The 144179-nt window shown below is 39.7% G+C and overlaps 2 protein-coding genes across 6 annotated transcripts; one reads left to right on the top strand and one right to left on the bottom strand.

The window, feature by feature from the left end:
• Positions 1 to 43052: 43052 nt before the first annotated feature.
• Positions 43053 to 62852, top strand: BTG3 (BTG anti-proliferation factor 3). 2 transcript variants are annotated; one of them, XM_033855980.2, is made up of 5 exons: positions 43053 to 43184; positions 46550 to 46728; positions 51272 to 51409; positions 56867 to 57074; positions 62175 to 62852. In XM_033855980.2, the coding sequence occupies exons 2-5, from the start codon at positions 46556 to 46558 to the stop codon at positions 62412 to 62414; spliced, it is 759 nt and encodes a 252-aa protein (XP_033711871.1). In that variant the 5' UTR covers positions 43053 to 43184; positions 46550 to 46555; the 3' UTR covers positions 62415 to 62852. The 2 variants fall into 2 exon arrangements, with proteins under 2 accessions (XP_033711871.1, XP_033711872.1); XM_033855981.2 differs by lacking the exon at positions 51272 to 51409.
• CXADR (CXADR cell adhesion molecule) lies at positions 62757 to 136694 on the bottom strand. Of its 4 annotated transcripts, none has more exons than XM_019922654.3 (8): positions 136398 to 136694; positions 104990 to 105156; positions 99384 to 99588; positions 92426 to 92581; positions 91124 to 91246; positions 90422 to 90560; positions 87572 to 87755; positions 62757 to 63359 (listed from the first exon to the last, which is right to left on the bottom strand). In XM_019922654.3, the coding sequence occupies exons 1-8, from the start codon at positions 136438 to 136440 to the stop codon at positions 63303 to 63305; spliced, it is 1074 nt and encodes a 357-aa protein (XP_019778213.1). In that variant the 5' UTR covers positions 136441 to 136694; the 3' UTR covers positions 62757 to 63302. The 4 variants fall into 4 exon arrangements, with proteins under 4 accessions (XP_019778213.1, XP_019778214.1, XP_019778212.1 ...); XM_019922655.3 differs by lacking the exon at positions 62757 to 63359 and adding an exon at positions 83505 to 83882; XM_019922653.3 differs by lacking the exon at positions 62757 to 63359 and having other exon boundaries at positions 83505 to 87755.
• Between the last annotated feature and the right edge of the window lie 7485 nt (positions 136695 to 144179).

Genomic DNA, 144179 nt, shown 5'->3' with positions numbered 1-144179 from the left:
ATCTGAGAAACCATCTTCTGGTGTAGTCCTCAGTAAGTCCCCAAATAAAACTGAAACTCACAACTCTAACACTGCATTTTTAATATATATATATTAATTATTGAAGTATAGTTGATTTACATGTTGTCTTAGTTTCAGATGTACAGCACAGTGATTCAGATAGATATATATATTCTTTCTCAGATTCTTTTCTCTTATAGGTTATTACAAAATATTGCATATGGTTCCCTGTGTTATACAGTTACAAAATATTGCATATGGTTCCCTGTGTTATATAGTCGGTCCTTGTTGGTTATCTATTTTATATATAGTAGTATGTGTATGTTAATCCCAGCCTCCTAATTTATCCCTCCCCGCCCCTTTCCCCTTTGGTAGCCATAAGTTTGTTTTCTATGTCTGTGGGTCTATTTATGTTTTGTAAATAAGTTCATTTGTATCTTTTTTTTTAGATTCCAAATATAATTGTGCATTTTTATTTCAGTCAACAAATCAGAGATCTTAATGAAACTATTATGAATTTATAGTCAAATTAAGAGAGCAAAAGACCTAGAAGAATAAAAGATGATCATGATGAGGGATGGAATGTAAGAGTTTTAAGTTTTCAGAAATGGAGAAGGGTCTTACAGATGATGAGAAGCTCTGGGAAGTTGTGGTGAAAGGTGGAAGGGAGGTGGTTGTTGTAGTAAAGGAGATCAAGGACCATGATAGTAGGAGGTTGAGAAGGTCATTAATGCTGAAGTGATCCAGGATGGTGCAAAGGTTAGAAAGACTAGGATTACAGATGGACCAAAGATTTATGTAGAAAAATAAACACGAAAAATTTTGAAGTTCTATAAGAAACAAAGGAAATGTTTTCTCATTTGTTTACAAAATTCACATTACGAGGAATTTTGAGAAGCTCCTTAATAAAGTTTTATAATAATGAAATCTATTTTAAGTATTTCTTTTCTGGCAAAAAAATATGTGAACTTCTTTCTTTTTGTGTTTAATTGATGTAATGGACATATAACATTACATTAATTTCAGCTGTTCATCATAATGATTTGATGTTTGTATGTACTACTAAATGATCACCACAATAAGTCTAGTTAACGTCTGTCACTACACATAGTTACAAAAGTTTATTTCTTGTGATGAGAACTTTTAAGATCTATTCTCTTAGCAACTTTCAAATATGCAATACAGAATGATTAACTATAGTCATCATGCTGTACAGAAATTTTTTAAATTATCCCAAAACAGGGACTGTATAGGTACGATATAAAATATGCAATTGGAGAGATTAATAAACTAAACCCATGTGAATAAAATTGTTCTGCCTGACAAACACCAAAACCAAAATGGCAACTTAATAAACTAAAAAAATATATATTGCAACTCGTATTTCAGTAGAGGTCTATTTTCCTTATTATATAAAGATTGTGCAACAAAATAACAGGAAAACAGGTAAGGGTCTGCACCCAGTTACACCATGGTGCGGGGGTGGCGGTCCCCACACTACCAAACAATTCTCTGACACAAGTTGTGTGTTCTTTTACAAATTCAACTCAATTCTGACACTATCTACCTGGAGGTAGCATCAGATTCCACAGATTAAAGGTTCAGTGCCACAAGAATGCCCTCTACTTCAGATACCAATCATAAGTTCAAGTTATTACCTGTGCTTCTGACCTACTGGCTATAAATTGGAGGTTCCCACAACTCTATCCTTAGGTTTGATTAATTTGCTAGAGGAGTTTACAGAACTCAGGAAACCTATTTGTTCACTAGATTACCAGTTTACTACAAAGTATATTAAAGGATACAATCAATAGCCAGGTGAAAAGATACATAGGGCAAGGTCCTGAACAAAGAAGCTTCTATCTTCATGGAGTTTGGGGTCCAGCATGGTGGCACATGGAAGAGTTCTGTTTTACCAACCTGGAAGTTCTACAAACCCCCTCCTTTTGGATTTTTATGGAGGCTGAATTACTTAGGCATGATTAAATCATTGATCTTTGATGATTAATCCAACCTCCACCCCACTCTTCTCTCTTCTCTGGAGGTCAGGGGATAGGACTGAAAGCCCTAACCCTCTAATCACATGGTTGATTCTCCTGGCAACCAGCTCCCATCCTTAGGTGTGGACTAAAAGTCATCTCATTAACAAAACAAAAGATACTTTTTAATCACTCTCATTACTTAGGAAGTTCCAAGAGTTTTAGCTCTATGTGAAAAAACGGGACCATTACAGATATATATATATATATATATATATATATATATATATATATATGAATGATATATTTAATAAGATACATATATATCTTATAAATCACACTATCAAAATAGGCAAAGGAGATGGCCAACAATTCACAGAAAAGGAAATATGCTGTTAAACATTTAAGAAGTTGCTCATCCTCACTCAACATAGGAGAATCACAAACTAAAATTTCAATGAAATATTTTTCGATTATCAAATTGGCAAAGGTGAAAGAATGAATAAAATATGGTGTTGGCAAGGATAATGGGAAACAGACTCAAATATCACTGATGGGTATGTAAATCAGTACACAGCCTATGGAGAGCAATTTTGTTAATATCTACCACAAATTTTTCTTTTTTGGTAACAATGGAATATTTATGTGGGAATATCTTACTACACATGTAAATATATACACACAATTCCCCACCCCCACCCTGCACACACCTGCATACACACACACACATTTTCCTGTCTAACATTTCTTTGGAAAGAGAAAGGACAGAGAGCTCTAGAAATTCTTGAATAGAAACCAGAACATTTTCTACCACAACTTTTTTTTTTTTTTTTTTTTTTTTGCAGTACGCAGGCCTCTCACTGTTGTGGCCTCTCCCGTTGAGGAGCACAGGCTCTGGACGCGCAGGTTCAGTGGCCATGGCTCACGGGCCCAGCCGCTCCGTGGCATGTGGGATCTTCCCGGACCGGGGCACGAACCCGTGTCCCCTGCATCGGCAGGCGGCGTCTCAACCGCTGTGCCACCAGGGAAGCCCCTCTACCACAACTTTTAAAAAGCAAATAATTTTGACCCAGCAATCTCACTTCTAGGAACTGACACCACAAATAACTTGCAAATATAAAAGGTGACACAGGTAAAGTGCTATTTATAGCAGCCTCATTTGCAATGGTAGAAAGTTTTTTAAAGGAAAATTTGTATATACTGATAAAAAAAATTTTTTTAATCTTTTGTTAGTACCTATCAATAATTACTTTAAATGTCAGTGGGCTAAATACCCCTATCAAAAGACATAGGGTGGTTGGTTTGATTAAAACAAACAAGCAAATGAACAAACAAACAAGACCCATCTGTATGATGCTTACAAGAGACTCACTTTAGAACTAAAGACACACAGGGACTGAAAGTGAGGAGATGGAAGAAGATATCTCATACAAATGAAAATAGCAGGAAATTGAGGGTACCAATACTCATATCAGACAAAATAGACTTTAAAACAAAAGTCTATAACAAGAAAAAAGAAGGACATTATATACTGATAAAGGGATCAATACAAGAAGAGTATATTACTCTGGTTAACATTTACGCACCCAATGCAGAAGCACCTAAATATATAAAGCAAATATTAACAGACATAAAGGGAGAAATTGCCAAGAATACAATAATAGTAGGGAACTTTAACACCCCACTTACATCAATGGACAAAAAAAAAAATCAATGAGGCAACAGTGGCCTTAAAATATACAATACACCAGCTGAAATTAATAGATATCTATAGGACCTTCCAGCCCAAAGCAGCATAGTAGACATTCTTTTCAAGTATAGATGGGACATTCTCCATAATAGATCATATGCTGGGCCACAAAACAAGTCTTAACAAATGTAGGAGGATAGATATTATATCCAGCATTTTTTCCAACCACAACAACAGTATGAAACTAGAAATCTTTTACAGGAAGAAAAATGGGAAAAGCACAAACACGTGGAGACAAAACAATACGCTACTAAAAAACCAATGGGTCAATGAAGAACTCAATCAGGAAATCAGAAAATACCTCAAAACAAATGAAAATTGGAAACACAACTTTCCAAAATGTATGGGATGCAGTGAAAGTAGTTCTAAGAGGGAAGTTTATAGTGATACAGGCCTTTCTCAAGAAGCATGAAAAATCTCAAATAAACAAACTAACCTCCTATCTAAAGGAATTAGAAAAAGAGGGACAAATAAAGCCCAAAGAAGAAAGGAAATAATAAAGATCAGAGAGGAAATAAATAGAGACAAAAAATAGAAAAGATCAAAGAAACCAGGAACTGGTTCTTTGAAAAGACAAACAAAATTGATAAACCATTAGCTATGCTCATCAAGAAAAGAGAGAGGACTTAAATAAATAAAATAAGAAAGGAAAGAGGAGAAATAACAACCAATACCACAGAGACAGAAAAAATCATAAGAGAATACTATGAACAGTTGTATGCCAACAAATTGAACAACCTAGAAGAAATGAACAAATTTCTAGAAACATACAACCTTCCAAGACTGAATCAGGAAGAAATTGATAATCTGAACAGACCAATCACTAGTAGTAAAATAATTTGCAATTTAAAAAAACTTCTAGAAAACACAAGTCCAGGACTAGGCAACTTCACAGGGGAATTCTACCAAATATATAAAGAAGAGATAATAACTATCCTTCTCAAACTATTCCAGAAAATTGAAGAGATGGGAACACTCCCAAATCCATTGTACAAGGCCACCATTACCATGATACAAAAACCACTACCAAAAAAGAAAATTACAGGCCAATATCTTTGATAAATACAGATGCAAAAATCCTCAACAAAATATTAGCAAATCGGGGGCTTCCCTGGTGGCACAGTGGTTGAGAGTCCGCCTGCCGATGCAGAGGATATGGGTTTGTGCCCCGGTCCAGGAAGACCCCACGTGCCGCGGAGCTGCTGGGCCCGTGAGCCATGGCTGCTGGGCCTGTGCGTCCAGAGCCTGTGCTCCGCGACGGGAGAGTCCGTGGCAGTGAGAGGCCCGCGTACTGCAAAAAAAAGAAAAAAAAAAATTAGCAAATCGAATTCAACAATATATAAAAAGGATAATACACCATAATCATGGGATTTATTCCAGGGATGCAAGGATAGTTCAATATCTGCAAATCAATCAACATGATACACCACATTAACAAAAGGAAGGATAAAAATTACTTGATCATATCAATACACACAGAAAAAGCTTTTGACAAAATTCAACATCCATTCATGATAAAAACTCTTATCAAAGTTGGTTTAGAGGGAATATGTTTCAACATAATAAAGGCCACTTATGACAAACCCACAGCTAACATCATACTCAGTGATAAAAAGCTGAAAGTTTTTCCTCTAAAATCAGGATAAAGACAAGGATGCACACTCTTGCCACTTCTATTTAATGTAGTATGGAAATCCTAGCCACAGAAATCAGACAAGAAATAAATAAAAGGAATTCCAATTGGAAGGGAAGAAGCTGTCACTATCTGCAAATAACATATTATACATAGAAAACCTGAAGTTTCCAAAAAAGACTATTAGAACTAATAAATGAATTCAGCAAAGTTGCAGGATGTGAGGTTAATATACAGAAATCTGTTGCTTTTCTATACACTAACAGTGAACTATCACAAAGAGAAATTAAGGAAACAACCCCATTAACAATCACATCAAAAAGAATAAAATACCTAGGAATAAACTAAACCAATGAGTAAAAGACCTATACTCTGAAAAACTATAAAAGACTGATGAAGGAATTTGAAAATGATACAAAGAAATAGAAAGATATACTGTTTTTGTATCAGAAGAATTAATATTGTTAAAATGTTCATACTACCCAAAGCAATCTACAGATTTAATGCACTTACTATCAAATGCCCATGACATTTTTCACATAACTAGAACAAATAATCCTAAAATTTATATAGAACCTAAAATTTATAAAGACCCAAAATTGCTGAAGCAATCTTGAGAAAAGAAAACAAAGCTGAAGGTATCACACTCCCTGACTTCAGACTATATACACAGCTACAGTAATCAAGACAGTATGGTACTGGCACAAAAACACACAGATTAATGGAACAGAATAAAGAACCCAGAAATAAACCCATGAACTTATGTTAATTAATCTATAACCAAGGAGGCAATAATATATAATGGAGAAAAGACAGTCTCTTCAATAAGTTGTGCTGGGAAAACTGGACACCTTCATGTAAAGGAATGAGATAAGAACATTTCCTCATACTATAAACAAACAAACAACTCAAAATGGATTAAAGACCTAAATGTAAGACCAGAAACCATAAAACCCCTAGAAGAGAACATAGGCAGAACATGATTTACATAAATTGTAGCAATTTATTTTTGATCTGTCTCCTAAAGGAAAAGAAATAAAAGCAAAAATAGACAAGTGGGACCTAATTAAACTTAAAAGCTTTTGCACAGCAAAGGAAACCATCAACAAAACAAAAAGACAACATACTGAATGGGAGAAAATCTTTGCAAATAAAATGACCAATAAGAAGTTAATATTCAAAAGATATTAACAGCTCATACAACTTAATGCCAAGAAAAAACAACAAAAAATTTAAAAATGGGTAGAAGATCTAAATAGGTGTTTTTCCAAAGAAGATATACAGATGGCAAACAGGCACATGAAAAATGCTCAACATCGTTAATCATCAGAGAAATGCAGATCAAACCCACAATGAAATATCGCCTCACACCTATCAAAATGACTGTCATCAATGGCTGTGGCGAAAAGGGCACCCTCCTACACGGTTGGTGGGAATGTAAATTGGTACAACCATTACAGAGGACAGTGTGGAGGTTCCTTAAAAAACTAAAAACAGAACTACCATATGATCCAGCAGTCCCACTCTTGGGCATATATCTGGAGAAAAACATTGTTCGAAAGGATATATGTACCCCAATGTTCATTGCAGCACTGTTTACAATAGCCAAGACATGGAAGCAACCTAAATGTCCATCAATAGATGAATGGATAAAGAAGATGTGGTACATATTTACACTGGAATATTACTCAGCCATTAAAATGAATGAAATAATGCCATTTGCAGCAACATGGATGGACCTGGAGATTGTCATACTAAGTGAAGTAAGTCAGACAGAGAAAGACACATTTCATATGATATCACTTATATGCGAAATCTAAAAAAAAAAAAAAATACAAATGAACTTACAAAACAGAAACAGACTCACAGACTTAGAGAAGGAACTTATGGTTGCCAGGGGGGAAGGGTGTGGGGGAGGGATAGATTGGGAGTTTGGGATTGACATGTACACACTGTTATATTTAAAATAAAATGCCTTTCCACAAATAACAAATGTTGGCTACGATGTGGATAAAAGGGAATCCTAGCACACTGTTAGTGGAAATGTAAATTGGTGCAACCAGAGTGGAAAACATTATGCAGGTTCTAAAAAACCCAAAAGAGAACTACCATATGATCCAGCCATTCCACTACTGTGTATATATCCAAAAAAATTAAAACACTAATTTGAAAATATACATGCACCCGCATCTTCACAGCAGCATTATTTACAACAGCCAAGATATGGAAGTAACATAAGTGTCCATCAACAGATGAATGGATAATGGATATATATATATAATGGAATATTACTCAGCCATAAAAGAGAATGAAATTCTGCCATTTGTAGGAATGTAGATGGACTTAGAAAGTATTATGCTTAATGAAATAAGTCAGACAGAAAAAGACAAATAGTCTGTTATCTTTTATATGTGGAATCTAAAAAATAAAACAAACAAATATATATAAGAAAACAGATTCACAGATATGGGGAACAAGTCAGAAGAGGGGCGAATAGGGGTATAAGATTAAGAGATTAAAAACTACTATGTGTAAAATAAATAAGCAACAAGGTATATTGTAAAGTACAGGGAAATATAGTCCTTATTTTATAATAACTTTAAATGGAGTATAACCTATAAAAATATTGAATCACTATGTTGTTCAACTGAAACTAATATTGTAAATCAACTATACTTCAATTAAAAATAAAAATAAAGGGACTTCCCTGGTAGCTCAGTGGTTAAGAATCCTCCTGCCAATGCAGGGGACATAGTTCGAGCCCTGGTCTGGGAAGATCCCACATGCTGCAGAACAACTAAGCCTATGCACCCCAACTACTGAAGCCTGCACACCTAGAGCCCGTGCTCTGCAACAAGAGAAGCCACCGCAATGAGAAGCCTGCAAACCACAAGGAAGAGTAGCCCCCGCTCACTGCAACTAGAAAAAGCCCGTGCACGGCAACAAAGACCCAACGCAGCTATAAATAAATAAATAAATAAATTTGAAATAAATAAATAAAAAATTTTAAATGAAAATAAAATACTTTGTTAAGCAAAAACATGAAAGGTTTTAGAACAGTGCATATAATATCGTACTATTGTCTATTTCTAAAAACAAATAATTTATATATAAATAGGCATATATATTCATATATGTATAAATATGCATATATATGCATATGATTGTATTTTCATAAACTATTTCTGGAAGGATATCCAAAAATCGGTGATAATAGTTGCTTCTAGAGAGGGGTACTGGAATACTGAAAGACATGGGGAGAAGATAATTTTCATTTCACACTTTTTTATGAGTAACTACTTGTCAGAGTCCTCATTAATCATGGAAGTGATCCGATTACTTGAGGCAGGGGAGTAGGTATTAGAGTTGTGTATCACACAACTCAAAGACAGAGAGCTTTTTGGATATGATTGGAGAGTCAAGGTTTGAAAGTTACTGTGAGGGTCTAAGTGAATATCATCTGCTGGTTCAGAGATACAAATGAAGAGAGAATGGCTAACATGTTTAAAGAAAGCTACCTGAGTAGTGATGATGTCAAGGAAAAGCCAAGTTTACATTAGGACAAGAACACAGTGAGTTCCGATAAGAGATTGAGGATTTTGTGGAGAATGGAATAATATTTCTAGAGAGCAATAGAAAGGGTTGTGAGAGAGGTCAGCACTGGGAAGCAATGAGAAGATGACTCAGAGGAAAAGAAGCACAGAGCATGAAGAAGATAATAAGAAAGAAATGCCTGAGGAGCCTGCATTCTAGACCTGAGGGTAAGAGCCATGAGAGGCATGAAAGTAATTAACAGCTAACAAGGTTCTGTGGTTTCATCAGTATCAGTTTGGGCACAAGCCCCAAGTCACCCAGTGGTGTTAGCTGGTGGCCTAGTCTGTAAGTGCTGAGATTGGCACTGGCTAGAACCCATGTGTTCTCAACTATTAGGCTATGGCATTTATTCAAAAGGCTCTTTGCACAGTGTCCCTAATAGAAATTCAATTAAAAATTATTTCTGAGACTTCCGGGAAGATGGCGGAAGAGGAAGACGCAGAGATCACCTTCCTCCCCACAGATACACCAGAAATACATCTACACGTGGAACAACTCCTACAGAGCACCTACTGAACACTGGCAGAAGACCTCAAACCTCCCAAAAGGCAAGAAACTCCCCCACGTACCTGGGTAGGGCAAAAGAAAAAAAGAAAAAACAGATACAAAAGAATAAGGACGGCACCTGCACCAGTGGGAGGGAGCTGTGAAGGAGGAAAAGTTTCCACACACTAGGAAGCCCCTTCGCGGGCGGAGACTGCAGGAGGCGGTGGGGGGAGTTTTGGTACCGCGGAGGAGTGCACAGCAACGGGTGCGGAGGGCAAAGCGAGGAGATTCCCGCACAGAGGATCGGTGCCAACCGGCACTCACCAGCCCGAGAGGCTTGCCTGCTCACCCGCTGGGGCGGGCGGGGCTGCGAACTGAGGCTCGGGTTTCCGTTTCGGTCGGAGCGCAGGGAGAGGACTGGGGTTGGCGGCTTGAACATAGCCTGAAGGGGTTAGGGCACCACGGCTAGCCGGGAGGGAGTCCGGGGAAAAGTCTGCACCTGCCGAAGAGGCAAGAGACTTTTTCTTCCCTCTTTGTTTCCTGGTGTGCGAAGAGAGGGGATCGCTGCTTAAAGGACCTCCAGAGACGGGCACGAGCCGCGGCTAAAAGTGCGGACCCCAGAGACAGACATGAGACGCTAAGGCCGCTGCTGCCGCCACCAAGAAGCCTGTGTGCGAACACAGGTCACTATCCACACCCCCCTTACGGGGAGCCTGTGCAGCCCGCCACTGCCAGGGTCCCGGGATCCAGGGACAACTCCCCTGGGAGAACGCACGGCGCGCCTCAGGCTGGCAACGTCACGCCGGCCTCTGCTGCCACAGGCCCGCCCCGCACTCCGTGACCCTCCCTACCCACCCCCCACCCCCGGCCTGAGTGAGCCAGAGCCTCCGAATCAGCGGCTCCTTTAACCCCGTCCTGTCTGAGCAAAGAACAGACGCCCTCCGGTGACCTACACGCACAGGCGGGGCCAAATCCAAAGCTGAGCCCCTGGGAGCTGTGAGAACAAAGAAGAGAAAGGGAAATCTCTCCCAGCAGCCTCAGAAGCAGTGGATTAAAGCTCCACAATCAACTTGATGTACCCTGCATCTGTGGAATACATGAATAGACAACGAATCATCCCAAATTAAGGAGCTGTGTGGATGAAAGGCTCTTGGTGCTGCAGCCAGGAGTCAGTGCTGTGCCTCTGAGGTGGGAGAGCCAACTTCAGGACACTGGTCCACAAGAGGCCTCCCAGCTGCACATAATATCAAATGGCGAAAATCTCCCAGAGATCTCTATCTCAATGCCAGCACCCAGCTTCACTCAACGACCAGCAAGCTACAGTGCTGGACATCCCATGCCAAACAACTAGCAAGACAGGAACACAACCCCACCCATTAGCAGAGAGGCTGCCCAAAATCATAATAAGTCTACAGACACCCCAAAACACACCACCAGACGTGGACCTGCCCACCAGAAAGACAAGATCCAGCCTCATCCACCAGAACACAGACACTAGTACCCTCCACCAGGAAGCCTACACAACCCACTGAACCAACCTTAGCCACTGGGGAAAGACTCTAAAAACAACAGGAACTACGAACCTTCAGCCTGCAAAAAGGAGACCCCAAAAACAGTAAGATAAGCAAAATGAAAAGACAGAAAAACACACAGCAGATGAAGGAGCAAGATAAAAATCCACCAGACCTAACAAATGAAGAGGAAATAGGCAGTCTACCTGAAAAAGAATTCAGAATAATGATAGTAAAGATGATCCAAAATCTTGGAAATAGAATAGACAAAATGCAAGAAACAGTTAACAAGGACCTAGAAGAACCAAAGATGAAACAAACAATGATGAACAACACAATAAATGAAATGAAAAATACTCTAGATGGGATCAATAGCAGAATAACTGAGGCAGAAGAACGGATAAGTGACCTGGAAGATAAGATACTGGAAATAACTAATGCAGAGCAGAATAAAGAAAAAAGAATGAAAAGAACTGAGGACAGTCTCAGAGACCTCTGGGACAACATTAAACGCACCACCATTCGAATTATAGGGGCTCCAGAAGAAGAAGAGAGAAAGAAAGGGACTGAGAAAATATTTGAAGAGATTATAGTTGAAAACTTCCCTAATATGGGAAAGGAAATAGTTAATCAAGTCCAGGAAGCACAGAGAGTCCCATACAGGATAAATCCAGGGAGAAATACGCCAAGACACATATTAGTCAAACTGTCAAAAATTAAATACAAAGAAAGCATATTAAAAGCAGCAAGGGAAAAACAACAAATAACACACAAGGGAATCCCCATAAGGTTAACAGCTGATCTTTCAGCAGAAACTCTGCAAGCCAGAAGGGAGTGGCAGGACATGTTGAAAGTGTTGAAGGAGAAAAACCTGCAACCAAGATTACTCTACCCAGCAAGAATCTCATTCAGATTTGACGGAGAAATTAAAACCTTTACAGACAAGCAAAAGCTGAGAGAGTTCAGCACCACCAAACCAGCTCTACAACAACTGCTATAGGAACTTCTCTAGGCAAGAAACACAAAAGAAGGAAAAGACCTACAATAACGAACCCAAAACAATTAAGAAAATGGGAATGGGAACATACATACCGATAATTACCTTAAATGTAAATGGACTAAATGCTCCCACCAAAAGACACAGATTGGCTGAATGGATACAAAAACAAGACCCATATATTTGCTGTCTACAAGAGACCCACTTCAGACCTAGAGACACATACAGACTGAAAGTAAGCGGATGGAAAAAGGTATTTCATGCAAATGGAAACCAAAAGAAAGCTGGAGTAGCAATTCTCATATCAGACAAAATAGACTTTAAAACAAAGACTATTAGAAGAGACAAAGAAGGACACTACATAATGATCAAGGGATCGATCCAAGAAGAAGATATAACAATTATAAATATTTATGCACCCAACATAGGAGCACCTCAATACATAAGGCAAATACTGACAGCCATAAAAGGGGAAATCGACAGTAACACATTCACAATAGGGGACTTTAACACCCACTTTCACCCATGGACAGATCATCCAAAATGAAAATAAATAAGGAAACACAAGCTTTAAATGATACATTAAACAAGATGGACTTAATTGATATTTATAGGACATTCCATCCAAAAACAACAGAATACACATTTTTCTCAAGTGCTCATGGAACATTCTCCAGGATAGATCATATCTTGGGTCACAAATCAAGCCTTGGTAAATTTAAGAAAAAGGAAATTGTATCAAGTATCTTTTCCGACCACAACGCTATGAGACTAGATATCAATTACAGGAAAAGATCTGTAAAAAATACAAACACATGGAGGCTAAACAATTCACTACTTAATAACGAAGTGATCACTGAAGAAATCAAAGAGGAAATTACAAAATACCTAGAAACAAATGACAATGGGGACACGATGACTCAAAATCTATGGGATGCAGCAAAAGCAGTTCTAAGAGGGAAGTTTATAGCAATACAATCCTACCTTAAGAAACAGGAGACATCTCGAATAAACAACCTAACCTTGCACCTAAAGCAATTAGAGAAAGAAGAACAAAAAAACCCCAAAGTTAGCAGAAGGAAAGAAATCATAAAAATCAGATCAGAAATAAATGAAAAAGAAATGAAGGAAAGGATAGCAAAGATCAATAAAACTAAAAGCTGGTTCTTTGAAAGGATAAACAAAATTGATAAACCATTAGCCAGACTCATCAAGAAAAAAAGGGAGAAGACTGAAATCAATAGAATTAGAAATGAAAAAGGAGAAGTAACAACTGACACTGCAGAAATACAAAAGATCATGAGAGATTACTACAAGCGACTCTATGCCAATGAAATGGACAACCTGGAAGAAATGGACAAATTCTTAGAAAGGCACAACCTGCCAAGACTGAATCAGGAAGAAATAGAAAATATGAACAGACCAATCACAAGCACTGAAACTGAAACTGTGATTAAAAATCTTCCAACAAGCAAAAGCCCAGGACCAGATGGCTTCACAGGTGAATTCTATCAAACATTTAGAGAAGAGCTATGACCTATCCTTCTCAAACTCTTCCAAAATATAGCAGAGGGAGGAACACTCCCCAACTCATTCTACGAGGCCACCATCACCCTGATACCCAAACCAGACAAGGATGTCACAAAGAAAGAAAACTACAGGCCAATATCACTGATGAACATAGATGCAAAAATCCTCAACAAAATACTAGCAAACAGAATCCAACAGCACATTAAACGGATCGTATACCATGATCAAGTGGGGTTTATTGCAGGAATGCAAGGATTCTTCAATATACGCAAATCAATCAACGTGATACACTATATTAACAAATTGAAGGAGAAAAACCATATGATCATCTCAATTGATGCAGAGAAAGCTTTTGACAAAATTCAACACCCATTTATGATAAAAAAAAAAAAAACCCTGCAGAAAGTAGGCATAGAGGGAACTTTCCTCAACATAATAAAGGCCATATATGACAAACCCACAGCCAACATTGTCCTCAATGGTGAAAAACTGAAAGCATTTCCACTAAGATCAGGAAGAAGACAAGGTTGCCCACTCTCACCACTCTTATTCAACATAGTTTTGGAAGTTTTAGCCACAGCAATCAGAGAAGAAAAGGAAATAAAAGGAATCCAAATCGGAAAAGAAGAAATAAAGCTGTCACTCTTTGCAGATGACATGATACTATACATAGAGAATCCTAAAGATGCTACCAGAAAACTACTAGAGCTAATCAATGAATTTGGTAAAGTAGCAGGATACAAAATTAATGCACAGAAATCTCTGGCATTCCTATACACTAAGGATGAAAAATCTGAAAGTGAAATCAAGAAAACACTCCCATTTACCACTGCAACAAAAAGAATAAAATATCTAGGAATAAACCTACCTAAACAGACAAAAGACCTGTATGCAGAAAATTATAAGACACTGATGAAAGAAATTAAAGATGATACAAATAGATGGAGAGATATACCATGTTCTTGGATTGGAAGAATCAACATTGTGAAAATGACTCTACTACCCAAAGCAATCTACAGAGTCAATGCAATCCCTATCAAACTACCACTGGCATTTTTCACAGAACTAGAACAAAAAATTTCACAATTTGTATGGAAACACAAAAGACCCTGAATAGCCAAAGCAATCTTGAGAACGAAAAATGGAACTGGAGGAATCAGGCTTCCTGACTTCAGACTATACTACAAAGCTACAGTAATCAAGACAGTATGGTACTGGCACAAAAACAGAAATATAGATCAATGGAAGAGGATAGAAAGCCCAGAGATAAAGCCACACACATATGGTCACCTTATCTTTGATAAAGGAGGCAGGAATGTACAGTGGAGAAAGGACAGCCTCTTCAATAAGTGGTGCTGGGAAAACTGGACAGCTACATGTAAAAGTATGAGATTAGATCACTCCCTAACACCATACACAAAAATAAGCTCCAAATGGATTAAAGACCTAAATGTAAGGCCAAACTCTTAGAAGAAAACATAGGCAGGACACTCTATGACATAAATCACAGCAAGGTCCTTTCTGACCCACCTCCTAGAGAAATGGAAATAAATACAAAAATAAACAAATGGGACCTAATGATACTTCAAAGCTTTTGCGCAGCAAAGGAAACCATAAACAAGTCCAAAAGACAACCCTCAGAATGGGAGAAAAGATTTGCAAATGAAGCAACTGACAAAGGATTAATCTCTAAAATTTATAAGCAGCTCATGCAGCTTAATAACAAAAAAACAAACAACCCAATCCAAAAATGGGCAGAAGACCTAAATAGACATTTCTCCAAAGAAGATATACAGAGTGCCAACAAACACATGAAAGAATGCTCAACATCACTAATCATTAGAGAAATGCAAAGCAAAACTACAATGAGATATCATCTCACACCAGTCAGAATGGCCATCATCAAAAAATCTAGAAACAATAAATGCTGGAGAGGGTGTGGAGAAAAGGGAATGCTCTTACACTGTTGGTGGGAATGTAAATTGATACAGCAACTGTGGAGAACAGTATGGAGGTTCCTTATAAAACTACAAATAGAACTACCATATGACCCAGCAATCCCACTACTGGACATATACCCTGAGAAAACCATAATTCAAAAAGTCATGTACCAAAATGTTCATTGCAGCTCTATTTACAATAGCCCAGAGATGGAAACCACCTAAGTGTCCATCATCGGATGAATGGATAAAGAAGATGTGGCACATATATACAATGGAATATTACTCAGCCATAAAAAGAAACGAAATTGAGCTATTTGTAATGAGGTGGATAGACCTAGAGTCTGTCATACAGAGTGAAGTAAGTCAGAAAGAGAGAGACAAATACCGCATGCTAACACATATGTATGGAATTTAAGGAAAAAAAATGTCATGAAAAACCTAGGGGTGAAACAGGAATAAAGACACAGACTTACTAGAGAATGGACTTGAGGCTATGGGGAGGGGGAAGGGTAAACTGTGACAAAGCGAGAGAGAGGCATGGACATATATACACTACCAAACTTAAGGTAGATAGCTAGTGGGAAGCAGCCGCATAGCACAGGGAGATCAGCTCGGTGCTTTGTGACTGCCTGGAGGGGTGGGATAGGGAGGGTGGGAGGGAGGGAGACACAAGCGGGAAGAGATATGGGAACATATGTATATATATAACTGATTCATTTTGTTGTGAAGCTGAAACTAACATACCATTGTAAAGCAATTATACTCCAATAAAGATGTTAAAATGAAAAAAAAATTTATTTCTGTGCGGCCACAAAATTCAACCCTAAGTAGTGATGGCCACCCACATGGAGGGCCTTTCCCCCAACCTTAACATCCAACCCGAAATTTCACTTTCTGACCAATTTTTCCAATGTTCCCAATCACTCACTATAACTGAAATTATATGTGGAATTTAAGAAACAAAACAAAACTCCTAGAAACAGAGGAGACTCGTGGTTGCCAGGGATGGGGGCTGTAGGGGCAAATGGGTGAAGCTGGTCAAAAAAGACAAACTTCCAGTTATAAGACGAATACGTTCTGGGGATCTAATGCACAGCATGGTGACCACAGTTATCAATATACATTGGTAGATTCCTGAGGGTGGGAGCCGGGAGGGGGAATGGGGAGTTAGTGTTTAATGGGGACAGTTTCAGTTTAGAAAGGTGAAAAATTCGGGAGATGGATGATGATGAGAGTTGCACAAAAATGTGAATGTACTTAGTGCCACCGAACTGTACAGTTAAGTATGGTTAAAATAGTATGTTTTATGTGACTTTTACCACAATTAAAAAAACTTTAAAAAAAAGAAGAAAATAGTGTATTGTATACATGAACGTTGCTAAGAGAACTTAAAATTTCTTACCACGTACAAAAAAAATAAAAATGTAGCAATGTGAGATGATAGATGTATTAACTAGTCTTATTAACAAACGTGGTAATCATTTCACAATATATACATATGTCACATCATCACTTTGTACACCTTAAACTTACACAATGTTACATGTCAATTATATTTTAATAAAGCTGGGAAAAAAAGCACCTGACATGCTTTTTAAAAAAACAAACAACAACAACAAAAACCAGGTATCTAGGTCACCCCTCCCAATCTGATTTAATTATTCTAAGATAGGGACCAAGAATAATATTTTTTTAAAGTTCCCCAGGCAATTCTATGTATAGCCAAGGTTGAGAGCTAATTTACTTCAACACCTTTGTTATAAAGATAAAGGAACTAAGGAAGATTATCCAAGGTCTACCATCTAGAAAGTGAAGCTAAAGTAGGAATCCAAGTCTCCTGCCTCTGAGTCTAGTACTCATTACCCGGCATCACGTTGCTTTGACCCATGATTCTGTCCTCTCTCTCAGCTTCACCTGGCTCTTTACCCAACCTTAAGGCAACAATTAAAAATACCAAAATGTGACCAGCATGTCCCTCACATGGACCCACATGTCCAGCTCCCAACCCCTGCGGAAGCCCAAGCTTCTATTTCTGTTCCATTGTGCACTGTTGCTGTGCATTGCTTGAGAAAGTTGCTGAATGGTGCCTGGGGGTCCACAACCTATTCACACTATCTAATCTCAGCATGTCCTCATTCTGCTTGGCCATCTTTACTTCACTCTTTTTGTTCCTTTTCATGTCACCCAGAGAGGTTGCTCCAAACTTGCCTTAGCGGCCGAGTAAACCATCTGAAATTAATGCCATCTATTTCCCTAGCCTCTCCTCTGCCTGAAATCACCTCTATATTTTCATCTATTCTTTTTTCATGTCTAACTTTTGCCTGTGATTAGATTTAACACCGCCCCCCCTTCTTTTTCTCTGATATATGTTTTCTCTGTCTCCCCCTCTTTCTCCAGTCAGGCATTTCTCCTCTACTGCCTCTTCCCTCTCTGCCTACAAATTTAGGAGTTTTTCCCATCCTGAATGCAATGCTTCCCTTACAATTACAGCCCTATTAACTCACTAATCACCACCCACTTTTCTTTCTCTTTTTAATTTGTCTATTGCAAGGTTTACAATCACTGCCTCAGGGTTTCTACCTCATCGCTGTAATGTGACTTCCAACATCCATCTGCTGAAACCATGCTCTTATTTATATATACTGGATTACTTGTCAAAATTAAGCTTTATTCATTGTGCTTGCAGGAAGGAGCACTCTCCTTTCTTTCGCCTGTTTTTCATTACGTTGCAGCATTGCATTCTCAATTTTATTTCTGCCCCCGCCTCTCTTTTCTGCCTCTGTCTCTTCTGGCTCTCAATTTTCTGACCATACCTCAGTACCTCAGACTGGGAATAGCAATACTGCTGTGTTATCTGGGAGTTTGTCAGGCATACAGGATCTCAGGGGCCCGCCTCAGACCTACTGAGTCAGTCTGTCTTTCAATAACATGCCCAGGTGATTCATATACATGGTAAAGCTTCAGAAGCGTTGCTCTAATTTTCTGCCCTTGGCCATTTTCTCTAACCTTTGTTCACTCTATTCTTGATCTGATCCCAAACTCCGAGTAACCATTCTAAACAAAAATTCCCAAATTTATTCCTCTGACCACGAGTTCCTTCCAACCTTTTTCAATAAGCTTTTGAACATCTGCTATGGGTTTTCAATGGACAATGTATCATGTTCAAAGGAAGTCTTGATCTCTTCTCTCTGTTCTTTCTTCCTTATAACAATTAATGAACACTTTCCCAGGCACCTGGGGTTATACTTTGTTGCTGTTGTTAACTTTGATTCCTTTTTCTCTGCAACTGACCTTCACACGATAGTCGTAATTTGTTCCATCCCTTAAAACGTCTTTTGCATTCTTATTACTTAAAAAACAGAGAATGATAAATAGATGATAATCACTTATGATGAGTTATGAGACAAGTATTCTTCTAGGAGCTTTACAAATGTAAACTCATTTAAACTTGCCCTTTTTGGACAATATTATCTAATTATCTTGCCCCCTTATAGACTCTGGTCACTTTTTACTTGGATCTCTGCTACTGCCCAACTGCTCTGGTCACCTGCTTACTTCTACACTCTCTTCAATCAAGGAACTTATGATGAAAATCCTAACTAACCTTTCTGTATAGTATAAGGTTTACAGAGTAATTCCACAAGGATTATCTTATTTAACCCTCAGAAGAAAAACAAAACAAGAAAACCCAGAAAAACTATGAGCATGGTGTTATATCCATTTTATAAATAAGTAAAATGGGATTCTAAGTATTTATATGATTTGTTCAAAACCAACAGCTGACTTCTTATACTTATCCTGTGCAGCTGTCTCTTCCTAAAATACAGATACAGCCTCCTCTTAACAAAACAAAATGAAACAACGTTGATGTCTTCTAAGCCCCTACAGAATGATGCAACCCACCTTTCCAGTTTTAACTCCCCTACACCCTACTCTGCAATTACTCACTATTCCCAGAATGTTCCAGTTCTTTCCCAATTCTTCTCCTATTCACACTGTTCCCACCACCACCTGCAATGCCCTTTTCCCCAACACTCAAGGCCCTGCTCAAATGGCCTCACCACCAAGAAACCCCTACCCTATCACCTAAGGCAGGCCAAATTAATGCATGCTTTCTCTCTTTTACCAAATAATTTAGAGCACGGTGAATCAGAGCATTGCTTCTGGAGTCTGCCCCTGGGTACTAGGCCTGGCTGTGTCATTTACCACCTATGGGCCTTGGGCTTCAGTTCCTATCAGTGAAGCGAGAACGATAATAGTACCCAGCTCATTAGGTTATGATGAAATACCAGGCACAGGACTAAACACAGATACACAGCAGTGACAAAACTGATAAGGTTTCTGCAGCTATGAAGCTTCACTCAGAGGGGGAAATAAAAATAAATGAGTAAAAATAAATGTGGATATATAAATGTCAACAGCAAAGCCCATTAACAATTCCCAGGAAATAAAGTTAGAATCTGGGTAATAAAATAAAGTCTAACCTTTTTCTTCCTTTGTGCTTAGTCTAGTCTCACTTGCTCATAGGGTGCCCGTGCAGAGGCCTCACACCCGGCCCTTCAGACCAGAGTTCCTGGTATGAAACGGCTGTGCCGACACCTCAGCTTGGGACCGTGTGCAGAAGCTGCACACAACACGGTGATGCAAGACGGCGGCAGCGGGCGGCGTGCAGAGACGCCAGGCCTGGCGCTGCGATCTGGAGCCTGAGCCGCGCAGCCGCAGCGGCCCTGCGAGAACTCTACCTTCTTCCTCTCCCCAGTGAGGAGATCCTTATAAAGCAGCCCCGCCCACGGCCTGTTAGGTAGAGCATGTGCTCTAGAGCGGGAGCACACTTTCCATTCTCTGATCTGAGAGTGCTTTCCTTTGCTTCTGAACTGAGCTCGGTCTAGTCTCATTCTATGGCTCGAACCCCCTGTCTTAGCTAATTACTATTTAACGTCTCAGCTGATTACTATTTAAAAGCCCTCTAAGAAGGTGGAAAATGAGCAGGGCTGATCCATTCAAAGTGCTGAAGGAAGAGTGCCCCAGGTGGAGCAAACAGTGCAAAGGACTAGAAGAATGAAAGAAATGGGATATTTGCAGAACTGCCATGTGCTGTAGCAGAAGCCTAGCAAGTGAAGGGGAGAAGAAACTGAGATGAAATTGGAGAGAGAAACCCGGTTCATAAACGACGGTAAAAAGATTTTATTACATTTGAGTTTTACTGGGAAGAATTGAAACATTTTAAGTGGAAAAACAACATTGTCCAAATTTTGTTTTTAAAAGAATGCTCTGGGGAAAAAAAGGAAGGAAAGAGAAAGGGAGGGAGGGAGGGAGAAAGGAAAAAAGAAAGAAAGAAAGAAAGAAAGGGAAAGAGAGAAAGAAAGAGAGAGGGAGGGAGGAAGGAAGGAAGAAAGGAAGAGAGAAAGAAAGGAAAGAAAGAAAAATGGATGCTGATGTTCGTAGAAATGAAACAACCATGTTCACATATTAGCACGGGGCAGGTAAGCACTTACTGGAAAATTATATCTTCCAAAGGTGCCAGCACCAATATAGCCCATCTCTCATGCTCTTCTTACAATGTGATGTTGGCACTCTGCTGTCAAGAGGTGGAGTCTAGGTCCCCTTCCTCTGATTGAGGTGGGCCTATGACTAGAGCAGTAGTGATACCATGTGACTGCCCAGGCTAAGGCATAAAAGACAGTAGAGCTTTGTCACTGAAACCCACCCACCATGGGGTGAGGAAGCCAAGCAGCTACATGGAAGAGCCACAGGAAGGTGTTAGAGCCACTGCCCAGTAGAGATACCAGGTAACAGCTGGAACCAACCTCTAGACCCTTGAGTAAGTGAGCCTTCAGGTGATTCTAGCCTTCAGCTTTGAGCCACTCTAAGTGATGCAGAGTAAAGCAGAGAGAACCTGTCCCTGCCAAACCCTACCAAAATGCAGACTTGTAAACAAATTAAATGTGGTCATTGTTTTAAGCCACTAGATTTGGGGGTGGTTGGTTGCACAGCATTCGAAAAATGAAGAAGTAAGTGTTAGTATTAATATCATGTCTGCTAATTGCCTACCCAATAGTATCTCTCCCCTTCCTTTTTAGAATCAGAGCCACAGTTTTCTTTGGAGCAGCAAAATAACCAGCCAGAAGAACTTATTTCCCTAGATAGCTTGCAGCTAAGGGTTGACATGTGATTCATTTCTAGCTAATGAAATGTAAGTGGACATTTATTGTTAGGGCTTCCAGAAAAGCTATTGTATTTCTGAAAAAAAAGGGACAGTCTCAGTTAACAGGTATCTTTTGCCTCCATGTTTCCCACCTTATTGCCCAGAACTTGAATACAAAACCTGGAACCATCTTGCAGTAGTAAAGGTCTAGCTTCATGGGCGTGCAACCCATGTAGTTGCACAGGGCCCTGAGTTGTAGTTTAATGTTCTTGAAATTCTTAATATTTGAACAAGCCCCCCCCCCACCATTTTCATTTTGCACTGGGCCCCACAAGTTACATAGCCAGCACTGGTCTCGCACTAAGAGCTGGAAGTTAGAAGGAGCTAGTTCCCCTGAAGTCTTATTGGAATAGAAGAGCAGACTTCTGCCCTTGGTGCTTCTTGTTGACATGAAGGAAATAACCCACTTTCTTGCTTAAGTCACTCCAGCAGAGCTCAATGTTGCTGATACCCTCTTTAGCACTCACCCCTGCTATCTTAGATTAATATAACTGGGTATCAAAGTTTCCCTTGTTACACTATAGGAATCTATCAATACGTAAGAGCCAAGGCATTTCTCACTGACCTGTGTGTTCTCTGTGGACTTTAGAACAGAACTTTCGTTCAGGGGCATCTCCTAATTCTAGGCACCATGTTAAAGATAGGACTCTGCCGCAGACACATAAAAAGATTGTTCCATACAATGCATTAATTAAAATTATAAAGCTAACACACTTTAGGGGAGAGTCAATAAACGTTTGATAAATGTAACTGTGAACAATTACTAACTGTCACCTCAGGTTTGCCATCAGCCCAAGAATGACACCTTGGTATGTGGTTTTGTCGAACAGTTTTATTATACCTGTATAGCTTGATTAGGAAACCAGACCTATGCATGCTTATCTTTTTTCCAGGTTTCGGGACAGTACAGCTCTCCATATCCATGGGTTCTACATCCATGGATTCAACCAACCATGGATCAAAAATATTTGAAAAAAATTCCAGAAATTTCCAGAAAGCAAAGCTTAAATTTGCTGTGTGCCAGCAACCGTTTACACAGCATTTATATTGTATTAGGTATTATAAGTAATCTAGAGATGATTTAAAGAATAAGGAGAAAAAAAAGTATTATATGCAAATACTACACCATTTTAAATAAGGGACTTGAGCATCCGCAGATTTTGGGATTGGTCCTGGAACCAATCCCAAAAATGTGCTCTGCCCAGGAATTTTAGGGCACTGAAACTATTCTGTATAATACTATAATAATGGATACACTTGCCAAAAGCCATTGAATGTACACCACCACAAGTGAACCCTAATGTAAGCCATGAACTTTGGGTGATAATGTGTCACTGTAGGTTCATTGATTGTCACAGACATACCACTTTTGTGGGGGGATGTTGATACTGGGGGAGGCTGGGGAGAGCTGAGAGCATTCAGGGAATCTCTGTAGTTTCCACTCAATTTTGCTGTGAACTTAAAACTACTCTAAAAAATAGTGTTTAAAAAATAAAAAAAAGGGCTCCCCTGGTGGCGCAGTGGTTGAGAGTCTGCCTGCCGATGCAGGGGACACGGGTTCGTGCCCCGGTCCGGGAAGATCCCACATGCCGCGGAGCGGCTGGGCCCGTGAGCCGTGGCTGCTGAGCCTGCGCGTCCGGAGCCTGTGCTCCACAACGGGAGAGGCCACAACAGTGAGAGGCCCGCGTACCACATAAAAATAAATAAATAAATAAATAAAAATGAAAAAAAAATAAAGTGTATTAAAAAGAAACTATTCAAAAACATTTTTTATAAGAACAATTTTATACATTTTAATGTATCACCTTTACGTATATTTTACACAAATACTTCTTTCCTTTTGGGGTTTCTCCTGCTAGATTTGACTTGTGTTGTATTCTCTTATTTCTTGAACATGGGCAGATTACATATCATCTTGGCAGTGAGTTAACTGAGAGGCAGTCAGGCAGAGAACTTAATTGCTTGGCCTTTGAAGTCAGACAATCAGACAATTTGACCATATGAGTTTGGGTCTGTATGACACCTCTGAACCTCAGTCTCCTTATTTGGAGAACTGGACTAGTAACAGTCATTGTTATAGACTTGTTCTGAGGAGGAGTAAATGAGGAGATTTAAGGTACCTTGCACATATTGTGTGCTGAATAAACATTAGTACAGTGGACTGTTATTGATTCTGGCCATTCATAATCCATTCCCTCTAAGTTTGGTAACCACATCCCTATTTCCCTTCAGGGCAGTACCTCTGCCAATCTCAGACCACGTGGTTTTCTTGATGCTGGCCCCACCCCAACTCCAGCTGGTATGCTGGACACAAGCCAGAGCCAGTCAACTCATCACATTCCCCAGGCCAGGCCAATTCATTTAGGGATGGACAAGCAACCCAACTCAGGCTGAGAATATAGTAAGACTTTTGCTGAAACTTCTGGACAGCATCAGGCACTCTTTTCTTTTCTTTTTTTTTTTAAAAAATTATTTATTTATTTATTTATTTATTTTATTTTTGGTTGTGTTGGGTCTTTGTTGCTGTGCGGGCTTTCTCTAGTTGCGGTGAGCAGGGGCTACTCTTCATTGTGTGGTGTGCGGGCTTCTCACTGACGTGGCTTCTCTTGTTGCGGAGCATGGGCTCTAGGCACGTGGGCTTCAGTAGTTGTGGCTCTTAGGCTTAGTTGCTCCATGGCATGTGGGATCTTCCCGGACCAGGACTCGAACACGTGTCCCCTGCATTGGCAGGTGGATTCTTAACAACTGTGCCACCAGGGAAGTCCAGGCACTCTTTTCTAGTGGCCTTAAGGCTGAGAAAATGTAAGGTCTGGAGCTGCTGTAGCTCTTTTCTTTTTTGGGGGGGGAGGGAGGGGAATTGTAAACAAAAGAAATTTATTTCTTGAGAAGTCCAAGATCAGTGCCAGTAGATCCAGTGTCTGGTGAGAGTCCACTTTCTGGTTTGCCGATGGTAATTTTCTTGCTGTGTCCTCACATGGTGGAGAGAGAGAGAAAGCAATCATCCTTCTCAAGTCTATTATTATAAGGGCACTAATCTCATTCATGGGCCCTCCACCCTCATGACCTAATTACCTCCCGAAGGCCCCACCTCCAAATTCCATCACATTGGGGATTTAGGCTTCAACATCTGATTTGGGGAGGATGTAAACATTCAGTCCATAGCAAGGAATCAATGGTTTATGAGACATTTGATAAGATTAGTTCAGAGAACATCCTGGGGTACATTTTATTTCAAAGAAATTATTATCAAGTCCAGCCTTTGGAAGAAAGAGAGCATAAAGTAAATTGTGGAAACTAAAAATATCATTTATGTCTCTGATTTATTACCCTTATTTATGTCTCTGGTTCTAAAACCCTTATTCGTGCATATTTTACTAATTTGTTATAATTTCATTTAGGTTGAGAGTCATCACTCATTCTTTGAAAGAATTTAAGAAACAATAAATAAGTTTAACTTAGTAATAAAATCTACCAGCTTTGTAATCAGCCTAGTTGGATTCCTGGTTATGCCATTTACTGTCTGTATTTGGGCAAGTTACTAAACATCTCTAAATCTTAGTTTCCTCATCTATAAAGTGGGGCTGGTGCCTTTCTCTTCAGTAGTTGTGAAGATTAAAAGAAGTAATGTAAGTGTTGTAGCCCTTTTAACATCACAGGAAGAGAAGATGTCTAAGAACGGCGTCAGAGAGAAGAGCAGAGAGCCTGGGAGAGAGAAACTGGACCCTCATGGCATCACAAGTCCCTGCGCCTTTTAGTTATGTGATCAAATAACCTCCCTTTTTACTTCAGCCAACGTTGGTTGAGTTTTCTGTCCAAGGCAAGAAAAGAGTTGCAACTGATTCAGCTATTATTACCAATGAAAATGTTATTGAAAAGATGATGTACATCAAGGATGAAGAACGTAATTGAGATATAATATTTTAATTACTCAAAATTATACCAACCTGACAATTACTTTTGCAGTCTGCATATTGCTTCAGAAAAACAGAAGGGAACTTTCTCAACCTGATAAGAGGCATATATAAAAATACTACAGCTAGTGTCATACAAATGGTGAAAGATTGAACACATCCCTCCTAAGATGGGGAACAAGGCAAAGATGTCCACTCTCATCATTTCCACTCAGTGTTGTACTGGAGGTTCTAACACTATAATAAGGTAAGAGAAGAAAATAAAAGCAAACAGATTGTAAAGGAAGAAACAAATCCCTATATATTCACAAACAACACGGTTATCTATGTACAAATCATAAAGAATCTGCAAATAAGCTACTAGAACTAAAACTGAGTTTAGTAAGATGGCAAGTTTAAAGTCAATATAAAAAAATTGTATTTCTATGCATTAGCAATAAACAGACACTGAAGTTAAAATTTACCATTTACAATGGCATCAAAAACATGAAATGCTTAAGAATAAATTTGACAAAAGTTGTGTGTGACTCAAACACTAAAAATTACAAACATTGCTAAGAAAAATTTTAAAAGACAAGTAAGTTGAGAGATAAAATGTGTTCATAGATTAGAAGACTCAGTATTATTAAGATGCTAATTCTCTCCAAAATCTGCAAATAGATTCAAGGCATCCTAGTCAAAATCCCAGGAGGCTACTTTGTAGAAGTGGCAAGTTGATTTTAAAATATATATGAAAATGTAAAAGGTTCAGAATAGCCAAAACAACTTGAGGAGAAAAGAACAAAGTTACAGGACATTTTGGGTTTTTAAAAGTATTTTTCTAGGAAGTCATTTCTAGGAGTATAATTATTGGATAAAAGGCTAGAAACATCTTTAAGAAAAACCAATCTTATTAAAGTAAATTTTGCAGATAAAAACTGTTTTAGATTTACAATATTTTAAAAGTAAATTAGTCGTTGTAACGAGCTTGAGAAATGCCTGAGAGACTCTATCCTTCAGACCAGGTGAGAAGGAAGAGGGAAGGAGTGAGAGTGTGGCAAGTGAAGTATATGATGGACAGGGAGAAAAATCTAAGTTACTAAGTAAGTTAATATAGTGGTAAATTTACTAATAAGTAAAAGAAACATACCCTATTACACAGAAGATATTTTACAAATATTTGATGCTTATTAATTATGCTTTAATTCAGCAAAAAGTAACAACATCAATTTTTAGAAGCTCCAGAAACTGCACTGAACTGGGAATCTGCCGATCTAAAACTTTAGTACTGGGCCTATCACTTATCAGCACTTGGGCAGATCACTTTACCTATCTGGGTCTGAGCCTTGATATTTTCAAAAGGAGCCTACTCCATTAAAAAAAATGAAATAATGCCATTTGTAGCAACATGGATGGGCCTGGAGATTATCATACTAAGTGAAGTAAATCAGACAGAGAAAGAAGGATATCATATGATATTGCTTATATGCAGAATCTAAAAAAAAAAAAATGATGCAAACAAACTTATTTACAAAACAGACACAGACTCACAGACTTAAAAAACAAATTTATGGTTACCAGGGGGAAGAGTGGGGGGTGTGGGGGAGGGATAGACTGGGAGTTTGTGATTGACATGTACACACTGCTACATTTAAAATAGGCTTCCCCCAGAGACTTCCCTGGGGGCCCAGTGGTTAAGACTCTGTGCTCCCAATACAGGGGGTCCGGGTTTGATCCCTGGTCAGGGAACTAGATCCCGCATGACACAGCTTAGAGCCTGCATGCCACAACTAAAGATCCTGCATGCCGCAATGAAGATTCTGCGTGTCACAACTAAGACCCGGCACAGCCAAAAAATAAAATAATAAAATAAAATAGATAACCAACAAGGACCTACTGTGTAGCACAGGGAACTCTGCTCAATACTCTGTAATAACCTAAATGGGGAAAGAATTTGAAAAAGAATAGATACACGTATATGTATAACTGAATCACTTTGCTGTACACCTGAAACTAACACAACATTGTTAATCAACTGTACTCCAATATAAAATAATTTTTTTTAAAAAAGGAGGCTACTGAAGGAAAAAATTTCTAAGAGCTCTTTCCAGATCTATGCTAAAAATTCTATTTAGACTTTTCTGTGTTTTTGAGATAATTTCCATTCATTTCTTCTCTGTAGACTCCAACTCCTTGTAATTTACTTTTTTTTTTTTTTTTTTTTTTTTTTGCGGTACGCGGGCCTGTCACTGTTGTGGCCTCTCCCGTTGCGAAGCACAGGCTCCTGATGCGCAGGCTCAGCGGCCATGGCTCACGGGCCCAGCTGCTCCGCGGCACGCGGGATCCTCCCGGACCGGGGCATGAACCAGCGCCCCCTGCATCGGCAGGCGGACCCCCAACCACTGCGCCACCAGTGAAGCCCTAATTTACATACTTTTATTGTAGAATATTACTCTGAGATTATTGTGGTTGTGTTCAAGGAATGAGAGGCTATGAAATGGTTTTCCCTTTCACCATCCAGGAAGAGTAAAGAAGGCATTTAGCATGTTTCCGTCGTTGATTATGGGTACTTCTATTTTTTCTTCTTTCTGCAGTCCTCCAATATGTAGTCTTTGACACATTACATGCCTGAAATAGCACCGTTATTTCTCTCTACTGATTTCTAGAGAAAGCTAGAGTATTGGAGGATACATGAGTAAACTAAAAAAGGTTCAAGATTCTAAATAAAAATAACTGGTTCAAGTTCACCAGCCGACCTTTCTCTAGCTACATCTGAAAAGCTCCCTCTGATATTTTTGTAAGTCTGATTCCTGACTTAACTGGAAGAGCTATTGCGCTTATCAGGCTCTTAATTCAAAAATATAGCTTATTTAGGCTATCTCTTTTTAGTGTATAAAGCTAGAATTTTAAAAAGATATGTAACATGAACAAAATTTTGCAAAGTCTTAAAGTACTTTTACTTTTCACTGTGGTAGAATGAGGTACCCCTACCTTATTCTGCCCTAGGCAGGTCCCAGATGGCAGATCCTCCCATATAGAGCTCCACTATTAGATAGAGTTTAGGAGAAATGAAATCTCTCCTCTGAAGATCATACTTCTGGGTTCATGACCTTTTGCAATTTTCCTTCCTCTTCTGTTCACTTTATTCCAGAACAAACCTTCGGTCCAAAAGACCTGCTAATCTTTACTAGTGCGTGTGAGGCTATTTTGAGATATTAGCTTCATATAATTAAAGAAAATTCCAGACGTGGTCTCATGGTACACAATTACCTTAGCACAGGTTTAAAGAATTAGACTTAAACCTTGGGACCATCTTAATCGTAGCTCTAGCCAGAATCTAAACCCCCTGCTTCAAACCCTTCATACCTACAGACACGGGCTTTGACCTAAGTCTCTTCCTTTTTTTATATAAATTTATTTATTTTATTTATTTAATTTTGGCTGCGTTGGATCTTTGTTGCTGTGCCCGGGCTTTCTCTAGTTGTGGCGAGCGGGGTTTACTGTTTGTTGCGGTGTGCGGGCTTTTCATTGCGATGGCTTCTCTTGTTGCGGAGCACGGGCTCTAGGTGCTCGGGCTTCAGTAGTTGTGGCACATGGTCTCAGTAGTTGTGGCTCGCGGGCTCTAGAGCACAGGATCAGTAGCTGTGGCGCATGGGCTTAGCTGCTTCGCGGCATGTAGGATCTTCCTGGACCAGGATTCGAACCTGTGTCCCTGTATTGTCAGGCTGACTCTTAACCACTGCGCCACCAGGGAAGCCCCTCTTCCTTTTAGTTTTAAGTAGAAGTAAAACCTCTGATGACCAACTGAATTACCAAGTTGGCTTGTGTCTCCTAAATATCGCCCTTTGGAAACCTTGACCGGTTTGTCCTAATCTCCTTTTAGCTGAGCCTCCACACCAATATGCAACTCTGTTATTCTGCTTGCTTTCCTTACCTGTTCTTTGTATAATTCTTCCCATCCTTGATCTTTCCTAAAGCTGTTAACTCAAAGTGTATTGTCTTAGATTTCCCTCTAAGCCCTTAAACTTTGTATGTCACAGACTTTTAAACTCAGGTCCCAATTTTGTTTATTTTTTTAAAAGATTTTTTTGATGTGGACCATTTTTAAAGTCTTTACTGAATTTGTTACAATATTGCCTCTGTTTTATGATTTGGTTTTTTTGGCTGCGAGGCATGTGGGATCAGAGCTCCCGCGACCAGGGATGGAACCCGCACCACCCCACATTGGAAGGCAAAGTCTTAACCACTGGACTGGCAGGGAAGTCCCTCAGGACCCAGTTTTAACCTGCAGATTGTACAACCCTTCACTCTTGAAGAGATATGTGAATTTTGTCAACTTCAAATGGTCCACTCTGAATCTCTTACTATGTGGTACTAAAACTGGAAATACATAAGTTATTTATACCCAAATCCACAAATGTGTTTGCTACTTCCTGTTGAAAGTTTTCCAAATTCAGACTTTTTAGAATAGTGTGAAATACACCTCATCTTCCCTTTATTGTCACCTCAATCAAGTGGTGTCTAGTTTACTGCACTTGGGGGTGTTAGGCAGCACAAACAAATGTCTTTAGCTTCACTCTGTCTTAGATGGTAGTAATATGGAGAAATGTATAAAATGACAATCTGTAAAGAAATGTATAAAATGAAAATGATATCAAGAGTGAATTTTTTAAAAAAACTAAAATCATTAATACTGTCACGTTGATCTCACCAGGTGTCTATGAAAATAGATATTTGATACATTTGAGGTGTTGCTGGAATCTACATTGATTACTGTACACTAGGTTTCTAAAGTAGTTGTGGCAGTGTTTTAGCCACAAAACTTATTTCATTAAAAATGAATACAAGTTGACATCTGTGAGCGCTATCTCACACTCGAGTAAAAATAAAGTCAGCTGCTGCCTGGCTGCAGCAGAACTTTTATTTGACACTTTCAAATACTTGGCTTAAAATGAAGTAGTGTGCTGGCCAACAAAAAGCAAAAGAGCGTGGAAAGCAGCGGGGTGATGAAATTGGCTAAGAGCAAGACATTTGCAGTCCAACTGTTTTATTTTATAGTCTAGGACTATAAAAGCAACAAACTGTAAAACTATACTAAACCATTTACCACTGAATTCTATAATACATGCTTCTACAGTGTGTCATAATCTATCCTTTTCCTAAGAAAAAAAAAATTGTCAGCTTTATATTTCAGTCAAAGAACCCACAATGCCAATTTAACGGTAATCTATTTAGTGGGCTTAATACATTTTTACTATTCAGATTTCCATCACCCTCTTAATACTGATCTTTCTACAATTATCTTAACATCTACACTTGATGTCTCCATTTTTTCAAATTTGATTCACTTTCTTTGGTAGGTGTAGGGGAGCTGGGGTGAGGCTTTATGTTTCTCTGCATCGTCTCTCTCTCTCACTTTCCATTTCTGCTTCCTTTGTCTTCTTGATCTATGCCATTTCACTTTCCACACAGGCATTCCCTTTTCCATAACCCACCACCCTCTTTTGGAAAGCATCTCTCCAATTCTTCTGCTCCCATAAGAAGCTGACTCAAAGCTGAGTGGGAGCAGAATTTACTGATGGTACAGAGCAAAAGATAGAGGATTATACTGCAGAGCAATATGGAAAATAAATTATAAATAAATGTTAGAACAAACTCAGCATGTGGGGTATTTTAAATGACAACCCAGTTTCTTCGATAAGACAATAGCATGAGAAACAAAGAAAAAGAGAAGGAAGAAGGTCTTCTCTAGATTAAAAAAACTCAAGAGTCAAATTATTCAAATGCAATGTTTGAGACAACCAAGGACATTTTAATATGAACTGGATATTTGACAGTATCAAAATGATATCCAAGAATTATTATTAATTTTGTTAGGTGTGAAAATCGCAGTTATTTTTAAAAGTTACTAAGTTTTATAAAAAAAACATATTTTTAGAAATGCATCTTGAAGTATATGGAAGTGAAATGACAGCATTTCTGAGATTTGTTTTCAAATATTCAGCAAAGAGAGAAAACAGATTAAGTGAGCGTGGGGCAAACTTGATAACCGTCAAATCTTTATGGATATGGGGGCTTTGTTGTGCTATTCTCTTTTGTATGTGTTTAAATTTCATACAACTTTCTAATTTAAAAATAAAAAATAACATATTCCTGTTCTTAGAACTTCTCATTAATCCTGAATCTTAGAAATTTTCACTGGCGTTTCTTCTCCATTTAAGAACTAGCCCAACATATTTTTGGGTTGCCTTGATTTCTCCCTAGAATCTAGCTCTTAATCTCTTGCCTACATCCAAACCTCAAATGTACATTTATTTCCCACCCAGGGCAATTTGGAGTATCCTGGGTTAATATGGCTATACTCAGAGAACCTGATATCCATAAACAAAATTGTCCATCCAGGTGTTTTCCTATTTGTCCTGTAACATCATTGATTTCCCTTTTCTCTCTCTCATCATTCGCCCGTTAAAAATACTTTTAAAACACCTATATTGGAGCATTAAAATGATGTGTTATCATGCCGCGGAGCAGCTAGGCCCGTGAGCCATGGCCACTAAGCCTGCGCGTCCAGAGCCTGTGCTCCGCAACGGGAGAGGCCACGACAGTGAGAGGCCCGCGTATTGCAAAAAAAAAAAAGATGTGTTATTATTTTACTTGTCTGTTTTCTCCCAGTAAAGTATAACCTCCTTGAAGACAGCTACCGTGGTGGTTAATTTTATGTGTCAACTTGACTGGGCCACCTGGTGACCAATTATTTGGTCAAACATTATTCTGAGTGTTTCTGTGTGGGTGTTTTTGAATGAGATTAACATTAAATCAGTAGACTGGGCAAAACAGATTGTCTTCCATGATGTGGGTGCGCTTCATTCAATCAGTTGAAGGCCAGAATAGAACAAAAATGCTGACCCTCCCTTAAGTCAGAGAGAATTCCTGCCTTCAAACTGGGACATCTGCTTTTTCCTGCCTCTAGACTCAAACTGGAACATTGGCTCTTACTGGGTCTCAAGCCTGCTAACCACTGGACTCGAAATACACTTGGGTCTCTAGCTTGCTGACTCACCCTAAAGATCTTGGGATTTCTCAGCCTCCGTGATCACATGAGCCAATTCCTTATAATAAATCTTTATGCACACACACACACACCCTATTGGTTCTGTTCCTCTGGAGGATTCTGACTAATATAGAGACCATATTTTATGTATTTCTAAAGAACCCAGAACTGGTACAGTGCCTAACAGAGAGATGTTTCTTTTAAAGGTTTGCTGAATGAATTGGTATTTCATTTTTTTTAAACTTCTTTTTTTTTTTTTAATAGGAGATGGAGCAATCTGCTCTCTCTCTCTCTTTTTTTTTTAAATTAGTTAGTTTATTTGTTTAATTTTGGCTGTGTTGGGTCTTCGTTGCTGCGTGTGGGCTTCCTCTAGTTGCAGCGAGCAGGGGCTACTCTTTGTTGCGGTGCGCGGGCTTCCCATCGCAGTGGCTTCTCTTGTTGCGGAGCACGGGCTGTAGGCGCACGGGCTTCAGTAGTTGTGGCTCGTGGGCTCTAGTGGCACACGGCCTTAGTTGCTCCACAGCATGTGGGATCTTCCCGGATCAGGGCTCGAACCCGTGTCCCCTGCATTGGCAGGAGGATTCTTAACCAATGCGCCACCAGGGAAGTCCCTGAACTGGTATTTTAATACAGTGTTTTTATTATCTCCTGAGTGTAAGACTTAGATTTGATTATTTATTTGTTTACTTATTTTTTAAAAAAGGAAAAGTTGGGCCCTACATTGGAATGAGAAAATGTGAATTCCTTGCTTTTTAAAAAATGCAACTAAAAAGTTAATCAACTAAAAAAAAGAAGAAAACTACTGAAGTAGACCAAAATTCAAACAGTTTCCATATTTCATTGATCCATTCTTTCAATTTTGTCACATCCATTTTTTATCAAACTGGGTCTGAATTTTCTCATCATGGACCATGAATCTGGCTCCTTCCCACGTGTCTCCCTGGCCTTTCATCCCTCTCATCTTTCTCAGTAGCAGTTTCCTAATAAACTGCTTTTATCTTATCCTAAGATTTTCAGCAGGTCTCCACTATCTACATCCTTTATTCTGGTATTCAAAGTTGCTCACAAACTGATTCCAACCTACCTTTTCAGGCTTGTCTGTCATTAAACTTTCAATCAAATCCTCTGCCCTTCCCCTTTGACACACTGAACTAAATTTACTCCAGTTCTTAGAATGCCTTCCCCCTTACTCTTATCCACTCCAAATTCTGGAATTAGAAAACTTTGGTTCTAGTCTTTTCCAATACTGCCATGTTGTGTGAAATGGGGCAATTGTCAAATAACTTCTCTGGAACTCAGTTTCCTTATCTGCATGAAAATGAGATAAGACAAGAGGATCCTTCGTACTTTCACAATTAAAAAAAAAGTTATGGCTTCTTCACCTTTCAGGACAGCTGTGTCATTTTTTGAACACAGAACAAACAGTTCTTGAGTATCACTTATGAGCAATGAACGCCTGCTCCATGAAGCCAACCAGAACAGCCCTACCCCACCCCTAGCAGCTTGACTTGCTGACTCCCATGTACTTACTGTCTATGTCATTCGTTTGACATATATTATTTTTACACCGTATCTTAAATATAGTATTAGCTCCTTAATAGCAAGAACTTACACTTCTGCATATCCTTGACAGATTAAGTTCTCAAACTTTGAAGAGTATAACCTGAGAAACTTGTTAAAATGCTGATTCCCAAGCCTCCCATCCACCTCTTTCCAATTCTGATTCAGTAATTGATAATCTACATTGTAATAAACACCACCCCACCCCATCCAATGATTCTGATTCAGGTGGTCCAGGAAGCACACTTAGAAAACAACTCAAAGTTGTTTTCTGTTGTATATAGCACATCCTCTTGCTTGCACTTGGGCTCAAAAAAATTTTTTTTTGAAAGTCTTTTAATTCAGAAGGAGAGGTATACTTGCACTGACACAGATCTAAACTAGAAAATGGCTCAGGAGGAAGGGGAAATTCTAAAATTTTCTGCCCATGTTATCAATAATATTATCCAAGAGGAAAGAAAAGGAGAAAATGCATAGGAAACAAAAGAGACTGCACAAGGTGCTGCCTGATGGATCAGCTACAAATAAAAAAGACATCAGCTAAAACCCTCAACAATGGTGAAGGAAAGGCTGTCAGGGTGAGCTGATACTTCTCAAGCAGCTGTTTAGCTAAGTCCAGAGAAAGAGTTCAGATCCCTGCTCAGCTGCAGATGGAGACAGACAGCAAAATCTTCAAAATTTCATTTTGTGTTCCTACTTTGCCCCAAGCAAACTTAAATAAGAAAAAACAAAACAAACCTCACAGAGGGGTGGGGTGGGATGGTGGGGGTTAAAGAAAAAGAAGGAATGGTAACTTTGAGGGGATTCATATCTCGGATCATAGAGTCATTTATAGATCAAGAGTGTATTGTCAATCATCTTTGAGGAAATATTTAAAATAAGAGAAGTCTAAAGAATTTGAAAATGAGATATATCCCAATTTTGAGAGAAGGAAGAAAGTGGGTTCTGAAAATTATAGACTTGAGCTCTTTCACGATTTTAAAACAGATTATTAAAAAGCTTGTCAGCTCTTAGCGATGGAAGAGATGAAAACTTTGAGGTAGTTTAGGTATGCCAAGGACATGAACGTCAAGCTCCTTGTTTTCTTTTATGATAGATGGGGAGATGCTATAGAAGTTACAACTAATGATTTCAGCAAGGCATTTGACAAACTAACGATATTCTTATGAATAAGATTTTTTTTTAAGTTGTTCTATTAGGTCAATTCAGAGTTAGTTGACTAATTTTTTTCAGATGTGATTAATGAAGTGAAGCCTCTGGGGCTTTCTTGGTGATTTTCATTAATTCAACAAATATTTATTGAACATTTCACCATGTGCCAGGAACTGCTGTTGGTAGTGGGAAGCCAATGGTGAATAAATCAAAGTCCCTCATCTCAAGGGACTTGGTAGAGGGAGACAGATAATAGGCAAGTAAACGATTATATTCTGTGTCAGGTACTGGTGAGAAAAAGAAAAAATAAAAAGGCTAAAGGGAAAAAAGAGTAAGGAGGGAGTTCTTCTAAAGGCTGTTTAGAGAGGCTGATAGGATATGGTTATAACAGATCTTTAGTTCAGAGACCTGAACAGATGGAATGAGCTGTTCAGTTATCAGGGGAAGAATATTCCAGGTAGCAGGACAGCAAGTATATGAGCCCTGAGATGGAAGCATGCTTGGCCAAGAGGCCCTCTGATAGGCGGAATGACAGTCCCCCAAAGATGTCATGTGATTAATTCCCAGAACCTGTGAATTTGCTATATTATATTAAGGCAAAGGGACTTTGCAGATGGAATTAAAGTTCCAGACCTTAAAATAGATTATCCTGGATTATCCAGGTGGGTCCCATCTAATCACATGAGTCCTTAAGGCAGAGAACTTTCTCTGGCAGCAAGAGAGATTTGGCAGAAAAGGAAATCAGAGAAATTCCAAGTGTGAGAATAATGCCACACACTGTTGCTGGCTCTGAGATGTGCAGTCCCCTGAGCAAAGACCAGAGAGAGGCCTTAGGGAGCTAACAGCAGTCCTTAGCTGACAGCCAGCGAGGAAACAGGGACCTCAGTCCTATAAACATGAAGCATTAGATTCTGCCAACAACCAGAAAAAACAGCTAAACCAAAGGAACTTCTGACCAGCAGAATTATGAAATAATAAATCTGTATTGCTTTAGCTGCTAAATTTGTGGCAATTTGTGGCCTTTTGTTATGGCAGCAATAGAATACTAATAGACCATGACAATGGATTGAAATGAGGGGGGAGTGTAATAGGAGATGAAAGGGTGGATTGGAAGAAGGTGAACAAGAGGGGGGCAGCTCCTATGGGGTCTTGCAGACCATTGTAAGGCCTTTATCTTTTACTGTGGGTGAAATGGGGAGTCAGTGGGGGATTGGGGCAGGCATAACATAATCAAACTTACGTTGTAAAAGGATCACTTTGAACTACCCTGTATAAGAATACAGTTAGATGGATGTTGCAATAGTTCACACAACTGTATAAACTTGGGGAAATTGTAAGAGAGAGAGGATGTCAGGTTCTGGGTACGTTAGGCTGAACTATATAAAACTGCTCTTTGAGCGGGTCAAAAAAGAGTAGAAAATCAAAGGATGAGTCAAGAGGACTTGCTCATAGATGGCCTATGGCATGCTTGGGAGAGAGGAGTCATTGTTGATCCCCAAACCATCTTGAGCCAAGGGTAGAAGAGTGGTACTGAGATAATAAACAATGCAGGAGGAGCAAGTCTAGAGGAAGATTGGGGACCAGGGGCAGAGAAGGGTTCATCTTGGGACTTATTATGTACGAAATGCCAATCAGAATCCAAGTGGAGATGTTCATTAAGCTGTTAGATACACAAGTCTAGAGTTCAGAGGATTGTCTGGAACTGGAACTATTAATTAGGGACTCTCACATCAACGGTGTTCAAAGCCTTAAGATGATGAGTTCAAATACCATGGAAAAGAGTGTAAAGAGAGAAGAATAGTACCTCCTGGCTTACCCCTTTCTGAAAATCTCTCCTAGATCGTATTTTTTTTCTCTGATTTGTAAACACAAATAAATGAATAATCCCACAAACCAAAATATTTTAAAAATATTTAGTTATGTATTTAATGAATTACCTGCCTTAAAAATAATAAAATTGGGGACTTCTCTGGTGGTGCAGTGGTTAAGGATCCGCCTGACAATGCAGGGGACATGGGTTCGAGCCCTTGTCTGGGAGGATCCCACATGCTGCGGAGCAACCAAGCCTGTGATCCACAACTACTGAGCCTGCGCTCTAAAGCCCGCAAGCCACAACTACTGAGCCTGTGCCACAACTACTGAAGCCCATGCACCTAAAGCCCGTGCTCTGCAACAAGAGAAGCCACCAGCCCCCACTCACGGCAACTAGAGAAAGCCTGTGTGCAGCAACCAAGACCCAACGCAGCCAAAAATAAAAAGATAAATAAATAAATAATGATAACAATAATAATAAAATTGAATAAAATCTGTACCATCACAGAAAATCCAAAATAAAGAGTCATCACTTAATTTTAGTTAGGTCTTCCAAATTAAATACAGATCATAGAGCTGAAATAGTCCAGTGAAATCAGCATAAGTTGCACAATCATATCAAAAGACTTGTAAATTATATTACTCTGTTGCTCTGAGACATTTTAACATCCTAGAATTATATATGGTTCTATATAACATTTATGCTAAACATCTGACAAGGAGTATTATTTTTCAATTCATTTTGATACCTCAACGCTATGAGAATTCAGTATTTACATGTCTGCAATTAAAAACAAAAACAAAAACAAAACAAAACAGAAAATTACTAACCCAGAAACTTTGTTCTACTCTTTGTTTTCTTCTATACATACTGCCCCCATTGTGTGTTAGTGGTTGCTCATGATATGGGTCATAGCTTATTACTCTAACCAACTTTCCTTCTGGGAAAAAAAAAAAATAAGTATTCGTGAGCACTTTAGGCTAGTATAAAAACATTAAAACACTTAAAAAAAAACCCAACTCTGTCATAAATCTTTCTCTCTGTATCATGACTCTCTCATTCTCTGTATTATTCTTTCTCTCAGAGATCAAGCTTTTATTTATTTATGTATGTTATGTATGTTACATAAATATCTATCTATATGTATTACAAATATACATCTAAATATATATCTGTATATATACATATATGTCATATATATATATATATATATAAAACGTTTTGTATCACAAAGAGTTGCTGAAATCTTCCTACAAGATAGAAAAATTCCTGACCTGCTGCAATTATCTAAAGTACCTAAAATACTCCTATAAACACAATTACAAAATATTTTCTCCAACTACATCACAAAATATTAATGTACTAACTTTAGTTCCATGTTTTGAGCCTCTCCTGGGCTGGGTGTGGGTTGGGAATATGCTCTTTATGGTAACATCTATTGGATCATCTGCTGACAAAGCAGATTTTTTAAAGCTTACCCATAATCGCCCTAATTAAGCCATCAAGTGTCAGGACTTGCTGTGTGAATTTGATTAACTCTAGCCATCTCTGTGGTGCAACTGATGTTGCCGCATCAAGGGACTGACTGCCTTGGGAGCAATTTCCTTATGCGTATGGCATCTCCCCCTCCACCTTCCTGTACTGAAAAAGTATTAAGGAAGGTTTGCAATGTTGCCCTCCAAGTCTGTGAAACTTCCTTTTAGCTGGGAGCCCAATCACATCCAAAACCTTTTTTATGCCTACATTACTATTGCCTTTATACCTTTCTGTGGCACTTAATTTATCAATATAATACAACTTGTAATATGTAAGGTAGATTGTTCACGTCTCTAACTCCCACTAGATTGTGAGCAACTTATTTGTTCATCTTTTGATCCTCCCTAATGGACACACTGTCCCCAATACTCTAGCACAAATATTTAATATTAAGCAGAAGAAGCCACCTGAAGACCAACATCCAATCTTCCCTCCCCCACCCCATCCCCAACCATCCCCATCACCACACAACTGACTGAAAAGAGCAAAGAAAAATAAAAACAAAGGGAGTTGTTTTCTTATTGAAAGCATGCTTTACAGTGTTCACTAAGGGATCTATCTTTTTAAACCTACTTATCACATGCCTTTGCGGAAATACTATTGAATGAAGGTCATTGTGATGGTTAATCTTATGTGTCAACTTGGTTAGACTATGGTGCCCAGTTGTTTGGTCAAACACTAGTCTAGATGATGCTGTGATTGGTATTTTGTAGACGTGATTAACATTTACAATCAATGAACTTTAAAGGAGGAGATTACCCTCAATAATGTAGGTGGGCTTCAACAAGTTGAAGGCCTTCAGAGCGAAAAATGAGGTTTTCCAGAGTAGAAGGAATACCATTTCTTCCTCAACACCTTAACATAAAAATCATCCCTATGGATTCTGGACTCAAGACTACAACTTTAACTCTTGTGTAAGTTTCCAGCCTGCCCCCTGCCCTACAAATTTCAGACTTGCCAGCTTCCACAATTGAATGAGCCAATTCCTTAAAATAAATCTCTGTATCCATATATGTATCCAGAGAACTCTAACACAGTTGTGTTTCTAAGCAGTTCTTTTACAATATTTCTGAATGTTTTGCTAAATGAATATATCTATATTCTTACTTTTGTTATACTGAATAAGGGTAGGAGTTTATATACTAATTAATGGAAGTCTGTTTCTCTGTTGGTATGAAGAACAAGAGAGTATTGTCAAAGGAACCCAACAACAATGGCACCTCTTCTGGCAAGCATGGAAATCTTACACCAGAGGTTTCCAGTACGAAGTTCTATTTGAGTCCAGAGTGTACAGCCTACCTAAGCACTATAACCTATACATTTGCCTAAGCTAGTTCATATGAATTGACAAATCCTAACCAATTTCCAATAAAGAAACTGAGAAGTTTAATCAAAACATTTTCTTCCAAAAAAGATGGGCTATAGTTGGGGGCGGGGCAGGGAGGAGGGTTTTAAGAGTTAATGCAACTCAATATAAGAGGTTGGTTTGCCCAGTTTCCATTGCTTCATTCATCAGGAGAGTTTCAGCTGCGACTCTTGGAAGTCAGTTTTATTGCATGATGTAATGGAGAAAATAATGAAGATTACACATTTTCTTTATGCTTATGTTTTTTTAAACCACTGCCAGTTTGTGGATATTGAAGAAGTCAAAGCAAAGAAAGTATTATAGATTTAGTTTGTTTTAATTTATCCAGGTGGTTAGGTCCTGGAAATTTTTGAAGAAATATATTGAAGTGTTTTTAGAATTAAAAAGTCTTAAATCCCACTTGGTAGACCTCCAAAGGCCCCCAAAGGCTGCACACTTTCCCCTGATGTTACATAACAGAACTTTCTCTGTCCACTATAAACGTGGATGGTTTTGTATTCAGATTCAAACTTGACACATGTGGATTGAGAAGGTGTTGCCTGACACTGTTCTGTTTTCAATGCTGAACTTCTCTGAGCTCAAAAGGAATAACAGATTTGAAAGAGTTACACTTATTAGTGAAAAAATAAGTCCTGATTTTGGAAGCTAGTCATAGATTTGGGTGATTGTTGAGTCGTGGTCTCTGTGACTTTGTGATACAACCACAGGATGTATGGGATTATAGAGGCCCTGCCCTATTTAGGTGGCTCATTTTCCAAAGAAACAGCCTGTGCTAAAAGCAAACTACATCTATTAACACACGATCTTAGTGAACATTTAGAGTTAACTGAGAAAAGAAAGAAACTGTGAAAGGAAAAATCCATATTAATGGGTAACTGTTTGTATCAGCTCTGCTCCCCTTTTCCAGCCTCCTAAAGAGGAGGGTCCTGACTTGAGACCAATTCTTTTGGGCTTGTGTGATTCTGAATTAGGAGGAAAGAGAGCTGGGGGGAAAGATCTAAAGCACGCAGCCAGGACTGGAGAAGAGTAGGGCGTTTTGAAAGACAGGCACACAAGCAGCAACCTTGTGTGAGAACAGTGGATGAGAAAGAAAAGAGAAGTGTTTAAGATCCCTTGTTTGTTATTTACCTGCTTCGCAGTGTCTAGGCTATAAGAATTTTTTGTATTTTGAAATTAGGTTTCAGGTACTTGCCTGTGTGTTTTGAGTAGAGTAGTGCTCTAAGTAAGACTGGGCCATGCGGGTCACAGATTTATAAACATCACACAAAATACTAATCTTGAGCTTTAGAAATTTCTGGACAAATTCTGAGTAGTGTTTGTCACTGCCTAGCTATTTTTGTTTGTTTTTTTGTTTTTTTGCGGTACACGGTCCTCTCACTGTTGTGGCCTCTCCCATTGCGGAGCACAGGCTCCGGATGCGCAGGCTCAGCGGCCATGGCTCACGGGCCCAGCTGCTCCGCAGCATGTGGGATCTTCTCGGACCGGGGCACGAACCCGCGTCCCCTGCATCGACAGGCGGACCCTCAACCACTGCGCCACCAGGGAAGCCCTGCCTAGCTATTTTATGAAATTGTAGAGAGAAAAGCCTTCATCAGTAAAATAACCTCAATCAGATTGTTATGAGATTAGAATGAAAACACCTTCATATCTCCTAGAATAGACTAGGGTGTGAATATAAGTATCCTCCTTAAATTGACCAGTGAGTAGCTCTGGGTAGAACAGTATACTCTTTTTTTTTTTTTTAAATACAAATAAAGTTTATTGTACTGGTTTGGGAATTGCATATTTTTTACTGCTAAAAGCATTAACGTTTTGAATTGCAAATAGGCTATACTCACCATCAGTAACACAAATTTTAAATATTCATAGAACTGAGCTGAAAACATGCTCCCAGGCATAGCAGGCAGTGAAATATCTGGTCAACGTATAACTTGAACAATCATTTCTTGAGTAATTTACAATATGTTTTGGCTAGAAACAGTGAAAGCTGGCTCTCTTTTAATTAAAAAAAAGTAGAAATATCTTGTCTTTTTCTGGCCTGTTTAATGTATTAAAGTGCTTTCACAAAACTAATACCGTGGCGCCAGTTCAATACAAAAGGTTGGAAAGATGTTCCTCTTTTTTTTCATTAAGTTAACGTACCTTTTCCACATTTGCATTTGTTCAAAGATTAAGCTTTGTCTCTGGAAGTCCTTGACTAGAAGTGGCTGGGAAATAGAAAGCTTGGACTCTGAAGGTTTCATTCAGCCAACATCCCTGCAGCCCCTCCTTTGTGCAAGACACTGTACTCAGTGCCAAGCTGGGACACAAGGGTCAACAGGAGGCAGTCCCTGCTCTGAGGGAGCTACCAGCCCGGCCAGGGAGGGGCCCAACTAAGACTTCGAAACAAACTGAAAGATCACAAGGCAGCTGCACAGCTGACGTGCCCGTAACTATCACAGCAAGGAAGCGCATCAGTCCACAAAGGCAAAGTCCGCCTTCCGTCTGATCTGTGTAGACCCCCACGCCCCCCAACCCGCCCCCGAAGCCCCAGGTCTAGAGAACTGGACCTCTACAGAGCAGGGTCTAGTATCCGTCCTCCCGGCCGGAGGGTGTCAGGGCGCAGGGCGACAAGGAGAAACGAGAGGGGGAAGCAGAGGCCTAGGCAGCAGAGGGGAAGTGGCCCACGCGACCCCCGAAGACGCTGCAGCAGGTAGGGCGGGCTGGCGAGGGTCCGCTCGGCTCTCAGCGCCGTTCCTTCCCGAGGAGGGAAGCCCGCGGTGCTGCGGCCCTCGCCGTCTGACCTGAAGCTCCGCTGGCGCGTCGCAAGACTGAAGGCGCTTCGAGGCTCGCACAGCGAGGCCGGAGCCTTGGGGGCGGGACGTCGACGAAGCCCTGCCTCTGGCTCCTCCCCCCGAGGAGCGCGAGCCGGTCCCGCGCGGCGCCATCCCTTTCCCGGGTCATCGCCCCTCCCCTCTTCCGGGCCGCGAGCCCCCCGCGCGCCGCTTCAGAGCCGCGTTTGCTCGCTCACTCGCGCGCGCCCACCAGCCCGCCCTCTCAGCGCGCGCTCGGCCGCCCGACGACGCGGGAGCCGCACGCGCCAGACTAGGCTCGCCGCGCTCACTGCCGCCGAGCGCCGGCCCGCTGAGGCGGCGCCCTCGGTTCCCGGCCAGGAGGGAATCTGTGGCCCCAGAGCGGAGGCGGCGGCGGTGAGGATACTGGGCCGGGAGGAGGCGGACATGGCGGGGCTGAGGGCTTCGGGAGGAGGGTGGTCCGGGCGCCTTTGCGGCCACGTCGAAGGCTCGCGGGCGGGCAGCGCGCGGGGGAACCAGGAGGAGTGCGGGGTCGAACCTGCTTGCATCGGCTCTGGCCCGGCGCGAAGGAAGGGCTGGGGACGGAGGGGGGCGGCCCGCGAGCGTTTCCGCGGGACCCTCAGCGGCATCGCGACGGAGGAGACGCCGCCTCGAGGCTCCTGCCACGTTTTCACCGCGCGTTACCTTCTGCTCGCGGTGGGCGACAGCCCTGCGCCTGCCCACGCCCCCTCCCCCTCCGCGTCTGTGGGTTTTCTGGAGCCGGGGATCCGGCTCGCTGTCTGGGTGGGCGGGGGGGAGTCGCGCCTGAGGGGAGCCCGGTCCTTGAACCCGGAGCTGCCGGAGGCTGGAGCCTTCCCGGGGGCTGCGGACCCTGCGAGGCTGTTCGCGGGAGGGAGGGAAGGGGGCTCGGGGCGCTGACCCCTTAACTCAGGAAAACCCGCGATTGCAGAAGTTGGACGCGCGTGCAGGCCGTTCTTCCAAGAGTGGGTGGGGACGTTTGGTGCCTACTCACCCGGCGCTCTTCAAACCCAAGCGCGAGTGCCGAGCAGCAGGCTTGGATGGCTTACAAAGCCCAACTCCCGGCCCCGTGGGAATCCTGTCGCTCGGGGTCCAGAGCCCGCTTTGTGTCGCCGCGGAGCCTGGTCGAGGGCTCGTCACCCCCCGCGGCCGGGACCTCCCCCCGCCACCCCCCCTTCCTCAACCTTGGGAACGTCTGTCGGGAGAAATACTTGTTTCTAGAAACGGCCGCGATGAAGCTCTTCGTTACAAGAGAGGGAAAAGTACAAAGTTATGAACTCCTGGAAGGCAGGACTGGATTTTCCTTTGGGTTCTCTCCCCGCCGCCGTGAGCAGAGGACCCTGTGGAACAAAGTAGAACTTGAGGGGCAGCCGCCTCGGTGACTACGTCCGAGGATGACGTCACCGTGCGATGTTTAAAATGGGAGCTTTTCGCTCCGAGTGTGGGTGGAGGAATTGCGGCGACTTACTCGGGGCGCCTAAGGGCTTCTTGGCCCTGCTGGCTTCTGGTTTCTCTCTCCCTGACCTCATAACTCTCCCCTCTAGGGCTGCCCTTTTGGTACTCCTAGAATACTGACCGGTGGAGGTGGGTTAAATTCTCAGCTCTTCCAGGCATCATTCCCTCAAACTGAAAAAAAAAAAAAAGTAATTCCATATGACTCATCTTGTGTTACAACCCAAAGCCACCACTAAGTGGTTCTTTTCCTTCCTTTCTTCCTTTTATTTTTTGATATGAAACAGAGAAGAAAAAATAAAAGGAAAACAAAACTCAGATATGTGGAACATAGTTGGCCAATTTAATGAATAAGGAGAATGAGCTAGTTAGGGATTGAGTACCTTTCTAGTTTTCTTTGGTGGGGTGGAGGCTAATGGAGTTCCATCAGCAAGTTTCATCCCAAACCATGTATTAAATTGCAGTGGGTTTTCTTTTCCATCATAAGGTGGTGGAGTATAAATATAGCTTTATAAGTGGAAATGGCTGACTTTTTTTCAGGAGGAGGCTGCACAGCAGTTGTGGAGGGCTGGGATTGTGTGCAGCTGGCCATAGAAGGTAGACTTGGCATTCTAGGGTTTCCAGGAGGAAGGTCTGGGTGTCTTCCCATCTAGCATCAGGGTGGCCATGGCTGCCAGCACACCTCTCAAATAACATATAGAATTTATTTCACACTGAGGTCCCTTGTTTGAATTTGCACAAGGAGGAAAGGAATCTTATGAAGACGGACTTTAAGAGCAACTTTGAGAAAAGAAAAAGGAAGCTAACAGAATCAGCTGTATTTTTTAAATGTGAAAGAACACAAACTATAGGCTGGGTTGGTCAGTTTTTCCACTAAACATAACAGGGGCTGTATGTCTTTAATAATTGGCTCTGAAAAGGTGATGTTGCTTAATAAACGCAGCATCTGAATAACTCCAAGTTACTTACAGCAGCCAAATGAATGAGCTCATCAAGCAAAGAAAGAATATACATCGAAACAATCCCAGTACAAGGTTTTTGCCTTTATGCATTAATCAGTGATAAATCAGATCTGTCATTTAAAAAGAGTCCTTCTTGAGGCAGTTCCAATATGCAGCTGAATCTTTGATTATTTCTTTTAGATTTTCTGTGAATGACCCTGAATTTCCACTCTCTTAAATATGTTTTGATAGAGTTGGGGTTTTTTGGTCATATTTTTTAGGTAAATATATCTCTGTTCTTGAAAGTGCTTACAGAAGCTCGATAATGGATTTTTTTCCTTTGTGTATAACAGCTTTATTGAAATATAATTCACATACTATACGATTCACACATTTAAAATGTACAGGTCTTCGGTTTTAGTACATTCACAGAGTTGTACAACCATCAGCACAGTCAATTTTAGGACATTTTCATCACCTCAAAAGGAAATCTTATACTCACTGACATCACTCCTTCCCCCCCATCCTCCTACCCCTAGGCCACTAATCTACTTTCTGTTTATATAGATTTGCTTATTCTGGACATTTCATATAATTGGTGTCATACAGTATTTGGTCTTTTGGCTTCTTTCCCTTCGCATAATGTATTCAAGTTTCATACATGTTGTAGCACATATCAGTATGTCATTTCTTTTTGTTGCCGAATAATATACCACACTTTATTTTTCCATTTATCAGTTGATCAACATTTAGTTTATTTCTACTTTTTAGTTATTATGAATAATGTTTCTGTGGACATTTGTGTACAAGTTTTTGTGTGAACATATGGTTTCATTTCTCTTGGGTATAGAGCTAGGAGTAGAATTGCTGGGTCATATGGTAGCTATATATATGACCTTTTTAGGAACTGCCAAAGTAGTGACTACAATACTGGATTTTAAAGTGGACTTTTTTATGTTTTAAAATACAAGTTATTTTATAGAACTTTAAACTTGAATTATTGTAGCTAAATATTGACACATTTAAGTAAAAACTATATAATGGTATCATTGTAATGCTTCTCTTTGAGTGATATCTCTGATTTTATTTTAGCTAACAGGAGCAATTTGGTGTGCTCTCTTTACTGAACTCCTTTACAAAGCTAGGTGATAAGACTCTTGAACAGTATTTTATAATAAGGTCTTTATGACATAAATTAGTGACTGTTCCCTACTCCAGATATGAACCAGTGAAACAAGATAAAATTAGAAGGAGGAAGGGGTGCTGCTGTAAAGGAGGGATATTTTGCAGAGCTTTATCTTCAAGTTTTGATGTTTTGGTTTTTTGAGAAAAACTATTTTATCTTTGCAGGGAAAGATGAAGAACGAAATTGCTGCCGTAGTCTTCTTTTTCACAAGGCTAGTTCGAAAACATGATAAGTTGAAAAAAGAAGCAGTCGAGAGGTTTGCTGAGAAATTGACTCTAATACTTCAAGAAAAATATAAAAATCACTGGTATCCGGAAAAACCATCAAAAGGACAGGCCTACAGGTAAAGGAATAGCTTGGACAGTTAGATTGGACTAAATGAAGAGGCTGATCAGCTCCTCAAATGAGTGCCAGGCCAGAGGAATGATGGGTGTGTCCAGTCCATGCCTTTCACAGTTTATCTGCAAAATACCCAACTCAGGAGTGTGTCAGTTTTATTTTTTCCTTATTCACTTTAAAATACAAGTATTCGTTGTTCGAGTCCCACTGCCTGGACTTGGGGGGCTAATAGTATAGGCTCATGGGAGTTAGTCTTGTGGTCATAGTGTGGTTCCTGAGTGTTTTTCTTTAAGTATCACAGGTAGTTGAGGGCTTTCCCAATTGTAGAGAACCCCTAAAACTATCACTTAAAAGGGGGCATGGTAAGGGTTGAGGGAAATGAGTTCCTTGTATTTAAAAGTAAATTACATGTTACGTGTTAGAAGTTTTTTGGCAAATGAGAACTAAGGTTATTAGACACCTAACATGTTCTTGACACAGGAATAATTTCATTTGTACTGTGCATAATTCGTTGTGGTAGAAGCCATTGTAACCATTTTATAGATGAAGGTAACTTACCTATGATTCACAACTGGTAAGTATTAGCTCTGGGATTTGAATTCAGGTCTCACTGACCCTAAATTCTTATGAGCTTTCTGTATACCACAGTCCTCCCACAGCCTTGTCTCTGAGAGTGAAGGCAATTCTCACTCCCAGCTATCTTTTGTACTGTGGTTTATAAGTTACATTTACAGTTTAAAGAAGAGCAGCCTCCTGTAAAACATGTCCTGGCATGCTCACTCTTTAGTATTTATGTGACTACTTGGGAACCTGAGTTGAGAATATTCTGCTAAACTCAGCTGTTCAAACCATGCCCCATTTGTGGATGTGACCAAAAAAATAAAAGTGGAACAGTTGTGACTATCATGAATACAGAAATTCTTTTATTTATGCATATTGCTGTCCCCAAAGATTCCTCCACAAATCAGCCCTTCACAGTAAAAAGAACTTCCTTTCAGTCGCTGAGCTCTTGAAACTGTAAGACTGTTCACGGAGTGTGCAAGGGAGGTGAAAATATGATTTGTTTAGTTCTCATTTGCTAAAAGCCAGGTGAGCATATGATCTGTTGAAAAGAAAAGATCAAAGTAATTGATATATTTTCCTCTTCATTTCTATCCAAAGAGGTTTCCTAGTATATTGGAAAATGTGGTGAGTGAAAGTAGAAATGTGGATGTTCTATATAAAGCACTCAAGTTACTGTTTTTTATCCTCTCACTTGATTCTCTTAATTTTTTCTGCACATCTTCATTTCTGATAGAGTGAACAGCTTTTGTGAATTAGAGCTGTTCAAGCTTTTTACACTGATGTAATTGACATTGGACTAAAGCTTTTGGAAGTGCCAAGCCACCGTACTATTACTGAAAAAGGAGACACTATCAAGTAAATGCTTAAAGGTCAGACAGTGTACAATTTTATTTCCATTAATTCTAAAAACTTGAGGAAAAAAGTTATCCATAGGATTAAATCGGCATATAATCAGAAGTATCATTATTGAGTCATTTTGAAGCCGTCTTTGAAGTAGAAAACTATTAGAGTTAATTGTGGGTCGTTTCTTTTATAAAAATGAATAGACTATAGGATTAACCAGAGTTAGTAGACTCTTCAATCCGTAAAGTTCTTTTTCTTCTAAAGTTTTTATAAATTAGTATGTTTCTCTGCAGGGAGGTGTGTTTCTCTTATACAAATAAGAGCAATTTGGTAACATTATCAAGATCTATAAAAATATTCACAGTCTTTGAAAAGTAGATCTCCTAAAATCTATTCTAGAAGCATAATCAGAATGCAGACAAATATGTATGAATATGGATATTTCTTACACTTTATAATTGCAAAAAAATTGGAAAGCGCTACACTGTCAACATTAAGTAAACAATGGACTATTTTTATGCAGCTTTTAAAATCTTGTTTTTGAAGAGTGGTTAATGGGTAAATCGTCGCAGTATCTAGAGTGAAAAAAATAGCATAAAAATATGTAAGGTATGCAAATTTTGTTGAAGCGAGTCTCTATTTAAGCATCTATATTTACATATATTTTTTTAAGCTTAGAGCCTACATCTCCCTCGTTGTAGATAAAAAAAACAAACACATACATCTAAGATCTACCTTACGCTTAATTGCTTTTGATCCTGGTGCACATGGGACTTTTGAATCAACCTACACAACATTAGAATCTGTAACATAGGACCATCTTATAGAAAGGAATAAAGAGTATCTTACATGGCTTAAAATATTTTTTTTACTCTGAATTTGCTAAATTGTTAACGGTGATGTTACGATAAGTACAGGCATAATAGGGTTGTTTAATAAAGTGAACTTTGGCATCTCGTCTGGATCTGAGCTCTGGATTCATTACTTTCTAGCTGTGTAATTTTGGGCAAGTTACTCAAACTCTCTCTGCCTCCTTTCTTTTTTACAGTGGAGAAAATAGTATCTAACTCACAGGATCATTGTGAAAATTTAAAAAGTTAACATAGGCATACCTTATTTTATTGTGCTTTGCTTTATTGCGCATCACAGACATTGCGTTTTTTATAAACTGAAGGTTTGTGCAGCTGCATTGAGCAAGGCTATCAGTGCCAGTTTTCCAACAGCCGTTGCTCATTTTGTGTCTCTGTCACATTTTGGTAATTCTTACAGTATTTCAAACTTTTTCATTATTATATTTGTTTTGGTGATCTGTGATCAGTGATCTTTGGTGTTACTGTTACAAAGACTTGCTGAAGGCTCAGATGGTTACCATTTTTTAGCAATAAAGTAGTTTTTAATTAAGCTATGTACATTGTTTTTTAGACATAATGCTATTGCACACTTAATAGACTACAGTGTACTGTAATACAACTTTTATATATACTGGGAAACCAAAAATTTGTGTGACTAGCTCTATTGAGATACTCGCTTTATTGCTGTGGTCTGGAACCAAACCTGCAATGTCTGAGGTATGCCTGTACATGCAGAGCGTTCAGAAGACTCTCTATTGCATGGTAAACCTTCAAAAAGAGTTATTATTATTATTATTATTTAGAAATACATATTAGCTGTTACCTAATGAGAACTTTTTTCACTGTTTTAAATGAAAGTTGAAATTAACTAATAATTAAACTTTAAAAAAATTTAAATAGTATATTCTGTTGATGTTACAGTATTGTATTTAGTGATATAATCAGTATTTGTCAATTAACTTATATTTTCCATATTTTTGGGGTCTGAAGAAGTAAAATGACTTAATCTAAATTCACCCAATAATACTAGTACTCAGGACTCGTACTAAAACCTGGGTTCTCGTGATTGATTTCTTAGTTGTAGGCAGTAAATACTTTCATTGTAGCTAACGTTTCTCTATGTAAGCAGAATACTTACTTTAACAGGTATTTTTGCATTCATACTGAGAACCGTCTTTGAGCATTCTGATAGGTAGCTGTGAATGGTATTTCTTAGGTTAGAAAAATTGGAACAGATGGGAATTCCCTGGCAGTCCAGTGGTTAGGACTCTGTGCTTTCACTGCTGTGGGCATGGGTTAGATTCCTGGTTGGGGAACTAAGATCCCTGCAAGCCATGTGGTGCGACCAAAAAAAAAAAAAAAGGAACAGTCTTTAGTGGTTTAGAATTTTTTTCTCTCTTTCAATAACTTAAAAAAAAAAAAAGGAAAACTCGAGTAACAGAGGTTAAGTGAAATAAGCCAATAACACTTTTGGATTTTTTTTCTAATTAATTTATTTGGCTGCATCGGGTCTTAGTTGTGGCATGCAGGATCTTCATTGTGGCATGCAGGATCTTCTGTTGCGGTGCGCGGGCTTCTCTCTCATCACGGCATGCGGGCTCCAGAGTGCACCGGCTCAGTAGTTGCGGTGTGAGGTCTTAGTTCCCCGACCAGGGACCAAACCCGCGTCCCCTGCATTGGAAGACGGATTCTTAACCACTGAACTGCCAGGGAAGTCCCTGGATTATATTTTAATCTTAAGTACATGGTATGAATGGTTCTGTGTCCTTGACTGATTCGGTATTTAGAGAACAATTATAGGTAAGGCATAGGATACCCTTCTTAAGCAAGGTAACAACAGATCAAAACTTGTCACAAGAATTTCCAAATATTATTTGAACCATTGGTCGAGGTCTTTTGTGAGTTGGAGATTTTGTTATATAGGAATTTGACCTATTAAAACTTTTACTTCAAAGCTCTAAGTAATTTCTTGCAACTTTCATACTCCTTGCTCATTTAATGTACGTGTGAGATTGAGTAGTTTCTGTGTGAAATGAAGTAGAGCCAGTTCTAGTGATTTCCCTGTGCTCACACAGACTCTTCTTTCCACCAGGCTGGGTAGTCTTGATGATGCTGCTGCCTCTTTGCCTTTAGTTCAGATTTATTATCTATTTAGGATAGATATTCCTGGGTTCTTTGCCAGGGTTCATTTTATTTTTTTAAATTCATGTTGGCAAAAACTAATAGATATAACAAAGTTTCTGATTTACATTTATTTAAAGCTATTAACATTACTCCACTTTGTTGTAGATGCATTCGTGTCAATAAGTTTCAGAGAGTTGATCCTGATGTCCTGAAAGCCTGTGAGAACAGCTGCATTTTGTACAGTGACCTGGGCTTGCCAAAGGAACTCACTCTATGGGTGGACCCATGTGAGGTGTGCTGTCGGTGAGTTCTTGAGTTTGGCAGCTTAACTGATTACCATGCTGGAACTGATTTTATGAAATTCTCTCAGGTACTGCCTACACATGTATTTTTATAGCCAGGAGCTGGTTGTTTGGCTTTCTCAGCTGTGAATTTTGTAAACTATTCTTCTTGGAACTCAAAAACTGATAGAGCAGGGTTTTTTTTTTAGAGCTTTACCAAGAACTCTATTGTAGAATTTAGACACCTAGACTCCCTATAGGTCAATTATATCTTCTTTCATTGGTGGTGCCCTTGTCTTTCCCCTCTTCAAATTAGGAAAGACGCTAATCCCAAATAATACTGGATATTAACTTTTGGTTGATTTCTGTTTCTGTTTGTTTCTACTCTTGCCTCCCTCCCCCTTTTTGGTTTTTAAGTGGCTGAGTGATATTTTCATGGTTTTATTTTCATAATGGAAATTATTTCTTGTCTCCTAATGAGCAGAATTGTAAAAGGTGAGTGTTAGGTATGAAATCTAATTGAACTTCATTCTAAAAATACTCATTGTGGGCTTCCCTGGTGGTGCAGTGGTTAAGAATCGGCCTGCCAAGGCAGGGGACACAGGTTTGAACCCTGGTCCAGGAAGATCCCACACGCTGTGGAGCAACTAAGCCCATGCGCCACAACTACTGAGCCTGTGCTCTAGAGCCTGCGAGCCACAACTACTGAGCCCAAGTGCTGCAACTACTGAAGCCCACGTGCCTAGAGCCCGTGCTCTGCAACAAGAGAAGCCACTGCAATGAGAAGCCCGTGGACTGCAACGAAGAGTAGCCCCCGCTCCCCGCAACTACAGAAAGCCCGCGTGCAGCAACAAAGACACAACACAGCCATAGATAAATAAATAAATAAAATAAAAATATACTCATTTTGGACCAGGCATTCTTAGTTGTAAGATTTTTAAAAAATGAAAGTGACATTCTTCTTTCAGGTAGTTCAGAGTGTAATAAGGGAGAAGAAAGAATAAGCAGATTACAACAGAGTGTGATTTGTGCTATAATAGAATTATGTACAAAATGCAGTAGTTGGTGGCACAAAGGAGAAAGTCACTGCCTCAGGAAAGACTATAGTCAGCCCTTGGTATTGGTGAGGGATTAGTTCCAGAACATGCCCCCGCCCCGGCCACATGCACACACACACACACACACAGAGGCAATATCCTCGGATGCTCAAGTCCCTTATATAAAATAGTGTAGTATTTGCATATAACCTATGCATAACCTCCCATATACTTTAAATCATCTCTAGATTTCTTATAGTACCTAATGCAATGTAAATGCTGTGTAAATAGTTGTAAGTATAATGTGAATGCTATGTAAATAGTTGCTTGAATTGAAAAAAAATCAAGTTTTGCTTTTAGGAACTTTCTGGATTGTTTTTCCCCAAATGTTTTTGGTCTGTGGTTGGTTGAATGCATGGATGCAGAACCCATGGATATGGAGGGCTGACTGTAGAGTAGGTGATACTTGAGCTGAGTGGGGAAGGATGAGTTGCAGTTGGCTAGATGACAAGGTTGGAAGGACATTTCCAGGCAGGAGGAACAGGATAAATAGATGCATGGAACCCCTGTGAGTAATTTCCTACAGCTGTTCCTTTAGGGTTTTCTCTTTGGTTTAGAGGTACAGTTCACCCATTGATTATAGTAGAGGTGCTTTTTGATGCAACCCTAATATGTTCCAAAGGTGGTCATAGCCTTTGACATGATCTGCAGCAGTGAAAGTGGTGGTGAAGACATGTTGGAAAAATACATGGTAATCCTGCAACAATTTTCTGGACCACCCTGGAGCTGCTTGATATAAGCTGGTGGCTTATATAAGCTTATTGCTTTGGGAAACCAGGTGTAGGTAGTAGATTCTCCAATACTTATTTCTCAGAAAAAGGAAGAGCAAGATATCTCAATTTTTGGTCTAAGAAGGTCAAACATTTTTAGAGTCTGGGACTAATTAAGCACTTACCATAGGCCAGGATCAGACTTTGTTTTATAGACTTGGACCACTGAATGAATCCCTGCAGAAGACCTCAGTGTACAAGAAATAGCTATCACAAAGTTACTATATTGAAATGTTTACTTTTTATGAGGCCCACACTTTGATCATGATTTACTCTTACTTAACACACAGTTCTTTTAAGTTAGTTGTATAGTTTTCCAGCCCATAAAAAATTATGTGGCATTTGAAAGGGGATTGTTCCTAGTACAGTTGGCCTTCTGTATCTGAGGTTTCCACATCCATGAATTCAACCAACTTTAGTTCAAAAATATTTGAGGGGGGGGGAAAGAAGTTCCAAAAAGCAAAACTTGAATTTGCCATGCTATGCAACTATTTATATAACATTTACATTGTATTAGATATGATAAGTAATCTAGAGATGATTTAAAGTGTATGGGAGAGTGTGCATAGGTTGTATGCAAAGTACCATGCCATTTTATTTAAGGTACTTGGGCATCCACAGATTTTGGCATTGGAGGGAGGCAGGGATGGTCCTGGAACCAATCCCCCAGGATACTGTTGTCATAAAGCTACAAAAAAAAGTAATAGTCTGACATAGAGGCAGGAACAAAAAAGCAAAAGAGTTGACCCAAATGTATTATCACAACATCAAATAATGAATACTTAATACAACGATCTTAAGTCATTAGGGAAAAGTTTCCATATCCAAGGATGTTTAAGAAGTTGGCTAATTATATAAACATTTTGGACATATTTATTTGAAATGCTTAAACTACATCTTGGCACCTGAAGATAAAAGCTTTAGTTACATGGACATTCTACTTAAGTGGATACTTCATTACTTGATGATGCCAGATAATAAAAAATTACTGTGCTTTAATCTTGTTAATATAAGAAAATCTTTGCATTCAGTAGCCTTCTAATTATTTTATATATGATCAGAATTTTGCCCCAAAGTGGCTATGATGTGAGGTTTTTCACAGTTAATAGAAATTATTGATATTTTCAGAATATGAGTGCTCATTCAGTAATGATAGAAATCCCAGAAAGAAAGACCTGTTAGTGATTGGGTAGAGGTGATTGCTATAAATTAATAGAGGAGACTGAGATATTAGTGCTTTTAGACCAAAACTGGAACTATTCTGAAAATTAAAGCTGATATAGCAGTTATATAATTGAATAAATATCTGAGTCATTAAAAATAATAACTCATTGGTATACTAAAGGCTAAGGTTATGAAAAAAATTGAAATGCACTCAAAGAGAACATTCTTCATAGTTATTCCATAAGGATAAATATTGGAAGAGTGCAAAATGTTATATAGTTAGAAATATTTCACTAAGTGAAATATTTTAGAAGATACTGAATAGACAACAGATCCTATAAGGAGAAGGCCTGCAAATAGCTGGCAGCTTTATTATCTACTCAATATTCTACACTTCTTTTTTTGTTTGTAATTTCTGTAATCCTTTCTTTTCCTGATAAAGAGCAATAGATACTATTGATTTGTTTCAAATTAACTCAGTAGACCTGAATGTTTTAGCAGTGTGTCATTGAAATTTGGAAAATTTAAAAGTTGTCCATTACGAATTCTGAGGAATTAACTGCACATTCTAATGTACAGTAATATAGTAAGTAGCTTCACTTACCCTGAAGAGAGCCCTCATACCAAAATACTACCACGGGAAAAATGCAGAACCTAACTGAGCTTGAGTGTCGAAGAAACCTGAGTTAATAAAGCTGATCCTTCAATCATTAGATGTCTGCCCTTGGATTAGGTTTCTGTTTCTACAGAGGCAGGGATTTTTCTCAAATTTCTTGCCTTTCTGTTTTGCTTGAATTTTGACTCCATTAATGGGCAATACTGAAGGTAGGCCTAAGCCCATTGTTAATACTGCTGGTATTAATATATGAATTAACCTTTGATTTTATTGAAATTTGTTGTGTCTTTAAACCTGGAGAGGACCAAGGGGTAGATTTCCACTGCTACAACCCAAGGCTAAGTAATCTTGAAATTATACTTCATGAATTCTGTGTTGTGAAGAACCCTTCCCACTGTTCAGGCATCTTCTAAGAAGAATCACCAGCTGAAGACTAACCACTAGCCAGGCATCTTCAGCTTCCTCATTCTGCAGATAGGAAACTAAGGCCAGGAGAGATTAAATAACTTGCACCTGGTAACAGAGCTAGTTAATGACAGAACAGAACCAGAAACATGTCTAGTGCTCTTTCCACCATCCTGCAGCAACTCCTTTTATGAGAGAGACTGAAAAAGAATAGAAAAGGAAATTATGTACCATATTTAGATTGCATTTATGGCCTCATCCAGCCTATGAGAACGGAAGATAGCACAGTTGAAAGAAGCAGAACTCACCTGTGAGACTACTTGATTGCCATTTAAACTTTCAAAGGCTTTGTTGCAGTTAGGCCTTTTACTTAATTGTAGATATAATCCTGATTCAGAAATAATTTGAGATAAGAATTATCATGAATGAAATTAATTGACATCATAGTCAATTAACCCTATTTTCTGTTCATGTTGTTATATTTTTTAAGCTTAGAATCACTTTGTTTAACTTTAATTACATGCTATGTAAGACTGCTTAACAATTCATTTCCTTTGTCCTAACTTCGTAGAAATTGTTTCATATTGTTTATGTTGTGCAATCTATTTGAATGGATTTGTGGGTTTCTCCTCTGTCCTCTCAATGAAAACTCCTAGTTTTACTGTGTGTTGTGCTATTTTCCCTCATTGCAGAATTTATTTTCCTTTTTTCTAGTACCCAACAGCCGAAGTTACATGTTCTGACAATTATTTTTCTTAGATCAAAGCTTTAAAAATGTTTTGGAAGGATAAAAACGTTTGCTTAATTTTAAAAAAATAAGATGAGGGGTAAGCATTTATCATAGGAATCTCTATGAAATCAGCAGAAAAATTCAAGCAAAATCCTTTTATTTTCCTCAACAGTAGTACTTCAACAGTTGCCTCAGTTCTCGTTTTTGTCAGTGTGGATATAGGAAACAGAGGCCTCTTTTTTATTTAATCGTGGTAAAAGTAAATCCCATAGGAAATGTCTGGTTGATTTTTGACTTGAATTACTAGGATCTGTTATAAGGGTCAGTTAAAAATTTGTTAGAAAGTTCTGTATGGCCAGTTTCAGTGGTACGTACAAAAATGTAATCAAAACAATGAGTTTCTCTGATACTGTAGACAACTTATTTTTGTCAGGAGACAGTAGAAAAGAAAATTGGAAAAGAGAATGAGGTCACTTTTTATTTGTACTTTAATAGACCAGGAGTAGAAAATTGTGGCCTGCCTGTTGGCATGGAGCTGGGTTAGGATACTATAGATGTAGAATCAAGTTCTGGGAGGGTTCCTTCTTTGCCTGGAACTGATGGCATGTCCAGACCTGATCAGTTGTTTTTGTGGACATTCCTTGCTTTGTTGATGTGACTTCAAGGTGTGTAAGTTTTTTGGTTTTTTTATTCTTAGGTATGGAGAGAAAAACAACGCATTCATTGTTGCCAGCTTTGAAAATGAGGATGAGAACAAGGATGAGATTTCCAAGAAAGTGACCAGGGCCCTTGATAAGGTTACCTCTGATTATCATTCAGGGTCCTCTTCTTCAGATGAAGAAACAAGTAAGGAAGTAGAAGTGAAACCCAATTCAGTGGCTGCGACCCCTAGCCCCGTGTACCAGGTAACTATGAAGTGGCTCCATATTGAAGGTCATGAGCAAGGCTTGCAAGGGCATTCTAGGTAGTCCTGCTTATGTTGTCCAAAGTTTCTGAGTTGAAATTCTGGATCACAGTTCTTGCCTTCCCACGCTAAGGGGAAGCTGCTACCTCAGATGAAATAGGCATCCTGAGTCATATTATCAAAGGTCTGCTTTACTAAATAAGTGGGATGAATACATTGTAAAAACAATAGAAAAAATAATGGTGATAAAACATTCCTGATGTTTTAAAAATCCTTATTGCATTCAAAAATAGCTACTCATTTTTTTGTAGCCTTTAACACTTCCAATTTGTACCTAACTTTCATGTTCTTTCCCTTTCTATGATTAAAGAGAAACCTCACTAAATTATTCTTTTTCACTCAAGCCAAAACAATATCTTTCTTTGCTTTAACATTTAAAGAGTCATATAGCTACTAATACTAAAATTTAAAGAAGTCCTTTGAGTTGAGCCTTATTCTGTACGTGTAGTTTTTCTAATTTTGAGTATATTTTAAAATATACCTATTTTTATTAATTTGGACTTAATTAGACATAATTAAACACACCAGGTTTCTGGTAGGGTTTGATTTGGGCTAAAATGAGAATTTAGACCTTAATGAGTAAGAAATCAGAGTACCATGAGTATGAGAAACTGAACCTTTAAATCCAGGATACATTTATATAATGAACATCCTTTCAGTATAACTTAATTTTTGAGTTCTTAATTAATTATTTATTTATTTATTTTGCGGTATGCAGGCCTCTCACTGTTGTGGCCTCTCCCGTTGCGGAGCACAGGCTCCGGACGCGCAGGCTCAGCAGCCATGGCTCACGGGCCCAGCCGCTCCGCGGCATGTGGGATCTTCCCGGACCAGGGCAGAAACCCACATCCCCTGCATCAGCAGGTGGACTCTCAACCACTGCGCCACCAGGGAAGCCCTATTTTTTTTTTAATTGTTGAATTATCCTTCTTAGGCTTGAGAGGAAGCTTAGTTCTGAAGATTGTCACATTCTTAGGGGTATATGTATATGTGTATATTATAACATATGCACCTGCTTTAAAAAAAAATACAAACCAAAACAAAAAGTTGAAACGGTATGAAAAAGTATAGGGGCTTCCCTGGTAGTGCAGTGGTTAAGAATCCACCTGCCAATGCTGGGGACACTGGGTCGAGCCCTGGTCTGGGAAGATCCCACATGCCGCTGAGCAACTAAGCCCGTGTGCCACAACTACTGAGCCTGCACTCTAGAGCCCGCAAGCCACAACTACTGAGCCCACGTGCCACAACTACTGAAGCCTGCACACCTAGAGCCCGTGCTCCACAACAAGAGAAGCCACTGCAATGACAAGCCCGCGCACCACAATGAAGAGTAGCCCCCACTCACCGCAACTAGAGAAAGCCCACACACAGCAACAAAGACCCAACAGAGCCATAAATAAATAAATTTATTTAAAAAAAAAAAAAGAGTATAATAGTGACACGTCCTCCTCTTCCCACAATGACCAGTCTTGTGCCCTTGCATGGAGGTTTTCATTACCAGTTATTTTTATATTCTTCCCAAGAGATTCCCTATATAGATAAGTAAACATAATATTTGTAATTCAGGGATCATTTTTAAGACCATGGCCATAAATATTTTGGACATTTTTTTCCTCTGTATGATGTATTATGTACTACAGATTACAGCTGTTAAATTGCCTGGAATTCATTCAGGTGTGTGCTAATTTTACCTCAAGAATTTTATTTGTTACACAGCAAAGCAAGAATGTAAATTCCAAATTGAAGTGATTGCTGCTAATTTTTTCAAGTAAATTGACCTTTAATTTTTAGATTTTCTTCTAAAATTAAATTGTATTTGTTTTCCCCTATGTTGAAAGACTATTAGGATAAAATTATAACAGAAAGGCATAGAAATTGAACTGTCCTTTATGTGCTTTTCTCCTTGACATTATATTCACTTACAAAACATTTCATGACTGAGAAGCATAGCTCTTAAAATCATTGTGTAGAAAGCTGGTGCAGATGGTCCACTTTAATCTTTTTTACCTATACATTTTCCATCTTGAACCTGGCATTACCAAGAGCCTTAAAAAAGAGGTTATCAAAGTATGGGCAAAGTAATTCTGAGCTTTGTTCTCTGAGGGGGGTCTGTGTTTTCTGAAAGGAACCTCCAGAGATAATTCTACTAATTAAGAATGAAAATTATGTTATTTCTCCCCAAATTGATCTATAGTTTCAACTTGCTATCAATCAAAATCCCAAAAGCCTTTTTCTAGATAAAATTTAAAGAAAGGAGAATCAACTCAGAGATCTCACACTAATATTAAGTCATTATGTTTATCAAGATAGTGTGATAATGATTTAAAGATATATAAATATATTATTGGAACAGATAGAGAGTCCAGAAGTAGACCCATGTATGTACAATTTCGTTTTTGTTTTTTTTAAATAAAAGTGCCAAAGCAATTCAGTAGGGTAAGTATACAAGAACTAGTACTGGAACAATTGGATAATCTATATATTAAAAAAAAAAAAAAGTGAACCTAACTGCTACCTGATACCATACATTAGAAAACTAATTTGAGGGACTTCCCTGATGGCACAGTGGTTAAGAATCCACCTGCCATTGCAGGGGACACGGGTTCGATCCCTGGTCTGGGAAGATCTCACGTGCCGCGGAGCCACTAAGTCCATGCGCCACAACTACTGAAGCCCTTGTGCCTAGAGCCCGAGCTCTGCAACAAGAGAACCCACCTCAATGAGAAGCCCGCGCACTGCAACAAAGAGTAGCCCCTGCTCGCTGCAACTAGAGAAAGCCCACGCGCAGCAACAAAGACCCAGTGCAGCCAAATAATAAATAAAAATAAATAAATAAATAAAAAGAAACCATTAAGAAAACGAATGGGCAAAAGCATAGACTGGGACAAAATATTCTTAATACATATATTTGTCAAAGGACTTGTTTCCAGAATATACTTTAAAAATCACTCCTATAAATCAATAATAAAAGTCATGATCCAATTAAAAACAGTGGGCAAAAGATGAGAATAAACACTGTACAAAAGAAGTTATATAAATGGCCAGTAAGCAAATGAAAAAGGTGCTCAACCTTATTTGTCATCAGGAAAATTCAAATTGAGACTGCAGTGAAACACTACTTCCAGAATGGCTAAAATTAAAACGTCTGACAATACCAAATGTTGGCAAGGATGTGAAGCAGCTGGATTCATAAACTGTTGATGGGAGTGTAAAATGGTATAACCACTTTGGAAAACTGGCATTTACAAAGTTAAATATGCATCTGCCCTATAACCCAACAGTTCCACTCCTAAGTATTTAACAAGAGAAATGAAAAAAACAAATATCTACAAAGCCTCATATTAGAATGTTTATAACAGCTTTTTTCATAATCATTTAATTAAAAAAAGGAAAACAACCTAAATACCCATTAACAAGTGAATGGGAGGAAATTGTGTATTCATTCATACAGTAGGATAATAGCATTAAAACAGAAAGAACTAATAATAGACACAATACGGAAGGACCTAAAAAATATCTGATTGAGCAAAAGAATTTTGCTGGGGATTTCTTGGTGGTCCAGTGATTAGGACTCCCCTCTTTCACTGCGGAGGGCATGGGTTTGATCCCTGATTGGGGAACTAAGATCCCACAAGCCAAGCGGTGTGGCCAAAAAAAATTTTTGCCAGGTACAGAAGAATACATGCCACATGATTCCATTTATATTAAGTTCACAAACAGGGAAAACTCAGTCTGGTGATAAAAATCAGAACAGTGGTTGTCTGTGGGATTGTGTCTTTCTGACAGTTTTAAAAGCTTATCAACACCCCAGTGTACAAAGAAATGAAAACATTCCACTTTGCTACTGGTTTGTAGTATAGGTCAATTAGTTTGGACTCTAAATTCTTTATTTCCCCATTATTGTAGATAATCAAGAATTAACTGTGCTAAGGTTATTCACTGCTGCATTGTTTCGTTTGCTTTTGTGCATTGTTTTTTTGATATTAAAAGACTGAAAGCAGCCTAAATGTACTACCAACAAGACACCAGTTAATTTAGTTATGGCATAGTCATTGCATTACTGTCTAACTGTAAAATGACAAAAAAAAGTCATTATGTACTGAGATGAATGTCTCTGAGATGTATTTATCAAGTGCAAAGAGCAGTATACAGAATTTTGTGAGTTTTTATAAATGTGTATATAGATGTATACCAAGTATATTCACAGAATATCTCTAAAGATGATCAAACAATTGATTAGTGTCAGCTGCCTCTGAGAGGGTAGCTGGTAATCACATGAAGAAGAGAGACTTTTTTCCACTGTAAACAATTTTGTACCTTTTGAATTTTCTATCATGAATGCAGTGCTGTTACACAGAATATAAATTTTTAAATGCCTATATTAGGAAGAGCAGATTAGAAATCAGAGAACTCTGAAACTCATAGTCACAGGGTGTGGCATTCTGAGCAGAGAGGTCTGAAACTGCTGATAACATTTTGAATGATGTGAACTTGATGTCCCACTTGACTTGTGGGATAACCTAAGACTGTTTTCCAAAATGCTGAACTGGCTACATTAGAATCACCTGCAGGGTCATCAAAATACTTGGCCTTTCTTCCTAAAGTTTTGTTAATATTGTTCAGTAGACCAGGGCTGGGGCATGAACATTCTGTATTTAAAAGCTTCTTAGGTGACTCTTTAGCCAGCTGTGGAAACCAGTGGTCTAAAACATGATGTGTCCTTACAAGCTTCTATTCATTCCGTGTTTTCATCTTCTTTGGTTGAAATAGCCAGAAAATATCCGGTTGCTTTAGACTGCTGTATTTGAGTTTATTCATTTTCACTCATTTAGTGAAAAAACGCTGATTGATCACCTATTATATTTGAGGTTTTTAACATATTTAGACTTGATTGTAGGAATGTGCCTTAGACCTACTCTTAGGGTTGTGGGTGGGTGATTTTGTTTTTCTTTAATGAGTAATCTGGAAGGTCACCTAGTTTTTATATAACACATGACTAATTTTTTCTTTTTATTAACTTACTGTTTTCTCTTCTTTACAGATTTCAGAGGTGATATTCCCACCTCTTCCAATGTGGCACCCTTTACCCAGAAAAAAACCAGGAATGTACCGAGGGAATGGTCATCAAAGTCACTACCCTCCTCCTGTTCCATTTGGTTATCCAAATCAGGGAAGGAAGAATAAACCATATCGCCCAATTCCAGTAACATGGGTACCTCCTCCTGGAATGCATTGTGACCGGAATCACTGGATTAATCCTCACATGTTAGCACCTCACTAGCTGCTTTGATTCTGTTGGTGTCATGTTGAGAGAAGGTAGAATAAGCCTGACTGCATATTAAAAGTTCATACTCAAAGTAGTAAAGTTAGATGGGCTAAACCATCAAACTTATTTTTATAGAGAAGTTATTGAGAATAATCTTTCTTAAAAAATATATATGCACTTTAGATATATTGATATAGTTTGAGAAACTTTATTAAAGTTAGTCAAGTGCCTGAGTTTTTAATATTGGACTTGAGTATTTATATATTGTGCATCAACTCTGTTGGATATGAGAACACTGTAGGAGTGGACGATCTGTTCTAGCACCTTTGAGCATTTACTTTATGGAGAGTATGTAAGTTATTTATACACAAGGAAATCTATTTTATGTCATTGTTTAGAAGAATTGCGTGAAATCATGTAGTTGCAAATAAAAAGTAGTTTGAGGCATGACAATGTGTGCTTCTGTTCTGTGCATAAAAAGGGAGAAAGGGCAAAGGGTATCTCACTTCCATATGTTTAATTAAATATTTAGCAAAGAATAAAACTAACAATATTAACTTTTCTTTAAAAAATTGACTTTTTATTAGCCATACCTTTCCCAAAGGCTATAGTATCAAAAGATTCATATAAAACGTCTAAAGTTTGTTAGTAGTAGATAATTGAAAATATAAATATAATGAAACATCTTTCAACCATTAGAGTCACTATACGTAGGATTTTCCTAACCAATTTGGCCTGTACAAATTTTGATATGACATCTGACTTATACGCCTAGTGCCATGGCATAAAGCAGAAATGTTCTTATAGCTACGCTAATCTCTGTGCCTTGTGCTTTTTTTCAACATGTTAAAGTCTTTATTAGAGGTCTAAAATAAAGCCAAATAGTACAGTACTTCAGATTCTTCAGTAGTCCATATTTATACCACTTGTAATGCCAGCAGTCTCATAAGTGTACTTGAACTACGAAAAGAGAAAAAAAGATATAAGAATTTAGGTTTTTTCCCGAAGGTAAATTTTTAAAAACTAAAAGATCATTATGTTTTCTCATTACCTACATCTTTAGATTTCTAGTCTTAACTTACTTGACTTACCAGAAAAATCACAACTTGCTAATAAATCATTGGATGTCCTTGGCTATTCCAGATATTTCTGTTGTGTTTGCTGATAAATTCTGTTGATGTACAGACTACCAGAAAAGTGCACAAATTGTAAGGATACATAGCTCTCAAAGGTTTGAAGTATGTGGAATTCAAAATGTCTGCAACTTCAACAGAAAACTTACTTTTAAACTTTAGAGGCCTGTGGTTTTAATGTTATTGTACTCTTTGATAAGCCATATGCAACTTTTAATATATTTCTAAACCATATCTACTTTTTTTTCCCCTGAGATTTATAGTGAATGCTTATTCAAACTTGAGCATATTTTCCTAGGGGTAACTGGCATCACAAGGGAGATTAGTTTTATTTAAGTTGGAAAAAAAAATTTTGTTACTGTTCCCTTATAGACCCTAGAGTTTGGGTGATAATGGAAGATTTCTAGGCAATTGTAAAAGTGGCAAGTTTCAAGTATTTTTATCATGGAGTTAGCAGATAGCATTTGTTCTGTTAGTTTGCACATGTCATAGTTATAAGGCTGTTGGGAAAATCAGAAGCATAATAGCTATATTGCTGAGGGAAATATTTTTGGTAGTACCTAGCCAGCTACACCTTTCTTTCCACATCAGATTACTATAAAAATCTCCTAAATCTCTTATTCATTAGTGTTGACAACTAAATGGCAGAGTGTCTCAGGAAAAATGCTAATTTTGAAGTTGACTGCATATTAGATATGTTACCTGTAGAAGATTCTGCCCTTTATTGACTATCCACGTCACCTTGTTCCAAAATTTATTTAAAGCAAAAGAAAGCTCTCATCAATATAGCTTTTCCAATCCATTCCTAATGAAATAAAACCATCTTTCTTTCAGAAGCTACATCTTAAACTCAGTCTAGTAAGTATGCAGTTCAAAGTGTGTCAAACTTTTTAACTAGTAATTAGGACTCTAGGAGTTGTAACATCTCTAAGTCTGTCTCCCTCAGACTGCAGGACTGCTCTAATGAAGACAAAATGTTGCTGTATAATTTCAGCTTGACAGTGTTACGAGGCTGTTTGAAGGAGTGGTTTGTGACTGAATGATAATTTGTTTTAATTCTCCATTTTATTTTATATTTGTAGCCATAGCTGCAAAGCTCTAAATTTAGAGGTTAAACTTGGACATGGAAATATCAAAAATAAGAGAAAAATATAAATTGGTAAGTTATATTACATCAATACCAAAGTGCTTATTTCTGGGTTTTTAGTGTAATATTTATCTCAGAGTATTTAACTTTCTGGTAAACTTCAATGACTTCAAACTAAGATGTTAAAGCATTTATATTGGCTTCTACTCAGCTACACTGTTAAAGTGATTTCTTATTTGATGATTTGGAAGAGGAAGAAAACTTTAAATCACTTATGTGCATTTACCTTGCTAGAGTAACCATTCTATCCATTTTACAGATATTAAACAGTAAGTTTAAAAAATTTGTATTACTATATGCCAACAACTTATTTAATCCTCATAATAACCCCCTGAGGTGGGTACCATTATTATCCCAGGTAAGATAAGGGCTCTCAGAGAAGCTAAAAATGCTAAAGATCACAGAGAGCTAAGTAATGAAGCCCTGACTTAAATCCAAGCTGGACTTTGTAAAGTCTACCATATATAGAGTCTACCAACTAAAGTCTATAAAGTCTACCAACTCTTAAAACTTGAGGAAAGGTTCAGTATCAAGCCAAGATTTGGAAAAAAAGGAACAGATGCAAAAATTATATTGAGTGCAAATATGAGACATCAGAGTATCTTGGTTAATAACTAATAAAACCTTGACGAAGTTCCTTTTCACAAACTATTAAGATATTTTGAAAAGGGGCTGACTAATAACTTGACAGCCATTTTATTCATTTGAACTCTAAATCAAATTGCAATATTTCTACAGCCCAACTGATTGAGGATTGAGATGACAAAGCAAACTACCAATGATTGGTCAAGGGAAAGAGAGTTAGTGGTATTAGTATGGCCCAAGTTTATCACAGGATTTCTTTTTTTCTTAGTATCAAACATTTGTTGATTTGACGTGGTATATGATGTTCTCATGTATTCTCTGGAGTTTGTATCCCAGTTGTGAAGCAGTAACACTGTAAGGCTCTACGGGAAACACAATATCCCTGCATTAAAGATGGTAAAGGTTTAATGGCTAACTTCTATACATAATTTTAGTGTCATGACTGTTAAGTGAACTTCACTAGCAATTAAAGCAGGTTTATCTTGATAATCATAAGATTAAAAATGCCCAATGTTGGTGAGAGTGTGTGGGGAAGCAGTCACACACATAGTGTTAGTACAGGCTTGAAAGAGTATAACCTTTTTGAAGGGCAGTTAAAAATGTAAATATGCATATCCTTTGACTAAGCAAATATACTTCTAGGAATGTATCTACAGAAATACTCGAAAACAAGGGGCTGTTACCTATGTAAAAGTGTTCATTTCAAAATGTTTGTAAACAGCAAAAATAAAAACCCAATAGATGAACAGTTAAATTTGAACATCTGTTCAAGAAAATACTGTGGAAAATACCATGTAGCCACACACACAAAAGTGCATCAATTTCTAATGACATGGGATAAAATGTTGAAAGTTGGGAAAATACTGCAAGTGGGGAAAGAAATGTTACATCTAGGATAGCGCCAATATTGTCTGGAAAAATAAACATCAAATTGTTTAAAAGTAGGGTTCTCAGAGGTGGGGGTGGGGGCAGATACAGAGAACCTCCATTTTCCTACATTACACATTTCAGATATTTATACTATTATGACTTTGTAACTGGAGAAGTCAAAGGACAAATATTTCTTAAAGAGCACTCAATTTAAGACAAGTTCAGTGGATTTATTTTTAGCAAATACAAATACTATACATCACTGATAACCAAATTGCACATATGGACCATCTGGTACATTTCTGATTTTATTTGCTGATCATACAAATATTTCTAGAAGGAAATATTCCAAAATAAATGCTTGTAATAAACTGGTTGTATTACATACTTCTCCAATGTTCCCAATGATATATATTAATTTCATGAGAAAAATTTTAAATAGTACTTTGTGGGAGAAAAATCCCTGTTACTAAGCAAGGGTATTAAATACCTGGAAATAAACTTTAACAACAGAAAGGAGTGCATCCCACAGAGGAGAAAAATTTATAAGAATTTGCCTAAAGTCAAAAATAACTGACTAGAAGAATATGCCATATTTAAATGGATACAATGCTATAAAAAAAACTTTACTTTTCAAATTAATATGTAAAGCCAATATAAATCAATTAAAATCCCACTGAAATTTTAGTGGAACTTGAAAGCCTGATTTTAAGTTTACATAGAAGAATAATTCTCAATAACCAGGAATTTTTTTTTTTAAAAAGAACAATGGACAGGGAGTGTTCTTCCTTTTAAGTAATTTATCAATATATACTCTAAAGTATTGGGTTGGCCAAAAGGTTCGTTCGCTTTTTTCCATAAGATGGCTCTAGTAGCACTTAGTTGTTTTTAATTTCATTCGAAACAATTTTGTTAGATTATATGTGACAGCTGTCATATCAGCATCCATTTAAAAAAAGACATCAAAATTGGTTAATTTTTGTGTAACCATTTTAATATTGAAGATGGAAGAAAAACAACATTTTCGGCCTATTATGCTTTATTATTTCAAGAAAGGTAAAAACACAACTGAAACGCAAAAGATTTGTGCAGCGTATGGAGGTGTTGTGACTGACTGAACCTGTCAAAAGTGGTTTGTGAAGTTTCGTGCTGGAGATTCCTCATTGGACAATGCTCCAGTCAGGTTGACCAGTTGAAGTTGATAGCAATTGAGATATTAATTGAGAACAATCAATGTTATACCAGGCAGGAGATAGCCAACATACTCAAAATATCTAAATCAAGCGTTGAAAATCATTTGCACCAGCTTGGTTATGTTAATCACTTTGATGTTTGGGTTCCACATAAGTTAAATGAAAAAATCCTTCTTGACCATATGTCCGCATGCGATTCTCTCGTTAAATGTAATGAAAACGTCCGATTTTTAAAACAAACTATGACGAGTGATGGAAAGTGGATACTGTGCAATACATGTGGAACAGAAGACATCATGGGGCAAGTGAAATGAACCACCACCAACCACACTAAAGGCTGGTCGGTCTTCATGCAAATAAGGTGATATTGTGTATATGGTAGGATTGGAAGGAAGTCCTCTATTACGAGCTCCTTTCGGAAAACCGAACAATTAACTCCAACAAGTACTGCTCCCAGTTACACCAACTGAAAGCGGCACTTGACGAAAAGCGTACAGAATTATTAGTCAACAGAAAACGCATAATCTTGCATCAGGATAACGCAAGACTGCATGTTTCTTTGATGACCAGGGAAAAACTGTTACAGCTTGGCTGGGAAGTTCTGATTCATCCACCGTATTCACCAGACACTGAACCTTCAGATTTCCATTTATTTAGGTCTTTACAAAATTCTCTTAATAGAAAAAAATTTCAATTCCCTGGAAGAGTGTAAAAGGCACCTGGAACAGTTCTTTGCTCGAAAAGATAAAAAGTTTTGGGAAGATGGAATTATGCAGTCGCCTGAAAAATGGCAGAAGGTAGTGGAACAAAAGGGTGACTACGTTGTTCAATAAAGTTCTTAGTGAAAATGAAAAATGTGTCTTTTATTTTAACTTAAAAACGGAAGGCACTTTTTGGCCAACCCAGTATAACATAGGAGTGAATATACCAATGAAACAATACAAGTGCAGAACCAGAAACATTTAGATACATAAGTTTACTGTATGGTGAATGTGGCTTTTCAAATTGAAAATAATTCACTAATAAAAAAATTAATTGTGAACTATATTTGGCTATGCAATTTTTATTTTTTTTATTTTTTATTTTTTCCTGCGGTACGCGGGCCTCTCACTGTTGTGGCCTCTCCCATTGCGGAGCACAGGCTCCGGACGTGCAGGCTCAGCGGCCATGGCTCACTGGCCCAGCCGCTCCGCAGCATGTGAGATCTTCCTGGACCAGGGCATGAACCCACGTCCCCTGCATCGGCAGGCGGACTCTCAACCACTGCGCCACCAGGGAAGCCCTGGCTATGCCATTTTTAAAGTTAAATTCCTACTTCAAACCATAAAAATAAATTCCAGATAGATTAAAGACAAAATGTAAAATATGAAACTATAAAAGTACTGAGAGGAAATATGGAAGGAGATATTCATACTTTTAGCTTAGGAAAAATTTCCCCGTGAAGATAGAAAAATTGGCATTTTGGAATTGAAAAAAAATTTTAATTGCATATTAAAAGACATAAATACACTTAAAGACAACCTCTGGGACTTCCCTGGTGGCACAGTGGTTAAGAATCCACCTGCCAATGCAGGGGACACGGGTTCGAGCCCTGGTCCGGGAAGATCACACATGCCGCAGAGCAACTAAGCCTGTGCACAACTACTGAGCCTGTGTGCCGCAACTACTGAAGCCTGTGTACCTAGAGCCCATGCTCTGCAACAAGAGAAGCCACTGCAATGAGAAGCCTGTGTACCACAACGAAGAGTAGCCCCTGCTCACCGCAACTAGAGAAAGCCTGCATGCAGCAATGAAGACCCAACACAGCCATAAATAAATAAGTAAATTTAAATCTTCAGAAAAGTTAAAAAAAGACAAACTCCAAAGAGGGAGAAATTTTCTACAGAATGTTTAAAAGAAAATGAATTAGTATTCTTAATATACAAAGAGCTTCTACATATAATTAAATTATTTAGCAGAGCCAAATATATATAAAGAAATACAAATGGCTAAAAAATTAAAAGAGGTGCTAATGGCACACTAATGACAAAGGAAGTATAAGTTGAAACCACGAAATACCATTTTTCACCTAACAAATTGATATTGAAAAGACAGTGGCTTGCATTCTTTGTGGAAGCCAATTTAACAATGTCAAAAATTTTTTTTTAATGTGTGTATTCTCTTACCCAGTAATTCAAATGCTATATATATAGAAGATAGCCTATGGAAATACTTTCACAAATGTATAAAAATTAATGTACAATGGGGGCAGCCTTTTTTAATATAATAAAAGATTATAATTCATTTATACTATGTAAGAGCATGAGGCCAATAAAAGAATGATCTGTATCTGTTGTGGAAAGATGTCCACCATATTGTGTGAGGGGTAAAAATGGTACAAAAAGTGAGGATAGTAATAGAACTTGATAGGTTTATCATGGAATGAAATAAGATGATTAATATAAAACACTCCAATACATGGCAAATATCAAATGCTCAATAAATTTTATTATGTTTACATAAGATGTATGAAGGATGAAAATAGGTACAAAAAGTGAGGGCAATAGAATCTAGGTAGGTTATCACAGGATAATGTTAACCATTAATAGTTCATACATATGCATACTTATTTTTAACAGATTTTATTTATTTATGTATGGCTGTGTTGGGTCTTTGTTGCTGTGTGCATGCGTGGGCTTTCTCTAGTTGCAGTGAGCGGGGGCTACTCTTCATTGAGGTGCATGGGCTTCTCATGGTGGTGGCTTCTTTTGTTGTGGAGCATGGGCTCTAGGTTCACGGTCTCCAGTAGTTGTGGCTCATGGGCTCTAGAGCGCAGGCTCAGTAGTTGTGGTACACGGGCTTAGTTGCTCCACGGCATGTGGGATCTTTCTGGACCAGGGCCTGAACCCGTGTCCCCTGCATTGGCAGGTGGATTCTTAACCACTGTGCCACCAGGGAAGCCCTGCATACATGTTTATAAAGCATTTCATCAAGCAAAATGAAATTCCATTTGACAGGTACTTAAATGCTTTCCATTTGATGATAAACTTTTGTGTGTTCTAGTATTATCCTCACCTTACACACAAGGAAACTGAGTCTCAGAGTATTCAAGTTAAGTTGTCCCAGTGACCTAAACGAGCAGGGCTTCAAACCCAAGCAGTATGACTAAAGGACACATGCTTTTAAGAGCAAGATAGGGGGTTGGAAAGATACACTAAACTGTTTCTAATAGTTACCCTTAAACTGTTAATAATAGTGTATAAGCAATATTTTTTAGAAAGCAATAGAATAGATATTTTGGTATTATTCTCTTAGCTTAGACTGGATTTCAATGAAAAAGAATAAATCACTTTATAAAAATTATTGGCCACAAGAGGGCATCAGATGTTCTTTTTCCAACTTCCAAGCTAAAGGTTGTAAATAATCTCCCTTCTGCATGAAAAGTGTTAGTGGTTATAGTTTAAATCACTGCTTTTCCTATGCATCTACATACAGAAATTGCCATTGCTAATGGAGAATGTTAATTAAGTATGCCATAGTTATTATATACAACTTTTATTTATTAGAATTATTTTTGTTAAAAAAAATGTATAGTTCATTTGGGAGAATAAAATTACCTAAAAGCATGAAGAGATCATTAAAATTACCTATAATCCTTCCAGCAAAGAGAACCACTGTTAATATTTTAGTGGATGGGGGAATGTTTAAAAGAGGGAGCTTTTACTTTAGCTCCCTCTTTTTTAGACTCCTGTTTTGTTGCGTTATGAAATATAATCATTTTATGGTCTCACAATTTGGAAATGTGGAACATCTTATGCCATTGATTTTTTCCTAAAACATGATTTTTAATAGTTTCATAGTATTCATATATATTGCCTTAATTGATTTAACCAATTTTATCATTAGCTATTAAGTTACCGATCTCTTTTGGAAATGTTTTTTCAATCATATATCTAAATATATAACTCCTTTGTTGGGAGTGGGTTGAGGGTGGGGGGTATTCCTTTGAAGTCCAGAAATAAATGGGCCAATTGATTTTAGAACTGCCAATTTAATTTACATACAAAAAAATCTATAGAGGATAAATTTCTTAGAGTCAAATAAATAAGTAAAGCTGTGAAATTTTAACAGAAGAATAGACTGACTGTTTCACTAAATTCAACGGAAAAAACTTTGTATTTAAAATTTAGTTTTTATCTGAGTTAAAGTGAAATCTGACTATTTAATGTTTCCTAATATTGCCAATGTTAAAACAGACTATATTTAAAATCTGATATTGATAGCTAATGAGATCCTTGAGTAAATAATTTTGAAAAGATCATTTGTGATGCTTGACAGTCACTGTAAAATCTGGAAAGGAATACACAAAAAGCTAAGATGCAAGATCTGATATAGGGATTTGGCATGCAGATTTACTGTAAAATCCCTCTCCCTAGCACAATTAGGAGTGCCAATCAAAAACGCTTAAGTGGGAAACCATTAAAAATGATACATCCCTTAAATATTTTAAATGTTTAAAATGTATCAATATACATTCAGGCACCAAATTTTTGATGTAGAGTTAAGAATTTTTCTTAGAATATGGATCTATTTCTAGGAGCTGTTTTCTTTTCTCCATAACCTACATCCATAATATATTGATACTAATTTAAAGTTTGGTTTCTTTGCAGTCAAGTGAAAGCAACATATTTTTGAAGCAATGTGCCAGCAGAATCATTCCCTCTGATTATCATGTCTTCACTATATCTAGTACAGTTGATATATACGATTTACTTTAATTATGTCATCAGCAATACAACATGCATAAACAGGCTTGGTACCAAACAAAGCGGACTCTCGTCAATCATACAGCCCACCGGGGCCTCCATGGGTATTGTCAACAAGAGTCAGTGCGCCCTGCGTGGGGACCCTGTTTGGAGGGAGCAGAGGGTGTGCTTAGGCCAGTCTCCTCTCCTTTCATGGGCCTTCTCCTGGGCTGGTATTGCCGGGGAGGGGGATCAGAAGTGAGGGAGAGCCACACCTCCCACCTCCTCCCCGCTTCTTCTTTCCTTTCATATAGTTCTCTCAGGGCAGGACTGCCAAGGACTCAAGGTTCCTAGAGAAACACTAGACCAGGAATCAGGACACCTGGATTTCATTCCTAACTACTGGCCTTGGGAAATCAAAACCTTTCTGAATCTTGATATTTTCATAAAATGATATTGAACTAGATAACATAGCCCATACATATTTGGGGGGTTTTGCTTGGTTTTTACCAAATTTGAACTGCTATGTAAATTTTCTTCACTTAACTATATTACAAATCTTTTGCCCATATTACAAAAACAAAAATGCTACAAAATTACACACACACAAAAATCAAACCTACATAAACATGTGTTTATAAAGTCCTGTTGGCTACTATACAGTGCATCTTTACCTTGCCCTGGACCTAAGATTGTATCTTTTAGTTGGCAAGGCAGAGATTACACTTCGTTTCATGTAATTATTTTACTTTGTGTTCTCTTGTTTTTGTGAACATATAAAATGTCTTCCCCTTGTCAGGAGATCAAAAGCCTGGTGGAGGCTGAACATTGGAGGACTGTGATTTTCCAAAAGGTTGCAAATCATTGGCACAGTAGTTCCTCCCTTATGCATGGTTTCACTTTCTATGGTTTCATTTATTTGCAGCCAACCAAGGTCCAAACAATTTTCCATTTAATATTATTGCTATGAATAAACAATTCATAAGTTTTAAACTGCACACTGTTCAGTGTGATGAAATATTGCACCATCCTGTTCCGTCCCGCCTGGGATGTGAAGCATCCTTTTGTCCAGTGTACCCAACCTGTTAGTTACTTAGTGGCCCTCTCAGTCATCAGATGGACATTCGTGTCCAGGTAACCCTTATTTTACTTAATAACGGCCTTACAGTGCACGGAGAGTGATGTTGGTAATTCTAGTATGCCCAAAAGAAGCTGTAAAGTGCTTCCTTTCAATGAAAAGGTGAGAGTTCTTTACTTAATAGGGAAAGAAAAAAAATGCCAAGGTTGCTAAGATCTACAGTAAGAATAAATCTTCTACCCGGGAAATTGTGAAGGAAAAAAATGTGTTGGTTTTGCTGTCACACTTCAAGTTGAAAAAGTTATAGCCACAGTGTGTGGTTAAGTACTTAGTTAAATGGAAAATGTATTAAGTTTGTACAATAAGATATTTTGAGAGAGATCACATAAATTTTATTATAGCATATTGTTATAACTGTTCTACTTTATTATTATTGTTATTAATCTCTTATTGTGCCTAATTTATAAATGAAACTTTATCATAGGTATGTATGTGTAGGAAAAACACAGTATACCTAGGGTTTGGTACAACCTGCAGATTCAGGCATCCACTGGGGGATCTTGGATTGTACCCCGCCAGGAACAAGGGGGGGAACTACTGTATCTTTGCTATCACACTGTCTCCTCTCAGAATTGCAAGGTCATTCTACTGTTCTCTAGAAATGTTCTCACTGTTGACAGTTCTGGGACTCCATGAGGAAAAATGTCCTACTTAGCAACATGAAAAGAGCACAGTGCCAGTAGCCAACATTCAAATTGGAACAGTGTGTGACAGCTCACCTAAACATGTGACCAACACATCTTCTTTTTCAAGTGCAAGATAACTCATTTTCTCCATTAATAGTTTGTGCTGATTCCATAAAACTGCTCTGGGCAAAAACTCCAGAAACTTAAAGAAAGAAACCAAAGGTAGGGCTTCCCTGGTGGCGCAGTGGTTGAGAGTCCGCCTGCCGATGCAGGGGACATGGGTTCGTGCCCCGGTCCGGGAAGATCCCACATGCCGCGGAGCGGCTGGGCCCGTGAGCCATGGCCGCTGAGCCCGCGCGTCCGGAGCCTGTGCTCCGCAACGGGAGAGGCCCGTGTACCACAAAAAAAAAAAAAAAAAAAAAAATAGAAACCAAAGGTAAATGATGAAGAAATACACCGTGATGGGAACACGTGTGGCAATGACTTGATACGAACATAGCCAGAACTGCTGCAATTATTATCATCAACAAAGTACACTGAGAATCTATTATATGTTGATCATTTAGATGTAAACATGTTCCACCTTTGAGAAGTCTGCCATCTGCTTAGGGAGAGGAGACAGATACATGAAGACAGGTGACCCTCAGCTTCCTCTGAGGTTACAATCTCAAGAAGGGAGAAGTTAGGAGAACATCTTAGAAAGGATTAGGATTACGTGGTCAGAAAAGGGTAAGCCCATAAACAGAGTCAAAGAAAAAGGATAACCTGGCAAAAGAAAAAAAAAGGGGGGGTATATTTCATATCACAAAGGGCTAATTTTATTAACATTTAAGAGCTCCTCCAAATTAGCAGAATTGTAATATAAAGAAAAATGGGCAAAGCATATGAACATAGTTCTCAAAAACACAAATGATTTTTAAACATAGGAAGAGATGCTCAACTGACCAAACAGAAATAGACTTTTAAACCATGACAAAATTTTCTTCTCAGAGATCAGGAAAGATAAAAAAGTCAGATAAGAGTATTGGTGAGGATTTGGGTGGAGATAAGCACTCTTATCCACTACAAGCATGAGCTGCTACACTTATTAAGAAGATATTGTAATAATAGCTGTCAAAATACTCTTTGCTCGGGCTTCCCTGGTGGCGCAGTGGTTGGGAGTCCGCCTGCCGATGCGGGGCACATGGGTTCGTGCCCGGATCCGGGAGGACCCCACGTGCCGCGGAGCGGCTGGGCCTGTGAGCCATGGCCGCTGAGCCTGCGCGTCTGGAGCCTGTGCTCCGCAACGGGAGAGGCCACAACACTGAGAGGACCGCGTACCGCAAAAAAAAAAAAAAAATACTCTTTACTCAGTACCTCCCCTTCTAGAAATTTAAGGATATGTTTGCACATATGAAAAATGATGTATATACAAATATACTACTTATAATTCATTATATCAAAAAGATGGGATCAACTTAAATGGTCAATTGGAGATTGGCTAAGTTACAGTGTAGCAAGTTGATGTATTATACAGTTTTGAAAACAAATAAGGTTGTTTTAGATAGGTAGATATATAAATGATAAATAATACATATATACAGAATGATCTGAGGATTTGCTAAATTAAAAAAACAAGTGTGTATAAAACCTTATTTTTAAAAATATATATATATATACACACATATATATATGCAAGTGTAAGCACAGAGTCAGTGTTGTAATGGAGGGCTAGCCATGAAAGTCAAAAGCTAGGCTAGAGTTTAGACTTTTGAGTTAGAGGTCCAGGAAAGCTTTCAAGCAAGGGAGTGAACCTAAAGCTTTAAGAAAATTAACTTCGAATTGGAGAGTTTTAATCAACTCTTGTCTAGGAAAAAGATAACTGTAGAGAAATGGTCATCTACTTGCTTCTATTGTCAGGTAGGTCATTTCTTTCTAAAGTGGTCCATCACCTCTTCATGTCTTCCTGAGATTAGATGCTTCCAAGTCCTCTCCAAGCAGTAGTAAATGAATGGGAAATAATGTTTCTTTTTATAAAAGCAGCAGAACTGAAACGAATCATAAATTCATACAAGCACGCTTTCACTGAATACTTAATTTTAGTCAGCTACAGTACCAGATGCTAAACAGGCCAGGCATACAGTCATGATCCAAGCCTCATCTGCCCTCTCAGGACCATTCAGGGTTCCTTTTCTGTGTGTTAGCTTCTTCTCTCTCCCATGCTGCACCCGAAATTTCCTAGTTTCACCTCTTCCCTCAGTCCTCTTACTACCTAGCTACCTGCCCCCCATGTTCCTAGAGTATGACCTCACCTCTACTTCCTGGAGGAAAGTGAGATCATTTAATGATATCCCGTCCACACAACCACAAACCTATTAAATCTGCCCCCAACCTCACTGACTTTCCCCCTCAACCTCTGGGGAAGATGTTCTCCTTGCCCTCTTCAAGTTAATCCCGCCCACATTCCGTTTTGGCTCCTTCCTCTTTCCAGGCCCCTTCTCCACAGCCTCAAGTCTCTCCCATCCTCACAAACAAGCTAACCTTTGCCCTACTCTAGTTGCTGTTTCCTCTGGCTTCCTCCTTCCCTTCATGGCCAAGAATATTGAAAGAATAGTCTAGTATAGTTTTCAAATTGCGTCTTGTGAATCAGACGTCTCAAGAGCTGGTGGGAATCTTATGGGGAGACAAACAATAGCCATTTCATCTTTTATATAATTTGGACTCTGTAGGATTTAATCTCAGCGAGGCATGTTTTGCATACTATGTTTCTAGATCTTCCTTAGCTCTCATCCGCGCTTCAATCTATGGAACTAAGGACTGGCACAACTGTTCCACCAGAACTGGTCTGCATCATGAGTGACTTCATTCCGAGAATGGTTTCTTTCTGTCTTTTGTGACCCAGAGGGCTGACTCGGGTCCTCTTCTCATTCTAAACACTCTTTCCTGAGTGATCGCACTCTCTTTTGTAGATTTAACATATTAATTCCCATGCCTTTGGCTTAAAAAGGCCAGAACTTCACTTTTTCTCTTTACCAGTCTCCTCAAATTGTAGTTTAGAGATCACTGCATCCACAAAAAGTAGCTTGTGAAATGTTGTGTATGTAAGAAACAACTTCATAGTGCTTTCACTTAAATCCCACAACTTAATCTGCCCTAACAACCCACTGCTTTAATACCTGTGCTCTGAAATACCTCAAAAGAATGGGAAAAAAACTCTAGGAAGCAATATTACCATATAACAGAAAATTGGAAGCCTCTAGGTCCACAAATAAGAAAAAAATGAATTATGGAACATCAACTTAATAAAACATCTTGCAGCTATTAAAATGGATATATACAAATACTTCTAACAATTGCTAAGATACATATACAAGTATGATTCAACACCAAGTTGATAAAAGAAACTAACAGAGGACATTCACTTTAAAAATAATACATATACTTAAATATACTAGAAGAGAAACAAAACAGAAAGGTTTTTGGTAGTGATGTCATTTGGGTGAAATATTTTACTTTCTTCATGCCAAGTACTAGATCATTACGACTCTATAAACCCCAAAGTTAGGGTAACCACAGATCTTACTGTCCAATCTGAGCCACTCTAGAGCCAAAGGTCTATTGCTGTTGTAATTACAGTGAGATAACAGGCATAAGACAGAACTGTCTTGGGAAAACTGGGATATAGTCCCCTAATCCTGTAAGATATGAGGCAAATATTGCTATTATAACACAATAACAATGATGATGATGACACCAACCAGTGCTTACAGAGCACTGACATGTGCCAGCCTAAGTGCTTGACATGTTATTACTTTATCATTCCCAGAACCATTCCATGAGATAGATGCTATTATCCTCATTTTACTGTTATGGAGAAGGAGTATAGAGGTTAATATTTGAAACAGTAAAAAAAAAACATTCATTTCACAAATATTATATAAACAATTTGAAATACAGAACTTTAAAAACTCTTTCCCTGGAAAAATAGTTTCATCTTTTCAGCAAGATTCTTAAGAAGACAATCCATAATCATTTCATCAACTACTTTTTCACTTGACAAGCAGATGTGAGGTTAATAGTGTATTATGGTCACTGCATATTTGAAATAACAATAGTATACTCCTGAGGGTAAGGATGGGGGAGACTGAGAACCATGAAATAACTATATTGGCATAGTTACTCAGGTGCTGCTATTTTTATTGTACCAACTAAGCAAAAAAACCTCTTTGGGAATGTATTCCATACTAACTTTCTCTATTTTATTTATTAGTCCTGCTTCACAGTTTCCAATCATCATTTCTGTTATGGATTGAATTGTGTGTACCCAAATTCCTATGCTGCAGTTCTAATCTCCAGTATCTGAGAACGTAACCTTATTTGGAAATAGGGTTGTTGAAGATACAATTAGTTAAAATGAGGTCATTAGGGTGGGTCCTCGTCCAATATGACTGGTGTCCTTATAAAAAGGGAAAATAGGACACAGAGATAGACACACACTGAGGGAAGGTGACATGAAGTGACACAGAGAGAAGACAGCCATCTACAAGCCAAGGAGAGAGAACTTCCCTCACAACGCTCAGAAGGAACCAACCCCCTCCACCAAAAAAACTACTAGAACTAATAAATAAATTCACTAAAGTTGCAGGATACAAGATTAATATCAGAAATCTGTTGTTTTTCTATACACTAACAATGAACTATCACAAAGAGAATTCAAGAAAACAATTCCATTTACAACTGCATCAAAAAGAATAAGATACCTGGAAATAAACTTAACCAAGGAGATGACAGACCTATACTCTGAAAACTGTAAGACAATGATGAAGGAAATTGAAAATAATACAATTAAATGAAAAGAAATTCCATGTTCATGGATTGGAAAAATTAATATTGTTAAAATGTCCATACTACCCAAGGCAATCTACCAGTTCAGTGCAATACCTATCAAAATATCCATGATATTTTTTTACAGAACTAGAACAAATAATCTGAAAATTTATATGGAACCACAAAAGATCCCCAATAGCCAAAGCAACCTTGAGGGAAAGGAACAAAGCTGCAGGAATCATGCTCACTGATTTTAGACTATACTACAAAGCTACAGTAATCAAAACAGTATGGCACTGGCATAAAAACAGATACATAGATCAATGAACAGGATAGAAAGCCCAGAAATAAACACACACACCTATGGTCAATTACTCTGTGACAAAGGAGGCAAGAATACACAATGGAGAAAAGACAGTCTCTTCCAGAAGTGGTGCTGGGAAAACTGGACAGGTACATGTAAAAGAAGGAAACTAGAACATTTTCTCACACCATATACAAAACTAAACTAAAAATGGATTAGAAACCTAAATATAAGACCAGAAACCATTAAATTCCTAAACATAGGCAGAACACTCTTTGACACAAATTGTAGCAGTATTTTGTTGGATCTATCACCTAAGGCAAAGGAAACAAAAATAAAAATAAACAAATGGGACCTAATTAAACTTAAAAGCTTTTGCACAGCAAAGAAAACCACTGACAAAACAAAAAGACATCCTACTAAATGGGAGAAACACTTGCAAACAGTAAGAAGAATAAGGAGTTAATATCCAAAATATATAAATAGTTCATACAACTCGATATCAAAAAGACAAACAATCTGATTAAAAAATAGGCAGAAAACCTGAATAGGCACTTTTCCAAAGACATACGAATGGCCAAAAGTGCACATGAAAAAATGGTCATCACCAATCATCAGAAATGCAAATCACAACCAGAACATCTCTTCACACCTGTCAGAACAGCTATCATTGAAAAGTCTACAAATTAATGTTGGGGAGGATGTGGAGAAGAGGGAACCCTCTTGCACTGTTGGTGGGAGTGTAAATTGATGCAGCTACTATGGAGAACAGTATGGAGGCTCCTCAAAAAACTAAAAATAGAATTACCATATGATCCAGCAATTCCACTCCTGGGTATACAGCCAGAAAAAAATGAAAACACTAATTTGAAAAGATAAATGTACCCCAATGTTCACAGTAGCACTATTACAATAGCCAAGAAATGGAAGCAACCCAAGTGCCCATCAACAGATGATTGGATTAAGATGTGATATACATACATATATATATATAGCATCTATATAACACACACACACACACACACATATATAATGGAATACTGCTCATCCATAAAAAAGAGTGAAATTCTGCCATTTGCAGCAAAGTGGATGGACCTAGAGAATATTATGCTTGGTGAGGTAAGTCAGAGGAAGACAAACACTGTATGATATCACTTATATGTGGAATCAAAAAATAATACAAATGAATGTATATGCAAAACAAAAACAGACTCACAAATATAGAAAGCAAACTTGTAGTTACCAGTGGAGAGAGGGACAACGGGAAGATAGGGGTATGGGATTGAGAGGTACCAACTACTATGTACAAAATAAGCTACGAGTATATATTGCACAGCACAGGGAAATATAGCCATTATTTTATAACAACTTTAAATGGAGTATAATCTATAAAAATATGAATCACTATGTTGTACACCTGAAACTAATATTGTAAATCAACTGACTACACTTCAATTAAAAAAAAAAAAAAGGAACCAACCCTACCATCACCTTGATCTCAGACCTTCAGCCTCCAGAACTGTGAGACAGTAAATTTTTTTATTTTTTTTTTTTTGCGGTATGCGGGCCTCTCACTGTTGTGGCCTCTCCCGTTGCGGAGCACAGGCTCCAGACGTGCAGGCTCAGCGGCGATGGCTCACGGGCCCAGCCACTCCACAGCATGCGGCATCTTCCCGGACCGGGGTACGAACCCGTCTCCCCTGCATCGGCAGGTGGACTCTCAACCACTGAGCCACCAAAGAAGCCCTGAATTTGTTTTTTAAACCACCCAATTTGTGGTACTTTGTTATGGTAGCCCTAGCAAACTAATACAATTATACACAGAATTAATTATAAATGACTAGTCTCTTCAGGAGACTAATCATTTTAAAAGACTTGAAAACAACTGACATTATGTCATTTTTTAAAAATTAAAATCTTCCAAGATATGGTGTTTTATCTATCAAAGCAGGTCTCCCTAAAAATTCTGAAATATTACTATATTCAAATTAGGCAATGATATCTAAGCATGTAAGTTTTTTGGCCTCACTAAAGGTGTACTCAAATATTTCTGAAAGTTTGTGAGGTCCAAGAAAAAACATTCTACCTACTAGTGACTTAGCATGGACACAGTTGTCTACACAGGGTTTCCTAAACAATTCAGAGGTTCCCAAGTTTAGATGATTATTGAAATAACCTGGGAGAGAAACACTGATCTTACCCCAAACCTACTCAGAATCTCTGAGGAGGATTTTAGAAGCTTATTTCTCCAATGCTTCTCCACTTCTCTAGGTTTGCATAATAATTAGGTTTGTTTCTGTGTTGGGTCCTATTGAGTCAGGTCACCCAGTCTTTATTTGTGCAAGTTAACTTTTTAAGCCCTGTGCAGAATTTTCCCTTAACACCCATACACACTCACCCTTTTTCTCTTGATACTGCCTTCTTGGAAGAAAGCAGGCCCGTTGTCTTGCAGAACACATGACACACACTTGATAAATGCACACTTGCTCCTGATGCCCATAATGTCCCTTCTAAAAATTCATTCAGCATTTACTGAGCAATATGCAAGTCAGAGTTAGGAACTGGGGATAAAGGTGAATGAACCAGCTTCAAACTCATCAAGGAGGTCAATTAAGAATGTTAAACAATTAGAATGCAAAACGTTTTTGTACCATAAAGACCCATACAATGTAGAGGGCCCAAATGCACCCCTAATTTAACTTGAGTGAGGGGCGGGGGTGAGAATAGGAAAAATGATTCCAAGGAGACAGAGTTTGGACTGACACCTGCAGGGCACTGGCCAGGTAAACAACGATGGGTTCCTCTCTGGCTGAGGAAATTGCATGTTCACAAAGGTATGAGACCACAGCCCCTTAGCTATGGAGTATGGCTATCACAAAGGTGCACCTAGAGGTGTGTAAAAAATAAACCACAGAGAAATAGAATGGTCATCAGAGACCTTCTGTGTCAGGTTAAGATGATCTGGTTTTTAATATGATCAGATTTACATTTTAAAACAACTAATCCACTGGGACTGTGGACAATGAATGACTTGGGGAAAGACAAGATCACGACTGCTTCTAGCACTTTGTTGAGGGCTGACATCAGGTTTTTCCCTCTGTAATTTCCTGTATCTCCTCCCACCTCTCTCATTCTCCATTAGAGTTAGAATTTCCTAGCTCAGCAGTGAAACGAGAAGCATACTGATCAAGCCCTTGATTAACTAGACTGAAAATTATTTCTCAGTTCTTCATTAACTTCAGAAATTCTTTTTCTGCAGTTACCTTAGGACAATTTTTTCTCCTATAAATAGTTATAAAATTTAGAAACATCATTTAAGTAACAAAACAACAAATCCCATTTGATTTATACTGCAGAAATATCAGCAAGAAATATTGAGCTGAATTCCTAGCACTGGCTTCCTGATCTTTTCAGCTGCCTTTACTGCATTTAGAAACTACATTTGTTTATGACATAGACTTAAAACCATTTTTTAATCAATATTTAACAACAGATTGTTTTATATTCAATTTTCACTCAATTTCAACAGTTTTGTCATTTGGTACTTAATTAACCAGAAATATGATCTGGCCTTTAGAACTTCATGATTAAAATATGATCTAAATTAAAGGCATTAAATTATACTTAGTAGTTTGTTAGCATATTTTATTGTAATCTTGATTCTTTGAAAATCTGTGTACCACTATCAGCATCCCAGCAAACAGGGACAAATGCAAAGAATTTTCATTATATCAATTCTATCTCTTTAAAATCCTCCAACATCCCCTGTGATGTAGGTATTTTTATCCCCATTTCAAGCACCAGGAAACCGAAGCTAAGTAAAGCATCTAGTAATAAGTGGTATTCAGATATGTCTGACTCCAAAGCCTATGCTCTTCTTTTAACCTCCGAGTAGAAAACTTCACATTAGTATAAACCACTGGTTCTCAACTAGGGACAGTTTTGCCCCCCACCCCAGTGGCTATTTGGCAACACTGGAGACATTTTTGGTTGTCACATCTGGAGGAAGGAGGGCAAGAGCTACTGGCACCTAGTAGGTAAAGGCCAGCGATGCTACTAAACATCCTGCAATGCACAGGATGTCTCCCACAACCAAGAATCATCCATCCCAAAATGTTAAAAGTGCCAAGGTTGAGAAACTGTAGTGTAAACAAAATATTTCTCAAAATACCTTCTTACAAAAGCACTGCTAACCCCATCTTGTTTTTTTTTCTGAAATCAACACTTAGAGTCAATGAAAATAGCTTTAAAGTATAACTAGATGTGTGTATTTAATACATATAAGTACGCACATTTTTAATTCATCTGAAAAACTCTTGAATTTACGCTGTAAATAGTGACACGATAACTTTGGAGGTTTCAACCCCAGATACATTATGTTATTTACTGTCATATAGATGCACAGGACTGGAGAAATTTCTATAAATATGTTTGATATGTTTTCATTGATGTTATTGTTCTGATCTTTACTTTGTTTAATAAAAGATGCAAAGGAGAGGGGAGAAGGAAACCCTGGCTCAGAAAAGCAGGGAGGAAGAGTATAATGAAGCTTATGAAGCCACACCATGAGGCAGAAAACTACTTTCTTGATTTTATTTTTTTTAAAGGTACACAAGGTCACAAAACCAGAGCAAGTTTTTGGCTTTTTTTAAAACCAAATTTTGTTCTTACAAATGTCAAAATCTGCACCATTGGATATTTAAGCCAGAAACTTGAAATACAAAAAATCATTTTTGAAACTGACACTATCAATTCTCTACTTGCATATATGAAGTGTCAAAATATTACTTCTCAGTAGTACAAGTGTATTTGTCACAGAAATCCACAGTTAGGGATGAAAATCAGTGAATTGTGGTTCTCTTAACACTTGTGTCATTAAGTTAGTAGAAAACAGAGTTCTTTGGAGCTTTTAGTGTTCAGTACCAAAACCAAATCCAACCGATATTCACACCACACTCTGAAATTACAAAATAGGGTATTTTATAAAACTGGATTTTAATGAACAGTGAGAAGCCAGATGTAGCCAATATTCGCTGGTGTTACCATCCATAAGATAAACAGAACCACAATTCATCAGTTTATTTATTATTCTTTCCTGCTTCTATTAGGTAGAATTTGTGCTCAGTTATAGACCATTTTAGTGTCAAATGAGTAAAAAAAATCTAACTACAGAACACGTTGCCTGTATTGCAAGAATATCCAAAGGCATTTGAAATATGAAAACTTGCCCAGAACATTTATACTACTAAACACAGGAATATTATAAAGATATATATACATATATATAATATATAATGTCACAAGCCACTAAAAAGTTAAAAGTATGCCAACATTTTCTACAAACTACTCCTTACATGACACATCAAAGCAGTAACCACAAAAAAATAAGGACTTTTTCTGTTCACACTGGAATAAGGCATCTGAAAGCCCTAAACACTGTGGAGATGGAACAAGATTAGAAAAAAAAACTTTAAACGTTCATATAACTTCAGATTTACATGCTGCACGCACACAGAAAGACAGAGAATAGTTAAGAAGCCAAACATTACAGAATTTGACATCCAACTTCATGCAGTGAGTTCTTTTCATATTTAATCAAAATGTTTATTTGCCCCTTCACTTGCTCCAAATTTCCAGAACTCAATCCTAAAAATTATCTTTTCAATAAAAACCAGGTATTAATTCATACCAATAATCTAATTGTGTTTCTTGAATTAACCTCCCCCTAAGACACAGTCTGTGTTTCCATTGTAACAACTTCCCGGCAGATAGCCCAAATTTAAAAAAGTAATTTGGCCCGTTTATCAATAAGGTTTTTGTTTTTGGCCTTCTAACAGGGAAATATTAGTAAGGTTGCCATAAGAAAAAGAAACCTGTAATCTACATATGCAAAGCACAGAATTACGTCCTCTATGATATTTCTTTTGAAGTTATCCTGCATAACTCAGAAAGATGGTGTCAAGTCTCTTAGGTATAAAGTAGAATGGAAGAGTTTTGCTTTGAAGGTTCAGTGCCGTCCTTGACTGATGTTTGGCTACTAGTGGAAATGCTTGAATAACGATTTTTTGTTGACTTGCTTGATGATTACCAATAGTAATTCTAGAAGAAATACTTGATCTCTAGTTCACCAGAAACTACCACTGAGAATTATTTAGGAAGTTATCAGTGCTATTTGACTTTTGGATTCACTGAAATTTACAATGAGTAGCTGGAGACATAAGCCTAAAACTGAGTTCTGTCCTCTAAACTCAACCACATCCAGTAGGTCTCTTCAGGTCACAACAGTAGTTTTTTTTCCAAGCTTGTTTCTCAGGCTGTAGCTGGTAATGACCCTGACCTGGAAGGAAGCATTTCTGGAAGAGATTCCAATTTACTTATAACCAAATCCTAGACTAACTATGAAGTCTAAGGAAAGGAAAGCCTTACATATGTCCACCTTTTGTAGTAATTTCTACTTAGATTGATAGCATAATTTTCATTATATGAAAACTGGGACTAGAAAGGACCAAAATTTTTATTAGTAATGTCTGTGCTCTGCTGTTTATTTGTATAATATCATAAATTTTATTCATATGAAACAGACCAGAGGCCTGGTATTCAAAAACAGTTATTATAAAATCAGAAACACAGTCAAAAGAGTGTAGGGGATGTTGAAATTTTAAAAACTTTATGAGTCACACAATCAGTTAACTTGCATCCAGAAAGATCAGAAAAGAGGCAAGACTGAAAGTATGAGGATAGAAAGGTATCACAGTGATGCATTTTTAGGAACAGTACCTTCACCTCTAAGCACCTTTCAGGCGATAGCTAGCTCATAGGCACCAGAAATTCATAATAAAAACTAAATTACCCAAAAGGCACAGATGAAAACGTTAACACAAGAGTAAAAGCAATATTATGTAATGTTAAAAACCTATTTTTAAAATGCTTCCAAATATGTAAAACTATACACGAATCCATTACACATTCAGCTTCAATTTACCATTAAAAAGTGTATACAATACTCTGCCTAAGAATAAATTCATGCCAACATTAATTTATAATGTAGCATTTACCACCACAGCACCCAAAGAGATGAAAAGAAACCAACTCCCTACTAAAATCTAGGGAAAAGGTATCAGAGCTAGTGAAATAAGTTACTGCAGACCGTATTACTATGAAGAAACTGCTGGCTCATTCTACTCAATCCACACTCCCTCACAATCTTAAGGAAAGTACAATAAATTCACTTTCATCTACTAAAACAGTACTTAACACATTTGGCAGGTAGGAGTATTCCTTTTATTCCTTTTCATTTCTCTCTTCTTTTTTTTTTTTCTTTTTTTTTCTTTTTTTTTAAGATTAAGTCACTTCCACAAAACTAAGACAAACTTTTCAAAGCTCAGCTTGATTTTCTGCAACTACACAAGACATGCTGGCCATACAATAGCAACTGTACATCCTCCCAAGTCTGAAACAGAATTGATAGAGGACACTTACTAGTTTAAAGTGTATTCTAAGTCTATGAAGAAAGTATCCTCCAGGAACTGCATTCAAGAGGGTAATTTAAGATTACATTTCTAGAACATATAATGTACAACACCATCACAAAAACAAAACACTGAACCAGGAAAAAAAAATTAAAATTTAGAACCAATAATTACGGAATTACAATCTGTAATTGTCAAATAAAAAATGAGTTATAATCTTTTCTTTTTAGAAAAATATCACCTAAAGTTGAGGACGAGCATTTACTTGGGAATTGCAAAATACTACACTTCCTTGATAGCAGGTCACTGTTCTGAAGACCACCACAGGCCTCAGGGCATTGGAACATTAATCAACAAAATTCATCCTCACAACTGCACCACTAGTGTCATCGCTATATGTAGCTGACAGCAAATTTTCTAAATGAATCAGATAAATGCTCCTTTATTTTAGCATACAAAAGAGCTTACTACGTCCCTGCTGCCCACAGCAATCTAGCAATTAAATACTTAAGTCATTTCATACACAAGGTTTATGAATTACTCAGAACTAGTGACTTCTAGTACTGTTTTCTAGTTATTAGAGACTCGTCAAACACATTTAGACTTTTCAAAGAAGCAAAAACAAAAACAAACATAAATCTACGTGAGTATTTTTGCCATGAATCTTTCTTTACCAATTTTGGCAGGGGGGGGTCATAAATTAATTGAAAAAAGCAATATAAAAATAACAGAAATTATAAAGTACCACTTTCAGATGATTCAAGTATCAACTTGGTATGCATGTAAGTTCACCAATTTATTTCTTCACCTATGATTTCATATTCAAAGTGCCACAGCTGACTTAAGTATTGATAGTCAGAAACCTATAAAGTCAAGCTCTTAAAGGAAATATTATTTAGATGGTGAATTTGTCCTTAGAACTTTAATGCCTTTACTATTTCAATATAACCAAACAAAACTTTTTGAAGTATTATTCTTACAGTTTTTGGTTAACTTTATATATATATATATATATGTTTTTTTTGAGGCTGGTAGCAAAAATTAAAACAGGTGTTCACATCTCAAGAGGAGAGCACAGATGAAGGGTACAGAGGCTCTATACTATGGACCCGTCCTTGCTCTGTGCTGGAATCATCACGGGCACCGCTCCCATCCTACTGAGATTAGGGGCAGCTACCTTAGCAGTTGGGAGCGTCGCACTCTGAGGATCGCGCTCGAAGTCTTCGCTTGGCACTTGGTTATACTGAGTCTTGGAATACCCTTCCATGTTGGAAGGGGACATGGATCCCAGGGACGAATGATTGCTGCCGAGGTAGCTTCTGGCAGTGGACGTACGGCTCTTTGGAGGAGGCACGTCTTCCCTAGAAATAAAGATCCCAATACCCGTTCAAAGAACAAATTTCTAAAAACCTACAATATGTAAGCTATGAATCATGGGTAGGGAAGAGCCTCTATTTAAGCATTAAGTACATAAAATCGTGTGTGACACACAAAAAACAAGCACAATAAGGCATAATGTCATAACTGTGTATCTGTGCCAAATTTATCATTTACAGTTTCTATCTTCACAATGAAATGTGTTTTTTACAAAAATGTGCTATTCTATAATGCTGTCTTGCAAAGAACAAACTTCAAATATTTTCATGTTCTAGTATCACTGATCAAGATAACCTGGTTACAGTCATGTAACACTCTATAGTCAATAAAGCCCTAACACCTGCAGATATTTCTACCAAAAAAAGAACAAGACAAAATATCCTTTTTATTATGAAAGGTACTCATCTAAGACTTTAGCTGAAAACTTAGCAGACTGAAGTTTGCAAAAACTGAGAATTAGGCATAAGAATTTTCACACTAAGCACTGACATAGAATATATATCTGAGTTACTTCTGTGCATTTAAAAAATAAAAGTGCCCAGACCCACCAAATGTCAATTTTCTGGGTGTTACTTTGGTCATATGTTATTTTTACAAGTTCTATAATCCAATGTGTACTTCTAGTTAAGATCTACTGGTTTAGAATATTTAAAAAATAAAAGAAAATCACATTACCCATAGTTCTATTAACTACCTATGTCACTTGATACAATCAGATCTTTAAAAAAAAAAACACCCAGGGCTTCCCTGGTGGCGCAGTGGTTGAGAGTCCGCCTGCCGATGCAGGGGACGCGGGTTCGTGCCCCGGTCCGGGAAGATCCCACATGCCGCGGAGCGGCTGGGCCCATGAGCCATGGCCGCTGAGCCTGCGCGTCCGGAGCCTGTGCTCCGCAACGGGAGAGGCCGCAACGGTGAGAGGCCCGTGTACTGCAAAAAAATAAATAAATAAATAACAATCCCATGCTCTGTAGATTAGCTGTATAGAGAAATCAAACCTTAACATCTCCATTTTCTTTTTTTTTTTCTTTGTGGTACGCGGGCCTCTCACCGTTGCGGCCTCTCCTGTTGCGGAGCACAGGCTCCGGACGCGCAGGCTCAGCGGCCATGGCTCATGGGCCCAGCCGCTCCGCGGCATGTGGGATCTTCCCGGACCGGGGCACGAACCCGCGTCCCCTGCATCGGCAGGCGGACTCTCAACCACTGCGCCACCAGGGAAGCCCAACAGCTCCATTTTTTGAAACCTTTATGCCTGTACTTTTTTTCCTTTCACATCTTTATTGGAGTATAATTGTTTTACGTTATGTTAGTTTCTGCTGTACAACAAAGGGAATCAGCTATATGTATACATATATCCCCATATCCTCTTCCTCTTGAGCCTCCCTCCCACTCTCCCTGTCCCACCCGTCTAGGTGGTCACAAAGCTTTCAGCTGATCTCTCCGTGCCATGCAGCTGTTTCCTACTAGCTATCTTGTATTTGGTAGTGTATATATGCCCATGCTACTCTCTCACTTCCTCTCAGCTTACCCTTCCCCCTCCGTGTCCTCAAGTCCATTCTCTACATCTGCGTCTTTATTCCTGGCCTGCCCCTAGGTTCATCAGAACCTTTTGTTGTTGTTGTTCCACATATATGTGTTAGCATACAGTATTTGTTTTTCTCTTTCTGACTTACTTCACTCTGTATGACAGACTCTAGGTCCATCCACCTCACTACAAATAACTCAATTTCGTTTCTTTTTATGGCTGAGTAATATTCCGTTGTATACATGTGCCACATCTTCTTTATCCATCCATCTGTTGATGGACACTTAGGTTGCTTCCATGTCCTGGCTATTGTAAAGAGAGCTGCAATTAATATTTTGGTACATGACTCCTTTTGAATTATGGTTTTCTCAGGGTATATCCCCAGTAGTGGGATTGCTGGGTCATATGGTAGTTCTATTTTTAGTTTTTTAAGGACCCTCCATACTGTTCTCCATAGTGGCTATATCAATTTACATTCCCACCAGCAGTGCAAGAGGGTTCCCTTTTCTCCACACCCTCTCCAGCATTTATTGTTTATAGGTTTTTTTTGATGATGGCCATTCTGACCAGTGTGAGGTGATACCTCACTGTGGTTTTGATTTGCATTTCTCTAATGATTTGTGATGTTGAGCATCTTTTCATGTGTTTCTTGGCCATCTGTATGTCTTTGGAGAAATGTCTATTTAGGTCTTCCGCCTATTTCTGGATTGGGCTGTTTGTTTTTTTGATATTGAGCTGCATGAGCTGTTTGTATATTTTGGAGATTAATCTTTTGTTAGTTGCTTCATTTGCAAATATTTTCTACCATACTGAGGGTTGTCTTTTCATCTTGTTTATGGTTTCCTTTGCTGTTTCATGCCTGTACTTTATTGGGAGAAGGTAGACAGTCTTGAGAAAAGCATTTTGCAATGGTTCTTAATGTAGAGCCCAAAATGGGGAGGAGGGCACAGTGTAGGTTGGTTGGCTCCACACACTTGAAATAAGTAAAAGCTTTCAAATATGTTGAGGGGAAGAGCTATAGCTTTCATCCAATTCTCATAGGGACAAATGCTTCAGATGGTTAAGAGAATTAATGCTTTAGTGACATAATAGAGTATACATCAGTCAACTCCTGTGTCACTTAATTACCTGATATCATGATGAACTTCCTTTTCGTATTTTTCTTCTCTGCGCTTTTTATGACAGCAAAAGATGATAAGACCAATGAGGACTAGTGCAAGCAAAGTTCCTATAACAGCTCCTGCAATTGTCCCAGCTCTATTTGAAGCTAGAATAAAATGTTAATAAGAAAATAATTAATATTAAAAAAAGCAAAACAAACAAACAAAAAAACTTCCATCTAGTCATTTTGAAGGTAAGGATACACAATGACATTGATTTCGTCGCATATACTAACGTTAAGAGACAAATTAGTTAGCTTTTTTTCTGGTCTAGGGGAAAATCCACTAAAAGAACTTTCTTCTGAACTGTGTAAGCTATTTCAAGGATAAAAGAATGAAACCACTCTAGGGGATTTTAATATTCACAGCTATCTTGGTTGGCATATAAGAATGTTCTAAAAAGTCTGTCGTCACTGACATTGGCTAAATATGGTACAAGAGTCAATTTGACAACTCTTGCCTCTTTAATGTCACTACAATAATAAAGAAGGTTTTATTAATAAAATGTAGTACTTTTTTTCTTTCCATGACTTAGAAAAGCTAGCAACCAAGCCACAGGGTGCTTTGCTCAAAGTTAGCATCCCCTTGCCCTTAATACCCACACTCACTGATGGAACCAAAGGAGGCTGTATAAAGATAACACTATCAGAGCAGAAAGAAGATAACTTACGAGGAACAACATCCAGGCGTAGCAGGCATTGATCAGAGCCCACTCTGTTTTTGACTGTACAACTGTATGTCCCAGAGTATTCGGTAGTGGCATTTTTTACAGATATAACAGGTGAAGTCATTTCTATGAGAAGAAAGGGGGTAAGGGAGCAAAACCCATTCTTATAGTAACATATTGCTGAGTTTTTAGTAAAAGCAAACTCTACTTGGTTGACAATCCAGGTAAAAGTGAGACAAACTGAAGCTACATACAGAACAAACTTGGCAAGACACGTGCATGTCTCCGGGATGCAAACGACTGTGCCTCTAGTTCATTTATGTCAAAGCCAAGGTAATCATGACCCCTTCAGCCAGGCACAGAGAGTCTCTGCTGAAGCAGAGCCACGTTGACTATAAAAAACATTCTGTGCCACAAAGGCTCTTAGGTGCAGCAGTAAGATTTACAAAATGTATGTCATCCCCCCAGACAGAAGAAACATGAAAGAAAGTGAGAGGGGGTCGTATTGTTCAGCCTCTTAGTTTGAAAAACAGAGGTGGAGAGAGATCCTGCTTAAAAGCGGGGTGGGGTGGGAGGGAGGAGGGTGGAGCATGGTAACCAGTTTGAATAACAGGTTAATTATAACATACAGATGAATAATCAGATTTAACCAATTTGAATCTTGTTGGTTATTCACAGCTGTTGTTTTGTTGTTTTAACAGACATGATGGTTAAATAACCGTATCTTCAACATGAACCCAGGCAAAACACTCAAGATCCAACTCTTGCTGTAACTTAACCACTAATTTATGATAATGAACAGTTTCCATCAATATTACCATCAATTAAAAAATATACAACAGGGGCTTCCCTGGTGGCGCAGTGGTTGAGAGTCCGCCTGCCAATGCAGGGGACACGGGTTCGTGCCCCGGTCCGGGAAGATCCCACATGCCGCGGAGCGGCTGCGCCCGTGAGCCATGGCCGCTGAGCCTGCGCGTCCGGAGCCTGTGCCCCGCAACGGGAGAGGCCACAACAGTGAGAGGCCCGCCTACCGCAAAACAAAACAAAAAAATATATATATATACAACAAAGAAACCAATTATAATATCCTAAATGGTGATCATTATAAAAATATCTCTTCACTTATACTACATGACACCAAGTTGTCATTATAAAACACTGACTAATTCCCACAGAATCCTGATTGCTCTGTCTAGAAAAGGGAAGGTATCTGGGGATTAAAAAATATACACTTACATGCACAAACCCTGCTAGACTTAAGTCTAAATCAATGGCACACGATTCAAAGTGCATAATCAGCAGTACCTGGTAACCATGAGGTTGGCAGTTTCTGTGAGTTGGACAATTTTTGCCATTCATATCGTAATGGGAGTGAACCTTCTTTCGGTTCACATTTTAGTTTAAAGTCACTTCCAATTTCTTCTGATCCATCAATGTAACATCTTGTACCTGAAGGCTTAACTGAGAAAAGAAAATAAGTTATAACTTTATACAAGAGAACGGAATGTGTGTTTCTAATGATTACTTAAACACACAGCATGTCACACAACCACTAACTCAATAGCAGGGGGTCCTGGGTTCAGAGTGGACAAGACTGAAAGACTACAATAGGTTGCCAACGCCAGTTTACTCAGCTTGATCCAGCACAAAACAGGCAAGAATGAGCTCAGGCAAGCAGCCACTGCACAAGGCCAGGCAGCATCTCAGGTGCGGCTCTGCGCCCCTCCATCCCATGGGGCACATGTGCAAAAAGCAAGGATGATGCGGGCTGGGCTACTTCAGACCCAAGGAAGCTTCTTCCCCCCACCCCCCATTCCCAACCTATTCTTCTACTTGGAGCGTGACGTGTAGCCCTCTGGGAGTATATGCATTGTCACAACCCTCTCTGTGTGCTGTTAACCCAACAATCAGGGGATTGACGATAAATTATGCTGATAGGAGGGACAATTCACTTAGTACAGGAAGGACCAATTATTTTCCACATTTACAGCGATCCAAAACCACCCAGAGAGCAGTGTTATAAAAAGGCAGATCTGAGGTTATATTCCAGGTCTAACTCCATTATGTGAAACCCACCTGAACACTAGGTTAACACCCTGGCAGTTCAGACTCTCTTGCTGAACTGCATTAAGGCATAATACACATACAATAAAATGAACACATTTTAATCATGCGAGCTGATCACTTTCAACACTAAGCACCACGCCAATCCTCTCCCAAGCAATTTCCCTCAAGCTGACTGCAGTTGATCTCACTGCACAAACGGGTCCCAGACAGCCGCTGATCAGATTTCTATTGCTATAGATTAGTTCTGCTGCTTCGTGAGTCGTATAAATGGAAAAATACAGTATGCGCTTTTGCTTCTTTTATTCATCGTAAGGCTTTTTTATGACTGATCCAATTGATCTATGTTGTTGTATATATATATATATCAGTGGTCTGTTCTTTCTTACTACCGAGTTGTATCCCATTGCTTGTTCATTCAGGTATTGATGCACACTGTTTCCTGTCTTGGGGCTACTGTTAAAGCCTAATTAGCCAAACTGGCCAGGAGCAGGTGTGAAGTCTGTGGAAATCAGACTGACTGGCGAGGAGGTGCTATGAGGAGCTGGGACAAGGGAGAGAGGGATTCTGAAGGTTCTGAGAAGAGTCTTCTAGAGGCAGAGATCAGTTCTGAATCTGATGCCATTTCTGAGGCAGGATTAGGAGAAGCGGGGATTAAACTGGAGACGAGGGTCATTTAGCAACCTGAGTACCCCCAGTAAAGGATGAGTAGCGCAAAGCGGGTCTGGGGGCAGCAATGAGGAGACAGCAGTAGGCTATAGTTTCCCAGCATCCCACGACCTTGGAGAGCAACATTCCCCATAAACCCTGTACCTGGCTCTATTTGCATCTCTCTTCCCAACCTGATAAATGGCAGGACTGCTTTTCTTCTGTTTTTCTGATTTTCATTCTTTCAAGTCCTGAGTGGGCTTTTATTCTTTCACTACTAAGAATAAATGTGAATGGGTTTTACAGTTTGGCACTACGTGAACAGTTTGAACAACACTGCTTGTAAATAGTGGTATATGTTTTCCTTTTTCATACCAGGTAAGTAAATGTTTATCTCTATAAGAAAGTGTCAAACTGTTTTCCAAATCTGGCTGACACGGTCTGTCATACGCAGTGGGGCATCTTTACCTAAGGTTGTCAATCATGATCTCACTTCACACATTTCCTGGTAATTCTTAAATTTAATTGGATTTCTCCCCTTTGTTACTACTTATATTTTTTAGTAAGGATCAACAGATGCATTTAACTGCGTTGTTGACTTTCCTAAGCAAATCTCTTTCTTTTGCAGACTGATCAGTTGCCCTGGACATTACATCAACTGGACTTTTGAATCAGTTTTGCGCATTATCTCATCCTCTGAGTCTTCAACAAAATGAGCCTTGTTCTCCATTTCTTCAACCTACCAATAAATCCTTTATTACACAAACTAGCAGTAGGTGAGATACTGAAGCAATGCTTTGGACATCAAACTTCTATTGGTAATACAGCGTTCTAACCCTAACCCTTCTTCTTTTCTACTGAAAAATGTCCCCTCCCCAGACATATCCAATAACAGGCAGTTGTTTAAAGTGGCTGCTCAGGAAATCACGTCCCACTGAGTTTGAGATTTCAACACACTCTATGCACAGCAGAACGAGATTTTTACCAGCACTGGTTCTGAGCGGTGCTTAGGACCGGCTGCCTGCTTTCCACTGGGTGGAGAAAAGTGCAAGTCTTTTACATGCCAGCCCCAGCATTACAAAGCCAGGAAGACAAACTGCTAATCCACGGCACTTAGCTGAATTGAAAGAAAGATGAAACCACAAAAGGAACAAAAATAAAGTCTCACCCGCTAAGGTTTCTTTGGTCTGGGGCTCCCGGATATCTAGCTATTGTCCTCAGAACATGTGCCACCATGATCATTAGCAGAGCTAATAAAAAGTCATTCTCAGTTAAGGGTACATGGCCGTCAACTCGTATTCGGTCAGCGTCCCACCGATTTAGCAATGCTGTGCTCCATCTGTGTATTGTATCATCATCCCTCCATGCTAGTGGCTCACTGCCTCAGTCTATAGGAAACACTCTAAATCTCTATTTGGGACAGAATATGCTTTGATCATCATGTCATCCATATAGGAATATTTTTGCTTAGTTCAAAATACCTTGACTCCTGGCAAAATCCGTGCATAGATGGTAAAAATCAATGGTCAAAAGTTTGAGGAGAAACAAGATATTTGCATAGTCTCAAAGTGGTTCCCCCACTGGGATTTTTTTTTTTAAAAAAACATCTTTACTGGAGTATTATTGCTTTACAATGTTGTGTTAGTTTCTGTGGTAGAACAAAGTGAATCAGCTATATGTATACATATATCCCATATCTCTTCCCTCTTGCGTCTCCCTCCCACCCTCCCTATCTCACCGCTCTAGGTGGTCACAAAGCACCGAGCTGATCTCCCTGTGCTATGCAGCTGCTTCCCACTAGCTATCTATTTTACATTCGGTAGTGTATATATGTCCATGTTACTCTCTCACTTCGTCCCAGCTCACCCTTCCCCCTCCCCGTGTCCTCAAGTCCATTCTCTATGCGTCTTTATTCCTGTCCTATCCCTAGGTTCATCAGAACCATTTCTCTTTTTTTTTAGATTCCATATATATGTGTTAGCATACGGTATGTTTTTCTCTTTCTGAGTTACTTCACTCTGTATGACAGTCCCTAGGTCCATCCACCTCATACAAATAACTCAATTTCGTTTCTTTTTATGGCCAAGTAATATTCCACTGTATATATGTCCCACATTTTCTTTATCCATTCATCTGTTGATGGACACTTAGGTTGCTTCCATGTCCTGGCTATTGTAAATAGTGCTGCAATGAACCCTGTGGTACATGACTCTTTTTGAATTATGGTTTTCTCAGGGTATATATATGCCCAGTAGTGGGATTGCTGGGTCGTATGGTGGTTCTATTTTTAGTTTTCTAAGGAACCTCCATACTGTTCTCCATAGTGGTTGTATCAATTTACATTCCCACCAACATGCGATTATTTTTTAATCCCAGAGGGAAAAGTAGTAATTTTTTTTTAAAGTAGTAATTTTATAGCAGAGAAACCTATCAGATAAAACTGAAACCAAGTGATCATGGTTAACAATAGACAGGACATCATGTGCCCCCTGACATTAACTGGAGACTACAGATGTCAATGCAGCAGGGATCTTAGATTTGACCCCAGCACAAAAACGCATTAACAGGAAGCTGTGGAATTCAAATTAGGCCTGTAGTTTAGTTAATATTATTGTCCCAACATTAATCTCTTGCTTTTGGTAGTTGTACTATGCTTTTATAAAATGTTAACATTAGGAAAAATTAGGTTATGGGTATACTCTCAGGAACTTTCTGGTATTTTTGCAACTTTTCTATAAAACTAAAATTATTTCAGAATAAAAAGTTGAAAAAAAAATCCCAGTGTTGATTGAGTCCCCACACATGCTGTTGCCACGTGTTCTTGTGATGTGGGTGCAGTCTGAGCGCACCATATACACACACGAAGGAAAGTTAACCTGTGCGTGCTCTCCTCTGCAAAACAACCCAGTCTATTTATACCGAAAGGTCTCAATAATAGGCTTTTTCAGAGTTCTCAGGGAAGGTGCTGGTAATGTGTGGTCACCATATTAACCCTCTGTCAATTCCCTTTGTTATCATCACCCCGTCCAGTTTCTTTCCTGAGTTGCATCCACATATACGTCTGGTGTATCTGAAAGAGCAGGGTGGGCCTCAGCAATGGAGCGAGGGATAGCAACATACCACCCCTCACACCGAGGCAGCTAACGGTCCACACAGCACCCACGGCTCACCGAACGAGCTTTCATTACTCCGTGAACACCATGGTGGCATCTTCAGGTTTCCCACAAACGAATCAAAGTATCAGGCAGAGCCTCTGACAATGAACCAAGCAAGAGCTCCACTGGACTGCCATTCAGTCTGGTCCCTAGAGGGGACTTTATTTAATCTTTCCTCCAGATTGTCTAAGCGGAATTTTCAGAAAAAAGTGAGCAAATTAGGCTTCTGTCCAGCTCTCACTTTCAAGAGAAACTTCTAATGTTTTCTGCCACAGTGGTCATGACTCACCTGGAAACATGGAAGAGACAAAGAAATTCTCCTCTGGCTCTGAGACAGCCTCGCCAGGTCAGAGGATTAGTCATCCCCACTTCCCTTCGGCAACCACCGCCCCCATTCTCCCCACCCCACATTTTAATCCCTCTCTCCCTCCCCGATTTGACTTCAGGGTTTGCTTGGCCACGGTGATGCCCCACGGAGCTAACAAAAGGAGTTACTGTCTCAATGCTTCCCACAGTTCTAGGCGGAGGAATAAGATGTGAGGGGTGTGAGGTTTAATGTAAAAGGCCATCCCTCCTGCCCAACAGCCATGGCTGCTGCCTCAGTGTGCCCGGCCAGAGCCTGTTCCTAAGGGATCTCTCTCTTTCCCTCTCACACACACACACACACACACACACTCACACACACAGTGCCCGTCCACACCTCTTCCGGGAACATGTGCCAATCGCATTCCTCCCAGTGTACCTGTCCCCCTCAGACAGGGATTTCACAATAAATAATTCTGATAAATATGTATAGTCTGCTTGGTACAGCATGAACTAGTTAAATTTTCATATATATCCTAACTCAATGCTTCCTGGAGAGCAGTGCTTAAAGAAGATATACTCAGGGTTATAATTCCAGGTATGCCTGGGCTAAGAGTTCAGACAAATTATTAAACTTTACCTGCTTTCATATTTATAAAAAAGAAAGGCAACTCCATGTTCACTGAATGTAGACACAAAAGGCTAGAATTTCCAATGTTACCATATTCCTTTTTCTGGTTCCTTGTTCAGGTTCACTTGCTTTCATATCACAGACATATTCTGAATGAGCTCCATTTAGCATGGAGTGCCCTTTACCAGGACCCCCTTGTGTGCCCCCTTCAGTGATGTCGCCAGAAGACTGCCTTACCAACCAAGACAACCCCTGGAGTTGCCATTGGGGTGCAAAGAAATCCGCATTCTTATTCCTAATCTCTACCTGCTCTGATATTCATTCTTTAGAAAAGTATGCTACTCAGGATGAGTCTGGAACCCAACAGACTTAAGCTCTCTGCTCAGTTTCTAAAACAAAAGGAACGAAAGGTAGAAGTTGAGGTGGGGGCGGGGGGCCGGCGGGGGAATTGTCCAGATTAGTTATTTCCAGGAGTATGGCAGGTGATTCCAGCAACCAGCATTTCCTACATAAAGTGGGTGCCCAAGTGTCCCCCAAACCTGGCACCTTAGGTCGCAGGGGAATTTACTGTCACTGAATAGTGATAGACAGTTGAGATTTTCTACATGGCAGCCATTGTACTTTTGGGTAAAGCCTACCACGATAAGATTTTAGAAGTATATTTATGAATGGTACCTTTCAGAGTTTCTCAGTTTGCAGCGGTAAAGAGTGCTTGTGCATGACCACAGAATCTAGAGGAGGATAACAAACTCTGTGGGCCTTGACTGTTTATGAAGCAGTTTATACATATCTCCTTCTAAACTATCCTGGAGAGCTGCATCTTAGTGGCCACCTGTCTAATCTCCTCACTTTAAGGATGAAAAACAGTGATGCTCATGGAGGTAAAGGACTATCTAAGGTCTAAAGGCCTTACACCAATTCAATATTCCAGCTACCATGTTCCATCTCCTCTGTTCTAAATACTCCAATTACTCATCATAGAAACCTCATTTATTCTTTGGGAAATGCAGTTCGAAAAAGCTTAAGGCACACGTCACAATTGTGAGCTGAATAAGACTGCAAAGAGACTTAATGATAATTATTTTTATGTTTCGAAAATATAGGCTGAGGCCCAGGAAATGAAGAGGTTCTATTTAATTCTCAGGGCAAACCTGAGAACAATGGGAAAAGCCTGGATCCCCTAACTCCTGCTTTAGCGTTCTTCTCCCATATCACAGAACTCCTTCGTTTACTTTCAAATGCTTTCATGAACTTCACAAAGAAGTTGGTCGCTTACTTTTCCTACCCAAAGGAAAAACAAAAAGGTAGCTTTATGTTTTATGCTATTAGAGGACATTAGAATTATGTCAAGTATTTAAAATTATTACTCTAAAAACCTAAGCTTTGTCTCACATAAATGCTGCTACTATAGTACTGTGACCACTCACCCTGTTAATAAGTAACATTATTACAAATAACTTACCAAGAACTGTCAGCTGAATCTTCTTATTTCCAACACCGGGAGCTTTTTTCACTTTGCACTGGTATGTGCCAATATCTGACAACTGTAAATTTGTTACATTTATTGATGCATCACCAGATTTGAGATCAGTACTTGTAAAATGTACTCGTCCCTTGAGATCTTGATAGTAGTCGTCATAAATTTTGTCTCCAGAATATAAAATAATCTAAAAGAAAGCCAAGATAAGACAAGGAAAAAAGAAACAAGCAAGCAAACTCTCTCTCTCATTAAAGGAGCTCTGGATACACCATGGTACTGTAGGATCCAAAAAAAGAATAAGAACACGGTATCATGAGGAATCTACAAGTATTCAAATCACAGGTTAAGAAAACAGAGAGAAACCACAATACGATCCCTAAGTATGGTCACACACTGTCATTGTAAATGGGGAAACCAAGACCGCCACATGATTAATGTAGCCCTCTATCAGAGCCCTTCGGTGAGACTCCACAAGAGCGTGGATTTGTGAATTCTGATACACTCTATTTTCAGCTGCCTCAGAGGATGCAGTGTGCCAATCAACTGTATAAAATCAGGTACAAACCACCACTACTGCCCAAAAGGGGCTTATGATAATTTACCCGTGGAACTTAAAAACAAAAAAAGACATTTTTTGTCTTAATATACTAAGTTGGAGGCACTCGAAGATTCCAGACTCTAATAGATAAAATAATAAAATAAACCTGTTTAGATGTGTGTGCCCAGCCAGGTTAACAGGACCTTCCAATTAATCTGTGACTAAGAGCAAAGACCTTTCCTAATTCCACTAAGTTTTCTGAACCACTGTTATAGGCTTTGATGGAAATAACTAAAGGCTAGATTTAGAGGGAAAATAAGTTCTGCTAAACTTGACTTGGAAGATAACTGATAATAGTCATCTCTAACTATCACTAAAATTAATTGAACACACTTTATAATTTTTCATTCGCTAATAAAATCCTTCATTCTGGCCATCTGAGACCCAAGAGCCAAAGAGCAGTGGTACCAAAGTCAAATAATAATCAGAAAAGACAACTACAGTCTACATCCTGCACATAATTTTTTATCTGAGATGTTTATTATGAACAATAAGATCAGAATCAGTGCCATCTGTAGGAATTTCTCCAGGACACAGACTTGGGTTCTTCTATTATCACCTCCCCTACCATGATGACCCCACCCCCAATTCACTAAAGATCTTTTGCTTGTATAAAGTGTCTGCACTGCAGACACACTCAGTACCGGTTTGCTAAGTAAATAAAAGACGCAGTCGAAGGGTCCACAGCTGACTTACTCTGTAAAACAAGCCATCACTTTGTTTGTTCCATCTTCTCCCCACACCCAGTTGACAACAGCAACACTGAGAACTCCTCGAATGAGATAGTGTCTCTTCCTCTATATTAAACTGTGGACTCTCCTGGGCCACAAAGTTCAGTCCCTCATTTTGCTACACACACGCTTCAGTAGTCTTTCAAGGAGGGCCTGACAAATAAAATGTGTCTCCAACTGTCAGTCATTTTTGTAAACTAACTCAATGTTTTCCCATGAAAACAGTCTTATAAACAGTAGTTAAGAAACCGGGAAGTAACATTTACCAGGCAATTTTGATTCCTCTTTACAACCCAGCAGCGATGGAGACACTATCCACGTTTAACCTTTAACCTGAGGAAAGCAGGGGCTGTCACAGACCTTCTCTCCCAAAGTCACACAGCTGAGATGCAAACCAGATCCATTTGGCCTGCCACTGTATACTGACTGACTTTATAAACATTTCTTTATGACTTACAGGCTTACAAAATGCTAATGCATATTGTATTTCAGAGAATTCTTACCACAACCCCGAGGCAGGTGTACTTGGTCCTATTTTACACATGAGGAAACAGAGGAGGTAGTACACGTTAGTGCAGAGGATAATCAAATGCGGGCTGGGGGGTAGCGGGCAGGGCAGGGCAGGGTCAGAGAGACTGGGGTTCAGACCCCCAGCTGTGTCTGTTGCCAGCGCCGTGACCCTGGGCATGTTCCTTCAAATCCCTGGGCCTCACTTTCCTCCTCCTCACAGGAAATGATCCTCATTCCGGGATGCTGTTTTAAGGCTTAAAAATAAGTATATATAATTAAAGTATATAAAATGCTGCCCAGCACACAGTAAGTGCACAGTACATGGTAACTGTTTGCTGACTAAAGAGATCACACAGGGAATGATGGAAATTCCTCCAGCCAGTCCCCCACCGCACTGCCTGCTAGCTTAAAAATATTAAAATAAGGATTTGGCGAGCATTATAATGTAGCTGAAATTCTATGTAAGCATCCTCTTCTGCATCAATCTCTCCCTAGGCCCTTCTTTCTTTTGGTCTTCCTTTACTGTGTTTTAGGTTAGAGGCTAGGCTTTGCCAAATTTGCCAGAATTGCCCAGAAATGGACACTTCAACCCAGTTACTAGTTTCATACGTGTCTCACAAGTCCTGCAGGCAGCAAGGTTGGGCCTCTCACTCAGCACAGAAGTTCTTGTCTCCTTACATGAATAGAAACGCAAGGCTATAGGGCACGCTGGACTTCTTGGTCTCGAGACGTACCTGGTCACAGGGCTTCACCCGTGAGTCTTAAGCCAGAAGCATTTATGACCTGTGCTCTCCATTCATGCATCTTAACCACGGAACCAGAGTCCTGGACTCTAAAGGGGGATGGGCACTGCACTGGCGAGGGAGTCTGGGGTGTGTAGGACCTCAGGTAGAAGCTTGCACTCACGGTGCTGGCACTGCCATGGAAAGCGGAGAGGGGATGGGGCTTCCCTGGTGGCGCAGTGGTTGAGAGTCCGCCTGCCGATGCAGGGGACACGGGTTCGTGCCCCGGTCCGGGAAGATCCCACGTGCCGCGGAGCGGCTGGGCCCGTGAGCCATGGCCGCTGAGCCTGCGCATCCGGAACCTGTGCTCCGCAACGGGAGAGGCCACAACAGTGAGAGGCCCGCGTACCGCAAAAAAAAAAAAAAAAAAAAAAAGGAGAGAGAGAGAGGGGATGAAGAGCAAGATGAGAGGGGACACGGTATCTGGGCTGAGTATACAGGATGAGTCAGGCTCAACTTATTTTGCTTAGGGGGAGAGAAGGAAGTTCTAGTACCAGAATCAGGGCAGAGATATATCCTTGGAGGGGGTGGCCCTAGACATTTACAACTTGGGAAAGCACCTTAATTTTTTTCTTCACAAATACATCATGGACAGACTGCTTGTACTTGCCAAAAATAGTTAATTACCTAACTGCACTGATTCAGCCATTAAACAGCTGGATAACCCCTTCTTTAATATGGACCATAAGTAAAAATTTCCCTTCCAAATATATTATGTATAATATTCCTCCAAATACTCGAACTTCTTTTTCTCTCCCTGGTTTAATATAATTTATTAACACTGATTTTTTTTAAATTAAATATATCAGGCAAAGCTAATATGAGGCACTCTAAATTAGTGGAATAATCTGGTACAATTAAAAGGCAAAGCGTGATATGTGTATTTGGAGATGAGGTTGAAATCGTGCCCCAAAGGGTTAACAGAAACTGGTGACTAACAGGAATTCTTAAGCTTGTCTTAGAGAACAGAACATAAAAGCACGGCTTGTTCAAAACCCCTCCACTTGTACCCTACCGTCTCTGACTCAGCTCGCCTTAATTATTTTTTAACTCCTTAACCACCTTTATAGACAATGCTGATGTATGGGTCACACAGTGATGGGGGGGGCTTAAGTTGTTTTCCAGGAACTGGGAGTTGGCTTCTGTCCAGTTCAAGCCGGCTAAGGTTGGTTGGGACCACCGACCCTAAAACTGAGTCTGGGCAGGTGTCCATTGAATGGCCTTTTGACGTCAGAGGGCTGAAAACTCCACCTTCAATCATGCTAAGTGTCTCCATTTCTGAACATGAATCTCAAGAAAAAGCATGTAACTAAGCTATATCTGCACAGAACACTGATGACCTCACCTTTTCCTAACTCCAAACACCTTTCCCCATGCCTAAGACCACCCTGCTTCTTTATCTCATAAATATGTCAAGCCCCTTGCCTTCAGGGAGGCAGATCTGAGATTTGTTCTGTCTCCTCACTTGGCTGCCTTGTGAGTAACTCTTTCTCAGCTGCAAACTTTGGCATCTCAGCTCTTGTCTTTCAGCATTTGTCTTGCTGCAAGTCAGGCAAAGGAACCTGGTTTAATAAGAAGGTTATTGGGCAATTTTTCTCCTTTGTGCTACTTTTGGCTTTTCAAGTTTTCTACATTAGGCTCTTATTAATTTGTAATTAGAAAAAATTCTATAATAATACAGTCATCCCGGGGCTTCCCTGGTGGCACAGTGGTTAAGAATCCACCTGCCAATGCAGGGGACACGGGTTCGAGCCCTGGTCCGGGAAGATGCCACATGCCACGGAGCAACTAAGCCCGCGCACCACAACTGCTAAGCCTGAGCTCTAGAGCCCGCGAACCACCACTACTGAAGCCCGCGTGCCTGGAGCCCGTGCTCCACAACAAGAGAAGCCACCGCAATGAGAAGCCCGCACGCCACAACGAAGAGTAGCCCCCGCTCGCTGCAACTAGAGAAAGCCCGCATGCAGCAACAAAGACCCAATGCAGCCAAAAATAAATTAAAATGAATAAATTAAAAAAAGAAACTAGATCTTAATTATAAAAAAATTTAAAATAAAAAATAATAATACAGACATTCCTCCGTACCCCCGGTGGGGGTGGGGATGGGGGTGGTCCAGGACCTCCTTCCCCCTCCCCTCCTCAGATGCCAAAATCCGCAGATGCTCAGGCCCCTCATACAAGATCGCGTACTTACGAGATGATTTAAAGTATATGCACCCTCCCATATACTTTAACTCATCTCTAGATTACCTACAATACCTAATACAATGTAAATGCTATGTAAATTGTTGCTGGCATGTGGGAAATTCAAGTTTTGCTTTCTGGAAGTTTCTGGATTTTTTTTTCCCGAATATTTTCAATCCATGAATGGTTGAATCCACAGATGGGGAACCCACAGATATGAAGGGCCAACTGCTGTTTTGATTTTTAAGGAATTCAATGTATAGGATATTTAACATGCAAAAATATGGAAAGCAGACTGTAATAATACGTACGTTCATTACACTGTTAGACTTGACCCTTACACTGGTAATGGAATCCTTGTGTGAAATGTAAAAATTCAATTCTACCTAACCTTTCACAAAGCCTAGTTTACCAGGCATCCCCTAACACGTTATGCACATTCCTGCTGCACTGTCATACCCGCTCCATATACGCCTCCCCTGCTCCCTGGCTCACATATACTTCCAAGTCCAGATTTTCAGGACGTTCCCAAGTTCCTCTCCTTCCTTGCAGCCTTCTCTAAGAAGTCTGGTGACCTTTTCTTCCTCTTGAAATCGGAGGTCACTTATTATCCACTTCACTCCATTACATAAGTGTCCTCAATTTCCACAGCATGTGCCTTCCTCACCTACACCATAAGCTATGACTTTCTTCATAGCTCCCCAGGTCCCCCCACACGTTATCAGCACAGTGACAGACACCGAAGACCAGTTCCCCGGCATCTGCCGAGTAAGCAGCACATACCACTTGATCCACCTTCTGATTATCAGCTGGTGATAGCAGCCACTCGATGTCCAGAGGTCCCTGGTCTTCTGGACTGAGGGTAAATTTGCATGGCAAATAGGCAGTTTCCCCTTTGGCCTTTTCAATCATCTGTTCAGGAGTAGTGATACTCAAACTTCTGGCGAAATCTAGAATATGAAACATGTATATCGACTGAGCATCTGCTCTCAGGCTGGCAGCACACTCAGCACACCTCAGCTCTTCAGAGGGAGCACAGGATGTGGGAGAAACAGGATTTTATTTGGGACCACAGTAATGAAATTCCAATTCAGCGGTCCCCAGTTTTTAAGTCTGTGCTTCTGTAGAAATAGAATGACAAATATTAATATCCATCTTATTCAATGCAATTTCCTTTCAGAACACTGGGAAGTTCCCAACGTTATATGGAATACCAGCATTCTCATATGAATCATAAGAACCTAGTAAAGGATTTCTATTATCCAAGCAGATGTTTAAAACTGAACCTGGCTAGAGTCTCTGAAAGGGCAATTACGTCACACTAATTCAAGGCCATATTAATTCACGCTTCCATGGTGCCAGGGACACACTTGGAACTCCCATCACTGGGGCACATGCTGATAAATTTTGACACGTTTCCTGCCAAGGCTTCTGTAATTCCAAATTTTTATTAAATTTGATTCTGTAACTTTTATCGAATGCTTAAAAATATTTCTAAGTAATAAATTTTGATGACAATTCAAAAAGAGAAGAAACTGTCAATTTATATATTTTTAAATGCACCAAATAATTGACCTCAATATTATCTTTAAGACATTTCTTACTGTTTGTCCCTTCTTATTTCCCTTCTGAAAAAGTCAGACATATTTATTATATCATTTTTTAAAAGACATCATAAAATTCCATAACCTATTCTCAAATTTGTATTCTATGAAACTTCCACTTAGATCACACTAATGCTGGATGGCAATATTTGAAAACTCTATAAAAGCAAAAATAGATGTCCTGAGCCCCAAACAAAAATTCCAACATAGTTTCTTCCAACTGAGTTTGTGAGAGATGGCTAAAACCCACTGTAACCCCATAAGAATTGAAAAAAAAGTCTCCTCCTTGTGGCTAATGACTTACTGTAACAAAATCAGTATCTTTTACATGCAAAATAGATGGAAATTAACTACGAGCAAAACGATGCTATTTCTTACCAGTAAGGGAAAAAATACCAAGTTTAATTCACACATAGATCTGTTCACTACTTATGTCTTGCAATAAAGATTACAGTTTGAGCAACCAACAACTTAATATAAAATGCAAATTTAGTCTGTAAATGAACTATCACACAAAACTTTTTTTTTTTTTAACTATTTACACTATAAAAGTTTGAACCACACTAGTCTGTCACTGTATGTTTTTCTTGTGATAACCTAACATTTTCTTATAGGTAAAGTCAAATGTGTAACGTATGCAGGTCTGAAGCTTCAAATGAATACACTGGTTTCTGTTCAGCAGCTCTACAACGTGGGCCTGACTTTCCGGGCTGGATGACGACCTGGAAGAGGCCCCAAGCACAAAGATTATGATACATGGGGCTTTCCTCTCTCCCCCACTTCCCATACCCCTGCTCACACCATAAAAATAAACACGGAGCAAAATTAAAAGTAAATCCAAGTCCTAATTCTCCATAATGATGCTTTTGTTGCTGGTTTTCAAATGACGCATTCTAACAGAACAAACCAAAATGAAGAATTATATTATTATCCATCACATGAAGCTTTCCATTAGCTCGTAGAAGAGGCTTAATACACACGGACTATCAGTTGTAATGAAATGTTAGTAAGGTTGTAGCCAATAGATTGAGAAGGAAAGAAAAGTCAGGTTACATTCAAGACCATTTATATTCAGGCACCATCCTAGGCTTTTATCACATTTAAGTGCACTCATCAAACAGCAAATTAAATTTGGACACAGACTCTCTGCAGGCCCTCCCCTAAATCAGAGGTGGCCTTGTTTTGGCCAATAGAAAGTAGCCTGAGTACTGCTGAGCCAGTCCCAAGGCTAGGCTTCAAGAGGCGTTGCTGCTCCACATAGAGAGAACTGAGGTGTCAGACCAACAGCTGTAAGTACCCAACCTGCAGCCACCCTAAAACACCAGCCCAGTCCACACCAGCTGCCTGCAGCTCCAGGAGTGACCCTAGACAGGATCATGAACTAATACACGATTGTTCTTTTAAAGCCTCTAAAGTTTGGGTTGGTTTGTTAAACAGCAAAGATTGATATGCCATCCAAAACCACTGATTCAGCCCAAATGGACCACTTACCATCCCCCCAGAAGTCCATACTACTCCATTCTCCATTTCATGTGCACATTTCTATTTTAGATGGTATGATTTGCTACGTATCTGTATAATCGCAACTATTTCTCCTGATTAATATTCAATCCTCTGAATAAATACTTTCTATCATTTCTAATAAACTCAATTCCATTCCCACCTCATTCACTCAGGCACTCCGCTACCTCTCCAGCCTACAATGATCTTTCCTGTCTTCCTAGTAATGCTCACAGTACTTTACTTTCTGCTATCCATTATCACCCATTTGGCACTCAGCGAATACTATCTTCTTTCTTTTTTCTTTCCTTTTATAAACTCAGGCTCCATGGTTTTTTTCCCTTCTTCTAGATATCAATGAGCTTATCTTCCCGTACTACCTTGTAATTTTAAGTGAATTTTTTTAATGCATGCCCTGATTCACCATTAGCTCCATCAGGGTCAGCAGAAATTGTGGATACCTTTATCCTCTGTTGCGTTCCTTGCACATTAGTAGAAAATAACTGGTGACTGGATTATAAGTTTGATGAATTTTAGAAATGTTGAAAAATAGCATTAATCTGCCAGAAGGTCCTGCTACTTGAAGATCTCCTGTCTATAGCTCCTACAATTGTCTGCATTTGTCTGGGTATGAATACCATATGTATGATGTAAGATAGGAACGATCTAAGTACAGTCCAGGATGAGAATTCCATTTCAAACAAATCAAGACACAGCCCAAACATACGGAGGCAAAAATATATAAGTAAGAATGAAAATTTGCTATAAAAAAACAATTAAAACTTCCTGGTTACTCTGTGCTTCTAGAGCTTTTATTTTATAAAACATCAAATGAAAAGTTTAGAGGCATCAATTAGATATCTAAATGAGTAAAAGTTTAAATTCTCCTAATTCATGCTCTCAGTACTTATACTACAGTCATTAGAATGAAATGTAACTTCGTTTTCATGATAGTATCATCCATTCTTTCTTCTTTGATACATAAAAATTACTTTTCTTTTAAAGAGTATCTTAGAAAACAGTTACATGTGTATAAAAATGATCTGGATAGATATCAAACTGTTAGTTATTTTTCACAACTGAGATTTTAAGAAAGGTGAGCTTTATAATGAGATTTCCTTAATATGTATACTGCTAAAAGAAATTTTAAACAGACTCTTAAGTGGCTTTCAGCATTTCTTTTTCCAAAAAAATGTTTAAAACATTCAACTGCTCTTCATTGTGTTGCACTAGAAATGAATTAAAATCTCAAGATGGTAGAAAACAGTTATTGGGTTTCCTAGCAACACTGAAGGGGCCTCTCTGCACGAGGGCATAGTTTTTCAAGCACTGACGTATGCATCAGTCACAAATTGTAGAAGACAAAAGGCAGACACTTGGTCTCAGGCAGTGTCTCTGGATATTCTTAACACCGCCCAATTCTATTTATGCAGCAAATTGAGTGATAATTTAACTTGCAAACTACTTGTAAGTTCAAACATGGTCTCAAAACTAAGTCAAATAACAAATCTTCTTATAATTTTATTCAAACATATTCAGAATGTGATGAAATACGCAGCACATGATCAACTAAAAGTACTTGGAGGGTCCTGTTAATAAGTGCTCAGCACTGGATTATGTAAATAAACAGACTGAATCATGTCCCTTTTTGGCAGTGACTGAAATAACATCTCCCAGTTTTCTGCTTGCTTTTTCTAATCTCCAAATTCCAAATCACTTGAGTCTGTGGAACCTCTCTTCTGCCCAGTCTGACTTCTATCTGAGCATCAAAATGACATGAATTCATCAGAGTATTTTTCATCTTTGATGTTGTCATCTTCTGCCAAGGCCTTCGATCTTGTTTCCACCATCAGAAAGGAGCAGAACTGGAGAGCATGGCAGGCAGTACTCCTCTAGAAGGCAGGCAACGTTTGCAACTGAAAACCTGCCTTATTTCTTTCATTTCTTTTCAAGTTTAAGGTACATGTTAACCTGGATAGTCTTCAGCTATCTTTTCCTTCTGTCAATCTTAAAATCATAGGAAGTTGGAACGTGCTCATGAAACTTTACAGTTGATTAAAAAAAAAATGAAGTAAATGTGTGAGAATTTTCGATAATGTTTTGACTGAGGAAAGTCTTAAAGAAAACTAGAGAACACAAAACAGAGAACACAAAAGCTATGAAGAAAAACACATAAATTTAACTATATTAAAAATCTTAGGTTAAAAAAAATCACCATTTAGCTTTCAACAAAACTTGCTGAACGAAGGAAGGTTTTCTGCTATTCTATCACTGAGGAAATGAGACAAAAGGAAGGATCTGAAACATGTTTTCCACATATTTATCTATACAAGCAAGACACTAAATGTGGAGTCTGACCAAAGATGGCATATGCACAGGAATCTTTCAAGCAGTGACGGGTGAGGTGTTTTCACCTGGGTGGAGACAGGGGCTCCTACATAAGCTGTCTAGAGATCTAAGCAATCAATGAAATGCTTCATTACAACAGAATCAAATGGCATTCAAGAAATTCTGGATGCCCAAGGTAAGCAGGTCACAATACACTGGGGACAGCACAGGAAAGCAAACTCACAGGCCCAAGTACCTTTGTATAAGACAATGGAAACAGAAAGAGCCAAGCTAGGCAAAAGTGTTGGAAATATTGCAGCACCCATGGAGGGCGAGTCCAACTTACTGGACCAACACTACAGGAGGCCTGTGAAATACAAACGCGCAAACCCACTTTGAGGAATTGAGGCTGAACTCACAAGACCTAATACGTGCAAGCATGTATCTGAAAACAACCCCAATGTCCAACGAAAGGCAGCATCCGAAAACAACCTAGACGCCTAATAACAGGCTGCAGAATTAGGGTAAGAAATCCAAGCTCTCCTACCTGAGACAAAGAACTAGAGCAAACACACTAGGCCAGAACGAGCCCGCTCCAGCCAAAGGACCTGACTAAAATATGGCTTTCAGGTAGTAAAATCGAGTCCCACTTATATTAATGGAAGTTCGACTAAACACTGCCACCACCAGGTTTAATTCCATTTACCTGACAGCAAAGGTAGTTATCTAATCAAATGAGATCTTTCAAAAAGAATATAACCTTTAACATACACGTTTAATAATAAACATACAAGTATAATAATACTCTGGGGGGAGTGTGCTAGCGACTGAATTGTGTCCCGTCATAGTTCTTAGGGAAGCCTTAACGAATCCCCCATGTGACTGTGTTGGAGACAGGGCCTTTACGGAGGTGATTATGTTACATTCGGTCGAAGGGCAGAGCCCTAATTCGATAAGAACTGGTACCTCCTTAACGTAACTTTGATGTTCTGATTTATAATACATATATATTTGGTCTGTGTCCCAGTGCCTGGCACAGAGCTCCTAGGAGCGATCAAGGTGTCTTTTGTTATGATAACGGGACTTTTAGAGAATGCCTAAGGAACGTAAGGACGGGCTGGTTGCCAGGGGAGGTGAGCATGTGATGAGAGGATTAGAACTACCAGTCCCACCCCCAACCCTGGGAGGGGGAGGGGCTGGAGATTAAGTTCATTCACCAGAGCCAATGATTTGATCCATCATGCCTCTGTAATGAAGACTATAAAAACCCAAGAGGACAGTATTAGGATAAACTGGGTTGTTAAACACATGGAGGTGCTCAGAGAGCAGGGAAGCGCCAAGCCTCTCCCCATACCCTGCCCTAGGCATCTTCCATTTGGCTGTATATCCTTTTTATAATAAACTGATGATCTAGTAAGTAAAAATTTCTCTGAGTTCTGTGAGCCGCTCTAGTAAACTGAGCTAAGGAGAGGGTGGTGGGAACCCCAGATCTATAGCGGGCTGGTCAGAAGCATAGCTGACAACCTGAACGCGCAACTGGCGTCTGAAGTGTGTGTGCGCATGACGGGGGGTGGCAAGCTCGCAGGATCGAGCCCTTATGAACCTGTGGGTCTGACGCTACCTCCGCGTGGATGATGTCAGAACACCCAGCTGGTGTCAAAGTATTCCTTGGTGGATGTGGGAGGACCCCCCCCCCACAGACAGCAGAATTGGTGTCAAATTAAAATATCCCAAATGCAACCATTTTTCTCTATGTCCAGGCCACTACCATCTCTCCCACAGGCGGGCCGCAGCACTGAGCACCCACACACTTTATAACACTGCCTTCCTTGCTCCAGCCCACCTTTTGGACTCACTTCTATTACTTTGGTCTCGGCTCAGGCACTTCCCCAGAAAGCATTCTTTCTTTGTGCCCAAATACGGACTGAATCCAATGGACTCCTCAGCCAGCTGATGAGGCCTCCATCACAAGTACTTACCCTGTTTTACTGAGGTTGCTTCTTCACTGTGTGTCCTTCCTACCCTATACCCTCAGTGAATATTTCGCATTTGATTTAGAAGCCAAATCTTCTTGATTATCATTGATTGCCTAGCAAAATTTCTGGTGCTCAGCTTAAAAATAAAAAAAAAAAAAGGAAAAGGAAAACTCACAGGCACAAGTAGTACCTTTGTGTAAGAGAAGGGAAACTGAGGGTCTACCAGAAATGAAAGATGTTTCATTTCAAAATAGTGGGGAAAAATTAACAAAATGTAATGTGGCTAAAAGTAGGTGAAAATATGTTAAGACTTTTCTCGATTAAAGATGGAACCACAACAATGAAAGTATCCTGGTCTGGAGCCAATCACAGAAGGAAAGCAAAGAAATCAGAGGAAGCACCAAGGGGGGAAAGATGAGTTAAGCGCACACTTGCGGAGCACCTGTGTTTGTGCACGTTTCCCTCGTCTGAAAGGCCCAGTTTCTCCCACTGAAAGCACCGGTAGCCATTCAAAGTACCTCTCACCTGTGACCTCCTCCGAAGTTTTCCCAGATCCACACAGGCAGTGTTAATTGCTTCCTAATCTCAATTACACAACCGGCACCTCTACTGAAGGTAGTTGTTTACATGTCCCTACCCTTAAGCACATACTTTCACTTGCTTAACAGGGGGCCAGGGTTTCATCTCTGGAGGGCATGTTCCAAGCCTTAATTCAACAAGACCCCAGACCTGCCTTGGACGAAATTGCTCAGTTCCAGTGGAGGGCGGGAGCTCAGAGCAGAGGGAAGGTGAAGGAGCTATTTGAAAGAGGAGTGGTGATGGGAGAGAGGACCATGAAACCTTTCGGGGAAAAGTATGGGAAGGAGAGCCACGGGAAGACTGCGCATCCAGGGGAGTAAAGGAAAGGAACAGTGAAGTCACTGGAGATACACGGAGCTCAGAGGGAGCTGAACAAGCCTGGTCGTATGCTAACAGGAGCAAAGACAGTTGCTTATTACTTTAATATTCACATTACAAGAAATGTTAGCAAATGTGGTAAGAAATTAATGTGTATGCAACTTTATGTTTAGTTATATATATATATTTTAAAGCAGCCTACCTGATCAGTCACTCATTTTTTAAAATATTTACCTATTTATTTATCTATTTATTTATTTATTTGGCTGCACCAGGTCTTAGTTGCAGCATGCAAACTCTTAGTTGCAGCACATGGGATCTAGTTCCCTGACCATGGATCCGAACCCAGGTCCCACGCATTGCGAGCGTGGAGTCTTAGCCACTGGACCACCAGGGAAGTCCCTAAGTATAGTTATATTAACATGAAAGAAATATGACATTAAGAAAAACTTTTATTCATGAATATTCTAAAATCACAACTAGGAATGAAGAAAAGTTGCTTGTCTATCTATCTCTAGAACAGCATGAAGCAAAATGAGAAAAATGTTACACAACAATGTGTGGTTTCTCAGAATATGTGGAGTTGGACTTCCCTGGTGGCGCAGTGGTTAAGAATCTGCCTGCCAATTCAGGGGACATGGGTTCGATCCCTGATCCGGGAAGATTCCACACGCCGCAGAGCAGCTAAGCCTGTGCACCACATCTACTGAGCCCACACACCGCAGCTACTGAAGCCCGCGTGTCTAGAGCCCGTGCTCCGCAACAAAGAAGCCACCGCATTGAGAAGCTCATGAACTGCAATGAAGAGTAACCCCAACACAGCCAAACATTAAAAAAAAAAAAAAGAAAGAAAGAAAATCTGGAGTCATTCCAAAGATACTAACAAAAAAGAAAAACTAGGAATAAGAATAATTTAACTTCACATTCCAGAAGTCTTGCATATTTCTTTGGTTTCTTGAAAAGGGGTATGTTATGATGACCTTCATGTCAATTGTTACAAAGAACGTATTTGATATTGCCTTTTGTGAGAAATGTCAAAGTATGTCATAGAGGTTACTATTTTAAATAGAGAAGATGTTCAATTGTGCTGCTTAATTCAGAATACAGAATTCAGGAAACTTACATAAAAATACAGTAACATTCAGGGCTTCCCTGGTGGCGCAGTGGTTGAGGGTCCGCCTGCCAATGCTGGGGACACGGGTTCGTGCCCCGGTCTGGGGGGATCCCGCATGCCGCGGAGCGGCTGTGCCCGTGAGCCACGGCCGCTGAGCCTGCGTGTCCGGAGCCTGTGCTCCGCAGTGGGAGAGGCCGCAACAGTGAGAGGCCCGCGTACCGCAAAAAAAAAAAAAAAAAAAAATACAGTAACATTCAATAATAATTCATGAGAACAATGTTAAAAAATAAACTGGGAAAATCAGGAAGTGGTATGTTTAAGGGATTGATCATGACAAGTATAATTTTGTTGTGTGTTTGATAACAAATACTACACATCAGATGTCTGGGTTAGCAAGTAAGTCACTGGGATACTTTAAACCCTGTTTTAAATGTTGCAAAAATGCAACTGCCAAGCTATTTAGGCCATTTCCTTGACCCTAAGGCCAATGTGCCAATTTCCTTCTCACCAGGGAGTTGTTTTGGGATTAGCAATGTTTAAAATTCACCTAAATAGGGCTTCCCTGGTGGCGCGGTGGTTGAGAGTCCGCCTGCCGATGCAGGGGACACGGGTTCGTGCCCCGGTCCGGGAAGATCCCACATGCCGCGGAGCGGCTGGGCCCGTGAGCCATGGCCGCTGAGCCTGCGCGTCCGGAGCCTGTGCTCCGCAGCGGGAGAGGCCACAACAGTGAGAGGCCTTCGTACCGCAAAAAAAAAAAAAAAAAAAATTCACCTAAATAGTGTTTCTTTCTAGAAAAGAAAAAGAAAAACTTTAAGTATGTTAACACTAGTTAACTACCCCAACTGGCCTTTAAATATTGCTGGGGAAGAGAAGAAAACACCACAAGGTAGATAGAAATTACACTCTTTGCTGTCTAGGAGTTTTTGTTTAATTCCCATGTGTTACTCAATACAGGATGTTAATATGTACTTAGAGCTAAGAAAATAATACTTACAGTCAGATAATAACAATGAGAAATGACATTAATGAGAAATGACAATGAGTATGACATTAAGTATACTTACTTAATGCTGTTTTTTTCTATGCTGTTTTTTAAAATTCTCAGGTTCCCACCCGCAATGAGAAATCAAAAAGCAAGTGCCCAGGAAATAAACTGAGATGGAAATGAGGAAACCATCATCTTAACCATAAATAGTAACTAACAGTGACTGAGTACCTATTATGTGCCAGGCACGTTTCAAAATATTTTACACATATTAACTCTTTCAAGCCTCATAACGACTGAGAGAGGTACTAATATCATCCCGATTTTACAATGAAGAAACAGAGACAGTGAGAGGTATCTAAGCTACTATGGGAGCAAGATACAAATCTAGGCAGATTGGCTCCCAAGCCACACTCGTCCTGCAAGAAGTCCACCAGTCAACAACCCCAGACATAAGACATTTCCTTTTAAAAGTCACTACAAAGTAATACAGTGAGTAAGTTATTAGACCCCATTGCAATCACCTTGGTGGAAGGAGGGTTCAGGATTTACACTATTCCTCTCCTATACTAGATTTCCAAGAAGACAGCATTTTAGATAGCACAGGGTTCAGGAGTTTGGGTGGACCCTTTTTTTAAACAGAGAAATAAATACCAGACCAGGATCTGTTGTCAAGTTTGTCACAAAAAAGCTCTATCACTTTGGACATGTTGTTTCTCTAGGGCTCAAACATAAATAAACGGTGTTAGTAAATTATCTGTTTCAGATCTAAATATGTCCTACATATGACCATCAATCAAGCAACCAACAAGAAGCCTTCCCTCAACATCCATCCCCTCCCCTCCTTGCACAACTCAAAGGCAGTAGCGACAGTTCTCTGAGTTCACCTCACAGCAAGTGCAGACATTTCTGACATATGAGCAGACTGACTTATGCAAGCAGTTCTGCCCACAAATAGCATCGGCTCTGAAGTCGGATCTGCATTCAAATTCAAACTGAGCTTACCAAATGCTTAGCCAGGGCAAGTTTCTAGCCTTTTAAAGTATTAACGTTGGGGCTTCCCTGGTGACTCAGTGGCTGAGAATCCGCCTGCCAATGCGGGAGACACGGGTTTGAGCCCTGGTCTGGGAAGATCCCACATGCCACGGAGCAACTAAGCCCGTGTGCCACAACTACTGAGCCTGCGCTCTTAGAGCCTGCGACCCCCATGCTCCACAATGAGAAGCCACGGCAATGAGAAGCCCGCGCACTGCAAAGAAGAGTAGCCACTGCTCACCACAACTAGAGAAAGCCCACATGAAGCAACGAAGAGCCAATGCCGCCAAAAATAAATAATTAATTTTAAAAATAAATAAAGTCTTAACTTTTTTTCTGTAAAATGGGAATTAGTAGTAACAATGCTTACTTCTTTATAGGGATTAAATAAAACAATGCATGTAAAGCTCTTAGAACAGTTCCAGCACAACTTGGTATCATCCTTTCAATAAGCAGTATCCAGGACCCTCTGGCCTTCTGAGATGGCCCACACTCTGTCTGTAGAGTGTGCTTCTCTCTAAATAAATCCACTTCTTACCTGTCACTTTGTCTCTCACTGAATTCTTTCTGCGATGAGACATCAAGAACCTGAGGTTCATTAAGTCCTGAGACCAGATACTGAAACCCCTACCAGGTAGAAGTTGTTAACTGTGTGCTGCATACAAGCAGACCAGTTGGAACCCGGTCGATGATGCTGACTCCCAATTACCTCACTACCAACCAATCAGAAGAATGTCCATGAGCTGACCATGCCCTCCTCTTTGAACCGTTACTATAAAGCTCCTCATTACCTCCTCCAGGTGGGGATACATAGTTTTGAGGGCATTAGTCCGCTGTGGTCCCCTTTGCCTGGCAAAGCAATAAAGCTATTCTTTTCTACTTCACCCCAAAATAAATAAATAAAATAGACAGTATCCAGTATGAAAACTGACTGTCATCTTCCAAGCCTGTCATTCCTACTAGGAAATAAATTCGTGTAGCGTTGGGAAGGTGTCGTTTAATCTTTTATCCCTCACACTAAGCAGAGCCTTTCATATAGGAAGAACTCAAAATCTGTTATATAAATAAAGGACACTGACATATATCTACTAGGTTTGGCAATCAGAACCTCATTGGTGACCTAGGCCAAATCTGATTTATTGAAGGCTCGGGGTCAGGGGAGGGTGCAATGGGATATTTCTAACTACAGAGGTGGAAATATGTGAGCAGAGACACTAAATGACTGCTCTTTTGAGGAACACGGCTCCCAAGAGTAGGAGATAGAAGTGTGCCGTGTGATCAAGGAAAGGCTGTTTCGAAATGAGAAATGTAGAGCATGTTTATAACTCAAGAGGAAAGAGCAAATAGAATGGGAGGTTAAAATACATAGAACAGAACACTCAGAGAGTGAAAGGTCAAGATCCCAGGAGACAACAAGACCTAGAAAACAGGGGATAAGACAACTTTAAATAAGATTCGAGGGAAGGACATTTCCTCTGTAACAAAGGAGGCACAGAGTATTTACTAAGAATAAAAGAGGCAGAAAAAAATGTGGGTAGGGGGTTTTTGGAGACTGGTTCAAGTCTGAACGATGTGAAGAGGAAGGGGAGAAGAATCGAAGGACCACGAGTGGCACGACGAGTCCAACAGAGATGAGCTGATAGCTGATGAAGCTGAGCAAAGATATATGGTTTATCATCCCTTTTTTTTCTAGTTTTATATTTATTCGAAATTTTCCATAATAAAAATGTTTGAAAAAGAAAACTACAATGATGTGGCACTACACACCCACCAGAGCAGACAAAATGAGAAAAGGCTATGTTGAGCATGTGCAGCAACTCTCATCTCTATTGATGGGAGTGTCAACTGGTACAATTAACGCTCTCTCTCTCTCTCTCTCTGTGTGTGTGTTTATTTCCTTTTTGTTTGTTTTGGTATTTTTTGTTTTGTTTTTTTTGTTTGTTTATTTTCTTTATTTTTTTGGCTGCGTTGGGTCGTCATTGCTGCGTCCAGGCTTCCTCTAGTTGTGGCAAGTGGGGGCTACTCTTCGTTGCGGCGTGCGGGCTTCTCGTTGCGGCGGCTTCTCTTATTGCAGAGGACGCATTCTAGGCGCGTGGGCGCAGTAGTCGCGGCGCACAGGCTTAGTTGCTCCGTGGCATGTGGGATCTTCCCAGACCAGGGCTCGAACCCGTGTCCCCTGCACTGGCAAGCATATTCTTAACCACTGCGCCACCAGGGAAGTCCTACAATTAACTTTTGAAGATGTTTGGCAGCATCAACTAAAACTACACAGATGTATAATCTATAAGACCCCAGAAAGCCAGTCATAGTTAGAGAACTGTATGTACGTGTGCACTAAAACAAATGTCTGAGGATGTCACAGCCGCATTTTTCACAACAGCAGAAAACTGGAGGGGAAAAATGTCATTCAACAGTAGAATGGGTAAATCAACTGTGGTACAGTCACACAATGCAATAACATATAGCAAAGCAAATGAATAAACTAGAGCTACACAATGGGAATAATTGTACAAGCATGATAGGAAGCTTAGGGAGAAAAACTTATACTGTATAACATTTATATAAAGTGCCAACAATAATCCACGCTGTGAGAAATCAGAAGACAGTGAAGGAAGTGACTGCAGGGGGCATGAGGGGACTTCTGAGTTGCAGGTTATGTAATATACCTTGATCTGAGTGATAACTGTATAGATGGGTCTGCTTTGTAATAATGTTCTAACCTGTGAACTGGTAAATAATGTTTTAAACTGAATGCTATTCTATGTATGAATGTCATACTTCAAATAGAAGGTCTATTTTATTTTATTATTTTTTTCTTTTGGCAGTACGCGGGCCTCTCACTGTTGTGGCCTCTCTCGCTGCGGAGCACAGGCTCCGGACGCGCAGGCTCAGCGGCCAAGGCTCACGGGCCCAGCTGCTCCGCGGCACGAGGGATCCTCCCGGACCAGGGCACGAACCCGCGTCCCCTGCATCGGCAGGTGGACTCTCAACCACTGCGCCACCAGGGAAGCCCAGAAGATCTATTTTAAAATGAATTTAAAAAGAACTGAAGGAGTTAAAGGCAGAAAAGTTATTTTTTTTGTTAAAAATATGATGTTCTGGGAATTCCCTGGTGGTCTAGTGGTTAGGACTCGGCACTCCCACTCCGGGATCTGGGTTCAATCCCTGGTCAGGGAACTAAGACCCTGGAAGCTGCGCTGTGCAGCCATAAAGTAAATAAATAAATATATATGTGTGTGTGTGTGTGTGTGTGTGTATAATATATATATAACGTTCTGATGTTTTATAAATGTAATTGAAAAAAAAAGTCTAGCCAAATGGCTAGCCAAAAAGTCTAGCCAACAGTCTCCCTAATGTATGCAGCTATGCATGTGCACTTTTTCTCCAGATGTGCACCCCAGTCCATGAGCAGAAGCAAAGAAACTGGCCTGTAGCATTGATCCACACCAGGAATGCGAGCTGAAATCTGACTATGGGATGCAGGATTAGTGAAGAAATTCTGGTTTTAAAGTAACTGGAAGACTAGAAGCAGGGTGGAAGTGGGTAAGGGCCTGGAGATCTCAATGACAGCAAGGTGTGAGGATAATTTGACAAAGCTGGGAAATAGTGACAATAGAGTTTAAGATTTCAAAGGAAGAACTAAGTGTAAGGAGAGGACTGACTGCCTAAGTGAAATGCACAGAAAATCACTGTGTTTGAGGGATCAAGGAACTGTGGTGTAGAGATGTTTGAAAAGCAAACCGTAGGACAAAAATCCTAAAATACCAAGATAATGCTATGATGGGGGTGGGGGGGGTGAGTATGAGGCAGGGCATTTCATGGTCAGTGTGAGGAAGCAACCAGAAGTTTGGCATAAACAGTGGGCTGAAGGGTTGGTACACAAGGTGAAGGGGGGAAATGATCTGCAGAAGCCAGTGGGTCCCCAAGAGAATAATGAGAAAAACATATGGTTTTACATCACATAACACATCTGCTCAAATCAGTACCCTGCTCTGCCTTATTTATTTACTTATTTATTTGTTTCATTTTACTCGAGAATAAGTGTCAGTCTCCCTCCTCCAGATTGAAGTGTGTCAATAGTACTGGAATGGCATCTTCCTCATACCTCCTGAAGCACCTATTACAATGTCTCACCCACTTGTACGGATTATATATTTACCCCCCAAACTTCTTCCACAGGGATTGAGATTTTGTACGAGAAATTTAACATATAACTTAATCAGGACCAGGGAAAGTGTAAATTATAATGTAAAACCAAACGGGGGAGTTAAGAATGTGAGCATACAGATAGATTTTCTGTAAGTATCTGTTGAATTGGATTGTGACCCACCCATTCCCCCCTGCCCCTCACAAACACACAGAAATACTCGGCGCAGGAAAGCATTCAGATTTCATTTCTGATTAAAATTAAGTCTCAACCACAGGGCAGACAGCAGAAGCAAAAAGAACTACAATCCTGCAGGCTGTGGAACGAAATCACAATCACAGAAAGATAGACAAGATGAAAAGGCAGAGGGCTATGTACCAAATGAAGGAACAAGATAAAACCCCAGAAAAACAACTAAAGGAAATGGAGATAGGCAACCTTCCAGAAAAAGACTTCAGAATAATGATAGTGAAGATGATCCAGGACCTCGGAAAAAGAATGGAGGCAAAGATCAAGAAGATGCAAGAAATGATTAACAAAGACCTAGAAGAATTAAAGAACAAACAAACAGAGATGAACAATACAATAACTGAAATGAAAAATACACTAGAAGGAATCAATAGCAGAATAACCGAGACAGAACAACGGATAAGAGACTTGGAAGACAGAACAGTGGAAATCACTGCCGTGGAACAGAATAAAGAAAAAAAGAATGAAATGAAGACAGCATAAGAGACCTCTGGGACAAAATTAAACGCAACAACATTTGCATTATAGGGGTCCCAGAAGGAGAAGAGAGAGAGAAAGGACCCGAGAAAATAGTTGAAGAGATTATAGTGGAAAACTTCCCTAACATGTGAAAGGAAATAGCCACCAAAGTCCAGGAAGCGCAGAGTCCCAGGCAGCATAAACACAAGGAGAAACACGCCAGGACACACAGTAATCAAACTGACAAAAATTATTGACAAAGAAAAATTATTAAAAGCAACAAGGGAAAAATGACAAATAACATAAAAGGGGACTCCCATAAGGTTAACAGCTGATTTCTCAGAAGAAACTCTACAGCAGAAGGGAGTGGCATGATATATTTAAAGTGATGAAAGGGAAGAACGTACAATCAAGGCTACTCTCCCGGGCAAGGATCTCATTCAGATTCAAGGAGAAAATCAAAAGCTTTACAGACAAGCAAAAATGAGAATTGAGGACCACAAAACCAGCTCTACAACAAATGTTAAAGGAATTTTTATAGGCAGGAAACACAAGAAGGAAAAGACCTACAATAACAAACCCAAAACAATTAAGAAAATGGTAATAGGAACATACATATCAATAATTACCTTAAATGTGAATAGATTAAATGCTCCAACCAAAAGACACAGGCTCGCTGAATGGATACAAAAACAAGACCCATATATATGCTGTCTACAAGAGACCCACTTCAGACCTAGGGACACATACAGACTGAAAGTGAGGGGATGGAAAAAGATATTCCATGCAAATGGAAATCAAAAGAAAGCTGGAGTAGCAATTCTCATATCAGACAATATAGACTTTAAAATAAAGACTATTACAAGAGACAAAGAAGGACACTAAATAATGATCAAGGGATCAATCCAAGAAGATATAACAATTATACATACATATGCACCCAGCATAGGAGGACCTCAATACATAAGGCAACTGCTAACAGCTATAAAAGAGGAAATTGACAGTAACACAGTAACAGTGGGGGACTTTAACACCTCACTTACACCAATGGACAGATCATCGACAGAAAATTAATAAGGAAACACATGCTTTAAGTGACACAATAGACCAGATAGATTTAATTGACATTTATAGGACATTCCATCCGAAAAGAGCAGACTACACTTTCTTCTGAAGTGCACACAGAACATTCTCGAGGATAGATCACATCTTGGGTCACAAATCAAGCCTTGGTAAATTTAAGAAAACAAATATCAAGCATCTTTTCCGACTACCACACTATGAGATTAAAAATCATTTACAGGGGGCTTCCCTGGTGGTGAAGTGGTTGGGAGTCCGCCTGCCAATGCAGGGGACACGGGTTCGTGCCCCGGTCCGGGAGGGTCGCATGCTGCAGAGCGGCTGGTCCCGTGAGCCATGGCCGCTGAGCCTGCACGACCGGGGCCTGTGCTCCGCGACGGCAGAGGCCACGGCAGTGAGAGGCCCACGTACCTCAAAAAAAAAAAAAAAAGGGGGCTTCCCTGGTGGCGCAGTTGTTGAGAGTCCGCCTGCCGATGCATGGGACACGGGTTCCCGCCCGGGTCCGGGAAGATCCCACATGCTGTGGAGCGGCTGGGCCCGTAAGCCATGGCCGCTGAGCCTGCACTTCTGGAGCCTGTGCTCCGCAACGGGAGAGGCCACAACAGTGAGAGGCCCGCGTACCGCAAAAAAAAAAAAAAAAAAAAAATCATTTACCAGGAAAGAACCGTAAAAACCACAAACACATGAAGGCTAAACAATACATTACTAAATAACCAAGAGATCACTGAAGAAATCAAAGAGGAAATCAAAAAATACCTAGAAACAAATGACAATGAAAACAAGACGATTCAAAACCTACGGGATGCAGCAAAAGCAGTTCCAAGACGGAAGTTTATAGCAATACAATCCTACCTCCAGAAACAAGAAAACTCTCAAATAAATAATCTAACCTTACACCTAAAGCAGCTAGAGAAAGAACAAACAAAACCCAAAGTTAGTCGAAGGAAAGAAATCATAATGATCAGAGCAGAAATAAATCAAAGAGAAACAAAGAAAACAATAGCAAAGATCAATAAAACTAAAAGCTGGTTCTTTAAGAATATAAACAAAATTGATAAACCTTTAGCCAGACTGATCAAGAAAAAGAGGGAAAGGACTCAAATCAATAAAATTAGAAATGAAAAAGGAGAAGTTACAATGGGCACTACAGAAATACAAAGCATCTTACTACTACAAGCATCTTACTACTACTACAAGCAACTCTATGCCAATAAAATGGACACCTGGAAGAAACAGACAGATTCTTAGAAAGGTATAACCTTCCAAGACTGAACCTGGAAGAAATAGAAAATATGAACAGACCAATCACAAGTAATGAAATTGAAACTGTGATTTAAAATCTTCCAACAAACAAAAGTCCAGGACCACATGGCTTCACAGGCAAATTCTAGCAAACATTTAGAGAGGAGCTAACACCTATCCTTCTCAAACTCTTCCAAAAATTGCAGAGGAAGGAACACTCCCGAACTCATTCTACGAGGCCACCATCACCCTGATACCAAAACCAGACAGAGATGCTACAAAAAAAGACACTTACAGACCAATATCACTGATGAATACAGATGCAAAAATCCTCAACAAAATACTAGCAAACAGAATCCAACAGCACATTAAAAGGTTCATACACCATGATCAAGTGGGATTTATTCCAGGGATGCAAGGACTCTTCAAAATACACAAATCAATGTGATACACCATATTAACAAATTGAAGAAGAAAAACCATATGATATCTCAATAGATGCAGAAAAAGCTTCTGACAAAATTCAACACCCATTTATGATAAAAACTCTCCAGAAAGTGGGCATAGAAGGAACCTAATAAAGGCCATATATATGACAAACCCACAGCAAACATCATTCTCAATGGTGAAAAACTGAAAGCATTTCCTCTAACATTAGGAACAAGACAAGGATGTCCACTCTCACCACTATTAGTCAACATAGTTTTGGAAGTCCTAGCCATGGCAATCAGAGAAGAAAAAGAAATAAAAGGAATACAAATTGGAAAAGAAGAATTAAAACTGTCACTGTTTGCAGATGACATGATACTATATGTAGAGAATCCTAAAGATGCCACCAGAAAACTACTAGAGCTAATCAATGCATTTCATAAAGTTTCAGGATACAAAATTAACGCACAAAAATCTCTTGCATTCCTATACACTAACAATGAAAGATCAGAAAGAGAAATTAAGGAAACAATCCCATTCACCACTGCAACAAAAAGAATAAAATACCTAGGAATAGGGGCTTCCCTGGTGGCGCAGCAGTTGAGAGCCCGCCTGCCAATGCAGGGGACACGGGTTCGTACCCCGGTCCGGGAAGATCCCACATGCCGCGGAGCGGCTGGGCCCGTGAGCCATGGCCGCTGAGCCTGCCCGTCCGGAGCCTGTGCTCCGCAACGGGAGAGGCCACAGCAGTGAGAGGCCCACGTACCACAAAAAAAAAAAAAAAAAAAAAAATACCTAGGAATAAACCTACCTAAGGAGGTAAAAGACCTGGACTCAGAAAACTATAAGACACTGGTGAAAGAAATCAAAGATGACAGAAACAGATGGAGATATACCATGTTCTTGGATTGGAAGATGACTATACTACCCAAAGCAATCAACAGATTCAATGCAATCCCTATCAAATTTCCAATGGCAGTTTTTTACAGAACTAGAACAAAAAAAATCTTAAAATTTATATGGAGACACAAAAGACCCCAAATAGCCTAAGCAGTCTTGAGGGAAAAAAATGGAGCTGGAGGAATCAGACTCCCTGACTTCAGACTATACTACAAAGCTACAGTAATCGACAATATGGTACTGGCACATAAACAGAAACATAGATCAATGGAACAAGATAGAAAGCCCAGAGATAAACCCACGCACCTATGGTAAAGTAATCTATGACAAAGGAGGCAAGGATATACAATGGAGTAAAGACAGTCTGTTCAAAAAGTGGTGCTGGGAAAACTGGACAGCTACATGTAAGAGAATGAAATTAGAACACTCCCCTAACACCACACACAAAAATAAACTCAAAATGGATTAAAGACCTAAATGTAAGGCCAGACACTATAAAACTCTTATAGGAAAACATAGGAAGAACACTCTTTGACATAAATCACAGCAAGATCTTTTTTGACTCACCTCCTAGAGTAATGGAAATAAAAACAAACAAATTGGACCTTTGCACAGGGCTTCCCTGATGGTGCAGTGGTTAAGAATCCGCCTGCGAATGCAGGGGGCATGGGTTCGAGCCCTGGTCCGGGAAGATCCCACATGCCACGGAGCAACTAAGCCCGTGTGCCACAACTATTGAGCCCGTGCTCCTAGAGACCATGAGCCCCATCTACTGAGCCCGTGTGCCACAACTACTGAAGCCCATGCACTTAGAGCCCGTGCTCTGCAATGAGAAGCCACCACAATGAGAAGCCCACGCACCACAACGAAGAGTAGCCCCCACTCACCGCAACTAGAGAAAGCCTGCATGCAGAATGAAGACCCACCACAGCCAAAAATAAATAAATAAATTTATTTTTAAAAAAATATTAAAAAACAAACAACCCAGTCAAAAAATGGGCCAAAGAATACATACAGATGGCCAAGGGGCACATGAAAAGCTGTTCAACATCACTCATTATTAGAGAAATGCAAATCAAAACTACAATGAGGTAGCACCTCACACTGGTTAGAACGGCCACCATCAAAAAAATCTACAAACAACAAATGCTGGAGAGGGTGTGGCGAAAAGGGAACCCTCTCACACTGTAGGTGTGAATGTAAATTGATACAGCCACTATGGAGAAAGTATGGAGGTGCTTTAAAAAACTAAAAATAGAATTACCATATGACCCAGCAATCCCACTACTGGGCGTATACCCAGAGAAAACCATAATTCAAAAAGACACATGCACCCCAACGTTCATTGCAGCACTATTTACAATAGCCAGGTCATGGAAGCAACCTAAATGCCCATCAACAGATGGAATGGATAAAGATGTGGTAAATATATACAATGGAATATTACTCAGCCATAAAAAGGAACGAAACTGGGTCATCTGTAGAGATGTGGATGGTCCTAGAGTCTGTCATACAGAGTGAAGTAAGTCAGAATGGAATTTCTATATTCCATTAACGTGGAATCTAGAAAAATGGTACAGATGAACCAATTTGCAAGGCAGAAATAGAGACATAGATGTAGAGAACACACGTATGGACACCAAGGGGGGAAAGCGGGGTGGGGGGTTGGGGGGGAATGAATTGGGAGGTTGGGATTGACATACATACACTAATATGTATAAAATAGATAACTAATTTAAAAAAATGAAAACCCTTCCATAAATAAATAAATAAAATTAATTCTCAGTGAATTGAGGGGAAAGGAGTAAGCCACATTTCTGTTCAACTCCAGTCTGAGGTTAAGAGGTCTAAAGAAAGAGCAAAGCACACATAATGGAATCCAACTCTTCGCGGGTATCAAAAATGGCATTTTCTTATACAACCTATCTGTTCAAATTAGCATGCAATCATTTCAGCCTTTCTAAATAAAAGTTTTTTTTAAACCTTAAAAAAAAATAAGTCTCAGCCTGTTTTCAATCTATGTAGTGTATTATTTTCCCCATGTTCTCTAATACAGAGATGCTAATTTCAGAAGTCTCTGGCAAAACAAATGCAAATAGGGTATTTTGCATTATGGGTAAAGCAGATCCGTTGCCATAGTGAATATTTTCATCACCTTCGTAAAATAACATGTATTGCTTCATTTTAAGAAATCTGCCTTTGCCTCCTTGTTCAAAAACGACCTCAGGCTCTCTTTTCTTCCTTTAATTAACATGAAACAGGAAAAGTGAGTACCTGGCCAAAAAAACAACAACAAAAAAAGCAAAGAAACTGAGGTGAAGTGTCTTATAAAGATGAGATCACAGGAAAAAAAAAGCAAAGAGACATAGCAGCAAAACAAGCAAATGTTACCTACTTACGGAAAATACTGAAGTTAATAAAGAAAAGGTTAGTTACAATTTAAAAAAAACCCTGTTGTAAGCATGTCTAACTGTTGTAAGACTGCCTCAATCTTGGCATGACTTCCTTTCTAATATCCCAAAATAAATTCAAATTTCCTAGCAACCATCACCAGGGACCACTCTATACATTCAATCTCTCCATAAATGAATTTATTCCCCCCATAGGCAAGCTAAAAATATTATTTTGTCCATATATTTGTTTTTTCTACCTTATACCTAAAATATAGATGCATATAACTACCAAAAAAGGACAGCTGATATAATTTTGTGTGCAACAAATGCTCTGATGTTTACAAGAAACTAAATAACAAGAGACACTATTTAACTTGCTGTCAACGGGAATACTGTGATACAAATAATTATTTTAGATAAAATCTCATGAGAGCAGTTCCAAAGACACTTTCCATTTGACAAAGCTGTTGTGATGGCACACCACACCCATGCTATTTTAGTTAGTGGAATGTTCTGAAACTAAATGTGGTGGAAGGTGACTGGGAACTAAAGCTCCAAGTTCTAGACCTGTGCTGACCAAAAGGGTATCTGCTAGCCACACACAGCTACTGAGCACGTGAAATGTGGCCAGTGCAAACTGAGATGTGCTGTAGGTAAAATACCAGATTTTGAAGGCTTAGTATAAAAAAAAAAAAAATCTTACTGATGTTCAACTTGACTACATATGGAATTAATATTTTGTATATATTGGGTTAAACAAAATATATACAAATTGATTTCACCTTTTCCTTTTCACTTTTAAATGTGACTACCAGAACATTTTAAATGACATATGTTTCTACTAGGACAGCATTGTCTTGGACCAATGCCATAATTTATTGAACTTAAGGCCTTGGCTTTACAACTTGATTCCTTATTTAAAAAAAAAAAAAAATGTGTCCTTCCTACCCATAGGCTGTCAGGAGAGTGGATTCAAATGAGATGCATGTGAAACTGTCTTTAAAAACACAGTAAGATCACTTTTCTAGCCCAGAGTTACCAGCTCATTCTAAAAGTATCAGATTTCACAGTCTACAACCAAGTAGGTTAAAGAGTCTTCTCAATTCTTACTGTAGAACTATCCAGGGCACAAAACACTTGAAGTTTCTGTCTGGTCCATTAAAGAAAACCCCCATGGGAATAGTCTGGTATTCAAGAGTTCAAAGCACTCTTCACTGGGGAATCTGAGAGACTGAGGAGGGTCAACTAGAGTCACTCTAACAATTCAACAAAGATGTGGCTCAACACGTTTGATTTCACCGTATCTGCATATTCCTTGAGATTCCTTGAGAGCGTTTTTATCTGTGCAGCCAAACCATACTTCCTTTGGAGAAACCTGTAAAACTCACACAGGGACTCCCCTGGTGGCGCAGTGGTTAAGAATCCACCTGCGAATGCAGGGGACATGGGTTCGAGCCCTGGTCTGGGAAGATCCCACATGCCTCGGAGCAACTAAGCCCGTGTGCCACAACTACTGAAGCCCGCGTGCCTAGAGCCCGTGCTCCGCAACAAGAGAAGCCACCGCAATGAGAAGCCTGCGCACCGCAACAAAGAGTAGCCCTGGTGGCGCAGTGCTTGAGAGTCCGCCTGCCGATGCAGGGGACACGGGTTCGTGCCCCGGTCCGGGAAGATCCCACATGCTGCGGAGCGGCTGCGCCCGTGAGCCATGACCGCTGAGCCTGCGCGTCCGGAGCCTGTGCTCCGCAACGGGAGAGGCCACAACAGTGAGAGGCCCACGTACCGCAAAAAAAAAAAGAGTAACCCCGGCTCGCAGCAACTAGAGAAAGCCCGCGTGCAGCAACAAAGACCCAAGGCAGCCATAAATAAATAAATAAATAAATACTCACACAGAACACACAGTTACACGATAGGGAAGTGAAAAAGTAATCATGATTAGTTATGTTGCTTCTTCCAGAAATCTAAAGTTTCATTTCTTAGAAGTAAATGAAACAGCATTCCCATTCCAACCTGTAAAGTATCTTTGAAAGAATGAAAGTGATTTAATAGTCTGTAAAGAAATTTGCATTGTCTCAGTATGTACAAACATTGGTTAATGTGACGATTAATCCTTTTCTCACCAACTATCAAAGGACAAACTGAACCCTGCCATTGATCTCACACCTACCCTAAAAATAGACTGTTACTATCTCCTTCCCTTATCCTACCTTCCCTTTGTCAACAGAGCAGGCAATAACCTTTTCTTCTACCAGCACCCTGCCAATTAAAATAAACGGTAAATACTGCTGAGTCAAGCTAAGGCCTTTAAGGCTTAAACTTTAATTGGCTAGCTCATTATTAGAAACCAGAAAGGGTGAGTCAATGAGGGGAGGGAAAGCCTACAGAAAAGACCAGTGGGAAAGCACAAAAGAGGTAAATGTTCCTTTAAGTCACCATTTTGCCACTGAATACAGAAACATTTTCAACTTCCTTCCCATTTTCTTTTACCTGGAGACAGTAATGGATTCAACAAAGTGAACAAATTACAAAGAATATCAATAAATGAGCCCCAAGAGATCACCAAACCATAAACTACCAGCTTCCTGTACAGACCACTTCACTGTGCCAAGGTGAAGTTCTCCCATCCCCCTCACACTCCACCATTTGTAATTTCAGCCCCACTGAAGAAATTAAGTAGAAAATAAAGGAGCCAGGGCCATAAAAGGTTACTGCTCTTTACTTCCACTTAGCATCATATTCTTAATAGAAACCAACCTAATTCCAAAACCAATCTAACAATTATTCTAGAACATTAGGTTTGTTTTCTTTAAAAAATGCAAGGAAGGCACTTCCTTGATGATCCAGTGGCTAAGGCTCTGAGCTCCCAATGCAGCGGGCCTGGGTTCCGTCCCTGGCCGGGGAACTAGATCTCGCATGTGCGCCGCAACTAAAGATCCCACGTGCCACAACTTAGACTGGCGCAGCTGAAATACATACATAAAGAAAAATAAAAATGCTACGTAGATGACAGTAAGATAAAGCCATAAGCTCATTTCAGTTAGATAATTTTTAATTATTTTCCAGGTTACCTTAATAATTAATTGAATAATTTTAAAATTATTTTAACGTTCACATCCATTACTTGCTGCCCACCAAATGAAGCAAATCAAAAGCTCCCAGTCTCAATTCTTGCCTTTACTTAGTTACACCTGATAATGATTTGAGTACGATAGAGGAAAGGCAGAAACGAAGGGAGAGGGGAGAACAGGCTGCAAGCAGGGGATTAAAATGAGACTGGAGTGGTAACATAAATTCACTCCAATACTGAACGCATGGCAGGGCTGACACACACAGAGCTGGCCTGTGCAGGACACCGAGCCCAGCCCTGCTCCCCTCTTCAATGATATACCTATTCTTAATCTTCAAATACTCTTTCCCTTCCAGGTCTTTTCTCAAGCCAACAAACAGAAATTCCTGCCTAGTACATCTTTCCCCATTTATTTCCTCACTCAATGAAAAACCAATTATGAAGCTACTTCAACCATCTTAAGAGATGGTGGTATACACTGAGGTACGCTGTATCCCTCCAGGAGTGGCTGGAGGGATACAAGTGACTTAGAAACTGGGTGTAAGCTGGGGAGAGAATACGAAAAGTCAAGTAAGGTATGCAGATTTTTGCCTGGGCATTTTGGTGGCTGAAAATGCCATTTAATGCGAGAGAGAACAGTGATTTGGAGACAGGTTCAACTGGTGGTACCTGTGGGAAGTCTAAGCAGAGCTGTCAAGTGAGTGGTTTGACATTATGGGCAAAGCTTTGGGAGAGTGAGACAGGAAACAGACTGGAGGCTGTAAGGACATAAATGGTAACTGAAGCCAGAAACTGACATTTAAGTAGAGGGAGGAAAGTGGGCTCACAAAGGAGAATGAGGAACAGCTCAAGGAGGAAAGAGATTAGTCAATAGAGCCATTCTCGCTAAGAGGTTTAAGAGGTTGAAGGTGTGACATGTCCACTGGATGCAGCCACAGCGGCCACTGCAGTTTCACAGGAGTAGAGTGGGGTGAAAATCAGATTGCAAAGGGTGGAAGAATTGATGGATATGAAGGAAAATAATGGAGTCAACAAATCCACTCCTTCAAGAAATCCGGTGGAGAAAAGGAGAGACAGGCAGTGCTGAAAGAGGGATATAAGGGTTGAAGCCATGTCCGGAGGGATATTTAAGTTTTTTTAAAGTTGATGGGATCCCTACATAAGAGATGGGATGAGACAGTGACATCCCCTGGGAAGCCAAAGGGTTCAGAGTCCCGGAATGAGTGTAAAGAGGAATACACTGTTTTAAAGAAGAATGATCATGTGAGCAAGGTTCTATGTCTGGGAGGTTGGGAAGTGAAGAGTTCTAGATAAACAATGAAGACCTACTGTATAGCACGGGAACTGTATTCGGTACCTTGTAATAACCTATAATGTAAAAGGATCTGAGAAAGTGTGTGTGCGTATATACACACACACACACACTGAATCACTCTGCTGTACACCTGAAACATTGTTAATCAACTAAACTTCAATAAACACACACACACACACACAGAAGTTAGAGTTCTTATCTTCTGGCTTCTACCTTCTCCCATGGAGTCTGCTCCTGTCCCCTGGAATGAAGGCCATACGTGCAACATGCACTAAACCAGCTGCAAGTGCAAAGTAATCTCTTATTCTCTACTTACCTGATGCCCTCTCCTCAATCTCTTAAAATCTAGCTTTACTCTCAGCACAGGTACTGTCCTCCCTCTGGATTCGATCACTTCCAAAATGTTCTCAATAATCTCCTAATGTAAGACCCACTGGCCTCATTTCTTCGTCAGTTTCTGGGACACCCTCATCCTCTAGTTCCCCTGCACTCTCCATCACTCCTTACTGTCCCCGGTTCCTCACCTCCTGATTACTTATTAGATGTTGATGTTCCCCAGTATCACATTTCACCTTCTTTTCTAGTCCTACCTGCTTTTCCTGGTTAACCAGACACAGATGCCACCTATCAGCAGTGATGCTCAATTCTGTATCACCCATCTTTGCCTCTCTCCTGAGATCCAGTCCTTTGCTTAAGTCTTCCTACTGGGTATTTTTCACTTCCATTCCCCTCAAGCACCACAAATACAACTTGTCCAAAGCTCACTGTCATCTCCCTAAAACTTGCTTCTCCTTTCTTTACTCCCTATAGATTAGTGACACGATCATTCACTCAAGCCAGAAATCTTACTGGCTCCCTCCAACTTTTTCTTGCCACTCATTCAATCAACCAGATACCAGGTTCCTCTGCATCTCCCTCAGAACAATTTTCAGATGAAACAGGAAGCCCAGCACCACTCTGCTGTATTTCAACAGGGACCGCTTGTGTCCAGGTCATCCCAGATGGATTAATGCGTTAGATCTATTGGTCCTACCTGCCTCCAGAACTGCTGCAGAGTTCTACACAATTCAAGAGAATAAATCTCAGTGTATAACCTCACTTCTTTAACACCTCCACAAGCTTCTCAGTGCCAGTCTTGGGGGATCGTCTCCTAAGCTCTCGGCACAGTCTCTGGGTCTCTGCCCACTCAAAGTGTACTCAGCAGTGACATCATGTGGAACCTGTTAAAATGTAAACTCTCAAGCTCCACCCCACATGCCCTCATAATGACTCAGGTGCACATCAGAAAGAGAAGTGTTAGTTAGATGCCTTATACGCACTGAACCCAAGGCACATTATACCCTTTCAGATCTCCATCTGCTGGGAACGTTCCACCAAACCTTTTGCACCTTGCAAACGCCTGCACTATTGTAGGGGCATGTAACACAGCCATAGTATACAGCAGGCCATAGATATTTGAACGACTGGATCGTTTAATCAGTTAATTAATGGTAAGTTCAGTTGAGGACCTACAGAGTCTGAGGTACTCAAGTGCATTCAGATGGGATGCTGAATGTTAGGCAGCTGGAAATAGTGGCCCAGAATTCAAAGGAGAGGTGAGTTGGCAACATTTTTAAGTCACTAGCAACAATTCTGAGTGTACAGTGATGGACAGATGAAGTCACCCAGGTTTAAGATGAAGACTGAGAAGAGGGCTATGGGGTTAAATCATGGGGGAGGCTGGCATTTAAGGGACCTATTGAAGAAGGTAGTGAAGGGCAGGTTAATAGGTGTCAAGGAGCTCTAAAGAAATAAATGGATTTGGCACGTGGTTATTGATACCTTTGGCAACTGAAGCAGGTGAGTGAGACAGAATAATGAGGTCAGAGATAAAGCAGAGGCTTAACTTCTAACAATGGAATGAAGTAAGGCTAGTGGAATGATCACTAGTGGAGGACCATCTTTATTGGATGAGAAGGGAAAGAGATATAACTGATGAGAGCCATATCATATACATAGGCCTATTGGCAAAGAGGCTGAAAACGTTCAACTGTGCAACATTTGCTGAACACTTGCTGTCTGCCAGGTGCCACAAGCTAACACCGGGACTGTAACAATGAACAGCAGCACAGGTAATGCCCCTGCCCTCTGACCTAGTGCAATGAGATATAGTGGGTAATTTTATGGAAACCCCCACAACAGATAGGGTAACGAGCCAATGTTGGGTGGCTTGCCTTGGAGAAGGGCAACTTTTGCCCTGGTGGTGGTATAATGACAGGAATGTATTAAGAGAGAGGCATATGGAGGGGATAAAGTTCACATCTAATAATCTTCATTTTTTCAAGTAAAGGAAAAAACACCAGATAAAGCAAAACAATAAACATTTCCCACTATATCAACTGATATAGTGGGATTCCCGTTCTTGACACAAGCAGCAACTGAAGCACAGAGAACAGGGTCCTGCTGCCACTGCATGGCTAACAAGTGGTTTGGAGACCAGAATCACTGGCCAGTACTTTGCTTTCACTCATATTGACACTGTGAAAAGCAGAGCAGCACCCCAAACTTTAACACTGTCCTCCCTAGGTGACAATGATGCTGCTGGGTCATGGGCCATTTAAGCTTACAACACCAGGCTAAGCCCTGGATCCTCGTGCTCGCAGAGAGACTGAAAATATTCAACTAAGATGAAGAAATTAAAAGGCTAATAATAAAAGCCTTCAGTACTTGGCACAGGGTCAAACCAACAGCAGGTTCTTAATAAATGACAGTAACCAGTGATACAAATTTAAGATGTCGATTAGAGGTAATCAAAGAGGAAAGTGGCAGCATAGTGATAAGAGCAGGGATTCAGAAGGAAATTTGTGACCTTGGCGAGTAAAGTTATACAACCACTTCATGCCTCAGTTTCTCCACTTGTACAGTAGGGATCATTATAATACATATATATCCTCTAGGGCTGCAAGGTACATTAAATGAGTGTATGTAAAGCCCTTAGAACAGTGCCTGGCATTTAATAACTGAGTAATCAGGGACATCCCTGTTGGCGCAGTGGTTAAGAATCCGCCTGCCAATGCAGGGGACACAGGTTCGAGCCTTGGTCCAGGAAGATCCCATATGCCGTGGAGCAACTAAGCCCGTGCGCCACAACTACTGAGCCTGCACTCTAGGGCCCGTGTGCCACAACAACTGAGCCCGCGTGCCTAGAACCCGTGCCCCGCAACAAGAGAAGCCACCGCAACGAAGAGTAGCCCCTGCTCGCCACAACTAGAGAAAGCCCGCACGCAGCAACGAGGACCCAACGCAGCCAAAAATAAATATATTTTTTAAAAAATAACTGCATAATCAAGGCTTTATTTTTACTTCTACTGCTACTGCTCTACCACTACTGACACTACTATTACTAGCGGTACGACTTGCTACTAGGTAGGCGATAAAAACGCATCAAAAAATGTTCCATCAGCAACCAGAGTACAACACAAAACTCTACAACCCACATAAAGACAGCTCTAGAGGAAGATCTACTAATAGCACTGCAATTTCTTCCTCTAGAGACAGCTCTAGAGGAAGATCTACTAATAGCACTGCAATTTCTCCCTCTAGAGACAGTTCTAGAGGAAGATCTACTAATAGCACTGCAATTTTTAATATGTCAGCCTCCACCTTGTTTTGCCAATTGTAGAATCCAATAATGTTACCACCCAAACTGAGTTCATGGCAATAAATTTCTAAGATGTCAAGAAGTATCTGAAGAAATACCCAAAGCCATACATCAATTACAGTTTTTGAGTTGTTTCCTAAGCTGGAAAATTGAAGTAAAATAGTTTAGTTGAAGCCAACAGTCCTTTAAAGAGATGTTCACTGTACCATAGTGTACAGTTTATGAGCAGAATGACTCTATATGTATCAAAATATCCTAGGATGAGATTGTGCCTACCAAAGTGAGGCATCCAGAAAAAAATGAAATCCAGACAATTATCCTGATATCCCTGGGGGTGGGGGTGGGGAGGAATCCTCTATATGGTTTATGTTCTTCCACTTCTCTGCTCTAGATATAGGCTAAAACATTTTTTTCCATAGAGATCACAATGTTCTCAACTTCTACTTCAGTTTAGTACTTGACCAAAACAAGGTGTAACGTTATCATGTAAAATGGTTACTGACTTAGCTTTTCTGGAAGCTTTACTTTGGAAATTTCAGCCATGTCTAAATGATATGTATTAAAAAGGTGGAGGTAATGCTATAGACTCATATCGAAGATTAGATTTGTTAACAGAATGTTGATCCCATGAGTAATGCTCACAGCTGGGGCATCCAACAATGGAATTAACATTTCAACAGGAAGCAGAGAGCCATCCCAACAGAAAGGGCCACTCGATCCAGCTCTAGAGCGCTTAAAAAAATTATCCTTCCGGAGGCTACACAAAGTGTGCCTCCTAGGGTCCCACCGATGGATTTTTTTGTTGTTGTGGTTGGTTTAATGAATCCTTTGGTTCTAAAATGCTTACTTTGACAAGACAATATCAGTTGGTTAAAGCACGGACATGGCAACAAATCAGTTTTTTAAAGATATCGAACGATTATGCCTTATATCCACGCAGTTTTAAATGCCCTTTTACCCCTCCCGAGAAAGGCGCAGTCGAACATGTATTACTTGGCGAATCCTTTCGAAATTCCCTGTACAAGTCATCATCAAAATGAATCAAAACATTATAAACTCAAAACCAAGGTTACTAATTTCTCCTTTGCACTTTGCCCCGCGACTGCAGAAATCAATACTGCATTTTTGCAGGAATCTACTTCTGATTTTCCACGGTCCACTTCGTCGAGTTACCGTCTAGTTAACAGCTCGTGCCTGGGCTCGCCTCTTCCATGAGACCAAGAATGCCCAGCCTACAGTTCGTTCAGCGCCTCTTTCCTAGAGGTAGGTTGGACGATCTGAGCTACTGAAAAGCTCAGTGTCCATTTAATCATGGCGTTTGTAATTCGGTCTCCTGGCTTGGACTGCTCGACACCTGAAAACTCGCCGCCCAAGGCTTTTGAAACCGGGTAACCCCGATGGAAACGACACCGCGGCTAACAAGGGAAAGGGCAAGAGCAAATAAAGCAAAGCCCGCACCCGCGGCAAAGAATAGTCTGGGAGAGACGCCAGGCGCAGCCGGCACGCCGCGCCCACCCACCCGCGCCCGGGGAGCCCTCTCCACCTCCGCCCAACATCCCGGGGCTCGGTCCCCCACTCCAACGCACCCCCGGTACCCCACGGCCCCGCAGGGCTCCCCTCCCAGCGGCCCCACCCACCTTCGGGGCTCGCGCGCCCGGTCCGGCGAAATCACCCCGGTGCAATTCCGCGCGCACCTCCACCACTGCCGCAGCGCCCCCAAATCGCGCCCGCCCCCTCCCCCAAGCCTCATTGTTCCCGGGTGGCCGCAGGCAGCGAGCGCCCCAGGGTTGGCCAGGCAATAAAGACCCGAGGGACCGATCTGTCCCCCACTCACCCGCGACTCCGCACAGGAGCACGAAGCGCAGCAGAAGCGCCATGGTGGCGGCCCAGTTGCGGGCGACGACTGCAGGTAGGCGGCTCTTACCCGGGGTCTCAGTCACCCGGCTCCCCGCGCGTTCCCGACCCGCTGGCTGCGGCGGCACCTCGCAGCCCGGTCCCACCCCGCCCTCGCTCGGCAGGTGAAACACGTCACTTCCGGTAGTAGCGAAGCCCCGCGGCGCGCGCCGTCCCTCCCAGGCGCGTGGGGTTGCTATGGCAACCGGGAGCCCCCGGCGGGCTGCCCTAGGACCCACGCGAGTAAGGAACTCCTGCCAGCGGAGCTCGGGCGTTGACGTGCGCCGGCAGCCACTCGCCCCAAGCCTGAACTCTGATCCCCCCCCCCCAATGCCTTCAGTTAAATTGGGTTTGTGCACGTGGGTCGGGCCAGCCCCTCTCCCCAGACGACTGAAACGGCTATCGCGCCCTGGCTTAAAGGCAAGGCACGGGACAAAACTCGCCCACCTGCGCCCGGACCCTGAAACGCAACTAAAGCAGTCAGCCCCTCCTGCACTTACCCCACCCTCCCCTCAGGGTAGTAGGGGTGGGAGCCTCCAGCCACGCCTCCTATCTCTGGATGTTTGCTGCTGCGGCGGGCTCTTCCACCTAAGGCCCTAGAGGAAGACAAGTGGGCAGCCCTGGCATTTGCTCCCCTCTCGTAGAGTCCTTTCAGGCTGATGTAGAAGAAGGCTAGAGAAGGCTTTTCCCCATCTCCAGTAGTGACTAAGCTAATTTAGGAAATACCCGGATTGGGCGTCCTCCCTTGTGTTTAAACGTTATTCCAGCTCTGAAATTGGCCAACAAGGACCAGTGAGGTTGAAAAGCGGGTCTCAGTAGGGACGGTTAAAGGCTTGGGGCGGGGGGCGGGCGCGGGCGGTAGCTGGGAGACCAGGGGATTAGAGATCTTGAATCTCGCAGAATCTCCCGGTCAGCCCTGCAATGTCGCTTCTGCCTCCTGGTGCCCTCCATTACTTGTTCTTCGTTGGTCTTTCCAGATAACGTTTATTTATATCTGCTGAGAGACTTTGGTGTCTTAGTGAGGAGAGAAGCAGTATTGTGCAGTGGGTAAATTCTTGGGCTCTGAAATGGGGTAGTAACTGGGCAAGTAACTTAGAAACAGCACCTACTCCAAGGGTAGCTATGAAAATTAGAGACAATGCACAAAAGTATGCTTGGCACCGTGCCTGGCACATAGTAAGTGGTCAGTAAAGTGGAAGCTAATAAAAAATAATATTGGAAAATTCTTGTTATTTATTGAACTAGCAAAGAAAGTAAACCAGTTATCGGGAAGACCAAAATTGCCCAACTGCAATTTAGGCAGGTGATTTGCAACCCGGGTTGCACATTAAAATTATCTGGAGAACTTTTGTAAAATACAAATACCTGAACCCCTACTCCAGCGATCCTGATTTAACTTGTCTTCAGCGGGATCCTGGCTGATCTAAGGAGAGTCCAGAGTAACTGTTAGGGATTTCCTATTAGTTGAGGAAACAGGAATTCTACTGGATATAATTGAAGGTATAAAATATTTGGAACTTGAGATTTTACATACCACATTATATTTTATGAGATTAGAAGAGATTAAGTATTAAAGTTCATATCTATTTCAGACTGTTTATGAGGACTCTTCTAGTATTAATCACTTGCGAGCAGCACAAATTTTGTTATCAGGTTGCTACCTGAGTGTCTCCTTCAGTAGAAGGCCACCACCCTCAGGGGTCATCTCAGGGGTCATCTAGAGGAAATCTTTAGCAATTACCCAAAAGGATTTTCATCTTAATCCTTTTCCTTCTGGTACTTTGTTTTACACTCCTTACATTTTGCCTCCTTCTGTGGTAGGCATTTTCATACCTATCAATCACTTCTCTTACCCTGAATATACCTAGAAGGCCAAAAGGCACATTATTCATCTTTTTTACTCTTGGGAGCACAGCCCATAGTAGGTTCTCTAGTATTTGTTGAACTGAATATATTTAATTCATATATTAATAAAGTGTCTGTAAATATCTGTATAATAACTCACAAATCATTACATCTTAATATAGCTTTTTAGCAAGTAAAGGTAAATTTCACAAAATTAATGTTTTCTACTTCTTTAGATTACTGAACACAGATTTTTCAAATGTTATCTCTAAGATTTAAGTAACTTTGAAAGGAGCAGTTTATCTTATTTAGTGAACTATTTTTCTTTTACATATTACATTAAAACTGGGGGAAAAGTTATTTGAATTGAAGTCATCTTTAGACTTTGGCTTATGAGTACCTTATTTCATATAAACAGTAGCTGAAATTATGCAGTAGTCTGAAACTTCTTAATGACAGCTTAAATAGTCTTTGTTGTTGTCGTCAGCTTGGAAATTATGTCTCCTGGAATCTGTAATGAGATAATCTCATTAATTCTGGAATGTACAAATTATGGCTTGTTTAGTATCCTCAAACCAAGGTAACAAATAGCACGCAACCATTAAATAAATTGCCCTTTCTTAGGGACCAAGCACTCCAAGACAAGTATTGGTTGGAAAGGAAAGGTTGCTTTATTCAGGAGGCCAGCAACCTGGGGAGAAGGTGGACCCCCAGGTGGAGTTATTCAAGAACGAACTCCAAAGACTCTGCTCGACCATGAAAGTTTTAAAGGGAAAAAGGGGGAGTTAATTGCAGTTAATCATTTGGGGAAGGTGTCAGAGTCTTTGTTATCTTCCACTGTGTGCAGATTTTCTTCTGATTGGTTAGTGATGAGGTGACAGTTTGGTACTCCAGGACTCTTGTGCTCAGCCTGGAGTTACCTTCCTCCGCCTGGGTGGGGGGCCTTAGTTCCTGCAGAAGAACTCAAAGGTATTGTTATGTATATTCCTTGAGGAGGAACCAGGATCCTGCTTTATTGCTGTGCTGTTGTTACTTGATTGCTCTTCTTTTGTTTCTGCATTCCCTCACTTTTCTGATTAGCAACTGTTTGAACCTGCCCTTTGGACTTCAGGGAAGGTCAAAGAGGCTGATTGAAACCTATTTACTACAAACAAGAAATGGGTGACACAGAAAGGATTTGTACCCTGGAGGGCCCCATGGGGTCCTGCTCGGTTTTGAAACTATTTGAAGCTTCATTTGGACCATTGCTGGCCTAGAATTCAACTTTCTTGAGTGCATTCAGTCAGTAAACTTTCATCCATCTGCTTTTTAGTTTCCAAACATTTGGTACTTCATCTTCTGTCTTCTTTGTGCTTATACCTGGAGGCCTTTTAAAGTCTATTTACTGTGATTTTAGTGAGGTTTTCTTTGGGAGAGTAGAGGCAGATGCATGTGTTTAATTCTCCATCTTTACTCAAAAATCTGCCCTCAGTTGGGGTGAAATGTTCCCATGAATATTGAAATTTTTAAAGTCTGAAGAGAATTGACATCTTTACTCTTCCCCTGAATAATACAAGGATCTTAGACTGGTTTAACCCCTATCAAATCCCTCTCCTAATTTATTGTAATCCATTGTTTTTGTTCTGTCGACCTTATAATTATACATTGTCTTTTTTTTTTAAAAAATATAGCCAGTGTCTAATTAGATTTGTCTTGTGGAAAGGGAATGTTTCCCGCCACTCCAATAAACAAAGAATATTGCCTGCCATTCCAGTTCTACAAGGATCAAGCCATCAACCACTGCAACTGCCCTCCCCCACCCAATAGTGCACCCTGAGGAGAATTCAGGATGGAGAAAAACAGGAAGCATTCTGTACTTTGGATACCTGCCCTAGATAGTTAAGATGCATGCCTAAGGAATGATTTCACTGAGCCCAGACTCTCGCATCTTCCCACATAGAGAAAAGCACTAAAATCACTGACGAGATATCTGGTTTTTTGTGATTAGCAGTAATACTTTGATGTTTGATGACATGTGTGTGTGTTTGTTTGTTTGTTTTTTAGCAAAAAACTCCTATGTATATCCTGGCTCCTCCCTTACCTCTTTAAAGCAGTTCCCCGTAACTATCTGAGAGACTGCTCCCCAGGCTATATCCTCATAAGGTCCACAAATAAAACTTCATTAACAACTTTTAGATTGTGTGTTTTTATTTATTTATTCATTTATTTTTGCTGTGTTGGGTCTTCGTTTCTGTGCGAGGGCTTTCTCTAGTTGCGTCAAGCGGGGGCCACTCTTCATCGCAGTGCACGGGCCTCTCACTATCGCGGCCTCTCTTGTTGCGGAGCATAGGCTCCAGACGCGCAGGCTCAGTAGTTGTGGCTCATGGGCCTAGTTGTGGCTCCGCGGCATGTGGGATCTTCCCAGACCAGGGCTCGAACCCGTGTCCCCTGCATTGGCAGGCAGATTCTCAACCACTGCGCCACCAGGGAAGCCCTGTGTGTTTTTCTTTCATCAACAGTCTACACATTCCTCGCCATTTCTTCTTGTATCTCAAAACACTTCTTTTCCTTCCTCCAGAAGTATGTCCTTTACAAATTCCTTTACTGAGGGTCTCTTTAAGGTAAACTTTGTTTCTGTTTGTCTAAAAACATCTGTCTTTACTTTGCCTTCATTCTTAAAAGGTAGAGTTCTTGATATAGAATTTGGGGCTTACTGGTCTGTTCTGTCAATGTCTGTTCTTTCAAAATACTATTCCACTGTATTGTCTTCCTTTGCTGCTCTAATGAAGTCAATCTAATGATCCTTGTAGTTAATCTGGCTGTTTTTAAGAGCTCTTTGATTTGTTATTCAATTTCATTACAATTGTGTCTAGTTTGGAGTTGCTGTTTATTTATCCAGCCAACGATTTCCTGCACCTGAGAGAATTACTGTCATCCCCCAATTCTGGAAAAATCTCAGTATTCAAAATCTTGCAGAATATTGCTTTTCCCACTTTCTTTTATCATACTCTGAGATACCCATTAGATGTATTTTACACCTCTTCATTCTAACCTTCATATCTCATTCTCATATTTTTCATATGTTTGATATTCTGAACTGAATCCCAGGTAATTTTTTCAGTTTTATCTTCAAGTTAATAACTCTGCTCTTCAGTTGTGTTGAATCTTCTGTTCAGTTCTCCGAACGGATTTTAATTTCAGCTACATTTTCATTTATAGATATCTAATCTTTTTTCATATTTGTTCCCTACTCATACTTCCAAATATCTCTTATATTTCTTTAAGCGTATTAAACACATTTAATATAGATTAGGTGCACAATAATTACATTATTTGAAGTCTGTGTGTCCCATTTTATTTCTTTGTTGTTTATGCAGGTTCTCGCTCATGTTAGGCTTCTTTTTTCATGTTTTATGATGATTTTTTATCATAGGCTTGTTATTTGTAGAACTTCATCTGTGTGAATCATTTGAGAGATTTAAGTGCTTTCCTTGAGAGAGGATTTGTATTAGCTTCTTCCAGGATCTTAGGGGCACTACCAACCCAGGGAAACTTGAAAAATGATTTGGGGCATTACGTTTATCAGATAACAGTTAATATATGTTTGGATCAGAAACTAGCATGAGGAAGGGCTTGTAGTTATAAATTCTCAATGAGGCTCATCACTCTGATCACTTCAATAACCCTTTTAGAAAAAGTAACAATCCTGGGCTTCCCTGGTGGCGCAGTGGTTGAGAATCCACCTGCCGATGCAGGGGACACGGGTTCGTGCCCCCGTCCGGGAAAATCCCTATATGCCGCGGAGCGGCTGGGCCCGTGAGCCATGGCCGCTGAGCCTGCGCGTCCGGAGCCTGCGCGTCTGGAGCCTGTGCTCCACAACGAGAAAAGCCACAACGGTGAGAGGCCCGTGTACCGCAAAACAAATAATAATAACAATTCCATGCTCTGTAGATTAGCTGTATAGAGAAATCAAACCACATCTTCCTTTGTTGATCGCCCTCCAGATTTTTTCACTTAGCTGGCTCCATTCAGTTTGTTGAATCATTTGAAAAACATTATACTTAGTGCCTTTGGTGAGATGCTCTGGTGTCTGAGTAGAAAGGTAAATCCTTGTTAAGGATTTCCTCAGCAACTTTTCTTCAAAATATCTAAGTTAGGGCATTTCTAAGGCCACGTTCTAACTTTCACAGGCCCTGGGTATTTTTGCTTTTGTGAACCTCTTCTACCAATAAAAAAAATATTTAAAATTGTCTTTTATGGCTGTGTTGATACAAAGACAAATTTAATTCAGGCTAGATCATATCATCATTTCTTCTAATTTAGAAGAGATAAAGGAGGACTTCCCTGGTGGTGCAGTGCTTAAGAATCCACCTGCCAATGAAGGGGACACGGGTTTGATCCCTGGTCTGGGAAGATCCCACATGCCGCGGAGCAACTAAGCCTCTGTGCCACAACTACTGAGCCCGTATGCTACAACTACTGAAGCCCACATACCTAGGACCCGTGCTCTGCAACAACAGAAGCCACTGCAATAAGAAGCACGCACACCACAATGAAGAGTAGCCCCCGCTCGCCACAGCTAGAGAGAGCTCGTGCACAGCAACGAAGACCCAACACAGCCAAAAATAAATCAGTAAAATAAATAAATTTAAAATAAATAAATAAAAGAACTAAAAACATTTTCACAGGCCCTGGATAAGTTGGCACTGGGCATTGCTTCTCTCTCCCTGCCTCTCTCCATCTCTAATATAAGTTGTTATGAAGATACCAATAATATTAAAGGTTTTCTTTGAAAGGAAATAAAAGGAGTCAGCTTACAAACTTCCTTCTCATCTCTGTCTCTATTTCACTTCTTTTGCCAAAAGTCCCTAACCTTATGGTTTCTTCATCTGCAGATCCTTTTCTCTACTTTTCCTCTTAGGCCAAAACAATACATAAAGTATTAAATTGCCCTATACCAAAGATAAGAAAGAGAAAAGATATTTACCTAGGGGAGAAAGTTCATTGTTCGTTTGGTTTTTTTTTAAAGCTCTTCCTTCATCTCCATGTTCTATAGTTTATATTTTGGCTTTGAGGTGTTTTTGTTTGCTTGTCTGAGTGAAAACCAAGCAAACAAACAATCAACAGAACTGGCAGAATAAACCAGGAGCTTATTCCTCTTTGGAAAATTTTACCCTAACTTAGGTGGTGACCTTTAGAAAGGAATGTAAACTTTGTGAACTCTATCATAACTCTCAGGAAGAAAGAATTATAGTGGCTGGTGTTCTGAGAATAGATGACTTCATATTTGCAGAGTGCTCTGGGAGTTTTAGATCAAAGATGCTGAGACTACCCAGCATTAAGCCCATTTAATGTATACCTAGATTATAAATTTAAGTATTACAGAAGTAGATGGCGCCTCATATACTTTATATTGTGCTGGTTTCTTTTTGGCCGGAGACAGCTTTCTGTCTGATAGGTAATAACAATGCTTTATATTAATAAGCTGTATAACATCTTTCATCCAAGGAATTCAAAGAACTCAGCAGTTATGACTCATTGTTCCTTAAAATATCTCTACAACACTTGAGACAACACACACTGAAGTAAACTGGTTATAGGCAAAGAAACTTGAGTCATGGAGCCATTAAAGTAGTAACAAGGCGTTCCAGGAGTCAGAGCTGGAATTCAGAATAAGTTCCCCTCTCTTTGATTAGACCATAATGGCACAGAGTAGCACACATTCCCTCCCAACAAAGTTAGCTCTTCAAGGGCTTCCACTGTGTTTATGACAGAGATGATACATCTTAACTATGAATGGGATTAGCTCTTACCTACCTTTCCAAGCTCATCTCATACTCCCTATCCCCCTGTGGCTACAGCCACTTTGCAGAAACTGTTCTCTCTGCCTGGAATACTT

This window comes from Tursiops truncatus, chromosome 4, assembly GCF_011762595.2.
Source record: "Tursiops truncatus isolate mTurTru1 chromosome 4, mTurTru1.mat.Y, whole genome shotgun sequence".
In the NCBI taxonomy this organism is placed as follows: Eukaryota; Metazoa; Chordata; class Mammalia; order Artiodactyla; family Delphinidae; genus Tursiops; species Tursiops truncatus.
This window is presented reverse-complemented; position numbering and strand designations above follow the sequence as displayed.

Coding starts and splice junctions, on each gene's coding strand:
- BTG3 (XM_033855980.2), top strand. CDS start 46,556: ATGAAGAACGAAATTGCTGCCGTAGTCTTCTTTTTCACAAGGCTAGTT. Junction 46,729..51,271: donor TCAAAAGGACAGGCCTACAG/GTAAAGGAATAG, acceptor ACTTTGTTGTAG/ATGCATTCGTGTCAATAAGT. Junction 57,075..62,174: donor CCCCTAGCCCCGTGTACCAG/GTAACTATGAAG, acceptor TCTTCTTTACAG/ATTTCAGAGGTGATATTCCC.
- CXADR (XM_019922653.3), bottom strand. CDS start 136,440: ATGGCGCTTCTGCTGCGCTTCGTGCTCCTGTGCGGAGTCGCGG. Junction 99,589..104,989: donor ATCAGAAGGTGGATCAAGTG/GTATGTGCTGCT, acceptor GCTTTCTTTTAG/ATTATTTTATATTCTGGAGA. Junction 92,582..99,383: donor GATTCAGCTGACAGTTCTTG/GTAAGTTATTTG, acceptor TTCTTTTCTCAG/TTAAGCCTTCAGGTACAAGA.